The 109,760-nt window shown below is 53.3% G+C and overlaps 5 protein-coding genes and 1 pseudogene across 11 annotated transcripts; 2 read left to right on the top strand and 4 right to left on the bottom strand.

Annotated features, from left to right (window-relative positions):
- Positions 1-5,331: 5,331 nt before the first annotated feature.
- Positions 5,332-59,665, top strand: AXIN1 (axin 1). Of its 2 annotated transcripts, XM_068523786.1 has the most exons (10): positions 5,332-6,287; positions 38,954-39,094; positions 42,354-42,450; positions 47,100-47,237; positions 51,104-51,630; positions 52,150-52,320; positions 54,387-54,632; positions 56,342-56,449; positions 58,090-58,257; positions 58,881-59,665. In XM_068523786.1, the coding sequence occupies exons 1-10, from the start codon at positions 5,410-5,412 to the stop codon at positions 59,005-59,007; spliced, it is 2,601 nt and encodes an 866-aa protein (XP_068379887.1). In that variant the 5' UTR covers positions 5,332-5,409; the 3' UTR covers positions 59,008-59,665. The 2 variants fall into 2 exon arrangements, with proteins under 2 accessions (XP_068379887.1, XP_068379888.1); XM_068523787.1 differs by lacking the exon at positions 56,342-56,449.
- On the bottom strand, positions 25,208-25,482 carry LOC137749627 (small integral membrane protein 15-like; annotated as a pseudogene).
- Positions 59,666-60,138: 473 nt separating the features above from the next.
- On the bottom strand, positions 60,139-63,309 carry PDIA2 (protein disulfide isomerase family A member 2). The gene is given in 11 exon segments (XM_068565711.1): positions 60,139-60,185; positions 60,188-60,359; positions 60,494-60,675; positions 60,748-60,868; positions 60,961-61,158; positions 61,235-61,360; positions 61,450-61,566; positions 61,649-61,786; positions 61,865-61,998; positions 62,068-62,274; positions 62,896-63,309. Coding segments are annotated over 11 exon segments (1,638 nt in total). The 5' UTR covers positions 63,092-63,309.
- On the bottom strand, positions 63,244-65,728 carry ARHGDIG (Rho GDP dissociation inhibitor gamma). Its single transcript, XM_068565710.1, has 6 exons — positions 65,598-65,728; positions 64,376-64,555; positions 64,217-64,300; positions 63,885-63,961; positions 63,741-63,804; positions 63,244-63,645 (listed from the first exon to the last, which is right to left on the bottom strand). The coding sequence occupies exons 1-6, from the start codon at positions 65,668-65,670 to the stop codon at positions 63,446-63,448; spliced, it is 678 nt and encodes a 225-aa protein (XP_068421811.1). The 5' UTR covers positions 65,671-65,728; the 3' UTR covers positions 63,244-63,445.
- A 2,412-nt stretch (positions 65,729-68,140) lies between these two features.
- Positions 68,141-77,340, top strand: RGS11 (regulator of G protein signaling 11). Of its 5 annotated transcripts, none has more exons than XM_068565332.1 (17): positions 68,141-68,210; positions 68,586-68,682; positions 68,759-68,809; positions 68,956-69,062; positions 69,693-69,744; positions 69,866-69,924; positions 70,136-70,212; positions 70,380-70,461; positions 71,647-71,715; positions 72,636-72,665; positions 72,747-72,808; positions 72,927-73,040; positions 73,119-73,234; positions 73,327-73,414; positions 73,507-73,645; positions 76,443-76,525; positions 76,604-77,340. In XM_068565332.1, the coding sequence occupies exons 1-17, from the start codon at positions 68,148-68,150 to the stop codon at positions 76,704-76,706; spliced, it is 1,392 nt and encodes a 463-aa protein (XP_068421433.1). In that variant the 5' UTR covers positions 68,141-68,147; the 3' UTR covers positions 76,707-77,340. The 5 variants fall into 5 exon arrangements, with proteins under 5 accessions (XP_068421433.1, XP_068421432.1, XP_068421431.1 ...); XM_068565331.1 differs by having other exon boundaries at positions 68,956-69,083; XM_068565330.1 differs by having other exon boundaries at positions 68,956-69,083; positions 72,618-72,665.
- Positions 77,341-78,345: 1,005 nt separating this feature from the next.
- FAM234A (family with sequence similarity 234 member A) lies at positions 78,346-109,485 on the bottom strand. 2 transcript variants are annotated; one of them, XM_068565329.1, is made up of 13 exons: positions 109,427-109,485; positions 90,027-90,078; positions 89,416-89,713; positions 82,941-83,060; positions 82,510-82,701; positions 81,583-81,713; positions 81,220-81,352; positions 80,936-81,065; positions 80,450-80,590; positions 80,135-80,210; positions 79,842-79,997; positions 79,450-79,552; positions 78,346-79,362 (listed from the first exon to the last, which is right to left on the bottom strand). In XM_068565329.1, the coding sequence occupies exons 3-13, from the start codon at positions 89,678-89,680 to the stop codon at positions 79,151-79,153; spliced, it is 1,659 nt and encodes a 552-aa protein (XP_068421430.1). In that variant the 5' UTR covers positions 89,681-89,713; positions 90,027-90,078; positions 109,427-109,485; the 3' UTR covers positions 78,346-79,150. The 2 variants fall into 2 exon arrangements, with proteins under 2 accessions (XP_068421430.1, XP_068421429.1); XM_068565328.1 differs by having other exon boundaries at positions 90,031-90,078; positions 109,427-109,484.
- Positions 109,486-109,760: the final 275 nt, after the last annotated feature.

The following is a 109,760-nucleotide window of genomic DNA, read 5'->3' as shown; positions in this document are numbered from 1 at the left end:
CAGTGATGGGAAGTGGAGCCCTTGCCAGGACGCTGGATGGTGCCTGGGAGAAATAGAGGCAGGCTGGACCAGTTGTGGTGGGGCCTCAGCCAGTCCCGCCCACAGCTCTTTGAAGGTTGGGGCCCCTGCCCAAGTGACATCCAACATTTATTGGATGCCTACTGTGTGCCCTGGTCTTGGCTGGGTCCTGATGGGCTGGGGACTCAGGGAGGGCAGAGCCCAAGCCCACCTTCTCAGGGTCCTGGCTGCCTGGGGGGCAGCAGGCACGGAGCAGGGGGACAAAGAGGCTGGATGTCACCAGGGGCTTAGTTCCTGGTCAGCCTGGCTCTGCTCTCCAACCGCCCAACTCCTGGACACCTGCTTTCTTCTGTGCCGTGGGCAGTTGGTGGCCGTCCTCCTGCGAGGGTCTTCCCCTTCAGGGAGCTCCGAGGCCGTGGCAGGCATGCTGGGCGCGGGCCGGGCCTGTAGGTGCCGACCTGGGGAGCCCTGGGCCGGCGGACACCGTGTGGGCGGCAGAAAAGGGCTGCAACCTGGCGTGCGCCCGCGGTGCGCCTGGGGGCCGTCTGTCTGCTCGGTGCTCGGGCCACCCTCCCGGACCACACAGTCCCAGGGGCCCAGCGCAGTTTCCGGCGCCCCCTCCCGGGTCACCCTTGACAGCGTCCTGGCACCGTCCACACCAAGGCCTCTCCCCAACAGACACATTTGATCACGCCCACTCGCTCGGGCTCTGCGTCACGCCTCGGGTTCGCCTCGGGTCCGCCTCGGGTCCGCCTAGACGCTTTTGGCCCCGCCTCCACGCTCAGGGTCCACGCCTACATCAGGCCCCGCCTCCATGCTCGAGGCTCCGCCCCCACGCTCGAAGCCTCACCCGCTACGCTCTTCGCCCTTCCCTGCGCTCCGGTTCCGTCTAGCGCTCTCGGCCGGACTGCCACTCTCTTGGCCCCGCCTCCACGCTCCGGCCCCGCCTCCACGCTAGAGGCTCCGCCCACCACGGTTCTTCGCCCTGTCACCCCTCTCGGGGATCGCCTGGTGTTCCTGGCCCCGCCCCTCCTGGCCCCGCCCCCACGCTCTTGGCACGCCCCCGCGCTCCAAGCCCCGCCTCACGCTCCGGGCCCCGCCCCCGCACTTCCGGACGGCGCCGGCGGGGGCGCTCCGGCCTGGGCTTCGGCGCTGTGAGCTTCGGCTCCCGGCTCGGGGAAGCGATCGCGGCCGCTGCCGCTGCCGCCGCCGCCGCACCGGCCGGAGTCGGGCCGGAGCCGCGTCCCCGCGGAGCAGGCCGGTGGGAGTGGGCGGCCGGCCTCGGCGGCGCCCCCGCGGCCTGCCCCGCGCTCGCCTCCGGGCCGCCGCGCCGCCGCTGCGATGGGGGCCGCCCGGGGCCGCGCCCCCGCCCGGTCCCGCCCGCCGCGTCGCCGCTGAGCGCATGGGCCGCACCGCGCCGCGCCGCTCTGGGAGCCGGTCCCGAGGCCCCGCCGCCGCCGCCGCCGCCGCTCGGGTGAGTAGTGCGGCCGGGCGCGCATTCCTGAGGGGCGCGGGCCTGTGCGGCGCCCATTGTAGGCCGCGTAGGCCGGGCCAGGCGCGGGACCCGGAAGAGGGGCTTGGAGGGTGTGCGGGCTCCGAGGCTGTGCGGGCTTGGAGCGTGTGAGGAAGGTGTGTGGGTCCACTCTTGGGAGGTCGGGTGTGTCTAGGAAGGGATGCTAGCAGGTGATGCAGAAGGCAAGGTCTGTTGACTCTGGAGCCTATGGATGGGGAAGAGTGGGATTTGGTTCAGAAGGGGCAGCCACTTGCTGTAGGTGAGCTGAAGGGGGTGAGGAATACTCAGGATTCTGAGAAGGAATGGGGGCTCCTCCTGGAAGAGACCGGGGTGTGCAGCTGATGTGTTTGATTGGATGGTGCCGGGTGCAGTGCTGTGGTCTGTGGGCCTGGGGCATGTTCGGCCAGAGTGGGTGGGGTGCAGAGGGATCCTGGAGATAAGCAGGACAGTGGAGTGTCCCTTCCCCTCCCCCAGCAAAAAGTAGAAATGAGTGAGTATGAAACCCAGGGAGGGCACTCTCTGAGGCAGAGGTGCCTGAGTCTGGGTCTCTGCTGTGGTTTGGCTTGCTTGAGGGGCTTTACTCTTTCAGGTTGATGCCTCGCCCCCAAAACTCTCTCTTGGGTGTGTATCTTAGAATCTATCTCTGGCCTACATTTTGGAATTCAGTCGCTCATGAAACCAGAGCTGTATAGTCAGGACAGTGAAACTTATAGCTCAGCCTCGAGGACAGAAGAGAAAAATACATTAGTACTCTGGGGATTTTTCTCAGCCCATCTCTAAGATAATTAATAAAGAGTTATTGTGCATCTCAGCCCCTCCTTTTTGCTTGTACTTACGTTCTCTGCTGCTTCAGGAAGAATCTCAGATGTACTTGGACCAGGCCCTGTTTTGGAGAACATACACAGTCTAAACCTGACCTCCCAAGATAGCAGTATCTGGGTTTCAGTTTTAGGAACTTCTATTCAGGGACAAGGATGGGAAAGCATGCAAAATACAATGTTTCTGTTTGATTTTTCAGCAGGTATTGATGTTTCTTGGATTTATAGTTTCAGAAAAGCTAAGTGGATTTTTTGGGTTACATTAGTCATTGAGGATTTAGGTGGTGGGGGAACAGATTACATGTAAAACAGTAGTCCCAACCCTTCAAGACTTTAATTAATGGACAATTGGGAATGTGTCAGAATCACGCTCTATTGTTTCCACACTCCACATAAATCAAAAATTCAAAAGTTCTATTTGAGTAAAATAAATAAATATACACACACCTATAGCATTGAGCTGGCTGCCATGGTACCCAGGGGGTGCGCCTAGGCAGTGACTGAAAGCGATTTTAAATGACGTATCAGAGTTGTGGATTCCTTTTATGGAATCCCTTTATTGATGGTGGTTACAGGCTGTTGGCCAGATTCCGTGTTTGTGGGCATTTGACTCTAACCTGAATTAATATAACTGCTTTATCTGTGGTATGTATGTGTGTGCACACTGAATGCTTGCTGTACTTCTCCGTGGGAACCCAGATATTTTGGTAATTGGAGCACGTTTCAATAACAGCAGTAATTTGGAGAGATGTTTGTGTGCTTCCAGGGACACCAAAGGTCTTCTGTCATTTGACAGCCAAAAATAGATGTGAAGTTTAAGAAATGTTTCTTCTGGGCTATGAAAAAATAGTTTAAATGATTAGGGGGACGTGTTCACACACAAATGAAAAGTTAGTCTACCAAGACAGCACATTTTTATAATAAACGGCTAGATCTTGAATTTGCTGCTATTTCAGCACCTGTGAAGAGCTGACATTTGGCGTCTATGACAAGTGTTGTTTTCCTTAATATTTATGAATTAGGTGTTTATTGGTGCCCATTAGTTGCAAGACCTTGTGTTAGATGCTGTGGGCCCTGCAGAAAATGTTTAAATCAGCCTGCTACAGATCATTTACATGGAAGAGATAAGCACTTTAAGAGATAAGTGACAGTGACTTGTCATTAGCCTCCTGTTAGAACGCAGTGACTTGGTTTTTTCTCAAGGCTAGTGAACTAGAGTATCTCCATCCGTAAGGCTCAGAGCACCAGGTGTGGGTCCTCTTTCCTGAGATGGTGTCCCCGATAGGAGGACGCTAGACATCCATGAGCTGGTGTGGAGACATCAAAGGTGCTCATTCCATGTTGATGGGACTCAAAAAAAGGGACTTTGCAGTTGAAGTGGTCCACGAGCAGCAGGGTGTCACAGCCCGTGGGCCTTGACGAAGGAGCAGGCTGTTCCTGCCAAGGCTGAGATTGCAGCCTACCCAGTAGTTTCATACAAAGTCATTAGCTGCAGAACAATAATTGTGACCCATCCTCCATCTCTAGATGCTTCTAGCTTTCGGCAGCTGCTGGCAGGTGAAGTGTGTGCAGTGTGAGAATGCAGGTACCGGGGCAGATTACATGCAGGCCAGGGCCTGGAGTGTGGAGAGGTGGCCGGGGAGATCCACACCTTGTGTTTGTACCAGCTTTTAGGATTTCACTCTGCTCCCTCTGGCTTGTTCAGTGCTTTAGGCATTTGGACCTGTCATGCTTCTCTCCAGTCTCCTTCTAGGCAGACCACTTACATCCAACAGGCCAGGTGGGAAGGTGTAGCCTGAGCTCGTGGGCTCAGTGACAGGGAGGACCAAAGACCATGGCAGAGTCCCGGTCCAGGACAGTCCTCCCTCATACAAGACAGGCATCTGGAAGCAGAAACAAAACCCATAGTCCCCTGACCTCTAAGAGGGTGGGTAATTTGGTTTTCATTTTGTGGAGTTGAATCATGTAAGCTGTATGCTTCCTTAGCTAATTGTGTTTGGATTTTGTTTGTTCTATACCTTCTCTGCTCCTCAGAGTACTCAATTGCCATTTGCTATCAGAAGGACACTTTCCTTTTAAGCAAGGTTTTAAAGTCGAGAGCAGCTTTCTGATGAAGCGTTTTTAAGACTGTCCACGGGAATTCCCTGGCGGTCCAGTGGTTAGGACTCCGTGCTTTCACTGCTGAGGGCCCGGGTTCAATCCCTGGTCAGGAAACTTAAGATCCCGCAAAAAAAAAAAAAAAAAAAAAGACTGTCCACATCATTGGTGGCGTGAGAAGGCCCCTGTGCCTGTGCATGTGAGTGATGTCCTTTGGTCACTCACTTGAAGATGCTGAAAACGACCCATGGTTAACTGCTCTTCTGGGCGTGTTGAGACTTAGAGGAACAAGTTGCTGTGTGTTCACATATGTTGTGAGGCACAGTAAGTGTGAAGTAATGGGGCAGCAGGAAGCACAGTGGCTGTGGGCCTGGAGAGTGTGGAGTGGGGAGCAGACTGCCTTCCTTCTGGTGAGTGATGTGCCATATCTGAGTATCACAGCGACCCTGTTCTACTCAGATACACATCCTCGTCTTTCATGTGAGGTTTATACAGCTGGGAGGACCAGAAGCACCTCTCTTTCCTCCAGTCCTTCTGCCTTCCTGGAGCCTGAGGAGAGGGACTGGCCATGCAGCTGGGATGGGCTGCTAGTCTCTCTTTGTTCTCACAGAATGACACTTGAGGGTAGTGGCGCTCTCTGTGTTCTGGACATTCATTTCTTAGTGCCAGAGGCATTCCTGTAGTTGGAAAAGTTTCCAGAAATTGTTCTAATATAGTACAAACCTTTTTTGTGACAAAAGATTGAAAATTTAAACTGAATTTCTGGCTTTGAGTTCGAGCGGGAGGGCATCATTGCGAGTCTTGTCTTGAGAAAACCTCTGTGGTCATGTTTCCATGGACCCACCTTTCCTAATCCTTGTCCTCTTAATGGTTTCAACAGGACAGATTGATTCACTTTGGAGCTGTAAGTACTGATGTATTAGGGTGCAGCGCTCATTGTTCATTGACGCACAGAGTCCCAAAATGAATATCCAAGAGCAGGGTTTCCCCTTGGACCTCGGAGCAAGTTTCACCGAAGATGCCCCCCGACCCCCAGTGCCTGGTGAGGAGGGTGAACTGGTGTCCACGGACCCCAGGCCCATCAGCCACAGCTTCTGCTCTGGGAAAGGTGCCGGGATTAAAGGTGAGACTTCAACAGCCACTCCGAGGCGCTCAGATCTGGACCTGGGGTACGAGCCTGAGGGCAGCGCCTCGCCCACCCCTCCGTACTTGAAGTGGGCCGAGTCGCTGCACTCCCTACTGGACGATCAAGACGGGATAAACCTGTTTAGGACTTTCCTGAAGCAGGAGGACTGTGCCGATCTCCTGGACTTCTGGTTTGCCTGCAGCGGCTTCAGGAAACTGGAGCCCTGTGACTCGAATGAGGAGAAGAGGCTGAAGCTGGCCAGAGCTATCTACCGCAAGTACATCCTCGATAACAATGGCATTGTGTCCAGGCAGACCAAGCCAGCCACCAAGAGCTTCATAAAGGACTGCATCATGAAGCAGCAGATCGATCCCGCCATGTTCGACCAGGCCCAGACGGAAATCCAGTCTACCATGGAGGAGAACACCTACCCCTCGTTCCTCAAGTCCGATATTTATTTGGAGTACACGAGGACAGGCTCGGAGAGCCCAAAGCTCTGCAGTGACCAGAGCTCTGGGTCGGGGACAGGGAAGGGAGTACCTGGATACCTACCCACTTTGAACGAAGATGAGGAATGGAAGTGTGACCAAGATGTAGACGAAGACGATGGCAGAGACCCTGCTCCCCCCGGCAGGCTCACACAGAAGCTGCTCCTGGAAACCGCCGCCCCGAGGGCCTCCTCAAGTAGACGGTACAGCGAAGGCAGAGAGTTCAGGTGAGTCCAACCCGAGGCCTCCGTTTCTGTGCTCACCTCCAAGACCTGGAGAACTAGCAGGGAAAGGTCTTGTCCTTCAGCCCCAAAGTGGGTGGACTCCTGGAGCTGGGGCAAGTTGTGGTTTTAGTCTTTACTCATGGTGCCTTCACATTTGTCATTAGATGTTTTTAATGTTTGTATTTTGAGGGCACTTTTATCAAGAACAGCCTAAAATATATGGCTTTGTAAGTCATTAGGAACATTGGAATTCTTAGAAGTGATATGACATTTAAACCTTACCCTTTATTTTTATTTTTTTATTTTTTAATAAATTTACTTATTTATTTATTTATTTTTGGCTGCGTTGGGTCTTCGTTGCTGCGCGTGGGCTTTCTCTAGTTGCGGCGAGCGGGGGACTACTCTTTGTTGCGGTGCACTGGCTTCTCATTGTGGTGGGGTCTCTTGTTGCAGAGCACGGGCTCTAGGTGCGTGGGCTTCAGTAGTTGTGGCTTGCGGGCTCAGTAGTTGTGGTGCACAGGCTTAGTTGCTCCGCAGCGTGTGGGATCTTCCCGGACCAGGGATAGAACCCGTGTCCTCTCCATTGGCAGGCAGATGCTCAACCACTGTGCCACCAGGGAAGTCCCTAAACCTTACCCTTTAGCAGTAAAATTTGTGTCCTCTTGCACAGAAGGTGGTTTACCTGGCAGATATAATCCTTTTGGCTTAATAAAGAGAAGAGTGGACATTTCAGTGCATCAGTACGTAGAGAATTCTGGATCATTGCTTTTTGTAACTGTCTTATAAGGTTCTTCCGAGAGGTCGGGGGGTGGTGGTGAGGAGGCTGATGTGCTTCAAGTTGTCTGAGCACTTTGGGAACTTCCAAAGTGGTTGTGGCTCCAGTACTGGACCTTTCTCCCGCCAAGAAAATGAGTTGTGCTGTTGTGTATTCAGTTCCCAGCATTCTGAAGTTGTGATCACAGTCTTTGCATGTGGGCACATATGCGGCTTTGGAGGCATGGAGTGGTGCTATCTGGAAGTTGTTACCACTTTGGAAACCTGTTTCTTCTTTCTCTTTTCTGTGGTTGCTGGAAGTTTATTTGGTCTCGAGTTGGAGCCTGTTGCCAATTTTAGTGGGCACTTCCGTTCTCACTCATTTCCCTGTAGCTGGTTCTGGATACTCCTGCCTGTGAAACTTTGAAAGCCTGGAATTCCTGTGACCCTGCTGATTTAATCAAGAGTCTGCAAGCACGTCCCCAGGTGCTGGGGCCTCTCCCGTGGAGTTAGTAAAAGCGCAGATCACTTCTTCAGGCTTACTGTGGCAGAGAAATTGGTCACTTGCTAATAAAACACAGGATTAAACATTTTTAAGGTTTAAATGTCCTTTAAGTGATGTGATTGAATATACACTGTTTAGGTAATTTTTGTGGGCCTTTTGCTCACTGTCTTTAAACCTTATTGATTTAGCAATCTTTTTAGGGCAGAATATACTATAAAATTATCTTGATAAGTAAGGCTAGTAACTGACACAGCTTTTCAGACCTAACCTGAAAGTTGTCATATTTGATTAGAACAGTTTAAAAATGAGATTAAATTTGAGGCCTGGGCTGCAGGGAAAAACAAATTGAGCTCAATTCTGATTTCTAATTTTAGAAATTCCTGCGTGCCACCCCTCCCCCAACCAGCCAGTCTGCACACTTTTCAGTTCTCGGTCGGGGGTTGGTCATAGCAGCAACTTTGCTTTTTCTCTCTTTGGTTTGCTCTATTTGTAATAAATAACCTTTACTATCAAATTAATAGAGTATGTTGCTGTAAGGACTCTGGTACATGTTCGTTTTTAACTTGCCTCTCGTGGAGCTGCTGGTGGCCGTGGGAGTCTGGCGCTCACGAGTCCTGCTTGCTCTCGGACCCCGTCCTTCTGGGGGCTGCCTTTGCGGTTGTGCGGGTGGACAGTCCCCCGTGTCAGGGTCATTGTTCATCAGCACTAGCAGGATATGGAGTCCAGCATATTCTACTTGCTCTGCAAGGATGTGCAGTTAGGATGCATTAGTGTGAAAGTCACAGAAAAGCCAGCCCACCCCGGCTTAAACACTGAACGGGATTGGTTGGCTCAGGTAAATGAAAAGTCCAGAGGCAGGCCCAGCTTCAGATGTGGTTTGATTCGGACTCCAGCCATTTTTCTTTCAAAGACTTGATTTCTTTTTTCAGAGAAGTTTTAGGTTACCAGCAAAATTAAGAGGCAGGTACAGAGGTTTCCCATACACCCCTCCCCCCCCCCACATGCACAGCCTCCCCCACTATCACCATCCCCCACCAGGGTGGTTGGTCATTTGTTACAGCTGATGAGCCTACACTAATCACCCACAGTCCATAGCTTACATTAGGGTTCTCTCTCGGTGGTGTACATTCTGTGGGTTTGGACAAATATATAATGACTTGTATCTATCACTCTAGTACCATACAGGGTAGTTTCCTCTGTGCTCTGCCTGTTTATCGTCTCCAGCCCCCAACCCCTGGCAACCACCGATCTTTTTACTGTCTCCACAGTTTTGCCTTTTCCAGAATGCCATGTAGCTGGAAGTATACAGTATGTAGCCTGTTCATATTGGCTTCTTTCACTTAGTAATATGCTTTTAAGGTTTTTCAGTGTCTTTTCGTGGCTTGATAGCTCATTTCTTTTTAGCACTGAATAATATTCCATTGTCTGGATAGACCACAGTTTACTTATCCATTCACCTGCTGAAGGACATCCTCATGGTTCCAGTTTTTGGCAGCTATGACTAAAGCTGTGGTAAACACCTATGTGCAGGTTTTTGTGTGGACGTGAGTTTTCATTTCCTTTGGGTAAATATCAAGGAGCACAATTGCTGGATTGTATGCTGAGATCACGTTCGTTTTTGTAAGAAACTGTCCCTTTTCTGAATGCTTCTTTGCCTCTGCCTTCCTGCGGCCAGCTTTGCTCTCAGGTTGGCTCCCTTGTTTTGTAAACAGATGCCTCCCACTGAAGGAAAGTCCTGCAGTTTGCCCAGAGTGGCTGGGGGTGCTGTGTGCCAGTGTGTCCTGCCCACTCCAGCATAATCACTGTGCAAGGGCTGAGACTCTGCTCTTGGGCTTACACCAAATAGGGCCACCCCAGAAGAAAAGTGGGGTGCCCCACCCAGACAGCATCACCACTCTCCAGCAGGGGGAGTGGTCCTTCAGGGGAAGATTGGGGTTAACGGGGAAGGGAGGAGGAGAGTGGGTAGTGAATAGGCAGCTAGTGAATGCCCGCTGCCAGGAGGAGGAGCCGGGTGGGAACCTCAGCTCAGGGGATGTGTTTCCTGCAGAAGCAGGTGCTTCTCTCAGCATTGATTCTGCGTGGAGGAGTGTGTCAGCCGTGAGGCTGCTCCCACTGTGCTCACTGGTGTCGCCCAGGCTCCCTGTTCCCTGGCGGGAGGCCTGAGCAGCAGTCCTCATTGGCTTCACGTGTGTGCACACGGCTGTTTTTCAGATCGCTGACTTGAGAGATGGTAAATGAGACTTTTACGTGGGTCTTTGTCAAAACTGAGAAAACAGGGATGCCCCTGGCTTTTTTCTGCATTTATCCTAGTCACCTGGGATGACTAGGATAAAGAGCCCAGGGCTGAGGGGTCACAAAATCCCTTGCTGCTCTTCTGTTCTCTGTGTGGAAGACTTTCCCAGTCTTTATTGCCCTTTGTCAGTGGAACTTTGAACATAACTTTGGTTAGTTCATACGCACCATTTAAATTTGGTGTGACTTGGCAGAGGGTCCTCTGATGATGTAGGTGTTTTGGCTGTTTATTTACTTAATGCTTTGGCCTGGGGGGCCAGGGTCTGTAAGACATTAGCAGGCTCAGAAGCTTGGCCTGGCCTGGCCTCCAGGGGCTGTGCTGGGCCTGGTTGGTCAGGCCTTAGTCAGACCATCTTCAGCCCTTCAACCACCTGCGCTTAGCGATCGCCGCTGGTTTTCTTTTGTGTCTCTCTCTCTTTTTTTAAAAAAAATATTTATTTCTTTTTGGCTGCATCAGGTCTTAGTTGCAGCACGTGGGAGTTTCGTTGCGGCTCGCGGGCTCTTTGTTGCGGCGCACGGGCTTCTCTCTAGTTGTGGCATGCAGGATCTTAGTTTCCCGACCAGGGATCGAACCCACGTCCCCTGCATTGGAAGGGGGATTCTTAACCACTGGACCACCAGGGAAGCCCCTCTCTCTCTTTTTTTAATTGAATTGTAGTTGGCTTACAATGTTGTCTTAATTTCTGCTGTACAGCAAAGTGACTCAGTTATACATATATAGGCATTCTTTTTTTAAATAAATTTATTTATTTATTTATTTATTTATTTATTTATGGCTGCGTTGGGTCTTCGTTGCTGCGCACAGGCTTTCTCTAGTTGCGGCGAGCGAGGGCTACTCTTTGTTGCGGTGCGTGGGCTTCTCATTGTGGTGGCTTGTCTTTGTTGCGGAGCACGGGCTCTAGGCGCGTGGGTTCAGTAGTTGTGGCTTGCAGGCTCTACAGCACAGGCTCACTAGTTGTGGCGCACGGGCTTAGTTGCTCCATGGCATGTGGGATCTTCCCGGACCAGGGCTCGAATCTGTGTCCCCTGCCTCGGCAGGCGGATTCTTAACTACTGTGCCACCAGGGAAGTCCCAAAATATGCATTCTTTTTTATCTTCTTTTCCATTATGTTTTTTTAAAGACAACCCAATTTTTATTTTTATTTTTTAAAAATATATTTATTTATTTATTTTTGCCTGCATTGCGTCTTCGTTGCTGCCTCTAGTTGCGATGAGCGGGGGCTACTCTTTGTTGTGGTATGTGGGCTTCTCCTTGCGGTGGCTTCTCTTGCTGCGAACACAGGCTCTAGGCGCACGGGCTTCAGTAGTTGTGGCTTGCAGGCTCCAGAGTGCAGGCTCAGTAGTTGTGGCGCACGGGCTTAGTTGCTCTGCGGCATGTGGGATCTTCCCAGAACAGGGCTTGAACCCGTGTCTCCTGCGTTGGCAGGTGGATTCTTAACCACTGTGCCACCAGGGGAGTCCTATTTTTTATCACTTTAAATATTTATTTGTTTATTTATTTGGCTGCCCTGGGTCTTAGTTGCGGCATGCGGGCTCTTGGTTGCAGCATATTTAGTTGCAGCATACGGGCTCTTAGTTGTGGCATGCATGTGGGATCTAGTTCCCTTACCAGGGATCAAACCTGGGCCCCCTGTATTGGGCGCATGGCATCTTAACCACTGGACCACCAGGGAAATCCCTCCATTATGGTTTATCTCAGGATATTGAATACAATTCCCTATGCTCTTCAGTAGAACCTTGTTTATATCGCTGCTGGGTTTTTTTTTTTTAATACTTATTTATTTATTTAATTTATTTTTGGCTGTGTCGAGTCTTAGTTGAGGCATGCAGGATCTTTTGTTGTGGTGCGCAGGCTATTCATTGTGGTTCGTGGGCTTCTCTCTAGTTGTGGCGTGCGGATTTTCTCTTCTCTAGCTGTGGTGCGCAGACTCCAGGGCGCGTGAGCTCTGTAGTTTGCGGCACATGGGCTCTCTCGTAGAGGAGCGCGAGCTCAGTAGTTGTAGTGCGCGGGCTTAGTTGCCCCGTGGTGTGTGGGATCTTAGTTCCCTGACCAGGGATCAAACCCGCGTCCCCTGCATTGGAAGGCAATTCTTTACCACTGGACCACCAGGGAAGTCCCTCACTGCTGGTTTTAATGTCTAACAGCAGCAAATGCTTTCCATTTCTCTTCACTACCTTCCTCACTGAGAAGTTCCCCGAGGACAGGGTCCAACTGATATTTCCTTACGTCTTCCTGGTGCGCCAGCCAGTGAGGCACTCTTGGTCAGGGCTGGTCATCGTGGCCGTGGCCAGAGAGTGGAGCACAGATGGTGTTTGTAGCAGGAATAACTCAGCAACTTGTGGGTCCTTTGAAGGGTGGGTGACCAACCCTTCCTCTCCAGACTGAGGAACTGCCTGATTTGTTTGTTGCCTTATCGACTGTATTTCTGGTAAATGGCTTAAAAGAAATGTAAAAAGAAGAAGCACTCAAATGTGTATAGTTTCGTGTGGAAGGTGGAAAAGTGAGATTGATCTGGGGTTTCTGGTTTGCGTTCCAGTGCAGCGGGGTGGGGGTGGGGCGGAGACTCTGGCACCCGGCTGCCGAGGGGCTCCAGTCCAAAGGGTGGCGGTGGTCCAGGTGGGGGTCTCAAGACACTGGTCCCGTTAATAGTGAGCCTGTTTGATTTGACCTTCAGCAAATACTCTTCACTGTTGAATTTTTAGGTCATTTGTGATGGAAGGTGACTCATTTGTAAAGTGTGGCTCTCGCTGTGGCCTTCCCCCTCTTTCTTCCTACTGCTGTGCTTTTAGTCACTCTTAAATGTAGGGCACGAAGCTAGGGAAGAGAGCATGGCCCTGCTGCCAGTCCCTTGTCACCTTCCAGGTATGTAACTTGTCCAACTGGATGAATTCCTTTAACTGAACAGATGATCCCAAGGTTGGTCACTGGAGATGTTTTCAGACAGGCCCTAGTGTGCAGCTGTGGGGCTCTCAAGTCAGTTGACAGGGAATTCCCTGGCGGTCCAGTGGTTAGGACTCCGCGCTCTCACTTCCTAGGGCCTGGATTCAATCCCCGGCCAGGGTACTAAGATCCCACAAGCCATGTGGCGCAACTGAAAAAACAAAAAGACAGGAGTTTACAAATCTTTCCATTCCCCTTGCTGGCTGAATGGGAGAACGTTAATCTCAGTGGTTTAACTTAAGGACCCCTCACTTGGTGACTTTTCTACAGGCTGTGTCTTCTGGGTCAGCCTTCTCCTGGTTGTGTGATGGTGGGGAAGTTGCTTCACCTCTCTGAGCTTTTCTGTAAAAATGGGGACGATGAAGGTAAGGGCCTGCCCAATGAGGTTGTCAGGGAGGTTCCGTGAACTGATCCCTGGGGGTGCCCGCACACAGCAGGCTCAGTGCACACAGCAGGTGCTCAGGGATTTTCACATCCTCCTGTGGTTCTTCATCATCATCTGAACTTAGTGGTCTGCTAGATGTTGGTGAAATTTGTATCTGGGTTACAAATGATTTCAAAGTAGCGAATGACACATTCCGATTTTTTTTTTTTTACTTATTTATTTTTGGCTGTCTTGGGTCTTCGTTTCTGTGCGAGGGCTTTCTCTAGTTGCGGCAAGCGGGGGCCACTCTTCATCGCGGTGCGCGGGCCTCTGACTATCGCGGCCTCTCTTGTTGCGGAGCACAGGCTCCAGACGCGCAGGCTCAGTAGTTGTGGCTCACGGGCCTAGCTGCTCCGCAGCATGTGGGATCTTCCCAGACCAGGGCTCGAACCCGTGTCCCCTGCATTGGCAGGCGGATTCTCAACCACTGCACCACCAGGGAAGCCCACATTCTGATTTTAATAATCATATTTCCTGAGAGTGAAGCATGTTAATTCCCCACCCCAAACCTGCTCTCATGGCCATCCTTACCTCCAGAAGTGGCACCACCATCTACCAGATCAACGTGGCCCGCCTGATTCCCCATCCGAATGTGTGCTGAACCCTCTGCCTCTTGCTGTCTGCACTCCGGCCCCCACACCCTCCTCCTGGACCCGCAGAGCCTTCTGGGTGAGCCTCTGCCTCAGTCTTTTCTCCCCACAGTGCCCAAAGGGACCTTTCTAGATGCAGGTCTGACTACGCTCTTCCTTCTTCCACGACGTGGGGCCTTCCCACTGCCCCTGGACTGCACCCCAGGCTCCCGTGACACAGCGTGTCCACGGGAGACCCTGTCATGCATGGTACCAGCACGCTGTGAGCATTTTACATGCCTATCAGTGGGGGGAGGCTGGCTAATAAAAGTTTTTAAACTAGCTACAGGAGAGTCAAAAAATATTTTTTCTCTGTTTTAGTCATATAAAACTCTGTAGCCTTTTTCTTTTAATATTTATTTGTTTATTTATTTATTTATTTTTGGTTGCGTCAGGTCTTAGTTGCGGCACGTGGGATCTTTCGTTGCAGCGCAGGGGGCGCGCGGGCTTCTCTCTAGTTGTGGCGCATGGGCTCATTAGTTACTCATTAGTTGCGGCACATGGGCTTAGTTGCCCCACGGCATGTGGGATCTTAGTTCACCGACCAGGGATTGAACCCACGTCCCCTGTATTGGAAGGCGGATTCTTAACCACTGGACAACCAGGGAAGCCCCAAAAGTCTGTAGTCTTTGATGACAGGTTTCCACAAAGTCCGGGAAAGTTCAGTTAGCTGTCAGACTGAAGAATTTTAGAATAGAGAGGCCCCTTTGTCTGGGGCTCCACGTTGGTGGGTTTATGAAACGGAAGTGCCTACAGAGACTGCGGCCTGCGAGGCCCACGCCGCCCGTGGTTCTGCCGCCTGGCCGCTGGGTTGGGGAGCCTGGGCTAGCGGCTGGCCGCGTGTGTCTTCTGTGCATCAGCTGCCGGGGGATCAGCCAGTTCGCAGGTTTGTGCACCAGTTAGCGTCACAGAGACTGGAATTTGATTCATACTCACTGGCTCTGTTAATCTCCTCTAGAATCCTGACTTCATTTACACCAGTTTACCCAGCAATCATTATAAATAATGGAATTTGGCCAGGTAGTGGTTGTTCAGTTAGGAAAGGAAGGCAGTCTAATAATTCTTTCTTCAGTCCAGCTTGAGGCCGAGTACGTGTGTGTGTGTAAGAAAATCGTTGCTTTCTTTTTCCCCCATGTCACATCAGTACAAATGCATGTTTTTGTGAGCCACTCAGGGTCCTCTCAGAGCTCATTAATTCCAAAAAGTGTTTGCTCTGAGGCAACAACTCCGTAAATCTCTTCAGTCCCTTCCTGGAACTCAGGCTGGCTATCTGATTTTGTGAAAATAAACGCAGTCTTCAAAGAGGCCGTGCACAGGGCCTTGTGCGTGCATGTGAAGGGCTTCAGGCTCACCCCTCCTCACCCCTCCCCTGGGTGGATTACAGCCTCGGCCCACAAGCCTTCTCGGAACTGGTGAAACTCTTTGTAGCAGCTGGACTCAGCTCTTTTGTTTGGACCAAACTCCTCCAGTTTTGATGGATAGAGGTGAGCCCTGCGTTGTGTGGCTGGATGGGCACCCTTCTCAGCCCCCCAGCAGCAGGAGGCTCCCATTCCCTGGCCCTCTGCTCATTCAGCCTTGTGCCCTTCGAATCTTTAACGTGCTTTTATCTGGTATTGACCCTCTCTGGATCACTGGCTCATTTTTAGTCTGTAGGGCTAGTGTCTTCTCTTGAACAAATATTTAAAAATAATCATAAAGAATGTTGCTTGTAATAGCCAGCAGTTAGAGTAACTTGAATGTCTAATAGCAGGATTGATTGCACAGGGGTTTTTTTCTGCGTGGTTGGAGAACATAGGCTTTCTATTTTCTTCTTTTTGTTTTTCTACATTTTCCAAATTCCTATAAAACATAAACCTTTGTAATTCGAAAGTATGTTATTAAAATATATACAAAGATATATCACAAGAGGGTGTGAATTATGTACAGTTTTTCAACAGCATATTTTTTCTTTTAAAAGGATGCATATAAATGTTTCCTTTTAGTATGATCTTAGGTCTTCTTAATGTTTACACTGCTATACCAGTTTTGCTTTGTTTTGTGTTTTTTTGGCTGCATTGAGCGTGGCATGCCGGATCTTAGTTCCCTGACCAGGGATCAAACCCGCGCCCCCTGCATTGGAAGCTCAGAGTCTTAACCACTGGACCACCAGGGAAGTCCCTATACCAGTATTTTAATTAATTTTTATTTTTATTAAAAAAATGGAGAGAAGGAAAAATTCAAATAATGCTAAAAGGCTGATAACTAAATTTAGCAGTCTCATGACCCCCTGGCCTTTCCAGGATGGCCGCTTCCAACTGTATCTTACCCTAGTGTATTAGCTCAGGCTGCCAGGACAAAATATCATAGACCTGGGGGTTAAACAACAGACATTTATTTCTCACGGTTCTGGAGGCTGGAGGTCCCAGACCAAAGCGCCGGCAAGGTAGGTTTCATTCCATTCTTCTCATGGTTTGCTCACATGGCCTTTTCTCAGTGTGTCTGTGTGGAGAGAGAGACAGCTCCCCAGCATCTCTTCTGCTAAGGGTAATGATCCTGTCAGATCAGGGTCCCACTTTCATGACTTCATTTAACCATGTGACTTCCTTAGAGGCCCCATCTCCAAATACAGCCACATGGGGGGGTAAGGGCCTCCACATCAGAATCTGGGGGACGTAGACTCTCAGTCCATCACACCCCCCTTTCTAAGTGATGTGCTCATACTGCTGTCCTTGGGGCATCTGCCCTGAGCCAGTCTCTGTGGTTGCTCTCCTTTCCCCACCACCTGGCCTGATTATTAACACATTCTGGGTTTGGTTTATATCCATATTTGGTGTTTTCATTGCTGAGCCAAGTTGGGCCAATCATTTTCTTTCTTGTGCCATTTTTGTGTGTGTGCGTTTTAAAGTTATGGTTGTTGCATTTTTTCATTTGATTAGATATTTGATTTTCTGACATAAATCTTCCCTTATGCTGCATCGGCTTAAAAAGTGCCTGTCAAAGTACTTCTCATTACTTTTCTCATTTTGGAGCCTGTATTATTTAGATGTTGGACCATTTGGAATGATCCTTTAAATTTTGTTTCTTTTTTTCCTATTTTCTGTTTCTTTTCTTTTTGTTGTGTTTTCAGCTCTTTCCACTAAATTTCTCCTGCTCTTGTTTTCTGAATATATACTCTAAAAAGACGAAATCATCCTTTTTTTTTTTTTTTTTTTTTAATTGTTCATGGATCAGCATTTAAAAGTCTTTCTGGTGTTGACCTAAAACAATATAACAGCCAGTTATTTTACCAGAAAATGGGTTTATTGCAAAGAATTGCAATTTGGGACATGCAGTCTATGGTGAAGCCACAGGCAAGTCCAGAGAACAAAGGAGAGGAACTTCTTTTATAGAGGAGACGGAGGAGTTGGGAGGGGCTGTTATAAACAAAGAGCCCATTGGAGGAAACTGGGAGTTCAGAGTACAGTGGCTTTTCATTGGCTGAGCTGTTGCCAGGCAAAGAGAAATTCTCTCTCCCTCCTGCTGGGTGGTCCTTCTTCATGTTGGAGATGCAAAGGTATGTCTCTTCCCGTTGCATCTGCAATTGATGATGGTAGGGTGTGAGGGCTCCCTTTCCTGGCCTCCCAACTCCATTTTATTTTATTTATTTTTATTTTTATTTATTTATTTTTTGGCCACGCTGCCCGGCCTGTGGGATCTTAGTTCCCCGACCAGGGATTGCACCCAGGCGCTTGGCAGTGAGAGCATGGAGTCCTAACCACTGGACCTCCAGGGAATTCCCCCATCTCCATTTTAAGTGAGGTTTCTGTGTATTAACTTTCACATTAGCATCATGCCCCTACCCACCCTTCAGTAGGGAGACACGGTGGGTTATGTCAAGAAGTCCTGCTTATGTGGGAGAAAGATTGCTCCTTTTTCCTATGGTTATAGAGCTGGGCCTAGTTTGCAAAACTTATTTTAAATACAAATGAGAATTCTTTGGGAAGAAGTCAATGAAGGAAAAGGAGATGTGGAGCACTGCTATTTAGGGAAGATCTAATGTGATGACCATAAAATATGTAATTTGTAGGTGGTAACATTGTGGAAGGATTCTTTTTTTTTTTTAAACTCCTGTCAGTTTGGGAAGAGTTTATTTATTTATTTATAATTTATTTATATTTAATTTATTTATTTTTGGCTGAGTTGGGTCTTTGTTGCTGCACGTGGGCTTTCTCTAGTTCCTGTGAGTGGGAGCTACTCTTTGTTGCGCTGTGTGGGCTTCTCATTGCGGTGGCTTCTCTTGTTGTGGAGCACGGGCTCTAGGCACATGGGCTTCAGTAGTTGTGGCTTGCGGGTTCTAGAGTGCAGGCTCAGTAGTTGTGGCCCACAGGCTTAGTTGCCCCACGGCATGTGGGATCTTCCCGGACCAGGGCTTGAACCCGTGTTCCCTGCATTGGCAGGCAGATTCTTAACCACTGTGCCACCAGGGAAGTCCGATTCTTTTTTAATGAGACTTCTCTTTGGGATGCCTTTAGTACCCTTGAGATTATTCAGTGGATAAAAATTATTTGCATACATATAACTTGTCAGGAGCACATTTGTTCTGTGTGTTAAGCTTGCCTGAATTAGGCATGGCTGAAGGGTTGGTGTCTTGGGGAAGATGTGGATGCTGTATCTCATTCTTGTGTAATTCTTGGATTTCTTACTGAATCTTCTTGAGGACTGTTTGTTCATCTGAGGACAGTTGATCCCTATGCTGGCAATAAACTTGTGAAACTGAATAAAGGAAACCTCATTTAAAGTCTGGAGTCTGGAGGCCAGAAGGGGAGCTCTGATGCCCTACACTCCACCTCAGTTAGAGACCGCGCAGGAAGAGAGGTACCTTGCATTCCCAGCAGGGAGGTATCTACTTTACTGCCCCTGCAGGAGGAAGGAAGAGTTCTTGCCCAGAGCCAAGCCCAGCCTGTTGGAACCTTTGCAGCTCAGCCAATAGGAATCCATCACCACCCTGAACTCTTGCTTTCCTCCAAGGGACTTTGTTCAAAGCACCCCTCTCAGCTTCCTCCTTTTCTCTATAAAGTAACACTCCTCTCCTTTGTTTGCTGGACTTGCCTATAGTTTTTGCTATAGCATGGACGTCCTGAATTGCAATTCTCTGCTATTCCTGAATAAACCCGTTTTGCTGGTAAAATAACTGGATGTTCTCAGCAGACTATTATGATCGGTGTTTTGGAGTTTTGGAGAACAAAAGGGGGGCTCAAGGACAGTGGTCCACATATGACCAAGACAAGCTGTGTCTGAGCAGACAGGAAAAGATGACTCTGTGTGGCCCCAGTACAGCTGCCCCTTTAAAAGGAGAACTGACAGAAATACAGATTCATTCGTTCATTGAGTGTCCTCCATGTGCCACATACTCTTCTAGAAGCTGGAGATTCACTAGTGAACAAAGCAGACAAAAATCCCGCCGATTGTGCAGCTTACACTTTTTTTTTTTAAATTTTATTTATTTATTTATTTATTTATTTATGGCTGTGTTGGGTCTTCGTTTCTGTGTGAGGGCTTTCTCTAGTTGCGGCAAGTGGGGGCCACTCTTCATCGCGGAGCGCGGGCCTCTCACTATCGCGGCCTCTCTTGTTGCGGAGCACAGGCTCCAGACGCGCAGGCTCAGCAATTGTGGCTCACGGGCTTAGTCGCTCCGCGGCATGTGGGATCTTCCCAGACCAGGGCTCGAACCCGTGTCCCCTGCATTGGCAGGCAGATTCTCAACCACTGCGCCACCAGGGAAGCCCTACACTTTTAACAGGGAGAGAAACAAGATGAGAACGCAAGTAAAATACTGAGCATTTCAGATGGTGCAGTTTAAGTTGGGGCAGAGGGAGGGTTGCCATTTTCACAAGAGTGGCCAGAGAGGGTCTCATTCTGGAGGGTGACTTTTGAGCAAAGCCTGAAGAAGGTGAGAGCACGGTGAGAGACCGTGTACCTGGAGGAGGACGAGGGAAGAGCAAGTAGGAAAGGCAGCCTAGCTGGGGCAGAGTGGCCGAGGGGCGAGGGGTGGGAGGAGAGCGCAGAGAGGTGACTTGGCATTTCTGAGACTGCGGCTTCTGCTTTGGTCTCTCTCAAATTGTCAGTGTATTGATGGTATTTGGAGCCGTGAGGCTTGTTGTGACCCCCCAGTGAGCGAACGTAGATAGAGACAAGAAGGCCTCTGGCGGCTTTCCACTGCCGAGGGTTACAGGAGACCTGGCAGTGAGGTTGGAGGAAACCAGCGGAGTATGGGGTCTTGGAGACCAAATGAAGAAAGTGCACCAAGGAAGACGGGTTGAGTAGCCGTCGGCGCTGCTGGTAGGTGATGTGAGAAGGGGGCTGGTGTCCTTACGTCTAGCAACCTGGAGATTGTTGGGGACCCTGAGTTGTGCTGGTGGGAGATGGTAAAAGCACATTGAAATGGCTTTCAGATTGAGCTTTAAACAGCTCAGAGCCCTTTGAGAAGGACCATGTCTTAGTCTTATTTGTCCTTGGCTTAAGATACTGTCTTGCAGGTCTGCTCTTGATAAATATGTACTGAAAGAAATGACTCGAGCTCTTAGAAAACATCTGCAAGATGTGTGGAATCCACCCGCCCGCCTGTGCCCTTGAGTACAGCGTTCACGTCCCCATCCTGAGACCCCTGACCTTTATCAAGGAAGCGGCTGCTTCCCTTGTGGTTCATGTCACAGCCAGGAGCTACCTCTGCATTGGTTTTACCCTTTTTGGCCTCCCACCTTTGATAAAGAAATCTAGTTTAAAAAAAAATCAGATCAAGTGAGAAATTCTGTCTGATTCCTTTTATTAAGGATTCAGAAACAAGCTATGGCTTATGTGTTTCAATATGCCACTACTGTTGAATGTCGGGGCTGAATTTATTGGTTGAAGTCTCCCACTATGAATGTGGATTTGTCTGTTGTTGTTTTTTCTGTCAAGTTTTGCTCTGTGTGTTTTGAGTCCATAGTTTACATGCATACACATTGAGTTGTTACTTTTTTCTGTGGATTGACCGTTTTATTATTATAACATGTCTTTATATCTAATAATGCTTTTTGCTTAAAAATCTACTTTGTCCGATATTGGTATAGCTACCCCAACTTTCTTTTAAGAGTATTTGCATGATTTATGTGTTTTCCAATCTTTTATTTATTTATTGAGATATAGTTGACATACATTCTGTTAGTTTCAGGGGTACACCATAACCATTCGATATTTGTATATAGTGTGAGATGGTCACCACACTAAGTCTAGTTAACATCTGTCACCATATGTAGTTACAAAAAAATTTATTTTCTTGTGAAGAGACTTCAGTCTTTTATTTTCAAATGTTCTATATTCTTTTTTTTGGCCGCAGTGTGCGGCTTGTGGGATTTTAGTTCCCGACCAGGGGTTGAACTCAGGCCCTCGGCAGTGAGAGTGCAGGGCCCTAACCACTGGACTGCCACGGAATTCTGAAATTTTCTATATTCTTTTTTTTTCTTGATTTTTTTTAATGTGGACCATTTTAAAAGTCTCTATTGAATTTGTTACAATATTGCTTCTGTTTTATGTTTTTTGGTTTTTTGGCCGTGAAGCATGTGGGATTCCAGCCCCCCGACCAGGGATTGAACCCGCACCCCCTGCATTGGAAGGCAAAGTCCCAACCACTGGACCGCCAGGGAAGTCCCAATTTTCTATATTATTATATTTAAGTTATTTTTCTTATAAGGTGGATATGGATAGTTTTTTTAAAATCCAGATGATCTACTTTTTTTTTAAATTTTTATTTATTTATTTATTGATTTTTGGCTGCATTGGGTCTCTGTTGCTGTGCGCGGGCTTTCTCTAGTTGCGGCGAGCGGGGGCTACACTTCGTTGCAGTGCGTGGGCTTCTTATTGCTGTGGCTTCTCTTGTTTCGGAACATCAGCTCTAGGCACGCGGGCTTCAGTAGTTGCAGCGTGTGGGCTCAGTAGTTGTGGCTCATGGGCTCTAGAGCGCAGGCTCAGTATTTGTGGAGCACGGGCTTAGTTGCTCCGCGGCATGTGGGATCTTCCTGGACCAGGGATCGAACCCGTGTCCCCTGGGTTGGCAGGCGGATTCTTAACCACTGTGCCACCAGGGAAGTCCCCAGATGATCTACTCTTAATTGGTATATTTAGTTGATTTATATTTAATATATAATAATTACCAATATATTTGGACTTAAAGCTATCTTTTAGTATTTATCTTTTATTTGTTCCTCATTCTCCTTTCTCGTTTCTTTTGGATTAATTAAATATTTTTTTGTTATTCAAATGCCCCCCTCTGTTAGCTTGTTCTACATTTATGTACTACTATTTTTTTTAATTTTTAATTTATTTTTATTTTTGGATGCGTTGGGTCTTCCTTGCTGTGCGTGGGCTTTTTCTAGTTGTGGTGAGCAGAGGCTACTCTTCATTGCGGTGCACGGGCTTCTCATTGTGGTGCCTTCTCTTGTTGTGGGGCACAGGCTCTAGGTGCGCAGGCTTCAGTAGTTGTGGCTCGCGGGCTCAGTAGTTGTGGCTTGCGGGCTCTAGAGCGCAGGCTCAGTAGTTGTGGTGCACGGGCTTAGTTGCTCTGCGGCATGTGGGATCTTTCCAGACCAGGGCTCCAACCCGTGTCCCCTGCATTGGCAGGTGGATTCTTAACTACAGTGCCACCAGGGAAGCCCTGTACTACTACTTTTTAAGTGGTCCCTCTAGAGATTACAGCATGCATCCCTGACCTATTCGAGTGTAAGTTGGTTCTTTTGTCACTTACCAGAAAATGTAAAGACTAAAGGTTAATCTAACACAAGTTATGTACTCCCCCATTGCTTTTTATGTAGTTGTTGTTTATTTTTTTTGTATGTGTATGTATGTATGTATGTATTTATTTATTTGGCTGCGTCGGGTCTTGGTTGCGGCACGCAGGATCTTTGTTGAGGCGTGCAGGATCTTTCATTGCCATGCGCGGGCTCAGTTGTTGTGGTGCGGGCTTAGTTGCCTGCGGCATGTGAGATCTTAGTCTTACAGCTAAACCGTCCAAGGTAATTTGTCATTTTTTGGTGCCACCGTTAAGATTTTCTTCTGTGTCTTTGGTAAAACTACTGAAGTTTTACTATCATGTCTGTTTTTCTGGCTTGGGGTTTGAAGTACTTTTTGAATCTCTGGCTTGATGATTTTCGTGAATTTTGGGAAGTTCTCAGTTATTAGCTCTTCAAATTATTGCTTCTGCTGTATTCTCTCTTTCTCTTCTCCTTCTGGGATTCCAGTTACTCACGTGTCAGACATTTCTTCTTTTTAAGTCTTTTCAGTAGTTTCTGTCCTTACCATGCTTCAGTATGCATATTTTCCAGACCTATGTACCATTCACTAATTTCTCTTCAGTTGTGTGTAGTCTACTGTTACGTCTGTCTGTGGAGTTCTTAACTTCATTTGTTATATTTTTCAGTTTTAGTGTTCATTTGATTTTTTTTTTTTTTAATATTCAGTCCCCTGCTCAAACTCTCCAGCTTGTCTTTTAACTCTGTTTCTGTTGTCTGTTTTTCTCTTGTTCTTGAGTCAGTTGTTGTCCCGTCTCCTAGTATGCTGGGCAGTTTTTATTGAACAGCAGACATTGTATATGAAAAATTCAGAGATCGTTTGAAGTTCCTGATCGTAATTTTCTCCAATGAGGGCTTACTTTTGCTTCTGACTGGCCTTTAGTGTGGGGACCTGTCACTTTACTCCAGCCAGGAACCAATCTGATTTGAACACAAGACTTCAGTCTTTGGGCAGGCTGGTCTATTTCAGGTTCATCCCTTCTCCTAGGATATAGCCCACTGGGGTCCCGACTGAAGGCCTGGGGTCTTCACTAGGGCCCACATCTTTGGTGCACTTGGAACACCCACTTAAGAATTCTGGAAGTTTTCACATTCTCAGCTTGGAAGTCATTGCTTGAGAACCTCAAGGAGAAAAGTGGGACCGTATGTTTGACTTGCCTGTTTTCCTTTTTTCTCTCATGCTTTGGCCCCTTGAGAGATCTCATTTCCTTGGTAGCTATCTTGTGCCTTAAAACAGATGAAAACATTTCTGTTTTTTTTTTTTTATAAAAAAGTATCAAATTTATTTCAATATCTAGTTTCATTTTTAAGTTAAAGCTTTTAGACAATTTTTTTGTAATTTAAGATTCATTATCGGAGGTGAGGAAAACGTTAATAAGCTATTAATTACTGACAACAAATAAAATTATTAACCATGCGTTTATAGAAGACACGTTAAAGAGTAAAAAGTTCCAGTTACACTACTTAACTGAAGGAAATATCCTCCAGCCCTTTATTTCTAATTATAACACGTTCTCATTTTGACATAATTTACACCTTTTTCACCCAATTAATACTATGCTAAACAAAATTTTTCCAACTGTTAAGCCTTTCTTTACCATTTATGAAATATGACTTAACTGTTACTCTTTAAAAGTTCCTTAAAAGAATTTGAAATTTTAATTTTCACCATGAACCTGTTTGATAAAAAAAGTAAAGGACATCACTACCACATGAATTAAAAGAATGGAATAAAAAACAAAAGTGGTATTATATAATCAGCAAATTATTTGATAAGACATTTTAAGTATTTCATATTTCTACTTAGCACAGGTGAGGATTAACTGGTTCCACGGTACTACAAGGCTTGGCAATTTTACTCGCTTTAAATCATAGTGTTACTCTACTCAAGTCATTGCTAAGAAAATGGCAGCGTTCATAAGTACAAAAATTGTTATATCCAGTAAGTGGTATTCTACATAGTCAAGATAATAAGAGAATTCTTTATAAAATTAGATTTTAAAAAATGCAGAATGTCTGGTGATTAGCAGTATCTCAAAAGGTAAAATGAGAAAAATACAGAAAATAGAAGTACTCGTTGAATAACATTATTTTGCTTTGAGGATGCCAGAAATGATTCTATTCCAAGAAATAAGTAATAATGATAAAAGATGTGATTAATACACTGTATCTCTTTTAAGCCAAAGCACACTTTTCACCTCAGGACAATTCTGATTTTTACATTCTTAATCTCCTTTGTCCAGAACAGGACCCCATTTTAAGCCATTATTTGAATAGAGTCCATAATCTAAAGCCATTTTTCTCCACAGGATGTTTTCATTTTAGTACATATGCTGCAAAAAGGCAAATGACTAAGTCAGTTATAAAGAATTTGTAGCATAATAAATGCCAATTTACAGTAACTGTCAACAGACTTCTACACCGAAGCCTGAAAGTTGCTACAGTACAGGTGAGAACTAACATGATTCTTCCATATGCTCAGACTTAGTTTACTAAATAATACTGTCATAAGATCTGAAAAGAAACCTTAATGGGTCCTTCCAAAGCTGCATAATTTTCCAGACAATTTTCCTCTGGTTGCAGAGCCTGTTCATTCTTTCAATCCTTTTTTAGTCCTTTAGCTTTTGCAGTATTTTCTTGACGTTTTTGTTTCTTCTTTTGCTCCTTTTCCCTGGCCTCAATCATCTTGGCCAATTTCTAAGACAGTACAGCACTTGCTAGAAACAATGGAGTTAGGGCCAAAATAACTGTTGTAAGGAAGCCATACGGGTCCTTTGCAGCCCATTCCACAGCATACTCAGCCCAAGCCTTTATATCAAACATCTTTGTAGAGGCCTTATGCTTGAGTAGTGATCTCTAATTTTGTTCTGGGATTATTAGCCAATCACAATTTCAGATGACCCTTGTTGGTTGTCTTCTTTAGCTCTACCATACACTTCTGAGAGAATGCTTAAATTCTATACACTTGGGCAGTTGGCGCGGTGGCCGCTTCCGCTGGGCACGGGGGCAAAACCGCGGCAGTGGCTGCCACCAGCCTCCCCTACATCGCGCCCGGGACGGTGGGCTCGGAGCCCCACTCCCAACTCTCTGTCTGTTTTTCTAATTGTCCTTGCAGATGGTGAGGTGTGCAGCAAGCAAGTCCACCTTGCACACCAAAATCCAAGGCTCAATTTATTTTATGTATCAGCTGTTTACTTAGAGCTTGATTTAGATGAACGCTTATATTAGGTAGTTCTGTTGTGTGGCTTTAAAAGTCAGAAAAGTCTGTGAAGAGACGAGTCCTGATAGGCATCCCTGTTTCTTTGGGCCTGCCTTAATCTGCCTCTGGGCAGAGAGGCTGTCCTGCCTTGCGGAAATCAGTGGAAATCAGAGTAGATGCTCCATGGGTTATACAACTCAAATGTTCTTCAAGGTCCAGACACCCACCCCATTCACCCTCTCAATACTGTCTAAAGGTAAATAATCTGAATAATTGTGTGTCCTTCCAAAGCGTCTTTATAAACATATAGAAATTAATATGAACATATTCTTATATTTTTAATGCTTAATACATTTTAAAGTAGGAATTTTCTTTTGAGAAATGGACGTGACCTAAAAAATTAGGTCCATCACACAGAATGTGGTATATACATTGAGTATAAACTCTAGACCTATTGCATATGTATTCGTTTTTCAGGTGTAAAATGAATTTACTAATCACTGTAAACAAATTTAGAGTTTTCTTTTGTTTGGATTTTTATTGCTTTTATCCATCTGAGTGTTGTTGCCCTGTTCCTCATGTGACAAAGGTGGCTGGGTGGATTAGTGGCCAAGTTCACTGTTGGGGAAGAGTGTGAACGTAACAAACTGGCCTGAATGAGAAACAGACTCAGGGCTCTGGTGGATAGAGCGTTACCCAGCACAAATGCCATCGTTACCCAGCACAGACGCCAGACGGGTTCAGCCCCGCATGCCTTGTGTGCACAGGACATGTGCACCTGCCATAGCATGAGGTGCTATGGTCAGCATTCGTTCTGCAGCAGGCCCACGTTTGAGCCCACGTCACCAGCACTGTTGCTGGGGGCGGAAAACAGGCCCGCAGGTGTACCTGTGCTGGAGCCCTCCCATCCCCACTGGGGGTTCCCATCCTCTGCCCGTCTTGGGTTCCCAGCCATGTGGCTGTGCTCCACCCTCAAGGCAGCCTCTGAGGGCCACAGGCGTGGAAACTGCAGTGTTGAAAGGGCCTGATGAGGCCTGGCTCTGTGCCCTGAGGTGGCAGCCTGAGCCGGGGTTAGGCCAGTGACAGAGAATGCTTTTGGACATTCTAGCATTGAAGGAATGTCAGACTTGCGCCTTGGTTCTTTGAAATTCGGTTCACTTTGGAATGTAAAGTTTTGTGGTGCCACCTGCAGTTGTGCTGGAGATAATATAAAGATAAACATTTCCATGGTGAACAAAGACTGGCAAATAAGAGCAGCCCAGGCCTTTTGTTTTCACAGGGTCCACCCTATGTACATATGGAAACAGTGGAAGTATCTTACCTAGTTGGGCTTTCTCATAAGGTGGTCAGGGTAAGTTCATTTGGATACAGTGAACGTCCTTTAAAAAGAAAATCCTTTTGAAACATTGCGAAAGAAAGCTTCATAAGCAGAAAAATCAAATAACTCTTATGAAAGCAAAGTACCCAAAGAATCTGTGTTTCTCCCTCAGGTTTTCACTTTCTGGACAGACTTCTATGTGCTGCGTCAAGGAAAGCAGACACGGGTGTCCTGTTAGCTTAGAGAAGGGTTGAGGATTACGTGGTGATGTTACAAGGTGAAAAGGGTGACCCGAGGCTTGGAGTTTCTGATTTCTGAATTACTTCAAGGGAACAAATCATACTGTTACATGAACAGAATTTTGACTTTGACTACTAGATTCATAAGTGTATGTTTTTTAATTTTTAATAAGCCACATTTTGAAAGTCACCGATTTGGTCTTGTAGCTTCAGCCCCAAGAACTTGTCTCCTTAGCAGAGTTCTGTGGGATCTCGGGGTTGCAGCCCTCAGCCTCCCGCCTCGCTTCAGGTTATTGACTGATGACTGATTCAGACCTGTGTTAAAGAGGTGATGGGTCTGCCGTGGGATCTGCTGCTTTGAAATCAGCAAGGACCCATGTCTAGAGTCTCTGGCTCAGTTTGAAAGACCTCAGGGGGCAGGCATAGATAGCATCTCTGTAAATTACTCTGAATTGCCTGCAATTTGTTGGGAGTTGCCACTTCTAAATGTTTATTGTGACTGTGAGTGCGTGAAGTGTGATTGGCACTTCTTTGGAACTGGTAAGTTCCTTGGAGCTTGTTTTTGAGTGGTCAAAGCTAGAGGGAGGGGCTGAAGTCTCCAGGGGAGGGTAGTGCCAGATGCAGGCTGACCCCCATCATTGAAACGAGAATGATTTATTAAAAATCATGATGGCAGATTCTGTGAAACATTTTTTGTTCCACTTTTTAAACACTACCACATAAACTTCCTCTTCATCAAATCCATGTAACCTAAAAACCTGATGTGAAACATTTGTGTAAGTCCAGGTCCTGAAGAGATTTCTGCTGACATTTGAGAAACCGGTTGTGAGCAGAGAAAGCTGATTTAAATTTGCAGTGTTTACACTAAGCAGAGAGGAACGGGGTTTCTGGTTTGGTTGTCACCATGTTTGAGCTCTCGTTGGCAAGTTCCAGATGTGACTTCTGTATAGCGCTTTATAATTTTCAAAGTGGTCTTCATATATATTGTTCCATAGATACCAACAACTGCTCTGCAGCAATAAACATCCAGGGACGTGTTATTATCAAAGTTATCTAAGAAATATATTTGGTGCAGGAAAATTGAAAAATAAAGATAAGTGAAAAACGATCTGATACCCCACTGTTCAGAGGTAGCACTGTTCTATGTGAATCCCTCCAGAGTCTTCTCGACACATGTGTAATCTTTTCCCTGGGAAGATGGGCTCCATAATCCACTTCACCCACAATGTGAATTTTCAACAGTTATTATAAAGAGTTACTGGTTTGCGTAGCATAGCTACATAAAAGATTTGTGGCAAAGAGGAAATTATAACAAGCCCCCCCCCACCCCGGCTTTCTCCTCTGTGAATTTTTCAAGTCAGGAGTGCTTGGCCTCCCTTGAGTATGATGTTCTTCTGACTTCAGAGCTTTGAATATGCTTCTTTAAGCATCGTACAGGAAGTTAGGTGGAATTTGTGGGATTTGACTGTGACCTGCAGCCTTTACCACACAGCCTTGTCCTGTTCCTTGTGTGGGGCACCGTGCAGGACAGCGTGGGGACCCGTCTGAGTTGAGGGCCTTCTGCATAGTCTGGCCCTCGGCATTGCCTTGTGTGTGCGTGCTGTTCTGTAGGATGCTTGGACTCCTTTCAAAGAGGCGACCCTTGTCGGTCCACTTTGCAGGGGAGGAACCTGCCCAAGGTTAGTAGCTGGTAAGTGGTGGTGAGGGCAGATTGGGCCCTGGAGGCCACCCTGGGGCCAGGTTCACCAGTGTCTGCCTCTTAGGGGGCAGGTGTGACTGGTGCCTCGGTGGCCACCATATCCAGTCTGTGCTGTCCCTGTTCCACAGAACATACATCCTCCTGTCGAATTTTGACCCTAATGGCCTTTGATGTGTTGTGCAATTCAGAGTTCGGTCACGGTGGTGGGTGGCGTGTGCCAGCTGGGTAATAAAAATAAATGAAATAAATAAAAGGAGTGTGGAACCAGGAGGCAGCCTCATGGCACAGGTAATATGATGGCTGAGCAGGAAGCTCCCCCTGGTGCCACCAGGTGACTTATTCTCTGAGCGTTGCGTCTCCTCCATCCCGAGTTATCGCTGAGCTCTGTGAGGGAGGTAGTGTACGTGCCCTGTGGCCCCTGTTCACCTCTGACATCACCTGTTCCTGACCCCAGTGGTGACCCCAAGTGTCTGTCATCGAAGCAGAGCTTGTGATCGGTGTGTAAGTGGGGACGTGGGGGGACTCTGCTGACCTTGGGCTGATCATTTGCACAGAGGCCAGATTTCCTGATTTTCTTGGAGTCTGTAAAACAGAGATTTTTATACTGACATTGGCCTGATTTCTATCACATTTTTTAGTATAAACTTTTTGACCTTTGGTTGCAGAGGTAGTAAGTTGTTTGAAAGTAATAGCATCTGTGTGTGAATGTGGCAACGTGCGTTTAAATGTCACCGCAGCTCAAAAAAACTAAAGCACATCCTACGTGTGGGTCTGTGCTCTGCATCTTGTAGAGATTGATCTGAAATGAGGATTCCCTGACGGTCCAGTGGTTAAGACATGGGCTGTCACTGCCAAAGGCCCGGGTTCGATCCCTGGTCCGGGAACTAAGATCCCGTGAGCCACGTGGCGTGGGAAAAAAAAATTGGACTTACAAGTGAAATGAGGAAGTGTCCTCGCCATCTGTGCCTTTGTCTTGGTCGTTTTTCTCTGGTTTTGAGGGTGCTGTAATGTGAGAAGATGAGCTTTAGGGCAAGTGGCCTTGTTTGGGAGCCGCCCTGTCTGCCTTCCTCCTGACGGGTGGGGTCGGACGTGGGGCGAGCCCCGCATGTCTGTTGGGGTCTGGGTGGGAGCTCCTCCCTCAGTGCTGGGCTCCCTGAGGGTGGGGGGGAAGAGAGCTCTGGTCTGGGTGCCCTCCCCCACGTGATTCTATAGACCGCACTCCCTGCCGCTGGAGCTGGTGCAGTGAAGGGTGGGCGCTGGCCTTGGCCCGCTGTGGAGCCGTGCAGCCCCAGAGGAGAGCGGTTGCCGGGCGGTGGAGGGCGCGCTGCAGCACCCCAATCCTCAGGCAGCACTCGGCATGAGAGGGCCGACGTGCGTGGACTGCAGGATCCATGTGCCAGCAGGAGAAGCAGATGAGAGGGGGCGTGTGCTCCTGTGTGAGATTCTAGAGAACACAGTGATGGTGGGGTGGGGCTGGACAGGGGATCGGAAGGGGCACAAGGAAACCGGGGCGGGGTGGGGGTGGACGAACTCATCCTCTCGGTCACGGTGGCGGCCGCACAGGGTGGACGTGTGTCAGAAGCCCTCACACTGCGCTCTGTAATTGTGTGCAAGACATCATGTGCCTTCTCTCAGGGACCCAGGGTTTTAGGAGCACAGGGGACGCAGCGTCCGTGTTCCTGCAGGCCGGCCGAGCAGACCAGATGGCAGCTCCCCTCATCCTCTGAAATGGGGATGATAAACCCCCCTGCTCACAGGGGTGTAACTTTAACCTTTCTTATGTTTGAATATACAAATGAATTACGTATTCTGAAAGTTAAATCCTCACGTTTGCTTAGAGAGAGAGAAGCTCTCTGGCAGAAGCAGCATGGGGAAGGTCAGCCATGTTCCCTTACACCCGTTCAGCATCGCTGTGGTTCCTGCCCATGAATTCCGTAACTATACTATTCTCTGTGGGTTTAAAAACAGAGAACAGGAACCAGAGCCCACCTCTCCTGATGCTTTTCCAGGGCAGCAGGACTCTGCCCTCCTGCTCATAGGACGAGGCCGCCCGCTCCCACTTAGCAACGTGCGTGGGCCTGTGGGGCTCGTTCTGGGTCTGCTCTCCTCAGTTTACAGGTGTGGAAGCCAGGCGTGGTCACAGAACCAGCCGAAGGCGGAGTGGGGTCGGTTCCTGCTGACGATGGGTAGGTGGGTCCAGCAGGCGGGGCGAGCTCACCAGGGCCTAGCCCGAGCCGCAGCTCTCCTCACACCACGTCTGTGAGTGAGGGGGTGAGCGTGGGCCAGACCTTGAGACAAGAGGTTTCTGGATTTTCTTGCACCTTGAAGAGTTGATGGAGACCCCAGAGAAGGAAGCAACACTGCCCCCTCTGCTCCCCTAAACAAAGGAAGGCGGGATTCCTATTTCCAGAGTCAGGGTCTTCTGATCAGCCCTTCAGTTGGAAGCAACTGCGGAGTCTGGATGAATTACGTAGCACTATTGGAGGCACTGCAGCGTAGGAATTAAGATACGTGGCAGCTGTGGCCTTTGGGCTGGGGAGAGGCAGGTGGAGGCCCTAGACCTGCCCAGGAGGAAGGGCCAAGGCACGAGTGGGCTTTGGCCTCTGCTCACTGAGGACCTGTGCTGTGGTTCCCGTGGTAACTGATGCGTGCACGATGGATGGTCTCTTCAGGGAAGAGAGTGGTGTGGGCAGGGCGGGGACCCTGGGCAGCGCGGCAGTCCCCTCCCTCCATCACACTTCTGCCCTTCTAGGCCCCCTGGCCTCAGACCCTGAAGTGTCCGTGGCCCGGAGCGTTTTGAGCTCCCAGGTGCTGCGGGGCTGCACGTGCAGAGATGGAGCGGGGTGAGCGTGGCGAGGGGTGCAGGGCCGAGGAAGCAGCGCACGTTTGCCTTAAAGACCAGGTGGCCACGCCACCAACTGCCTCCCCGTGGGCAGGAGGAAAGCGCGTTTTCCTTAATGCCGAGGACCACGAGTGTGTGCATGGATAGATATGCTGTTTCAGCAGGTGGTATGCCGGTCGCACTTGGGATGGTTTGTTTCGTCCAGAAGGTGTGACCTTTAATCAGTTAAGGTCTTGATGGAGGAAGTGCTCTCAGGAGTGGACTTGCTGTCCCTTTGGGGTAGTGATTCTGGCCATGTGGCAAGCCTCCCACCCAACAGCTCCCACTGCAGGCCTCTGTGAACAGTGTGCAGTGGTGCGTTCCCAAAACCTCCGTGTGAGCAGGGACCCCCACAGTGCCCAGGCCAGCCCCCCCGCACGCAGATGTGGGCCTGGGACGTGGTGAGGCTTGAGCTCAGTGAGCAGTAGGTGTTGGGTGAAGATGGGTGTGACTTCCTGGGGGTTGGGCCCTGCCAGTTCCAGCACGTGTGGCACTGAGCAGAAGGATTGTGGGTTGAGACACGAGGCTGCCACGGTCGGAAACGACTCCAGCATCCAGAGTCAGGAAGTGGGTGGCAGGGTGCTGGGTACGGGGGCCGGGAGGGCTCCCAGGGCTGTGCTGAGGCCCACTATGGAGTGGGCCTCATGTCTGACCGGTTGGGGAAGCCACGTAGGCTCCGTCTTTCCTCTGGTCTCTGTTTATTTTCTTTGTCTGAAATGACCTTAATCATTGTTCACATCCCTGCCGCCGTCCCACACTGTTTCGTTGGCTGTGTTCCCAGCGGCACCTGGCACGGAGACAAGTGCCTTTCCTGCTTAACCTCAGGTTGTAGCTGGGCCATGTCCCCCGTCGGCAAGTGAATGCATCGCGTGCCAGGCGCCATTCCGAAGCTGCCACCTGCCGGAGGAGAGATGGGCACTGCACACGCAGTTAGCAACTCCGTGTGGGCCAAGGCCCAGTGACTAGCAAGGACCAGTGTCCCACAGGCAGATTTGGGATTTTAGGGGCCAGTAGAATCACAAGTAAAATTCTAGGAAGTACTTGAGGCAACTGCACTTGTATGTGGCCAAATTATAACATTAAAAAAAGCAAACTGCACCTTACTGGCCCCTCAGAGACCTCCCACCTTGCTTAGGAGAGACAGGTAGGGAGTGGAGTATCTGGTCTCCAGCGTTTCCTCCAGACCCACGTGAAGGTGAGCGGCACAGGGACTGTCTCGCCGCGGCAACCAGAAGCCTTGCTTCTCAAATTGAGCGTGTGAAGCTGCTGCAGGACGGGAACCTGAGTGTGTTTCTGGAATGCTCAGCGGACTTGGTAAGCCACTTAAGGCATTACTTTTATGCCAGAACAAGCAGGAGCATAACGTGAAGCATAATGCAGTATGTGCCTGAATTTCTGAGTAAAAAATCACAAGACTTCTGCTGAAGGATGCTGACCAAGGTGAAGAAGTGATTCCATGAGGCCTCACCCGCTGGGCTCTGCGGGGCTGTGTGCGGCGAGCACTCAGGCTGGGCTGCAGGTGGTGGGGCCGGCAGAGAGGTCTAATCGACATTCCTCCCGGGAGTGGTGCAAGTTAGGAATCCTCTTTCATCCAGAGGATTTCCAGGGGGTAGGAGGTCTCCCATTAAATGGAGGAATCACACTTCTAGTATTGGACAACCACACAGTTCAGGGCAAACTGCTGAGAATAGCTAGAAACGCTGGGAACTGGTTTTCTTTTTAATCAGATTGAAGCCTTTGGAGAGCTAACCAAGCAGGAAGGAATGGCAGCCCCATCGGAGAAGGGAGCCCAGGTAGACCAGACTGTCTCAGTCTGGAAAGTGTGGCTGGTCCTTGGGCTCCAGGGGGCTGGGGCCTGCCTGGGAGGAAGGTGCCCCACACGTGGGTCGGGACCCCCCAACCCTGGGAGGAGGGGGCCCTCTGAGAGCCTGCAGCCCAGCCCGGACTCTCTCAGTTCCTGACTTTGGATTACGGTGGCTGGATTCCTAGTGCCCCAGCCACAGGCCAGGGTAAAATGCATACGCTCTGGGGAAGAAAGCATCATCCCAGGCGGCCAGTTTAGAAAGATTTTCACACAGTGTCTGGCTTTCCATCCAGAATAACTAGGTACTGAATGAAAAATAATCAGGCACTCAAGAATACAAGACAATGTGATAAAAAATGTGGAGGAGAAAGCCTTGGGGATCCAGGTAAGGAGGTTTACGGATACCTCCTTGGTGGAAATCTGTCAGGGCTGGGGCTGGGAGTGGGGGAGTGTTCTCAGACAGACTCTGGGCTCTGGGAAGAGCAGAGCTGGAAGGAATGGATTATAATCCACTGGATAAAATAAAAATCCACTCGGGTACATAGGACGCCAACTGATAAATACAGATCAAGTGATGGGTGTGAACAGGATTTGTATATAATCTCAAAGTATCTCCGCCAAAAATTACGTCTTAATTACAAAGGAAAAGTAATAAATTTAGAGTGGAAACACTTGACAGGCACTGGGTTTGCCACCGATATTGGGACCAACCGGCATGGTGTTTTTCTTTTTTTCTTTTTTATAAATTTATTTTGTTTTATTTATTTTTATTTTTGGCTGCGTTGGGTCTTCATTGCTGCGTACGGGCTTTCTCTAGTTGCGGCAAGCAGGGGCTACTCTTTGTTGCAGCGCGCGGGCTTTTCATTGTGGTGGCTTCTCTTGTTGCGGAGCACGAGCTCTAGGCGCACGGGCTTCAGTAGTTGTGGTGCGAGGGCTTAGTTGCTCCGTGGCATGTGGGATCTTCCTGGACCAGGGATCGAACCCGTGTCCCCTGCATTGGCAGGCAGATTCTTAACCACTGCGCCACCAGGGAAGTCCCATGGTTTTCCTTGAGGTGATACAGCATCGCTTCTGTGACGTTCTGCCAGAAATTTTAGACGCAGATCTCACGTGAGACATTCTGTGGAACGACTGGCCCAGGCTCTTGAGAATGTCACTTCGGGAAGGAGGTGGACTAGGAGCCAGGTTGAAGGCGGCTGAAGACACAACAGTCACTATGTGGCTGTGGCCTGCATCTTGGAACATAGGAATAGCTCTAGAGGCCACTCCTGGGACAGTGGACGGGGTCCGAGCTCGACCTCCATGTCAGGGTCGCGCTGCCTGCTGTTTTTGGTCTGTGGCGTGTCTGTCCGCTGTGCATCCCAGGTGTGGGTTGATGTGGCACTCTGGCCTCAGGCCCTGGGCCTGGAGGAGAGCCTGCCTGGGGCGGGTGTGGCAGGGGGGCAGCAACAGGGTGGGTGGGTGGCGCCGGCACCACCTCACCTTCCCAGGAGCTGCGGGAGGTGGAGAGGTCGATGATGAGGAGTGACATTTCAAAGTGCCTGGGTGTACAGACGTCTCTCAAGACCCTGCTTTCAATTCCTTTGGCTATATGCAAAGAAGGGAAATTGCTGAATCATATGGTGACTCTTAATTTTTAGGAACTGCCACACTGTGTTCCACAGAGACTGTACCATTTTACGTTCCCACCAAAAGCTTACAAAGTTCCCTAGAAACAGAAAATGATTACCAACCAGAATTCCAACCCAGTAAAAATACCCTTCAGGAATAAAGGGGAAATTAGTACAGTTTCAGACCAACAAACACCAAGTTGTCAGCCGCAGCCCCTTTACTAAAGGACATACTTAAGGGTGTTCTTCAGGCAGAAGGAAAATGCTCTCAGGTGGAAACACCCAATGCAGGAAGGAAAGGGCAAGTATGTGGGTAACTCTAGGTGACTGCTGGCGGGATAAAATAATACTGATGATGTCTTGTGGGATTTAAGACATTACACTGAATTAAAATCCAGGATAGCAACAGCACATGAGTGTGTGTGGGAGGTGAGTGGAGTTAATTATTTTTGGGGGGCATGCGGGATCTTAGTCCCCTGACCAGGGATCAAACCCGTGCCCCCTGCAGTGGAAGCTCGGAGTCTTAACCACTGGACTGTCCCTGGTGGAGTTAATTCTGACCATGTGTTGCCTGGGAACAGGTAAAATGCAGTTAATTGGACCTTGATGCATCAAGGGTACCTATTATAATCTCTAAAGGAACCACTGAAAGAATAGTAAAAGGCTTACTTTGTTAGAGGGAGGAGATGGAAAATAAAAAATATTCCAAAAGAAGACAAGAAAGAACAAAAGAAAATAGAACAGCTGTGACAAACAGAAAGCAAACAATGAGATGGTGGATCCACTCTCTGTAACCACACTGAATGCAGCAGGACCAAAGGAAGCAATTAAAAGGAAAAATGGTCAAACTGGAACTTGAAAAGGCTAGCTGCTTACAAAGGACACACAAAAGTAGAAGGATCTAGGAGGGTTGAGTGTGAAAGGATGGAAAGCAAAATCCTGCCAGCAGCAACCCCAGAGAGCAGGCGACGGGGAGGCCGGACAGTCCCCGGTGGGCTTTTATTCTGAGGACTGGAAACTACAGAGAGCTTGGAGGTTTCCCTGGATGCCACATTTGGGTTCTGGTTCCTGGCCGTCTTGTGGGGAGCAGCCCAGCGTCCCCCGAGTGACATTTCCCAGGACTTCCTCTGTCGCGCGGCAGCCTGCAGCGCCTCTGTCCTGAGAGCCAGCCTTCCTGTCCACGGTCAGCACCTCGCTGCTCTCCCTCCTTTCCGTTCTCTCTCGACAGCCCTTTGCTTCCCTTTGTGTCTGGACTGGGAGCTGTGTACATAGTGGGGTTTGCTCTGTACTGGAGGCCGTGGAAAGGATCCATGTTTTTCCTGCTGATCGCCTCAAAGCTGGTTTTTCTATGCGCGTAAAAGACGTGCCTGGGACCTGTCAGAGGAGGGAGCAGACGGCCCTGGTGCGTTGGCATCGCAGGCTTGGTCCTGCCCTCGTGGGTGTGCGGGGTGCTGGCCACGATGTGACGGGGACACTGAAGAGCAGCTTAGCGCTCCCTGTGATCTGAGTTAACAGTGTCTGTTAATGGTGACAGCATTGGCGGTTTTGTTTTTAAAGAACCAGAGGAATAGCAGTGTCCCTGAGAAAGAGCGTGACGTTGCAGACGTCTGCTCCATGTCAGCGTAAACGTAGGACCAGGTGCGGGTCCCTGTCTGTGAAGGTGTCCCCATCCCTTCCCATAAGCCTCTGTGGCGCTGCCGCTGCCCTCATTTGGCCGGAACATGTTAGTGGGCTCCGGGGATGCCCTCAGGCTGCCGTGGGTGGGTCAGAAGGACCGTGGTGCGTGGTGACTGACCGTCTGCAGTGTCCCCCTGCGGTGTGGGGATGATGAGCACCTGATCCTGAGCTGGCGGGCGAGTCGTGTGCCACATCACCGTCCACTGCTGTGGCCTCAGTGGCAGAACAGGTGGGGTGCCGTTTCTGCATTGTTTGTGCTTGTGGCCCCCGGGGAGGTGGGCCGCTCCTCTCCAGCTGTGCTGCCCAGCCTGGCCCACGTGTGCTGCATGACAGGCGTCCAAGATGGAAAGGTGCCTGGTCCCGCCGTCTCGTTAAAGTGCCTTTTCCTGAGTGTGCGCACAGCACAAACCAGGGCTTCCAGAGGTTCTGTTCTTCCGGTGGTGGGCGTCCACGCGGGGCTCCGTCAACTTAGAAGCATTGTGGTCCCTTCTCCTCCCGCATCGAGGACACAAGTCCAGGGGACGAGGTGACTCCTACCATGTCCCTGGAGTCGGTGCAGCTGCTGTTCACGAGCGCCCTGACCAGAGCGAGGCTGGAGCCAGGGGCGTTTGCACGGGCTCGATGGGCCCCCAGCACGTCGTAGCCCTCGGCAACCCGCGGGGACTGACCAACGTTGCTTCCAGGAAGGCTCTGGGAAGAGGAGGCAGTGTGGGGAGCAGCAGCGAAGGGCCGGTAGGGCCGTCATGGGATGAGCAGAGCAGGGTAGACTCCAGAAATCGATGCATGTGTTTGGGGAGTTAGGTGTGAATGGATTCAGAACAAGGTGGATTGTGCAGTACTTAATGCGAACGGCTGGCTCTCCATTTTGATGCAAGGGAGTAGGTAGGTTTTATACGCACATATTTCAGGTAGAGATCTAAATTTAAAAAAAACAACTATTGAAGCATTTGAGGAAAAACAGAAGAATATATTTGTTCTTTGAATGAGGAAAGCTGGCCTATGTAAGATACAGAAAAATCTATAAAGGGAAAGATTGGTAAATCTGATTTCACAGAAGTAAAAAACTTTTGTAATATCAAGATCAACATAAACAATGTTAAAAAGTGACATTTAGGGAGAAAATATTTTTCCCGTATATAACCAGAGGTTAATAGTAAGAATATTTAAAGACATCTGTAAATCACTAAGAAACTCATAAACAGTCTAATAGAAAATGGACAGAGGTATGAACAGGTAATTTAAAGAGGAGGGAATTTAAGTGACACCCAAACGTCCAGCCTGACCACCAACCAGGGAAGTGCAAACTAAACCCAGGTGTCAGTTTCTGGCTAGTCACTAGACAAGTGGTGTTGGGTCCCACCCAGGGAGTGCTGGACTGCTCCTGGGAGGAAGTGGCTGGGGTGGGGGGGACAGCGAGACAGCCACTGTTAAACCCACAGGTCCCTTCACCCGCCATCGCCCTCATCCGTCCTGTGGCAGTTCTCAGTGCCCGGGAGCCCTGGCCCCACTCCGTGACCCTCTTGAGGGGGCCGTGGCACCGGTGCTGCGGCTGTGCCCACAGGGTCGGGTGGCTTTGCGACAGATTAGCGAGTCTGCGGGCAGCGCTCCGTAGGAGCAGCAAGAGCAGAGCAGCTGTGCCCCATTTCCAGTTATGTGCATAAAAATGCCAACCCAAATAACGCTCCGTGTGTTCACTTACACGTCTGCCTAATGTGGAGGGAAGATGTGGGAGATGCCCATCTCCCTGGGAAGGACAGCGGGGTGGGAGGCAGGGTGGAGACGCCAGCCCTTTCTGCTCTGTCTTCTGAATTGTTTGCGTCTGTAGTTGACATATTGGGATATCAGATGATTCTGAAAATGTGGATTAATGCACGAGGACGTTGTCCAGCAGCTGCTAACGTGCCTCTTTGTTGGCAGGTATGGATCCTGGCGGGAGCCTGTCAACCCCTACTACGTCAACTCTGGCTATGCCCTCGCCCCAGCCACCAGCGCCAACGACAGTGAGCAGCAGAGCCTGTCCAGCGATGCTGACAGCCTGTCCCTCACCGACAGCAGTGTGTAAGTGCCCCTGCCTGGGAGAGCAGCCCCTAAGGGGGAAGCCAGGGCCATCTCCCCAGAAGCTGTTTTGGGGCCCTCCCCAGTGGGGTGTCAGTGCATCCGCATTGCAGGGAGTGTCGCTAGAAATCCTCAAGCAAACTGGAGCCAAGGTTTGTTGTAGTTGCTTCCCTCCAGGCCGAGGCTGCTGGAACCTTTGGAAGAGGGAAAGCCTCAGAGCTGCCAGGGCTGGCGCCCCAGATTCTGGGTCTCTCTGGTGTTCACGTCGGAGGCGCGGCCAAGGCAGGCCGTCCCCGAGGGCGTCTCCAGTCCATCCTGCTCTGCGATCACGCTCCTTTAATCTGGAAGCCGTCTCACCTGCTCAGCAGTGCCTGTCGTCCCCTCAGCGTGGTTCTGTACTGGCCTTCTGTGCCCGACGGCTCAGGGATGGCCACCAGGGGCCACAGGAACCACATTGAGCCTCTGTGTCACTTGATGGTGACAGCTTCCTTCATTGTCCTCTCCAGGGAAAACCCTCCCTTGGGGGAAGTGCCTGTTTCTGATACCTTTCTCTTTGGTTCAGCAGGTGACTTTGGGGACCCAGGCGTGCGTCAGAAGTTTGATTGTGTCAGACATGCCCATGTCACATCAGGGTGTTGCCTGTCTGCCTGCTTGGGTCACGTGGGGCCCTGACTCCACCACCCATGAGTGTCAGGCTCGCCCAGCTTTCAGTCGTACGCCATTTGCCGTCTGACCACCACCGAGGGGGAGGTTCTGGCCGGGCCCAGGTCCAGGGCGGGAGGCAGCCTTTGGCTGTGAAGCCAGCAGGTGTGGGCCCATGGCCGCATCCGCAGGTGTCTTGTCCCCACGAGAGCACATGGGGTTGTGGCCCTGGCTGCTCTCAGTGGGTCATGGGGACTCTGCCCCCGCCCTGGCTAGGGTCTAGAGGTCAGATAGGTTTAAATAAAGAGGAAAAGGCTGCCGTGCTCGTCTTTGTAGGTGAGCAGGCCTTTCCACGTTGAGGTCTTGCTCTGTGGGCCGTCTTCTCAGTATATGCTTTGTGCTGCCTGTGTCTTTGTGCTGCTTTCCACGCTGTCCGCTGGACGGGATGGGTCAGGCTGCTTGATGGGATGGGGGGTCAGGCCGCTGACGGGACGGGTCTCTGAACAGGTTCCTGCAGCCCCGTGCTGTGTGCGTCTGGTGCCTTTTCTCTTCCCCTTTGGTGACCACACGGTGGAGGCGTCATCCCGTCAGGTTGAGTCTCTGTGGGGCATTTCTCATTCATCATTACCTTCTCCTTTGTCTTGAATCTTTAATATAAAATGTTGACATGTTTTTAACAACTTATTTGAAATTACTGGGGTTTCAAACACTACCTTCCATGAATATAAAGTATCACATAGAAGGGTTCCAACGAACTGCAGCCCTTCAGACCCCCGGGAGCAGCTGACAGAACGAGATCTGTTTTCCTCTTCCCCGAAACTCAGTTACTGCAATGACAATTAGTCCCTTAATTCTCTCCAAGAAAAGGACATATGTGTTTGCTAAAGGGAAGATCTAAAAATTTTAAAATATTTTTTTCCCTGATGTTCTATTCATCTTGGTTTACACTGAGACTCAGAAATGTAGGCATAGTCGAGAATTAGGAGTGTAAAATTGTGGCAGGTATTTGAACATATATGAGGCAAAAAATAGGATCATGTGTTTCATCTAAATTATTTCTGATGGCAACTCAGGGTCGCCTCCACCTGGCGAAGTGCTTCCTAGTCCACTGACTTCGGGCATAGATTCCGAGGATGGTGCCTGATCCTCAGAAGCGTATGGATTTTAGGTGCCCTGTCAGAGTACATGAGAAACAGACAAGCTGGTGGCTTGGGACACCTGAACAAGCCCTGGGCTGTATGAGGGCGTTCAGATGTACTTGATGCTCTTCTTCCCTGATGCCTGTCCCCTGGAGCAGTCTGGCCCCGCTGGACTGTTGAGCCATCTGCACTGTGGCACCACCTGGGACCCTGACAGCCAGGGACACCCGGGCACACCACAGCCTCTCTCTGCCCTGCTCTGAACCTAAGTGCACCCTTTCCACCCAGCCTGGGGTGCAGCCCTGCCTGCCCACAAAGCCACAGAGCTGTGGGTGTGTGTCTGCCCGGGATGGGGCCAGGACACACCAAGTGCTGTGTGCTTGGCGCCTTCGCTAGGTGCTCCAGCAGTCGATGCAGTGAGATCAGAATTGTCATGGCTGCGTGTCCACATCCTGGTGTCCAGTGAAAACAGCACTGCTCTGGCAGCACTTCCCCTGTGGGCAGTGCTTGAGCAGGATGCAAGGGGTTAGGATCACTGGCACAGACATTCACTGCGCCTGCCGGACAACTGGGAGGCTAGAGTCTTTCAGTAGCAGACGATTGGGAGGGCCATCTCTTCGAGCTGTGCTCCCCGGAGTAGCTTTCAAATGGCAGGAGAGAGCTGCCGAGTTCTTAAGGGACAGCACCTGTGCAGTGAGCCATGTGTTGGATCTGCTACTTCTCTTGAATAAGTGCTTCGTTATTTTAAAGACAGTGTGTAATTTTAAAAAAATTTTATTTATTTATTTGGTTGCTCCGGGTGTTAGTTGCAGCAGGTGGGCTCCTTAATTACAGCTCCAGGACTCCTTAGTTGCGGCACACGGTCTCCTTAGTTGTGGCATGTGAACTGTTAGTTGCGGCATGCATGTGGGATCTAGTTCCCTGACCAGGGATCAAACCCAGACCCCTTGCATTGGGAGTGTGGAGTCTTATCCACTGCACCACCAGGGAAGTCCCAACAGTATGTAATTTAATTTTTATTTTTATCATAATCTTCGAAAGGGTTTATAACTAAAATTTATGGCAAGGAAACTAATTTGAGCATTTGACAGAGAGATTACACTGCATTACCAATTTACCTCGGAAGAAAGCAGAATATAGGAACCTTGGAAATCTCTTTCAACGGGATCTAGATTGTCTTGGCCACCCATTTTGCAGCCCTCCAATGTTTCCAGTCCATTTAGAGCACCCCTTCCAGGTAGGCACACCATATCCTGCCTGGGCAGTAAAGCAGGGGTCAGCACACATTTTCCATAAAGGATCACGAATAGTCTCTGTCCCATGTTCCTCCTCTGCTTTAAAAATGTAAAAGTCATTCTTAGCCCATCACACCTCAGAAAAATAGGCTGTGCTGGCCCTGCTCTAGATAAAGCCAGCTCAGCCGAACTTGGTTGAGCCATTCTATTTGTGCTCACTCTGGACTGTCTCTTTCTCCTGGACAGGGATGGAGTCCCACCTTACAGGATCCGCAAGCAGCACCGCCGGGAGATGCAGGAGAGCGTCCAGGTCAACGGGCGCGTGCCTCTACCTCACATTCCTGTAAGTTCGTCTGCACAGCCCTTGCCCTCCCCGTCTCCGAGTTTGGGGCTCACCCACCCTCCTGGACCCGTGCCCACCCGTTCTCTCCACTCTGACCAGGCTGCTGTGGCACTGACCTGGCTTCCTAGGAGCTCAGCTCAGGTCCAGGCACGGCACACGGTCACACGCATTCTCGCCCTGTGGTTGGAGGGGGCAGTGCCCGCACAGTCGGTACAGATGAGCAGGGACTGCCCTCCTCACAGCCTTTCCCATCGTGTTAAGTGAGGTGCTTCTCCTGGAGGTGGGAGAACCGCTTGGAGCCTGTCGCTGGCTCGATGCCCAGGCCTGGCCAGACTGGCGGCTGGCGGCTCTGTGGACAGCGTGGCAGTGCCCCCGTCCTGAGCACCCATGAGCACTGCTTTGTTCGGGATGAAACAAGGCATCGGCCGCCTGTGGCTGAACTGTGGGGCATCCTGACTTCAAAGCTGCCTCAACTTCACCTCTTGGATAAAAATAACAAGGTGATAGTGGTTCTCCTGATCGTGGGCACTGGGGACCCTCAGAGAGCCCAGTGCAGGGTGGGGCTGGGCAGAGAGTTCCTTTGCTGGTGACGGGAGGGATTAGCTGTCCTCGTTTGGACGCGTTGACTTGGAGCGGGAAAGACCTTGCAGGGAAGATGTGGTCTCGTCGCGTTGGTGCGTCCGCAGTGACTTGTGTCTTCCTGGCGGTTTCTGTGCAGGGAGAGCAGATGCGTCTCAGGATTGTTGCACACACCTGCCCTCCATCAGGATTCCTTGGTTAGAGTCTTTTCACTTTTCTGTGGATGCTTTAATTTCCAAATAAGAAAAGTGATATGGTTGAGAAGAGGGCATTTTGTCACCTCCCAGCTAGCCCTTGGCACAGATGTGCCTGAACCAGGCACCGATGGTGTCTGCTTAGGGACAAGTGGAAGACGCTATGAGGGCTGTGTGTGCACATGTGTGTGTACATGTACACGTGTGCGCATGCGTGTGCCTGCCTGTGGGCAGCCTCCTGGGGATCGCTGAGCTGGCTCGTGTCTGGAGCAGCCTGGGCCTGAGCCGAGGCCATGGCCACACGTGTCCTCTCTGCTCTGTGGACCAGGCTGGGCAGGGGCACAGAGGAGGGGCCCGGCATCTTGTGTCCCGGAAAATAGGGGTGCGAGGGGACATGGAAGGGGTCACAGTTAGTGCCGTGGAGTGGGGTCCGTGCGTGGATGCTGACGTGATGGGGGGGTCGAGCCCGTTGACGAGCAGGGTGTCAGCATCGTCCCCAGTGTCCCCTCACAGACCACATACTCCCGGGGGAGAAAGCTGCTTTGCGAGAGGACCTGCCTGGGCTCCTGCGTCCGTGACAGGATGCCAGAGCTACCCCTACGAGGACATAGCCTGAGCTGAGGGCCGTCCTGCACAAGAACTGCCCTTTAACTCTCATAGGTCACGGGGTCATGAAAATCCCATGTGGACCCAGCTGAGGCCACCGCACCCTCCAGGGTGAGCCCAGGGAGGCGGGTCGGGGCCGGAGGTGCTCGTGTGGGAGAGTCCCTGCGTGTAGGAAGCACGCCGTCTGCTGTCAGATCCAGAAAAAACGTTCTTCGTGTTGTTCTTGCAACTTGTCTGCAAGTTTGAGAATTTTTCCAAAATAAAAATTTTTTAATTTGAACAATTAAACAAAGTGTTAGGCAAAACCTACAGAAAGAGCCGGAGTAGCACGGGGGCGGGTTGTCTGCGTGCAGCACTGAGCCGGGCGGAGAGGACAGCGTGGCCCAGAGCCCACATGCTGCCCGAGCAGCTTCCAGAATCAGAACAGCGGTGCCCTTGGGTCCCGAAGGCCCTTGGAGGGCAGTCCTGCATCCTGAGGGTCTGTGTTTCCTGGCCCTGCACCTTGAGCCCAGATTCAAGAGAACGGCCGTGCCGGGTAAAGGGGGGCAAGAGGAGAAACACACCGTGAGTGGCCTGCAGCCAGGGGAGTCCTCCCTGGGGTGCGGCCGTCTGCACGCGGGGAGCGGAGTCCCTGCCAGGGCGAGGGCTGGTCGGGGGCTGGTCGGCAGCTGTGCTCAGCTTGGCCATGTCCTCGGGGCAGAAGGTGCAGCCGAGTTTTGTTCAGTGATGTGGTTTGAGGTTCAAGGTGAAGAGACTTCAGCCTCATCCACCACGACTCACATGCACGCCTTCCCCGCCAACGGGAAGAGAATGCTGCTTCGCACCTCTGTTCGCCAGTGACATGTCTTCTGTGGCTGGTGCCCCGGGAGCCCGTGCACATTTGTTTGATTGTCGGACCGGACGCTGGGTGGTGGGCGGAGGTAGGTCCAGGGAGCTGGGGCTCCTGTTGCCGTTGCACGTCTTTTTCGGGAGTTGCCGTTTCTCGGGGGGTCTACTGCGTTCAGTGCTCCTCGCTGCGAGATGCACGGGGGTTTGGGGAGGCCAGTGGAGGGGACGCATGTGGGTGACTGTGTCGTGGGAGAGAGGTGCCAGCATGTGGGGGAGCCTGTGGCCCTCCACATGTGAAGTGCCTGGTCCTGAGATCCTTAAGGCTGAGGGAGGAGCCTCTTCTTTCTTTGCTGGCCTTTTAAATTCCTCAGAAGTTTCACATTTTTATTTACTTGAAATATTTTCCTTTGTGGTTTTTTTTTTTATTTCTTCAAAGCTGGAAAGGTTACCGTTCTTCCATGAATCTGATAATTATTGTAACTTCTGACAGCTTTCCTGTTTTCGGAGTCACAGCTGCACAGCTTGGAGGCTGTTTTCCAGAATGGACTCGCTGGGTCTCGTCAAGAGCTTTTCCTTCTGCTCTTGTGCGGTCAGAACCCTGCGCTCTCACCATCTGGATGTCGTGCTGGTGTCACAGCACTCTTGGCTCAGTGCTCCCTGCCCCGGCTCTCCTGCTTCTGGCGTCTGACCAGCCGGCTTGGTGGGGCCAGGCTGCCCTCGGGTCCCTGTGGTCTGTCCCAACGCCCGCTCTTGAGGACTCCTTCCAGGGCCCAGCCTCTTGGCGGTCCCACCGCCCAGTCGTCTGGGGCTCATCATTCACGCCCACCTTCTCTCAAGACCTTCTAGAAGTGCTGGGCACCCTGACTGCCCTTCTTGGGCATGGCCTCCTCAGCTCCAGGACAAACCCCTTCCTGGTGTTGGGCACTGCCTGGCCCTTGGCCCCAACTTCTCCGCCTCTGAAGCGTTGGCCTGTGTCCAGGCCTCTTTGAGCCTGTCGTGGTCAGCGTCAGCCTCAGTGGCTTGTCTCTGAGCCCCTGATGTGACATTCTTCCCTAATTTTACATGTTTCTGAGGAACCAGGAACTGTTCTCACTCCTGTCTTGTAGATGAGGAATGGGTGTACAGATCCAGACCATGTCCAGAGCCCCCTGGTGGGAGGGCTGTGTGGGCACCAGCTCCACCCAGGCTCCCACCCCTGTCCCGCGGCATCCCGCCTCGCCTGCTTCTGTCTGGAGGCCAGGGTTCTACATAGCCACTGTCCAACCAGAGGTCAGAGAGGGCCCCTGTGCGCCACCCTGTCGCCAGGCCCTCCCTCCCTTGGGTCTCCCCTCCCCCTCACCAGCCTCCTCATGCAGCACTCCTGCCGCTCCCATCCCTCCCTCACTTAGACCTCAGTGGCTTAAATTTTTAAAACATGTTTTGCTATAGAGGACGTTTATTGGGACAGCTGGTGAAATTGGAATAAGATCTGTGATTAGATAAGAATACTGTATCAGGATTTTTTTTTTTTTATAATTGTCCTGTAGCTAGGTACAAGATTGTCCTTGGTTTTTGTTAAATACATTCTAAAGTATATGGGAGTTAGCAGGCGTCACACGTGCAGAGTGTTCTCTGCTGGCTCAAGAAAGTGTGTGCGTGTCTGTGTCTAGGGGAGAAAGTGACAGCAAGTGTGGCAGGTGGCAGTGGGCTGGGGTCCAGGTGAGGGTGCACAGGAGTTCTTCGTACTCTTCTTGCAATTGTTTTGGATTTGAAATTATTTCACATTAAAGCTAGCTACTCCCCACCCCCACAAAAGAAAAAGCTATCCAGTGTATTGTTGTAAACTGCATCATGGAATTATGTTCTCTGAAAGGAAGAGCCGTCTGTCATCCCGCCTCTCCCTTGACTCTTTCCTGTACCCAGAGTTTTGTGTCCCTCATCCCAACATCAGAGCCCAGAGCCTGGTCCATGCACACCTGAGTGCCGGGCACTGCTGCCCCCTTGTGTGCAGGGCGGGCGCTGCAGGGAGCGGCCAGCCCTTCTGGCCCGTGGGCTCGTCCTGTCTTCAGTGGTCTTCGCAGCTGCAGCTCTCCTGCCACGCCTCTGCCACGGCCCCAGCCGCCCTGGGTCCCAGCCTGGGCAGTCACGAGAAGCGCTTCTCCGGGACAGGCCAGAAGCTCTTGGGGTAGGCGCCCGTGGGCTGAGGGCGCCGGGGTGGCCTTTGTCCCGGGGATGCAGCTCCCGGCCTGCTCAGTGTCTCCATCCAGGGTCATGTGAGGCGGGAAGCAGCGGTGTCTGCTCGTTCTCACTGCCGGGTCAGCTCTGGGTGGGGGAGAAATGGTCTCTGCATTTGGATAAAATGCAAGCCCCATGTTCTCTCCTCACCTGTGGCGTGGCAAGGCCACCCAGGCGCGGAGCAGCTCCACACTGCACGCACGGCTCACCAGCGGCGTCTCCTTGCAGCGCACGTACCGAATGCCAAAGGAAGTCCGTGTGGAGCCCCAGAAGTTTGCCGCAGAGCTCATCCACCGCCTGGAGGCCGTGCAGCGGACGCGGGAGGCCGAGGAGAAGCTGGAGGAGCGGCTGAAGCGCGTCCGGATGGTGAGTGGGTCCCATGGCGGGGCGCCACGCCGGGTCTCTGAGGTGTGTGACCATACTCAGTAGAGTTTAGGGGGCCTTCAGGCCCTGAGCTGCTCCCCCCAGGGCCCCCCAGCACCTCCCCGCCCCGCTGGATCGTGCTCCGCCCCGACTTGGGGGCTTGTGGGCAGCTCTCCCATGACACCTGCTCCCGGACCCAGGCCTGGCCTGCATCCTGCTCAGTGCCCTCCCTGCCACGCGGAGCTGAGATGCCCTTACATGGGCAGGAGGGGCAGGAGGCTCCCACTTGTCACTTCCGAGTGCAGAGTGGCTTTTAGGTCTGGACACAGGCTCTGTTTTGTCTTGTTTTCTGACCTGCAGCCTTGTTTGATGGAACTTTGGAGGCTAAGAAGTTTCATAATATTTGTAATTTATTTGCTTTAATACCTTTCTGCCCACAACTGCCAGAGATACCTTGCTTTTGTTGCCCTGGGCGTGTCATTCTACTAGACTCGTTTCCACACATTCAGGGCCTCCGTGCAGAGGTGCTGGTGATAGGCGTGCCCCTCACATGCCCTCCCTGTGCCCAGTCCCCCCTGGACTCCGTGGGCCTCAGTGCTGTGTCACACGGGTCTTTGCTTTTTCTCTTAGAGCAGAAATCTATTCTCTTTTCGATATTTTGCCCAATACCTGAAACTCAAAAATGTGACGTTTCCTGAAGGAGTTGTTTCTCTACCCGATCTTCCTATTTAATATACAGAACCTGAGCCCTCGCTAGACCCCATCAGAACCCTTGGGAGGGCCCTGCTGTTTCAGTTCCACATTCCCCGGGTGGGCCGTGTGCACAACAGTCTGGAGGCACTGCCATCAGGGTGGACATGGGGCCTGGCACGTGGTCACACCTGGCGGTCCCCTCTCCTGCCGCCTGCACCCGGCTCCAGAGCTCCCAGTGATGCCCAGCCCTGAAACGGGGCCTGGCTCTCCCATCTTCCCCCGCGGGGAGACAGCAGGCAGGTTTCCCATAGCGTGTCAGAACCTGGGACCCCTCACAGCACCAGAAGGCAGCCCTGAGAGTGAGACGCTGGCGGGCGGGGCTGCGCCGCGAGGAGCCTCAGGGAGCCTGCTCGGCCCACGCTCTTCTCTTCCGCCCGCATGGCAACGGCACGGCCCTCACAGCAGAGAAGGTGCGGCCTGAGGGCTTCCCCTGAGCTGACCAGCTGTCGTCGCGCGGCCCTCGTGGCTCAGCAGTCTGCCCGAGGTCACCCGACAGGCACCCACTCTGCCAGCTCCCGTGACTTGGTCTCACTGCTTGGGAGGGAGTGGCCAGCAGGGCTGGGGTGGGGGGCTGTGGAGGAGCTGAAGGGACAGTTAGGGGCATGGTTTCCGCCTCCTGCGACCCCGCTCTGAAAAAACAAACACGGGGAGGGGGAAGGGTAAGCTGTGACAAAGTGAGAGAGTGGCATGGACATATATACACTACCAAACGTAAAATAGATAGCTAGTGGGAAGCAGCCGCATAGCACAGGGAGATCAGCTCGGTGCTTTGTGTCCACCTAGAGGGGTGGGATAGGGAGGGTGGGAGGGAGACGCAAGAGGGAGGAGATATGGGGATATATGTATATGTATAGCTGATTCACTTTGTTATAGAGCAGAAACTAACACACCATTGTAAGGCAATTATACTCCAATAAAGATGTTAAAAAACAAACAAACACAGATCAGAGTTCCCGTGGAGTGCAGGTGCTTCGGCAGGAGCTTGGCCCCGGGTCACGCGTGTGACGAGGCCGTGTCTTCCTCGGCCAGCAGCATTTCCACGGCACTACCTCTCTGTGAGGCAGCCCCGAGCACGTCGTTGTTAACAACTCTTAAAACCAACGTGCTTAGGCCATGACGTGTGTAACATTCCATGAAAGAAGTTTAAGAAAGCGAGAATTCACCACCTTTTCATGTGGACTTGAGCTTTCGTAATCGTTCTGTTAAGTTTTCAGTCTTGGCTCAGGGGCTGCGTGTGCTTGTGGTCCTGGCAGGTCAGCGTTCTGGGTGAGACATCCTACAGGCAGCTGCAGCTCTAGGTATTGAGTGTGCTTTTCTGACGTCTGAGTCTGAGACTCTTTCTCTTTGTGGCGTCCCTGGCAGATGCTTGGTGGCTGTGCCTGGAGCCCATGAGCTCTCAGGGGAGGGGCTGGACCGAATGGTGTTCTCTGACTTAACAGAAAGTGTCCAAACGAATGTCTAGTGTCAGTTCAGGAACTGGTCGCCGGGCACAGGGCCTCAAGCTCAGGCAGGCTGCCACTTGCAGTGGCCGTTGGCCATGGGTGCCCAGCCTCAGGATCATGTTCTCAGGCGCACGGCTGCTCCGATTGGTCTGCTCCCACAGGCATCCCTCAGTCCCCAGGGGTGTGGCACCCTGCCCAGCAGCTGGCAGTGCGGTCTTGAGTCTCTTACTCAGTGTGACTTTGTAAGCTATATAAATCATGCTATAAGTGAGAGAGTCCTTATTTAAGAGGAGTAAGTACAGTATTTTTATTTTTGGCTGTGCTGCGCAGCTTGTGGGATCTTAGTTCCCCAACCAGGGATCGAACCCAGGATCCTGCAGTGAAAGCGCCAAGTCCTAACCACTGGACCTCCAGAGAAGTCCCACTACAGATTTTTTAATAACTTATTTTCATTGTAAAACTTGGAAAGTAAAAACAAAAGAAAGCGAATACTAGCGGCCGAATGGTTACGTAAATCTATAATATCAATATTATAGAACTCTAAAATTGAATTTCTGCACATGCAGAGCTATTAAGAAAAACTAGATGTCAGATCCCCAGGAATTCGGAGGTTCCCTCTTGCTCTCTGCTGCCCTAGGTGAATAGTGTCAACACTGCAGTGCCCTGGGGAAGACTTGGCGAGGAGTCTCCCAGCCCCTCATCCCTGCAAAGCACAGGGGTCGAGATGGGGACACAGGATGGGGCGCAGGAGCCCAGGGGTCTGAGGCTCTGCCAGGGCGGCTCCCATCTGTGCCCACAAGGGTGTGTGTTCCCCCTCCATCCATCCCTCTCTCCCTGTCTGTCCTCTTCAGTGCCATTTTCCATCCTGAGTGGCAGTGCCCACAGCTGACGGCATGCCCGAATGACATTTAGGTACTTTTGCGGTGGTGAGTTTTGTGGTGAACTCCCACAGGTTTTTTGTGTTAAAGTGCAGGGTGGCTTAGTCGCCCGTTTTCTCAGTTATGACCAGACATACTCAACATTCTGGTTTGGACAAGTCAATAAGACAAAAAAATAAATGTGACTAGTGTCTTTCAGAATTAAAGTGATCGAATATTTATGTTTATAGATGTGGTTATGGTAATTCTCAGAGAGTCAAAGGAAATTCTATTAGTTTAATGTCAGAATTTATTAAGACACCAATAGCAAGATAAGCGAAAACCAAGAGCTCTTCTGTACAAGGGCAACATTCCCTTTGAAAATATGATGGAAAATACGGCAGTAAGATTGAGAAATAGGAAAACTCAACTGAAAAAAACCCAAAATTTTTATTGATAAGCATAAAAGAAAGTGGAACTAGTGCCAGGATTCCCGGTGGTCTCCGCGGCACTGGCATTGTGCCCCTCCTCACCGCACACCCGCCACACTCGGGTGGCGAACCCAGCCTCCATCCGTCTGCACCCTCTTGCCGCGCAGCCTGCCCAGGGCCCAGCCGCGCTTGCTCGGACTCAGCAGGGACAGGAGGGGCTCTGGGGGCCGCTCTGGGTCGGGCGGCCCCCACAGCACCTCACCTGCCCGGCCTCATCCTGGGCTCGGGGCTCCTGGCCTTTGCTTGCTTGTGATTTGTCTCCCCAAGTGTGAGGTTTCCGCAGTGCTGCCAGTGCCGAGAGGTAACGTATGGCCTTGTCCCCACAGGAGGAAGAAGGTGAGGATGGTGATGTGTCCTCTGGCCCCCCAGGGGCCAGTCATAAGCTGCCTTCGGCCCCGGCCTGGCACCACTTCCCACCGCGCTATGCGGACATGAGCTGTGTGGGGCTGCGGGACGCACACGAGGAGAACCCCGAGAGCATCCTGGATGAGCACGTGCAGCGAGTCATGAGGACACCGGGCTGCCAGTCGCCAGGGCCCGGCCACCGCTCCCCGGACAGTGCGCACATGCCCAAGATGGGGGTGCTAGGGGGCACAGTGCCTGGGCATGGAAAGCACGTGCCCAAGTCGGGGGCGAAGCTGGACACAGCTGGCCTGCACCTCCACAGACACGGCCACCACCACGGCCACCATGGCTCAGCTAGGCCCAAGGAGCCAGCTGAGGCCGAGGCCTCCCGCCGGGTCCAGAGCAGCTTCGCGTGGGGCCCAGAGCTGCACGGCCACGCGGCCAAGCCCCGAAGCCACGTGGAGAGCATGGGCGCCGCCCCCACCACCAGTGACAGCCTGGCCTACAGGTGAGTGTTTGCGGCGGTTCCCTCTTTCTGCATCTGTGTCAGTGAGGCTGTGTGTGTCTCCAGGAGAAACGGGTCAAGGCGAGAGGCCGTATCTCCTGTGGCCTCTGTTCAGCCTTCAAGCCAGGATTCCCCTTTAAAAGTCATTAAATCAGGGTCAGCCACAGAGACAGCAGGCACCTGGGTGCACTGGCCGCTGGAGCTCCGGCCCTGAAGCATGGTCGGGTCAGATGCGCCCGTTTCGGAGGGCAGTGTCTGGGTGAGGAAGGGTGGCCAGGCCCTGGATGCCGCCACCTTGGCTCCAACCCTCCCGGCCCATGCTGCCCGGACGCCTTCCTTCCTTTCCTTCCCACCATAGAGTCCGCCGAAACAACCCCACTCACGCCCGCAGAGCCAGGGCAGAGGCCCCACGTTCAGGGAGGGGCCCTTGCAGGCCACCCTCCCATAGCCATGCGGGTCTGGGCCAGCTGTCCAGCATCGGGCCAGCTGAAGTAGCAGGTGACCCGGGTCTTGCTCTTGCAGCGGGAAGGCAAGCATGACCTCCAAAAGAAACTCCAAGAAGGCCGAGTCGGGGAAGAGCACCAGCGTGGAGGCGCCAGGCCCCTCTGAGGACGCAGAGAAGAACCAGAAAATCATGCAGTGGATCATTGAGGGCGAGAAGGAGATCAGCAGGCACCGGAAGGCTGGCCACGGGTGAGAAGCCGTGTGCGGGCGTGGGCCGTGTGTGGGCTTGGGCCCTGTGCAGGTGTGGACACAGGCGTCCAGAGCCACCCTGCCAGCCTCTAGCGCCCCTCTGCCAGCATCCTGAGCAGCTGGTCTTAGTGCAAGCCACATGCCACAGAAGCAGGAATTCCTTGGAATTAGGTCCAGTCCATGGCAGCATGAGGTCAACGCCTGCCTGTGTGGACCCTGTGATGGGGTGGGGGTCGTCAATGAGCTTCAATGTCCTGGGCAGGAGTGCCCACTGGTGGGGTCAGTCTGAAGTCGCTGCAGCGCCCCCGCCCCCCGCCCCACCTGGGTGGGGGGGCCTGCTGCCACGTGGCTGCTCTCCTGTGAGAAGGAGCTAAGACAGGGCCTGCGCGAGGAACCTTATGGGCCTGACCTGCTTGTCCTCCTGCTGCCGGGGGCAGTTCTCATCTGGTCTGCGTCCCTCTGAGCTCTGTGTCGGTCTCAGTGTCACCCCATCCCCTTCGTGGTGGGGACAGGGCTGGGCGGGGGGCCTGGGGCTGGTGGGGTTGGCCCATGGGCGGACTTCCCTGGCCCTGCCGTTCCTGGGCGTTCCTGGGAAGGGCCAAGTGGTGTGTGTGAGGCAGGTGAGGCAGGTCATTGGCGACACGGGGTCCCTGTGTCTTGTGTCCACGTAACCTTGGAACAAGCCCCCTGTCAGCGTGCAGACCCTTTGCAGTCACAGAGCCTGACCTGGTGGGGGGGGGCCTCTCTGGGAGCCCCTCTCTTGTTCTGGTGGGGGTGGATTTTTGGCTTCTCTGGATTTCTCTCTTTTGCGATTTTCACAGGGACTGGCTCTGTCCTTGGCCGCTCCCCCAACCCCAAATGGAGGGTTGGAGAGTTTCTGTGGGTAAAGAGTAAGAGTCTAGAAACAGCCTCCTGGGTTTGGAAGGCTCCTGCCCTCTGGCTGGGCTGCGGGTTCTATCAGATGCTGATGCTGCAGCGTCTCCACCAGGCGCTTCTTGGGATCTGTGGGCCCAGGGGAGGTGAGGCCTGTAGAGGGGAGGATGGGGGGGAGGTGGGGGCAGGGAGTGAGGGGTAGGGGGACGGGGTGAGGTCTCCCTGTGGCCGGCCTTGTGGGACTTTTTAGGAGGAGTCCACCTCCCTCTGGGGTACATTCCCTGGGCAGTTCTGGCATCACAGGGGCACTGGGTCAACCCACTCCCCGCAGGGCCCCCTTCTTGGGATTCCCTCCTTTTTGCTCCTGGGGCTAAGCCCCCCTTCCTGAGACCTCCAGCCTAGCTGAGAGAGGCAGATGTTTTCACTCAGATTCCATTCAGTGGTTGAGTGACAGCAGGTCACACAGATGTAAAGCACGTTCTCAGTGTTTGATGACGGGGAGCATGATGTCACGTGGAGGGGGAAATCAGGAAAGATCACATGTTCAGAATTATGCTAATTACGTCAAGTATTTTTGTTTTTCTTTTTAACTTATTTATATTGGGCTGCATTGGTGCTTCGTTGCTGCGCAGAGGCTTTCTCTAGTTGCGGCGAGCGGGGGCTACTCTTTGTTACGGTGCGCGGGCTTCTCGTTGCCATAGGCTTCTCTTGTTGTGGAGCACGGGCTCTAGGACACGCGGGCTTCAGTAGTTGTGGCGCGTGGGCTTAGTTGCTCTACGGCATGTGGGATCTTCCTGGACCAGGGCTCGAACCCATGTACCCTGCATTGGCAGGTGGATTCCTAACCACTGCGCCACCAGGGAAGTCCCTGCGTCAAGTGTTTTTAATGGAGAAGGAAATACACTGAATATACCGAGAGTGGCTGTTGCTGAATTACATTTATTTTTTCTTTGAATTTCCTGACTGTTTCAGGTTTTTCACAAAGAGCACTTATTTTAATATCAAAATACTTTTCAATAACACTGAAAACTTTTCTTTAAAAGAAGTTTTCGTGGGGAAGCAGGAAAAAAAAGTATTCACATAGGACGTGATTTATATTTCAATACACAAGTTTCCAGGAAGGACTGTACGTTCGAGGTGCAGGGGTCCGTGGGGGGCGTGGGCGCTGCTCACCTTGTTCTCTGGCCCCACAGGTCGTCCGGGGCAAAAAAGCAGCAGGCCCACGAGAGCTCCCGGCCCTTGTCCATCGAGCGCCCCGGGGCCGTGCACCCCTGGGTCAGCGCCCAGCTCCGGACCTCCGTGCAGCCCTCGCATCTCTTCATCCAGGACCCCACGATGCCGCCCAACCCGGCCCCCAACCCTCTGACGCAGCTGGAGGAGGCCCGCCGGCGCCTGGAGGAGGAGGAGAAGAGGGCCAGCAAGGCGCCCTCGAGGCAGAGGTACGGGACCTCGGGAGAGCAGGGCCACCTGCTGTGTGGCCAAGTGCTGGGAGGGCAGGTGGTCATCACACTGTCCCTTTGGGGAGGGAGGGGGAGCCCTTCCTGTGTCTCAGCTGCCCTGCGCATGCGCTCACTCGCCCTCACCTTGGGACTGCTGGAGGTCACAGTCAGATGACCATTGGCTGCTGTGCTGGCTGAGCCAGGAGGGGGCGGTCCTGTGGGCTCCCAGCTGCCTCCACGAAGGGGGCCCAAAACATGTGGTTCACAGCTACACGGAGGGGAGCCCTGATGTCACGTGCAGGCAGGATGTCGGTGCTGAGATGTGCGCAGGTGTAAACTCTTCTGGAAAGACCCCAGCTCCACAGCCCTCCTCACTGTGCCCTCCTTGGCCTTCAGGGCCAGGGTGGCCCCAGGGGGGCAGGAAGGCCTCCCTTTTGTGGGGGACAGGTCGTCCCTCCAGGCTGGACCCTTGCAGCTGGGCCTTTGAGGTCACTTTCCCGGGCCTGCTGACCCATCAGGATTCCCAGGTGGATCAGGGTCTCTGAGGGGCCTGGAAAGCTGGGGAGTGTGGTCATCAAACTGCAGCCACTGTTTTCCTTGGATGTTACTGGCTCCCATTGCCCTCGGTCAGCTGGGCATCTGGGGTCTGGCCTCACCGTGTTTGGGTCCGTGCTGCTCTGGGGAAGCTGGCGTCAGGGTGCAGACCCTGCCCAGCGTCCGTCTCGGGCATAGCTGGAAGCCCGCATGTGTCCCCCGGGTCACTGAAGGTGACCATGTTTACGCCTAGCTGTCTCACACCCTGTGATCTCATTCTTCAGCGTAGAGCCAGGGAGCAGGCTGTGCAGGCGGCCTCCCTGGTGCTAGCCTGTGAGCTGGAGGCCAGTGGGGCAGCAGCGGGGCCACCGTGGGGGCCGGGGCGTGTGGACACCCTCCCTGCCCTGAGGACCCCCTGCAGGGGCTTCCTGGCCCATCGTCCTTGCTGCCCACTGTCTGTTCTTCCCGTGAGTACTCACAGGCCCTGCCCAGTGGCACGTCCTGTCTGGCTGGTGATGCTGAGCTGAGCCACATGGGCAGCTCTGGCACCTCCACGGTGGTCAGTCTAGGGCACGTGGGCCTTTTGTAAACGGCTACAGACCAGAGAGCTGGGCCCTCCTTGTGGGGTGACCTCCACCCAGGCCGATGAAAGTAGAAGTCGTGTCGGGGCCACAGAGCATCGCCCCCGGGGTGGAAGGCCACTGGGAGAGGAGCTGCCGGGCAGCGAGTCCCCTTCAGACAGAGCAGTGGCCGCGCTCCAGAGCCCGGGTCTGTGTCGAGTGCTGAGTAGGAAGAGCTGCACCCCAGGGAGGAGGCCAGGGCAGCTCCTCTCGGAAGGCGAAGGCTCCTCTGAGTGTGCACGAAGTGACAGGACCCCAGCATGTTCCCGGTGCCCGAGGCTCTGCCCAGATGAGGGTCTGGGAAACCTGGATGGATGGAAGCAGCGTTGGCCTCTCAACTCATCCTGATGGAGCCCTGATCCTCCCGCTCTGCTCCACAACCCAAGGAGGGCTTTGGTGTCCTGTCGGCTGCGCACAGTGGGAGCCTCGTCTGTGGTGACAGAGCGTCTTGGGAGCCCCTGCTCCGTCTGCCCGCTGGTCTCCTGTGGTCACCGCCAACCGCTGCTGGAGGCCCTGCCCAGGCCCACGCGGCTCACTGACGCCGTTGTTCCCTAGGTATGTGCAGGAGGTCATCCAGCGGGGGCGCTCCTGTGTCAGGCCAGCGTGCACGCCCGTGCTGAGCGTGGTGCCAGCGGTGTCCGACCTGGAGCTCTCCGAGACAGAGTACGTGCGCTCCCCCCGGGTCTTCCCGGTACCGCCCAGCCGTACCGCGCCTCCGGCCAGGTGCTACAGTGGCGCAGCTGTGCCCGTGATGGGAGCTCAGGCACTGCACCTGAAGAGTTGGGTCTGCAAGTGTATCTCTGTCAAAGGAACCGCTGACCGTCCACGTGGTGACAAGTGACCAACGGGCCAGAGAGGAGGTCCACTCGCCTCCCGCACTCTGGCCTCATGTCCCCACCAGGCCTTGGGACTAGCTGGTCAGCGACCTGCCCAGCTTGATGCGGTCGGTGCAGCCCTGACTCCCCTGGCGCTGCTGACCGGAAGCGTCAGCCCCGGGCGCTTGTGCACAGCAAGCGGGCTCTGTTCTCACGTGGACCACAGGCACCTGCGGGTCGGCTCCCTGGGCATACGCGGGCCAGGCTGGGCGCTGGGGAGCCAAGAGCCGTATGTAGACAGTGCTGGCCACCCTGTTCCTGCACTTCTGCTCAAGACAGAGAAGAAGGAAGGGACCCCCACCTCAGCCTTGCCGGGCTGACCCCAGACAGTACATCATCACACCCGGCTGAGTGTCCTGAGGGGCTCACGACCTCCCCATAGGTCACTCCTCCAGTGGCCCCCGGAGAAGCAGGGACTCGGCGTCCCTTCTGTAGAGAATGGACCCCACAGGAACCCCAGCTGGGCTCCCAGGACAGCCTGGGCTTGAGGTCGCAGGACTGAGGGAAGGGAAGTGGGCGCTGGGAGCCTGGCTCAGGCAGTGGATGGCCACACAGCTGAGGTGACCACCTGCTCTGTGCCCTGGAGCACCGGGGCGGGGGGGGTCCCCGGGGAGAGTAGAGCCTGCTGTGAGCTCAGGTGGTCTTCCTGACGTGACACTGACGTGCCCAGCTGGCCAGGGCAAGGGCTGTGCCAGGCTCCACCTGCACAGCTCTGGAGCGGTCACAGGACCGGACGCTAGAGGAGACGGGTGCTGCCTGAGCCTGGGCAGGAGGCGCTGCTGGCCTCAGCCCTCTCTGGAAGTGTGGCTGGCTGCTGCCTATGGTCTTGTGACAAGCTCTCTGCCATGAGGCAGATCCATGTCAGGATCCGTCACAGTTCTGTTCGTCCAGTCCCTGGCCTTAGGTGTGTCTGAAGTTTGGGGCTGTAGGCCTTACTAGGACACGAACAGTTTAGCCCAGCCTCAAGGCGGGGGCTGTGGCGGGTCCCGTGGCCTGGCTGTCTCATGCAGCCCAGCAGAGGCATCCGCTGTGGGTTCCGGCTCTGAGAAGCCTGCTCGCCCAACTTCACGTGGTCTGGGTAGTGGGTGCTGCCCGCCAGGCAGCTCAAGCCACAGTGAGACCAGGGCCTCGCAGTGGGTGGTGGGCAGGCCGAGGCGCTGTTCGGACAATTGGTGGGCAGGCAACGAGCTGCTGTCCGCGTGGGTCAGGGCACGTGGCTGGCGCAGGACTGGAAACCTGGGCTGAGGCGCCACGCGGGGTGAGCCCCCCCCCCCCGGGGCTGGACGTGGCTATGTGGGTGGGGCGGGCATCAGGGCCTGTGGATGTGTGGCACTTCTGAGCGTGGCGCAGCCCACCCTGCAGGCCCTGCTCTGTCATTTACTGGGGGGCCTGGGGCCCAGCAGTCACCGCTGCTTCTCCGCCCCCCAGGACAAAATCGCAGAGGAAGGCAGGCGGTGGGAGTGCCCAGTCGTGCGACAGCATCGTCGTGGCCTACTATTTCTGTGGGGAGCCCATCCCCTACCGGACCCTGGTGAGGGGCCGTGCGGTCACCCTGGGCCAGTTCAAGGAGCTGCTGACCAAGAAAGGCAACTACAGGTGAGAGGCAGGGGTGGGGTCCGCTCAGGAGACAGTGCTGTGTGCTCGCGCCTTGCTGAGTCCTTGCCTCCACCTGTCTGGCCATGGGCTGTCGGCGTGAGCCCCGCGACGGATGGGGTATGGGTGGTCTCAGGTGGCTGAGGGCTCCAGGCCGAGCAAGGGGTCTGGAGGGTCTGTTGGTCCCCATGCTGGTGTGACCTGAGTCGGCCTCATCTCAGCCTCCTAACCATCCTCTGCAGGTCTGCCCTGGGCTGCCCTGCCGGCCTGAGACCAGCCCCTGCAGGCTCATCATCGGGCTCTGTAGGTCGGGTGGGGCCCATGGGGTCTCGGCTGGGGTCAGCCCACGGTGGGCCTGCCTGGGTGGTTTGCTGTGGCCACTGGAGGGGGCCTGGGCCGAGTGCAGGTGCTTTAGCCCAGTGGAGAGGACAGAAACCCCACGCCCACCCACTCCTCCCCCACAGCACCTAGAGGCCGGGGCAGGGACCCCGCATGTGGTCACCGCACGTGTCCAGCACCGGCACTCAGGCACCGGGCAGAACCGGCTCGCGTGCCCTGCAGGAGGTGTCGGGGGCGGCCGCCAAACTGCCGGACGCTGCCGCCCTCACCGCCCCTCCCGCCCGCAGATACTACTTCAAGAAGGTGAGCGACGAGTTCGAATGCGGCGTGGTGTTCGAGGAGGTGCGCGAGGACGGGGCCGTGCTGCCCGTCTTCGAGGAGAAGGTCATCGGCAAGGTGGAGAAGGTGGACTGACCGGCGGGCCTGGCCTCCGCTCTGCGCACCACGAGGGCCTGTGCCGGGTTGCGAGAGTGTGGCAGACACGCGGCTGCTGGCGGAAGGCCGGGTGCTGCCCGCCTCACAGTCGCCACCCCTTTGGTCCATCTCTGTCCAGGAGGGCGGGGGTCCCTCTGGGGTCCCACAGGCTTCCACCCACTCCTCTGCAGGACACTCAAGAGCCCACCCAGCAGGGAGCCCACCATGGGGCCGCCTTGAGACCCTCCCCCACGGCCCCCTGCTGCTAACCGCGGACGCCCCTGGCGCTCACCCCACAGGCTCTGCTTCTCCTTCTGGGACTCGCCCGCCATGGCCTGCCCTGGTCAGGCCTGTCCCAGAGCCGGGGTGCAGGGGGCCCCATGGGGCCTCTGTCCATTGTACATGTCACCGAGTGCCTTCAACACAGCTTGTCTCTTGCCTCACTGTGTGGACCCGGCGACGGAGCACCGAGGCCCAAGCGTGGGCTCAGCGGGTCCCGGGCCCCTCCCTCCTAAGGGCCCATGTAAATATGTACATTTCTCAGGCCTGGGCCAGCGGGGAGGGGCTGCCCCAAGCCCGTTTTTCATGCGCTGACTTGTACAATTATCTTTTCAAAGGTACTTGGATAATAATGAAATAAAACCATTTTTGAATCTTCCCTGGCTGTGGACTGCACCTGTCCAACGTGGCTGGTGGGAATGCCCCTCGGCTGGCTCCTGGGATGTGTGCCCTGTCTCCCAGCCACCAAAGGAAGTCAGGCCAGCCTCCGTGGCGGGGAGGGGGGGCCATGGAGCAACGCTAGCAGAGCTTGGGAGAGAGAGTGGGCCCGAAGCCAGCAGCAATGCCATGCTCCCCCTTCCTGCCCCAGTGGAGCCTCAGACCTGAGCCAGGGACCCATCTTCCATCCAAGATGTGAAGGACCCAGGAGGCTGAGATTGGGCCCAAACCAAGGGCCAGGGTGCCTGCCTTGCTTAGGAACCACACACACAGTCCAGGACCAGAGCTCTTTATTCACAGCCCACAGCTTCCATGGGCACCAAGGGACATGGCTCCCCGGGTGGGCGCTGACAGCGGTGCAACTACAGCTCGTCCTTGGGCTCCGTTGTGTTTTCTGGCATCTCCTGGAAAGGGTCACAGAGACTCAGCTGGAAGCTGCACCCTCAGCCCATCCCAGCCATGTCACAGCCATGCGTCCAGAGGACCCGTCCAGAGACTTGGAGCCTTGGGACAGAGACACCCACCGGGAAGGGGGCTCCGGGCACCTCCGTGGGCTCCTCTGCAGGCAGCTCACCCCCGCTGTCCAGAAACTTGGAGAAGGTCTCCAGGTCCCTGGTGCCTTTGTATTCAATCACCTGAGGAAGGACGGGCGGGTCTGGGGGACACACTGTCCGGGGTCTAAGGCCAGCCCTCCGAGGCCACGCCCCATCTCCAGCCGAGGTCTGAAGAGCCTAGACTGAGCCCAGACCAAGGATGGGTCCTGCCTCACCTTCCGACCGGGCCCCGCGGGGAAGTACTTGAGGGTGGGGAAGCCGTGCACAGGGAGGGCCTCCAGCTCGTTGGCCGTGGCATCCAGCTCGGCGATGACGATGTCCTCGTGGTCCCTGTACTTCTCAGCCAGTGCCTCCCAGGCTGGGGCCATCTCTTTGCAGTGGGTGCACCATGGGGCATCTAGGACAGGGGGGCATCAGCGCAGCCAGCAGGGTCCCTGCTGCCCACCAGCCCACTGCCCTCTGCACTCACAGAACTTGATAAACACGTTCTTGGTTTCATCAAAAGCCACCTGCTCGAAATTCTTGCCCACGAGGGTCTTGACTGGCCGCTGGTCCCAGTCGGGGGGGACCTCCTGGCTCAAGCGATAAGGCTGGGAGAACCGGCCAGGTGCTTTATTGAGGGTCTCTCCCAAGAGCCGCTGCTCGCACCCCCGCCCCCCAACTGGGCAGTCCAGCAGCGGACCTTGACCTCCCCACCCAGGACTGCGCGGCAGAAGGCTGCAACCGAGGTGGCGGTGACTGGCCCCCTGTCCGCAGGCATGTACTTCTTGGTGGTCTCAGTGTTGATGAAGCGTAGGGTGGGGGCCTCCTCGGCCTTGAGGCCGAAGTACTGGAGCACGTGGTCGTTGTTGGCGCCCACGTCCACCACCACAAACAGCACCTGCCAGCAGGGAGTCCGCGTGGGCGCCCCGCCTCCCCACCACCACCCCACCCCCCACCCTGGGCCGAGCCAGTACCTGCCCCCGGAAGCCAGGCGCCGCCTCCCGGAAGCCCACCAGCAGCTCCCGGTGGGGGGCCAGCGTCTGGTTGACGAACAGCAGCAAGTGGTTAAGGATCCTGGCTGCAAAGATCTTACGGGACGTCTGCGGGGGCAAGTGGTGCTCGTGGGCTACTCCTGCGCTCGCCTCCCATCCTCCGCTCTGACCCGCACCTGCCCTCCGGCCCCACTCACCTGGCTGTTGAACTCCGTGACCAGGTGCATGCTGTGCGTGAGGAGGAAGCGTGACAGATCCCCCTGGTCCAGGCCCAGCTCCTCATCCACTGGGAAGTCTGCCCGCCCCTCGTCATACTGGACAACGCCGGGTGGGTCAGCAGGAGCCATCGCCCTGACTCCGACCCCCACTTCCGCCCTGACTCTGGGCCTGACCCACCTTTTTGAAGAGGACCACGGTGTCCTTGGTGAGGCCGAACTTCTGAAAGAGCTGAGGCTGGTTGGTGAGGCCAAAGCTCACGTCCAGGGCATCCTGGGCCAGGGCCAGGAAGGTAGCCACATCCTTGTCCTGCAGGTCCTAAGGGGCCCGAGCCTATGAGGCCAACTGGCCTCACAGACCCTGCTCCCAGGCCCGGCCCCCGTGCCACCAGCTCACCTGGAAGAAGCCAATGACCACCACATCCCGGGCATCTATCAGCGCTCGGGCGCCCTCCTCATCCTCCAGCCGCGTGGCACTGGGCCCCACCCGCCGCCTCAGCCACTCAGCGATGCCCTCGGCCTCCCAGGGGCCTGCAGAGATTCCCCTCAGCCTGGGCCAGCCCTGCCACCCGCCCACCCGCCCATGCCCACTCCCCGCACCAGTGTACTCCTCTGGGTGCGTGTGGTTCCCGTCACGGAAGAACTTGAGCGTGGGGTACTCTGTCACCGCAAACTCCTCGGCCAACTCTGGCTCTGCGGGCCCGTCCACCTTGGCCAGCCTGACTTTGGCCGACTCTGCTGCCAGCAGGGCAGCCGCCTTGCTGTACTCAGGGGCCAGTGCCTTGCAGTGCCCACACCACGGGGCGTCTGGGGGACAGGGCCATGAGCGCCCCAGGCCTCCATGGCCCCAGTCGCAGCCCCTGCTCCCGCCCGGCCAGAGCTCGCCGACCTTGGGGCCAGTCAGGTCCAGCAGGGAGCAAGCATGTCCTGTCCACACCTCCCTCATCAGGGGCCCGCCTGAGCCTTGGCCACATGGAGTCCAAGCACTGGAGACCAGCCTCCTCAAGGCCCCCAGCTTGGGGAGGCAGTGGCCAGTACTGTCCTGACAGTGAATTTAGGAGGAATTTTCCACTGCCGCCCCCTGAGGCCGGCTCCCGGCCACCTGCCTGTTGAGGCCTGCCGGCTAAGAATGGCTCTCACGTGTGAAAAGCTTGTAAAAACCCAGAAGAATGTGCAAGCCTGAATGCTGGCTGGCCCTTTACGGAAGAGTTTGTAGAAGGACAATGACCGTGGGTCTCCCCTGCACCTGTGCCCTTCACCACTGTGAGGCTGGGCCCCCAGGCCCAGCTCAGCCCCAGGGCTGTGCCTCGGGTGTCTTCTGACGGAGCTCCAGGAGCATGGTGGGGGCGAGTGGCCCTGGCATAGGGGGGTAGAACCCCCCAGGTGGCCCCTGCGGGTCTCCCAGCCCCACCGGCCCCAAGCACTCACAGAACTCCACCAGCAGGGCAGGGTGCTCCCGCAAGGCCAGGCCAAGGGTCTGCCGGCTCAGCACCAAGATCCCATCCTCCTCCGGGGGCTCCTCCTCCGGGGGCTCCTCCAAGGCACCCTCGGGCCCTGGCCCCCGTCCCCACAGGCCTGAGGCCCCGAGCAGCAGCAGCAACACCGGCAGGAGCTGGCCGTCCATGGCAGTGCCGGGGCCCACGGGGCGGGGGCAGATAAGGGGGTGGGGGGCCAAGCAGCTGCCGCCACGTGGCACACAGGCCTGGTTGCAGGGAAGATAAGGCTGGGAGGCCCCCCCACCCCGGGGGCGGGGAGGCAGACAGGCAACACCGAGGGCACCGAGACAGAGCAACGTTTAATAGGACCGTTCAGGGCACAGTGCCAGGCCTGGGGAGGGGGCATCCCGGGACAGGACAGAGGGCAGGGGGGTCTGGCCACTGAGGGGTCCGGGGAATGGTCAGGGGTCCCTTGCAGCGACTGACAGGGGTGGGGGAGACCAGGACTGCAAGTGGGAACACAGCCCTGGGGCAGGGGGCGCTCAGCTCTCCCAGTCCTGGCAGATGTGGAGGCCCCACTCCCAGGACAGGTGGGGGGTCCTGTCGTCATCGGTGAAGAAGGACGTGACCACGTAGGCACCCCGCACCAGCGCGCCCCGGGGCGCCTCCTCCAACGGAGTCACAAACTCGTACTCCTGGGCGCTCGGACCATAGCTGCCCACCATGTAGACGGCTTTGTCCACTGGGGGAGGGCGAGGGCGTCAGGGGCTGCCCTCTGCCCCACTGGCCCCCACCCCGAGCCTTCCCCCTGGGCTGCCCCCTCCACGCGGCCCTCACCTCGCAGACCCTGGCGGTAGGTGTGATGCAGACACTTGAGGCCACTGACGATCTCCTTATTGACCTGAGGGACAGAGGGTGTTAGGGGGAACCTGGGGGGCTGGACCTGTGGCTGGCTGGTGTCCCCCGTGACAGCTCCCTCACCTTGAAGGTAATCTTCACTTTGTAATCAACACCCTCCTTCAGGACAAACACCTGGTTTTTCAGCGCAGCCAACTCCCCTGTTAGGGAAAGTGCAGCTAAGTGTGAACTCCTGTGATGGCTGAGACCCTGCCCCAGGAGCCCCCATGGGGGGCCCGTACCTGTGAGGTCTAGGTCTGAGTACTTGGAATTGGGCATGGGGTGGGGGGTCCTAAGAGGTCCATGGCAACGAGCCCAGGTCTCTACCCCAAAGATCAGTTTGTATTTTGCGGAGGGGGTTACCTGTGAGGTCCCTACCTGGGGCTCAGGGTCGCACCAGGCATCCTGGGAGTTACCTGTGAGGTCCATGGTGATGGGCCCTGGGGCCTGCTCAGACATCAGTGTCAGGCTGGTCACCTGCACGTTGGGCAGTCTTGGGTCTGAAGAGAAACCAGAAGTGTACAGGTGCCCTAACCCTAACCCACCACCCCCCCCAGCCCAGGGCGTGGGCATACCCACGACAGGCGGCTCAGGCCCCAGCAGCACCCGCTTGTACTTGACCAGGCTCTCGTCGTCCGGGTCCAGCTGCTGGATCTCCAGGAGGCTCTTCCTCCCCGGGGCCCGGTACTCCGGCACGGCCTCATCCAGCACCTCATCTGGCGGCAGCTGCCCCTTCTCCTTGTCAGTCAGGAGGACTGGGGGTTGGGGAGGGTGTGTGAGCAGCTGCTGCCAGCTGACCTGGCATTTGCTGGAGCCTGCCGTCTGGCCAGCTGGACCTCCCACTGCCCAAAGGAAGGAACTTAACAGGAGTCCGGTGAGGGCTCTGGGCGAGGGGTGGGCCGAGAAGATGCAGAGCAGCGCCCAAACCCAGACTCTTCGGGAAGGGCCTGGGGAGTGGAGAAGGCTCCCAAGAGATGGAGGCAGGTGATCCCTGGAGGCTCCAGCTGCATCCTCCTGGCCCAGCCATTCATCCCAGGCCCCTCCCTGACTGTAGGGGGAAGGAAGATCCCAAATGGGGAACAGCCCCAAGGGATAGGGTCCACCACTACGGAGTGGTGACTACTGAGGTCTTCTCTAGAGCAGAGGCTCTGCCTTTTCGCTGCTCTCCAGGGTCCCCAGTGCCCTAGGCCTCTTCCCATAGTCCCATAAGGCTCTCGGACACCTCTCAGGGTCCCCACCACCCTGCTCAGGGACTGCGTTCCCTGAATGCCTCCCCACAGTCTTGGGAGTTCCTCCCCATAATGCTCCTGAAGGGTAGGGGTGGTTGTCTCTAAACCCTTCAGCTTATGCTCTGAGGCCACCTCCCCAGGTGCCTCCAGACCCAGTCAGCTAGGCCCCTTCCCCTGGCGCCTTAACGCAGGGGTCTTTCTGAGCCCTTCCTACAGTCCTAGGAGAAGCTCCCATGGTGCCTTGGGGCAGGGTCTTTCCGAGTCCCTGCCCACTGCGCTCCAGTCTTTCCCGGGATCCACACCCTCCCTGAAGGAGCCCCAGCCCCACCCAAGGGAGATGGGACCTCAGGGGCAGGCTCCCACGGGGAGAGGGTCCCCCTGCCACCCTGACTTCACAGACCCGCCCACTCTTGACCCCTTGCCCCATGAGTGGCCTGGACGAAGCCCCCCACCCCCGCCGCGAGGTCCCCACGAGCGCCCCCAAAGTTTCCGCGGGGGAGAAGCCGCCCCGCCCCGGGCTGAGCCCCCCGCCCACGTGGCCGCCCTGGCCCTAGCCAGGCCCGCTCACCTCGGGCGCACAGCGCCAGCCGGAGCAGCTCCAGCAGCTGCGCCCCCAGCTCACACGCGTCCAGGCCCAGCATGGTGGCCCGCGGCCCGGCCCCGCCGCCGAGCCGCCGAGGAGCCGCCGCCCGCCCCGCCGCCGCCCGGCTCGGCGCTCAGCCCCGGCGCGACTGCGGTGAGCTCATCCCGGCCGGGAGCGCCCCCCGCGCCCAGCGCCGCGCCCGCGCCGCGCGCCCCCAGCCGCTCCGCGGACCCCGCGCAGCCCCGCAGAGACGCGCGTGTCGCCCGCTTGGCGCCGGCACCCGGTCGTCCCCGCCGCGGGCGCACTCGGACCACGCACAGCCGCCGCGGTCACGGTCCCAGCATCCCGCCCCGCCTGCACCCGGCTCTGGCCATCAGGGCTGCCCCACCCCACGGCGCCGCCCAGAGTCTGGGGAGTCTCCGGGGAAGCCCTCTGGGCGGGGCTGGTGGGGCTGGGGGCGCGAGTGGAGCAGGTGCGTCCCCCCCCCCCCAGGTCCCCAGGCTCTCGTTACCTGCAGGCAGCGCAGGCCGCACCTGGGGCCCGACAGCCCCCCACCCTCCCCCTACTCCCACCCCCGCTGGAGCTTATTTATGTCTGGGCAGAGGGGACTCCTGGAGTCTGCCCAGCCTTGCGGGGTGGGGGATGTTGTGTGTGTCTGCACAGCCTCCTGGCCCCGCACCCCAGAGGTTCACAGGCATCAGCACGGAGGGGCCAGTGTCCACACACACAGGGGCCGGGGTCCCCACACACAGTGAGGTGCAGTCTGGAGACACAGCCATTATTCCAGTGTTTATTGACTGGGCTGTGTGAGCGTGGCAGCGGGTGGAGGGGTCTTTGTATGCTCTGTGCTCAGAGGCCCCCATCCTTGGGGAGAAAAGGACACTGATCTGAAACAGAAAAGGGTGGTGGAGTGCTGAGAGGGGCGCACAGAAGGGGCCTCCGGTCTCGATGCCTGAACAGACCTTGTGACAGGTAGATGGGGGTCAGCAGGGCAGGGGCAGGGGTGAGCTGGACCTGAGGCTGGGGACAGCTGGGTCAAAGCGGAGGGGGAGGCAGAACACCAGCTAGAGTCCCCCTGCTTCCTTACACCCCTCCGCCCCCCATTTCTGAGGACACCCAGGGATCAGATCTGCCCTGGCCCAAAGGAGCCCCCTCCCCATCTGAGAAGGAGGCCAGCAGGCCGTGGGTGCGGGAGGCACGTGGGCTAGGGTGGGGACTGCCCCCTTGGAGCTGCACCTGCCCACGGTCTTTCCAAGGCAGGATCTCCCCAGCCGGAGCCCAGCCCTTCTAGGGTCACATCCTGCTGCCCCTTCCCTGGGGTGGTCAGGGAAGCCACTTGTCCCCAGGCTGGGGACAACTCTGGCCTCTGGGGGCCTTCAGCCTCTCTGGAAGCCCATCCATGCAGAGAGGACAGCCAGGCCTGGGGCCAGCCTGACCCCACCTGTGTGGGTGGGGCTGGGTGAGAGAATTTCACTGGCATGTAAGGGAGAATGGCACCCGGGAAGGGTAGAACCCCCCTCCAGTACCCCTGCCCCAGCTCAGCCTGGACACGGCTTTGCCTGCAGTGGAAATGGGTTCAGATGGCCATGTCGGAGGCTCTGCCCGACATCCTGCCCTGCCCAGAGCACCTAAAAATCAGAAATAGACCTGTTTGCACCACTTTAAAATGGCCCCAACAAAAGGGGTGTGGGTGGCCAAGCTGTTGGAGGAGGGAGAGAAACGGCCAGGCTGGGCCCTGAGCCCAGAGGCTGCCCACGAATCTTGGGGGGCAGGTGTTGAGATCTTCTCTCCCGGTAAAGCCCCTTCCCACAGTCTCCCACAGTTTCGGGGTAACCCCGGGTGGGGTCTCTTGTCTGTTCCCCAACTGGTGCCCCAGGCATCATCAGTGCAGCAGAGGGGAAGTGAGCTGCCTGCCGTATTCCCCCAGGCCTCAAGGGCCCCCGCCCAGCACACCTACGCAGCCACACGGTGTCATACCAGCCCGGTAGCACCTGCATGCGTCAGGGACAGTGTCACAGTTGCAGGGACACACTCCTAGGGCAGCTCGACCCCTCACCCAGACCTTACAGCCCCTGCAGCGCTGGTCGCCCATATCCTGGGGCGCCACACAGGAGGTGGGTATGGGGGAGGGGTTACAGTGACCCTAAACAGTTGTCCTCCACCCCAGCCCTCCTTCCCCACAAGTCCCCTCTCCCCTTTTCTGAGTCCCCATCCTTTCCCTGAGTTCCCACCCCACCTCTGAGCCTCCCCCACCGCCGTCCCAGCGGAGGCTGATTCCCCCCCACGCTGTCCGGGTGGGTCCAAGCCCCCTCTCGAAGCTCCAGGCAAGCTCCCGCGGGCACGGGCCTCGGCTTCTCGTGACGTGAGGGAGCCTGCTCGAGGTGGATGGTCGAACGCGCGTCCCCAGACCCCAGACCCCGCGGCTGCGGAGGGTTAACTCGCGGGCGGGGCGGCGGCCCGGGAGGGGAGGGGAGGGGAGGGGAGGGGCGGGGCGGGGCGGCCGGACACCCTCGCCCCGCTGGGCCTGCCTCAGCCATGGCCGCCGGCCCCGCGCCCCACGGCGGGCACCGCCGCGCGCAGAGGCCGCATCTGAGCAAGGTGGGTGCCGGGGTCCCGCCCGCCCCCCACCCCCCCACCCCCGATTTCCCGACACGCGAGGCCGGGAGGGGCAGGAGAGGAGTGAGTGCGGGTGCACGCGAGTGTGGACACTACGCGAGCGCGCGAGTGTGGACGCGGGTCTGGGGCGATGGCACTGTGTGAGCGGGGTGGGGCGGCGGAGACCCCGGGGTTGGGGTCGCCGCTAGCTCGCGCCCCCCCTCGCCTCCTCGGTCAGCCACGGCCTGAAATCCCACCATCAGTGAGCGTTAATCTCCTTCAAGCACACTGATCCGGCGCATCCCGGGCTGTTCGGGGGCATCTGGATCTGGGGGTGGGGGAGGAGGCCACCACAGGCCCTCAACCTCCTTTGCCCAGATGGAGCGGATGGTCGTGAGTATGCAGGACCCCGACCAGGGCGTGAAGATGCGGAGCCAGCGCCTGCTCGTCACCGTCATTCCACACGCAGTGACTGGTGAGGTGCTGCAGGGGTGGGGATGGGGGTGCCGGCCCTGCCTCGGCCTCCCCCTACCCCAGTCTCTGCTATGCAGGCAACGACGTCATGGAGTGGTTGATCCAGAAGTACTGCATCACAGAGGAGGGTAAGGGGTCAGCCCGCTGCTCTTCCTGCGCCCCATACCCGGCCCTGGGGTCGCTGTGCTGATGGCCGAGGGCTGGGGCCAAGCCCACTGTGCTGGGGGACCCGGCTCGGCTCTCCCCACTAAGAATTCACCACCTTGCTCCCCAGAGGCCCTGCACCTGGGCACCCTCCTAGTGCGGCATGGCTACCTATACCCACTGCGAGACCCCTGCCACCTCGAGCTCCGGCTGGATGAAACGCCCTATAGGTTCCAGGTCAGGCTCAACTGGGAGCAGGTAGGACCCATCCCACCAGGCAGCCCCTTGGCGGGGACTCCTGGAAGGGGTGGGGCTGGGGCAGGAGCAGGACCTGTGATGTCACCACAGATCTCGTGGTCCACTGCCCCCTCCCCAAAAGGCCTGGACTGGAAGCGTCCCTGTGACGGAAAGGCCAAGTTAAGGGGAGGGACCTTTAGCAGGGCCCCATAAGGGGTAGTACCTGCAGAGGACTCCACCAGCTTAGCCAGGGTCCTTAGGCCGCAGCCCTGAAGAAGGGGCCTAAGGACAGGATCCCTGCACCTCAGTGTGCGTCCTCAATCATGATGGAGCCCCCCTCCTGCCCTCCCTGGCCACACCAGGGACCCTGGCAGGGCCTGCCCTCAGTCCCCGACGCCCCAGCACTGCAACTACCTCCTGGGCCTGGGCAGGGTGCCCAGAGTCAGTGAACCAAGTGCAGCTCGGTCCAGGTGGAGGGAATGGTGGATGGTCAGCTGAGCCTTGGGGCAGTGGGAAGATACCCCCCAGCCAGCCCAGTCTCCTCCCAAGGGAGCTGAGAGGGTGGGGACGACTCTTGGGGAGGGGAAGGCCCGGAAGGTCACAGATACCTTTGTCCTTGCACTGCACCAGACGCCCTATTTCTGGATGAGCACCCTGTGGCCAGCCGCTGAGCTGGACTACGGTGAGTGAGGAGGGTTGGGCTAGCCGGGGACAAACTCCCAGGACTGGTGGCTGCAGGTGTGATGCCACAGGGGAGGGGGAGCTGACGTTGCTCCTCTGCAGCCTGTGCCCTGTCCTTCCAGCCATCTACCTGGCCAAGAAGAACATCCGAAAGCGGGGGGGCCTGGTTGACCACGAAAAGGTGGGACACCCTTGCCACCCCTCCCAGGCTGAATCCAGCCAGAGGAACCCAGTCCCTACTTGTGGCCCTAGAGCACACAGCCCAGGCCCCAGAGTGATGTGGATACACAAGCACAAACACCCTAGGTGGTCTCAGAGGGGAGGTGGGGGGTCCACATCCCAGAGCTGGGCACCGGAGAGAGTTTCCCACTGGAGACCTCAACACTCCGCAGGAGCACTATGACCAGCTGCACAGGAAGATCAGCCACACGTGGGACCTGGTAGTGATGCAGGCGAGAGAGCAGCTGCGGTGAGGCCACGCCCTGCATGCCCCGCACGCCCCCTGCCCGGGTACTGGCAGCCCTGGGACCAGAAACAGCGCACCCAGGCTTGGCTGCCTGCCCAGGCCTCGGCCTGAAGTGGGGGGTGAGGTGGTGGGCACAGTGTCCCCCCAGCTCTGCCTACCCCCCCCCCCAGGGCAGCTAAGCAGCGCAGGAAGGGGGACAGGCTGGTCATCGCATGCCAGGAGCAGACGTACTGGCTGGTGAACAGGCCCCCGGTGAGCCCCTTGTGGGGGGGTGGTCCTTGGACAGCAGCGGAGTCCTGCCATCGGTCAGTGTGCCTCCTCAGGTGCTTGCTGAGGAGGACCTGCTTTCTGACCCCTGGGAAGGACATGCTTTTAGGGATCCTGTCAGGTGACAGGAAGTTCTTTTTCTGTGGTTCATGAGAACCCAGAGGTCACAAGGCCAGGCCTGAGCTGCCGCCACCCACAGACTAGGACACAGCAGCTTCTCTCTGGGTCTAAGGAAGCAGAATGTGGGCACCTGAAGGCCCTGGGCGGGGGTGGCGAGTGAGGACACCTGAAGGCCCTTGGGGTGGGGGGAGGTGAGTGAGGGCACCTGAAGGCCTTTGGGGTAGGGGGAGGTGAGTGGGGGCGGGCTTAGCTGCAGCATGAGGGACTGAGGTCACAGGCCAAGAGCTTCTGAGGTGCTAGCCTGGGGTCAGGCCTTACCCAGATCCGTGGGCCTGGCAGGTGGGTTGAGGTCCCCCTACTGTGTGGGGCAGTGGAGAGACCAGCAGACACAGATGTGTGCTGTGAGGGGCAGTCACAGCAGATGAATAGAAGCTCCGGGGGAAAAAACCCCATGAAAAAAAAAAAGAGAGGCACCCACGGGCCTGATTACCTCATCAGGTGTGGGTGGTGTCTCTGGGAAAATGACCCTTAATCTTCCACCTGAGGGTCACGGGGTCTCCGGCGTTGAGGGTGGAGTGGGCGTGGCCAAGGCTGAGCAGTGGGCTGAGGGCCGGCGGTGGTCCTGTGGAGGCACCAGTAATGGCGCCCGTGGCCTCCGGTGAGGCATGTGTGTCTGGGGGCGGGGTGGTCAGGACGAGGTGCGGCCAGAGGGGTTGTCTCAGGTAGGGCTGGGGCTCTGGCCTGAGCAGCCAGGAGCTCGGAGGTGAGCTTGGCTGAGGCGAGGAAGAACGGGGGGCTTGGGGGCAGGTCACAGACCTCGCTTTAGGAGCCAGGAGCTGGGTGAGGGGCTGGAGAGGGGACCAGGGTGGGCTAGACAGGGAGGGTGCCCTGGGGTGGGGATGGGCAGAGAGCATACAGGTCCCGAGTTCCCCTGAGCATGTTTCCACATTAGGGCCTGACATGGGTGCAGAGCTTCAGTGTATGGGGTTAGGAGGGTCTCAGCAGCCTGCCTGAGCTGTGCCCCCGCTTCATCTCATTCCCCCTCTGCAGCCCGGGGTCCCCAGCGTGCTGGAGCAAGGTCCACAGCGGGGTTCCTGCACTGCTGGGCGAGTGCAGATGGTGAGGACCCTGCGTGCACACCCCCCAGCCCACTCCCCACCCCTGCACAGTGCCCTCCGCTCCATGTGCCCCCACCTCCCTTAACCCCTCCACCCCCCCCGCCACTTTACCCCCCCACTCCACCACTAGGGGACTGCTTGGGGGCTGCCCACCCACCTGTCCACTTGTCCATCCAAATGTCCCATGATTCAGTCACTCCAAGTCTCCTGCTTTGCTCCCCGGCTCACTGCCCCGACTCCCAGCCCCCTGCTAACTCTCGCTCTCTCTCACCTCCCACCTGCTGCCCTGGGTGCAAGTAAGTACAGTAGACCCTATGGGGGGAGGGGGTCTCTTCCCCCAGGCCAGGGCAGCATCAGGGTCTGTGGGGACTTGGAGGGGTGGCGAGCAGGGCTACGGGCCCAAGCGACCAGGGCGGAATGAACCATGTGCCTCCAAAGCCTCCAAACTGGATGGAATTGGACGAGGACACATGTCCGAACTTTGTAGCAGCAGAGCCCTCGGTCAGATCCCACGACACCCAAAACATAGAGCAGAGTCATCTAGTACTTTTCTGAGAAAACATCTTCCTGACTTCAAAATCATAGTTCACGGTCATAGGTTTGTGATTTCCATCAAAGTCACGCAAAGATAGCTGAGAGGAAAGGTTGGCATCACAAGCATCCTGAGGGTGCTGTCTGCCCGCCCCTCCTTTCAGTACATTTGAAAACATGAAATAGTGACAGTTGGGGAAACTCAAGGCAACTTTGAGCACCTGAGGGCTTGGTGAACACCCCGAAACATCCAGACTTGAGGTCCCAGGAGGCGTCCTGGAAAGTCAGACCCCTGCATTAGAGGCCAGGGCTCCGGAGGGCAGGGCAGGGGTGGGATGTCAGTCCGTATAGGGACCTGCCTTCTAACTGCAGCCCACCGGCCCCTTCCAGACCAAGACCGTGGATTTCTACAGGCGGGAGGTAGGTCCTGGGGGCAGCAGGGAGGGGAGGCGTGGGCTGGTGGCTCCCAGCCCCGGCCCCCTCACAGGTCTCCCATCCTAGGTCGAGTGCTTACGAAAGGCACTGGGCAGGACCCGGGTGAAGTCCTCCGTCTGCCTTGAGGCGTGAGTGGGATGAGGGTGGTGGCTGGAGACCCCCAGCCCAGAGCCCAGACCCTTCCTCCAGCGCCCTCGTCCCCACAGCACTCCCTGCACTGGCCCTGGCACCACCCTCCACCCCCAGGTACCTGAAATTTAGCAGCCAGCGTGGGCCGCACGACCCCATCGTGTCGGGGTGCCTGCCCAGCAACCCCTGGGTCACAGACAACGATACCTACTGGGCCATGAATGCACCCAGGTGAGCCCGGGGTGGGCCAGGAGCTGCAGGTGTGCCCCTGCCTTCCTCGTGCTCCTGATCCGCCCGCCCCTCCCCCAGCGCGGCCGTGCCCACAAGGCTCCGTGTGGAGCAGTGGGCCTTCAGCTTCCGGGAACTCTTGGAAGACCCCGTGGGACGGGCCCATTTCATGGACTTTCTCAGGAAAGAGTTCAGTGGTGAGAAGCCCCCTCCCCTGCTCCCTGCTCGAGCCCCCCACCCCAGGTTTCCACCAGCCTGGGTGGGCCTGACCCGGTGCCCGGACCCCCAGCCGAAAACCTCAGCTTCTGGGAGGCCTGTGAGGAGCTGCGCCACGGAGGGCAGGCGCAGGTCCCCGCCCTGGTGGACGCCGTGTACCAGTGAGTGCCGCGGGGGGGGGGGGGGGGCGGGGGGCAGGCAGCGGCCAGCCCGAATGGCCCAGACCCACGGGGGCTCCCCTCTCCCATGCCAGGCAGTTCCTGGCCCCCGGTGCTGCCCGCTGGGTCAACATCGACAGCCGGACGATGGAGCGGACGCTGGTGGGCCTGGGCCGGCCGCACCGCCATGTGCTGGACGACGCCCAGCTGCACATCTACATGCTGATGAAGAAGGTGGGCGCCTCCTCCCCCGCCCCCCTCCCCCCGCAAGCCGGTGTCAGGTGGCTTCAGTGGCCACAGCTCAGAGGCTGGTCCGCACCCGCTCCCCGCGGCTCCTGGCAGCTTAGTCCCGCAGCTCACACCGCGCTTTCCAGAGCAGCAAACCGAGGCTCAGGGCGGCTGCAGGGCTTGTCCAGCTGTGGTTGTAAAGTGTTCTAACGTGGAAAAGGTCAAATATGAACAAAAAGTAAATGACGAATCCCCACGTACCTCCAGCCCACCTTCACAAACTGTCAACTCGGGGCCTATCCGGACTCACCGTCCATCCTGTCCAGTGGCCTACCACACACTCCACCCCCGACTTTAAAGCCATTTCCAGACTTCCTGTCTGTAGGTATTGCAGGAAGTTCCCTTAAAGGACACGGCCACCGCTTCCCTTTCAACGTGGCTGCAGAGGCCAGCATCACACCGGAAACACCAACAGTATTTACTCAACGCCCTCGAGTGGCCAGTCGCGTCCCCTTCCCCATGTGACCTCAGGCTAGTTTCCCGCTGCTGCTTATTCTCTGTGCTGTGGAGGTGAAGCCTGATGGGGTCTCGGGGCTGAGATCAGGGTGAGAGCAGGCTGGTTTCTTCTGGAGCCTCCAGGGGAGAATCCGTCCTCCTTTCTCCAGCTTCTGTGGACACTGTGTTCCTTGATCAGATTGTTTTCAGTTTTGTTGTTGTTGGTTCGGTTTGGTCGGGAATAGTTACTTCAGAGGTGGTGTCCGATGTGTTCTCCACTCAGGAGGGATGTCAGTCCAGCTCTCTCTTTCGTGGCGAAAGCAGCTTTGACAGTCTGGCCCAGATCCATGATTCCATGAGGGTATGGGATGTTCTAACCCATCACTGCCTCCCTGTTCTGACGCCTCCTCTCTCTGCTCGTTGCTGGCCCAGTGGTACCGATCATAGAGGAAAGGCAGGACCGAGGCTTGATTCCTCCTTTAAACATAATTATTTATTTATTTATTTATTTATTTATGGCTGCGTTGGGGTCTGTTGCTGCTGTGCGCGGGCTTTCTCTAGTTGCGGCGAGCGGGGGCTACTCTCCGTTGCGGTGCGCGGGCTTCTCATTGTGGTGGCTTCTGTTGTTGCAGAGCACGGGCTCTAGGTGCGCGGGCTTCAGTAGTTGTGGCACACGGGCTTAGTTGCTCCGCGGCATGTGGGATCTTCCTGGACCAGGGGTTGAACCCGTGTCCCCTGTGTTGGCAGGTGAATTCTTAACCACTGCACCACCAGGGAAGTCCTAAACATAATTTTTTAAAAATATTTATTTTCTTAATTTTTTTGGCTGCATCGGGTCTTCGTTGTGGCACGCGGGCTTCTCTCTAGTTGTGGCATGTGGGTTTTCTCTTCTCTAGTTGTGGCGCTCGGGTTCCAGAGCGCATGGGCTCTGGAGTTGTGGCACGTGGGCTTAGATGCCCTGCTGCATGTGGGATCCTAGTTCCCTGACCAGGGATCAAACTTGTGTCCCCTGCATTGGAAGGCAGATTCTTTACCACTGGACCACCAGGGAAGTCCCTTGATTCCTTTTTAATTACCATTTTTCAAAATAAGCAGTTGGACCCCTGGTGTCTGCCAAGGGTAGTCAGTGAGGTTGGGATGCTTTTAATACCATTGTAAATTCACATTTTGACCATATTTGATGGGTTTCAATCCCTTTCAGTCCTTGTCTAAAGGGATGTGCAGAGGTCCCCCTCTCCGGCTGATTGCTCTTGAGTCCTGTGACGTGTCCGAAATCTATGGTGCTTCCTAGCTTTCTACGGGGCCGTCCTACTCCAGACCTAGAGCCAGCCATTCCTCGGGCCCTCAGCCCTCCCTCGGGGGTGGTGTTCAGAAACCATGACCTGCACATCAGACCCGTCATAGCGCCAGGGGTGGTCATGGTTCCCAGGCCTTTCAGTGGACAGAATCAGGAAATACGTGTTTTAAATAAAACATACCAGGAGTTCATACTGATACTTCTAATTCGGAATCAGGATTATAGAGTTTCCTTAACCTCCCTCTTTGGCCTCTCTCTCTCCCTCCTCATTCCCCTACTGAAAATCTGGGTTTTCAGTGGTGCCAGCTTAATCACTCACTTGCTTTTTCTCAAGATTCACTCAGTAGCTCAACTGAGCAGCACGACACTACCATTCACAGTGACTGAGAGTCGTTTACTGTTTGTTTTTTCGGTCCTTTGTCCACAGCCCCTCAGACGCCCCTTGGACACTTGGTTACGTGTGGCTAGGGTGGTGTCGCCCGCTGGACGCCCAGCTTCACTTGTCCCCCTTCAGCGTTTGGGGGTTGCTTATTTATTTTATAATCCCATAAAATATCTACACAGTTTCAAAATCCAATCTACAAAGTACATTCAACTAAATCTTGTTTATACCCCTGCCCCTCCACCAAAAGTTAACAATTTAAAATGTGTATTTTTCTTTTTAAAACATAAGCACCCGGGTTCGTAGATTACTGTCCCTCTTTATTGAATCCCGTGGTTTTTGTCGACCTTGCTTTTGTCCCGCTCCACGTGCCCAGCTTCACTCTGTGGGTCCGCGAGACCCAGTGGCACTTGTTCCCTCTCGCAGGAGGCGCCACGTTCACTCCCCGTGTGGGCACCGGGCTCCTGCGTGGTTGGGGGCCGGTCTCCCTGAGTCTGACCCGGTTTGGGCTGGTCTGGGGAGGCTGCTCCGGCCCAGTCCACTGTGGGCCCCGCCCTTGGAGGAGCCTGGGCAGTGCTGGCTGAGACCAGGAGTGGGAAGGGATCAGGCCCGGATGCTGTCTGTTGCAGGACTCCTACCCGAGGTTCCTGAAGTCGGACTTGTACAAAGACCTGCTGGCGGAGGCCGTGGTGCCCCCGGAGACCAAGCGACGGTCAGCCAGGTGGTGCCCAGGGGGGCAGGTGGGATGCCGGGGGTGGCGCCCTGCGCTCAGGCCCCTTCTTCTCCACAGGGTGTTCCCGTTCATGCGGAAGCCGCGCCATTCCAGCCCCAGCCCTGCTCTCCTTCCTGCCTCTGCCTCCGGGGAGCCCTCGGGTGGTGACGGGGAGGCCTAGGTGGGCCTGGGCAGGGGCAGAAGGGGGCCATCTTGCCCTCATCAACTCCTCTTGCCCAGGGTCCTTGCAGCCACTGAGACTCCCCGGCGCGGGCGTCCCCTCGGGCCCCGAGCGCCTGGTCTTACGGGGGCACCGACCTCTCTGGCTTCCACCTTTTCCCTTGTCACACCCTCCCCCAGAAGGGGCTGTTCTGGGGGCTGATTCCCAGGGCAGGGGTGCCCTGGACTGAGACAAGATGGCAGCGCACCCGCTGGTGACTCCCAGGGCAACATTCATAGTCAGGTGGCCGCCAGCAGGGGGCGCAGGAAGGCAGGGGGAGGTGCTGCTCCCACTGGGCCGTGGCCTCTCCGCCTCCGTGGCCACCCGAGGCCGTGGCTTCTCCCCGGTGTTGGACAGAGATGGCTCCAGCATCGTTGCTCCTCCAACAGCCAGCCCTGGTTCACAGCCAGGGCGGCAGAGCCTCTGGGGAAAGACACCAGGGAGTCTCCACTCCGAGGGCCCCCCGAGACTCAGCTGCTCCTTTGGGAGTGCAGCCAGACTGGCTCAGCTGGGGCAGCGCCACCCCTCCCTCAGGGCTGCCCACACCCTCCCGCTCCCAGCGCAGAAATAAAAGACCTTTGGGTCCTCACTCTGAGCCTGTCCTGCTGTGGTCCAAATCGTGGTGGGTGCACACGTGGTGGGTGTGCTTGTGGTGGGTGTGCATGCACGTGTGGCATGTGGGTGAGGCATGCACTGGTGAGGGAGGTGGTGAAGGACAACGGGCAGTTCAGGTGTCAGAGGCAGTGGGTGGAGGATCCCTTGTGTGGGGTCTGTAGGCCTGGGGCTGGGCTCATGCTGCAGACTTGGGGAGACAGTGGGGAGCTTGTGCTCTGGCGGCACACGGATGCCCGAGTCCTCCAGGGGAGAGTGAGCACAGAGTCCAGGGGGCTGTCTGGTGTTGAACCCAGCCTCTCCAGGGTCAGCTGTGCCCTAAGACATCACAGTGACAGGGAGCACAGTGCGGGCTTTATTTACAAGTCCAGGGTGCACCGGTGAGGGCGTCTCCGGGGCAGCCCAGACCCCGAACTCCTGCACATCGTCCTGGAACCTGAAGGCTGGTCCCTGCCCAGAGCCGGCTCCTCCATCCACCACTGTGGACCCAGACCTGGGCCCTTGGGCCCGGGTGGCTTCTCCAGGGACAGGGAATCCAACCCCTCAACCTCAGCCTTGTTGTTGCCTCCCAGGCCTTCGCAAGGAGAAACAGACCTGGTTCTGGAAGCAGGCTTGTCACACGTAAGTGCCTTCAGGAAATTCCTGCAGGGTTCTCCACGACAGCCCCCATCACTTTGGTAACCCAAGCCTTCATCTCACTGAAGCCCCCTGCCTGGGCTCCTCCTGCCTGGGCGGCTACCAGAGCTCAGCCCTGGTGGACACAGGTGCTGGGGGACCCACTGCCTGTCCCGGGTGGGAGAATGCCTACAGGCTGGGTTCCTAGCCTGCTGTGGGTGAGCAGGGCGGGAACCACAGACCTGAGATGCACTTGGAGGCCGTGCTGGACCCCCCCAGTCTCTGACTGGGTGGTGTGGGTGCTGGCCTCACCTCCCCAGCAGCCTTTCCCACTGATCCAGCAGACAAACACAGGCACACATGGGGCTTTCCAGACAGTGCAAAACCAGTGTTTATTCTGATTTCTTCCCGAGGTACCCGGGGTCATCAGGCTGCTTGCTTTTGTCCGGTCACGGCTGAGTCCCACAGCACCAGGCGGGTCTGGGGTGACCAAGGCACAGAGGTGAGTCTTGCATCAGGTGACACCGACTGGTGGGGGGTGTCCAAGCACCAGGAAGGAGGGGCCACTGGCCACACCCAGGGGTGCAGGAATCCCTGAGGGACGAGGAGCCCCAGTGTGTACCCAGGGGTGCACGCTGACCCCAGGGCGCATCCTGGGGCCAGGTCCTCGGGACACTCACAGCTCCAGGCAGCCCATCCGTCACATCCTCCCAGGCCCCATTCCTCATGGGCCCCATCATGGGCTCTCCAGGGCAAGTCACCACCAACCACACTGGGGTGTGGGCCTGCCTCAAGCCACCCCAGGGCCCACCACCCTCTGAGCTCCACGACCCCAGGGAGACAGTGCAGAGAAGGCAAGGCTCAGACGGAAAGAGGGAGGGGATTCTGCAGCCGAGGCTCTGGCCAGGCATGGAGAAGTGAGGGTGAGCTGCTGCCAGCACGGGCTCTGCCCAGGGAGACCCGGGTGGGGCTCGGAGCGGGGACCTGAGTGAGGACCTGGCATGCTGGCGGGAGAGGGGAGAGGCCCCGGCACGTCCCTGGGGTGACGGGCCCAGTGGAGAGCGTCGCCAGGTCACCAGGTCAGGAGTCGGCGTGCAGACCGAGCCAGTGAAGGGCTGACTTCCCAGGATGTGAAACTTCAGCAGCCGCCTCTGCTTCGGGCTCTGGCCAAACCACGTCTAGGCCTCGTTCCGGTACCGTAGGCGAGAGAACCGGTCCCTGACGGCCTGGTCGCTGTCGGGGCCACCCTCAGCCAGGCGGACTACCTTGCTGCTCGGGATGAGGTCCCGCACCTTGTGTTTGGCCACAGAGACCAGGCCGGGTGGATCCGGGCTGGCCGGGCCCGTCAGGAGAATGTAGGCAGCGTGGCGGCTCGGCTCAAGCAGAACCACTGTGGGGACATGGCCATCAGGTCCCGGGACCGGCCAGCACGGGCCTCCCACGGCTGGCGGCCCGGGCCCATGCGGGGCGCACTCACCCTGGAAGGTGACAATGGGGGTGGAGATGTTGGCCAGTTCCAGCAGTACTCTGGGCAGCGTGGGGTGGAACATGTACAGGCGGTGCCCGGCGGATCCGGGCTCCTGCAGGGAGTGCAGCAGGGGCATGAGGCTGACCCTCCCGGATGCTCCTGACCGTGACCACACCCAGAGCTGTGTCCGCCGGGGTCCCACAAAACACCCACCTCCCGCCCCCCTTCCCCGCCTGACCCTGACCCTTCTCGGTTGTCTTCCAGCTGCCGCCCCTCGCACCCACTTCCTCCCAGGAAGCCCAGACCCCCTTGTCCTGCCCACCCTGCATGGCTTCCATCTATCTGCACTCAGCCAGCCACCGGCTCCACCCCATGCCACAAACCAGGACCCAAGACTGTACCGTCTGGTTGGCACCAGCCAGCTCGTGGAGGCCCCAGAAGAAGAAGGCGGAGCGGTGGTCTGCGGTGGGCAGGCTGGCGGACCGCGGGTCCCTGGGGAGGCCTGGGAGGGCCTGGCTCCACAGGACAGCCCCGGAGCTGAGGTCCAGGAGCAGGATCTGCAGAGGGAGGGGCAGCACAGGGTTGCGTCCCTGAGGGCGGCTCACCGAAGCCTCTGGTCCCCACTCAGCCTACGGCTCAGAACAGCTTCCCTCAGCTACGGGCAAAGGTGAGACCCAGGAGCAAGTGCAGCAACCTGTCTCTCGGAGCCGGTCCCGTTCTCAATGACCATGGCTGGGGTGTCGGGTTTGTAGTAGCCGAGGATGGGTTTTCTGGAAGGAGAGTGGAGAGGAGGGCTCACACGGGCCTCTGAAGGAGATACCTGGGATAGGCTGCGGCTGCTCCTGCACGGGCCGGAGCTTTGACGCCAGGGGGTCTCACTCCGCTCCCCAGGGCAGGGTGGCACCAGGTGACAGGCAGTGGCCTCTGGCAGAAGCATATGGGCCTTGTCCAGGGGTGGGAGTGGGGGGACACGCTGGGGTACCCAGCTCCCTGGAGAAGGACCCCATACCTCAGGACCTGGGCTGCACCGAGGGTCCACCTGGGCACCAGCTCCTGCCCGTCCAGCAGCACGCAGGCCTCGGCACTCACGAGAAGCAGGTCTTCACCCACCTTCCCCGGAACGTTCATCAGGTAGCGGACAGCTCCCGAGCTACACGGGCAGGAGGGATGGGATGGGGCCCCAGGTAGGGTTGGGGACGGGACCCTCCCCAGCGCTGCCTGCCGGGCTGTTTCCCTCAGGCTCCCAGGGCTCAGCCTCATCTTTCTTGCTTCTCCAGTTTCAAACTAAAAGGAAGGCCCTCACTGGATGCAGCGACCAGTGAGCCCGGGGCGGGGCCCATCTTCGCCCCCGTTTTTATTCGTCTTCTGTTTGCCGGTTTACTGAGTCTGAGCCCAGGACAACCTCAGACACCTGACACAAGGTAAGGGCCCTGGGCCCGCCCTACGGCTCCTCCTCGCTCCCGGGGCCCCGCGCACAGGCCCCCACACCCCCGACCTGTGCTCCTGCAGCCTGTGGGAGGTGGCGTTGAGCCTGCCCTCCCAGAGGGGGTCGCTCTTGAGCGAGCTGTCCCTCCCGGTGGCCTTCTCGTACAGGCCCTTCACTGAGTGGCTGCAGAAGGAGGTGCCTGTGAACAAAGAAGAGCCTTGCGTCACCTGTCAGCGGGCGATGACTTCGAGTCCCTGGAACAACAGCGGGAGCCACTAGCCCCACACCTGCTTCCTCCCAGGTGCCAGCAGGCCCACGAGGGAGGCCGCCCTGGGGCAGCGGATGCCACGTACCGCAGGGGATGAGGACGTAGTGGGCACCTGCACTGGTGACATAGAGGATGGAGCCGCTGGTCCCGTCCACACCCAGGCTGCCCGGGGGGCCGACTTGCTGCCCGGTGCTGCCTGAATAGACATAGCCGTTGACCTGCAGCGCACGGAGGAGAAGGGGATCAGGCCCACCCGCTGGGTCGAACCTATAGTGTCTGATGCCGGGAGACGTGGGGCCGCCCGCACCGTCCTCAGAGCTGCGCCCATGGCACCGGTGGGAAGCGCACTCTCTGCCACTCTTGGGGGGCCCAGAAGTGCCCGCCGGGTCTGCAGGCACCCGAGCTCGGGGCAGCGAGGGAGGCCACGTGGCTGGAACGAGGGCCGTACCTGGTTCTCCTCCTGGGTGAGGACCAGCAGGTCTGGGACCCCGTCAGCATCGATGTCGGGCACCTGGAGCAGAGGGCTCAGGACAGACACGTTCCCCCTGAAGCTGCTGGGATGGCTCCACAGGGTCTCCCCTAAAACCAAGCACAGGGCCCGTGTGCTGCCATGGAAACAGACATGCGTGTGTAGCCGCCTGGCGCCCATAGGCACGTGTCAGCAGCATCACTCTGGGGCAGCACGGCCCCCTCCTTTCTCTCATCCTGTTTCCAGTGTTTGGCTGACGCAGATCCTCCCCCTCAGATGGGCAGGGCCTGGCCTCCCTGCCACCCACTGGGGTCACGCATGCAGCCTCTGCCCCCGTGCACAGGACGAGAATGAAAGTGCAGCCTTGTGGATGGACCCGGGGACTGCAGGTCCTGGCCTGACAGCATCTGACCCAAGTACAATCTGCCCACACCTGTTTTTAGTCGGATTCTTCTCTTCTTAAAATATTTCCAGCTTGCTCTTTATTTTCCTCCCTACTCTTCAAACCACAACTTACAAAGGAAGTGCTGCTACCCCCAAACCTAGCATCAAGGCACAGAATTCCTTAGGGCTTTGGAAAAGGACCAGGGCCTGTTGCCTTAAGGCGGAGACTGCAGGTCTCAGGGCTCGAGCTAGCCAGACCCAGACACCCCATCCCCAGGGCCTGCCCCGTGAGCGGGCGTCAGCAATGCCCCCACCCCCTCCAGGTGCCGTGCTGCAGCCACAGACGGGACTTAGGAGGGGACGACAGTGAACTGTGACTCCTCATGGGGCGTCCCCCTCCCACCCGTGCCTTCCTTCCTATCCAGCCACGCCGCCCACAAGAGCCCGGGCTGACCCTCCTCAGAGCATCCTGGCATCGGACCCGTGTGTGGAGGCCAGGGGGACCCACGGGAAGCAGCCTACCTGTGACCGAGTCTACTGCAATGAAAGGGCCAGGTCTGCCGAGGATGATGCAGGCAGAAGACGCCCCGCTGCCCCTTGGCTGGGGGACACCGCACTCCACGAGGGCCCTGTTCTGGGCCACAGGCCTCTCCCAGAGGACGGTGCCGTTGGCCCCCGACACAGCGGCCACAAAGGTGCAGGGGGAGGAAAAGCCTGGAGGGAGAGACCCAGGTCTGCAGGGCTGAGCGTGCCGGCCTCGTGCTGTGGCCCTGCCCTGGGCTCCGTCCCTGGATCCCTGGTGTTGACCCCATGGGGTCAGCAGCCCAGTGGGGAAGGGGAGTGACATGAAGGTTCCCAGAAATTCCACCAACTGCTTCCCCCAAAACCGAGAGGGCGAGGGGATTCCTCCTCCTGCAGGGAGCTCCTCATTTTTTGGGTGAAAACAAAATTACCTTCATCAGCACAGGAGAGGCTGAAATTGCTTCTGCTGCTGTTGGTGTTTTTATAAAGAAAGAGAACATCCTGGATCCTGTCCTTGTTCACGTCTTCTGTGGCCAGAAAGTCATAGGCGACTGAAAAGGAAACCACCGACTACTTTCCCAGGCCAGGCCTGACGCGCCCCACTCTGGGCGCCGTGGGGCTGAGTGCCAGGTGCAGCTGCCCGCAGAGCGACCACAGGGAAGCACTGCTTCCTCCTGGGCTGGCAACCCCACACCCCTTCAGAGCAGCAGCAATTCTTCATCACTTGGGTGTCAGTTGTTAAGGACACCTGGGCATCACAAATGGACGTTCTGCACACCTTCTGCTCAGGGCCAAGTCCCTCCCTAATCAGTCTGGGGTCTGGAGTTCACATGTCCACACTCACAGGGGCTACCCCTTCCTTCATGCAAGGACTCAAATGATAAACTACATGCTTTAAAATCAAACACCAAAGGAACAAAATGAGGCCCTTACCTCACTCCAGATACAAAAATGAATTCAAAATGGATCAAAGACCTAAACTTAACAGCTGAAACTGTAAAACTCTTAGAAAACATAGGGGCTAAATCTTCATGACATTGGTTTTGGCAATGATTTCTTGGATATGACACCAAAAGCACAGGCAGGAAAAGAAAAAAATAAGTAAATTGTACTTCATCAAAGGACACCATCGAGGGAGTGAAAAGACACCACAGAAGGGGAGAAAATATTTGCAAACCATACCTCTGATAAGGGATTAATATCCAGAATATACAAAGAACTCCTACAACCCAACAACAAAAACAAACAACCCAATTCAAAAATGGGCAAAAGACTTGAATAGATGTTTCTCCTAAGAAGATATACAAATACTCCATAAACACATGAAAAGATGCTCAACATCACTAGTAATAAGGGAAATGCAGATCAAAACCATGAGGGGACCTCCCTGGTGGCGCAGTGGTTAAGAATCTGCCTGCCAATGCAGGGGACACAGGTTCGATTCCTGGTCCGGGAAGATCCCACATGCCTAAGATCCCACATGCCTCGGAGCAACTAAGCCTGTGTGCCACAACTACTGAGCCCGTGCGCCTGGAGCCCGCAAGCCACAAGTACTGAGCCCGCGTGCCCTACAGCCTGTGTGCCACAAGTACTGAGCCCACGTGCTGCAACTACTGAAGCCCAAATGCTCTGGGGCCCACGTGCTGCAACTACTGAGCCCACGTGCTTCAACTACTGAAGCCCGCGCCCCTAGAACCGGTGCTCCACAACAAGAGAAGCCACCGCAATGAGAAGCCCGCACACTGCAACGAAAAGCAGCCACCACTCACAGCAACTAGAGAAAGCCCGCGCGCAGCAACGAAGACCCAACGCCGCCAAAAATAAAAATAAAATTATGAAAGCAGGGACTCAGACAGTTACTTGGACATGAATGTTCAAAGCAGCATTATTTACAACAGCCAAAAGGTGAAAATAACCCAAGTGCCCATGGATAGAAGAATGGATAAACAAAATGTGATCCATCCATACAATGGAGTATTATACACCCATAAAAAGAAATGAAGTTCTGCAACACGCTACAACATGGATGAACCTCAAGGACATTACGCTCAGTGAAATTAGCCAGTCACAAAAAGACAAACAGACAATGCCATTTATATGAGGTACTTAGAACAGGCATATTCTAGAGACTAAAGTGGAACAGAGGTTACCAGAGGCTGGACAGGAGGGCAGGATGGGAGCTGCTGTGTGTTGGGCACAGAATATCTCTTTGAGATGATAAAGGTTTTGAAAATAGTGATGATGGTCAATGCAGCATTGTGAATGTTTGAATGCCACTGAATTGTTCACTTTAAAATGGCGATTTTTGGGTGATGTGTATTTTACCATAATTAAAAATAAAACTGAATACTAGACACAAGACTTCCAGAATCATGGAGTGAAGAGCTTGACAAATAAATCCTCTCCTCCAAAAATAACAGTAAAATGAGGCAAAGTTGTCAAAAGCACCCATTTCAGGACGCTGGAACCAGACTGAAGGCACACCTTGAATCAAGAAGCACTGATTTAAGAAACACTATTGAGCCGTGGGTTGGAACAGCAGGCGTCTGGGGCCTTTCACCTTGGGCTGCTCCCATGCTCACCCTCCATCAGCCGGGTACCACAGTGGGTGAGATTAGAAAGCAGCAGCTTCCTGCCAGGGGGGCTGAAAACAGGAGTGATCTCCGGGGCAGACCAAGGGGAGGCCAACTTTGGAGCAAGCTCCAGGGTGAGATACACATAGGGAGACGGGCCAGAAAGTGAGACACCCTGGTTGGTTCTGATAAGACCCCACATATTCCGGGCAGTCTGAAGGCTTCACCCACCATCAGGAGAGACGAGAGATGGCCCTTGCTCTCTCCACATCTATGAGGACAAAGTCATCACCAGAAAAGAAAGCTGTGTTTGGGAATTCACTGAAGGCCCAGAGGTTAGAACCCCATGCTTCCACTGCAGGGGGCATGGGTTCGATCCCTGGTCAAGGAACTAAGATCCTGCAAGCCGTGTGGCATGGCCAAAAAAATAAAATAAAATGGGGCTAATAATCTAAAAAAAGAAAGAAGGAAAGAAGGAAAGAAAGAAAGGGAAGAAAGGGAGGGAGGAAAAGCTATGTTCAATATCCGTCACTAATTACAGACACAAACTAGCAAACTGGACCCAGCAACCTGAAGAAGTGATTGTACAACATGATCTAGTGGGTTCTACCTCAGGAACGCAAGGTTGATTTAACATCTGAAAATCAAGGTGATATGCCAGGTTCACAGAATAAAGGACAAAAACCACACAGTTGTCTCACAGACAGAGAAAAAGCATTTGACAAAACCCAACACCTTTTCATGATAAAAACCCAAACAGATAAAAGGCATCTACAAAAAGCCTACAGCTATTAGCACACTTACTGCTGAAAAATGTAATGTTTTATTCCCAAGATTGGGAGGAGGATACCTGCTCTCACCTCATCTGTTCAACATTGTACTGGAGATTCGAGCAATGAAATCAGGCAAGAAAAAGAAATAAAAGGGAAGGAAGAAGTAAAACCGTCTCTCTCTTTTTTTTTTTTGCATATTGCATGATTCTGTAGGTAGGAAATTCTAAATACACACATACACCCCTACTAGTCTAGTTAATGAGTTCAAGGCCACAATTTAAAAGGTCCATATAATAACCAGCAGTGTTTCTATAAACTACCAAAGGGAACTTGAAAATTAAATTCACACAACAATTCCTATCACAAGAGCATCAAAGAGAACATTCAGTGGTGGGGGAGGGGTGGATTGGGAGTTTGGGGTTAGCAGACACAAACTATTATGTATAGGATGGATAAACAACAAGGTCCTACTGCATAGCACAGGGAACTATATTCAATATCCTGGGATAAACCATAATGGAAAGAATATGAAAAATAATATATATATGTACAACTGACTCATTTTGCTGTAAAGCAGAAATTAACACAACATTGTAAATCAACTATACTTCAATAAAATTAAAAAATATGCTTAGATAAAAGTACTCATAAAAAAAAAAGAGAACATTTTGGAATAAATTTAACAAAAGAAGTGCAGGACTTGCCCACTGAACACTGTAAAACATTGTTCAGAGAAATTAAAGATCTAAACAAATGGAGACATACCCCCTATACGGGGACTGCAAGGTTGGATACTGTTATGATGCAACTCTACCCAAACTAATTTATAGATTCTACACAATTTCTGTTAAAACCCAAGAAGCCTTTTTTACAGAAATTGACAAGCCGCTCCTAAAATTTTATAAAAATGCCAAGGACCCAAAGAGCCAAAACGATGTTGAGGAGAAATAAAGGAACAGAGTTGGAAGACTTCTGTCTGTGGAGCTGTGGAAATCAAGACAATGCGGCACTGGTGTAAGGATGCAGAAGGACAGAACACAACTGACGGTTGAATGCGTTTCAGCAAAGGCGCCAGGCCACTCAGTGGGGGAAGGACCACGTTCCCGACACTGTCGACATGCACACCTCCCACCCCCAGACTCACGGGAGCTCTGCAGCGTCAGTGCCGAGAGCAGGGAGGTGCCCCTGTGCCTCTGAGCCGGTCCTGCTGGGAGGGAGGCATGTGTGACCATTTCTAGAAATCCTGCCACTTGCTTCCACCAAACACTCTACACAAAAACGACCTCAAAATGGATCACAGACCTAAACGGCAGAGCGAGAACTCTAAAGCTTCTCGAAGAAAAAACAGGAGAAAATCTTCATGACCTTAAATTAGGCAAAGAGTTCTTAGACATCAAAAGCACAATCCATGCTAAAAAAATGATACGTTTGACTTCATTAAAATTTGAACTTTTGTGCTTCAGCAGACAGACACCCTACAGAAAATAAAAAGACAAGCCCCAGATGGGTCACAAATATTCCCAAATCACATATGTGATGAAAGACTTGTATCTGGAACATATAAAGAACTTAAAAAATTTTTATTGACATACAGTTGATTTACAATGTTGTGTTAAAAGAACTTTTATAACTCAATAATAAAACAATCATATTTTTAAGTGAGCGGAAGATTTGAATAGACATTCACCAAAGATGACGTAAGAATGGCTAATATCCCACGTGAACATCATTAGTCACCAAGGAAACGCAAACTATAAACGCAATTAGGTACCACTTCACACCCATTAGGAAGGCTACACTAAAAAAGACAGAGATATCCCTGGTGGGGCAGTGGTTAAGAATCCACTTGCCAATGCAGGGGACATGGGTTCAAGCCCTGGTCCGGGAGGATCCCACATGCCGCGGAGCAACTGGGCCTATGCACCACAACTACTGAAACCTGCACGCCTGGAGCCCATGCTCTACAACAAGAGAAGCCACCGCAATGAGAAGCCTGCGCGCCGCGGCGAGGAGTGGCCCTCGCTCACCGCAACTAGAGTAAAGCCCTTGCGCAGCAACAAAGACCCAATGCAGCCAAAAACAAACAAACAAATTAATTAATTAAAAAAAAAAAAGATAATGACAAGTGTTGGCTAGGATGTGGAGAAGCCAGAATCCTCTCCCACACAGCCAGTGGGGACATGAAACGGTGCAGCTGCTGGGGAAGGCCTGGCAGGAGTCAAACACAAACTACCACGAGGTTCAAGAGTTCTGCTCCTGGCAACCTACCCAAGAGAAATAAGACGTATGTCCACACAAAGATTTGTACACAAATATTCACAGCAGTGTTACTCATAACAGTCAAAAACTGAAAACAATGCAAATGTTCACCAACTGGTCAATGGACGAATACTCTGGTCTGTCCACACAAAGGAACATGCTACCACATGGATGAACTCACGTAAGTGAGAGAGGCCAAAGATGCATCTTACATGATTTCATTTACATGAAACGTCCAGGAACAGCAAGTGTATAGAGACGGGAAGCCCACTGGCAGCTCCAGGGCTGGAGGCAGGGCTGGGGCCTGCGGGTAAGGAATAGTGTAGGGATGATGGATGTGCTAAACACTGGACTGTGGCGACAGCTGCACAGGTGCTCAAGTCTTTTTTTTTTTTTTAAACAAGTTTATTATTATTTTTAATAATAGTTCTTTAATTAATTAATTTATTTATTTATTTTTGGCTGCGTCCGGTCTTAGTTGCAGCTCTCTAGTTGAGGTGCGCAAGCTCAGTAGCTGTGGCTCATGGGCTTAGTTGTCCCGCGGCATGTGGGATCTTAGTTCCCTGACCAGGGATTGAACCTGCGTCCCCTGCATTGTAAGGCAGATTCTTTACCACTGGACCACCAGGGAAGTCCCAGTGCTCAAGTCTTAAACTGACTAAGAATCATCGAATCGTATACTCAAAGCAAGTGAATATTATGATACATAAATTATATCTCAATTAAGCTGCCAAAAATAAACACAAACAGGTATTACTTCACCCTCTCAAAATTAGGCACCAAATTCTGAACAAAATTGACCGTCAGTGGGGCTTAAACAAGAAATTCCCCTTATTCCACCAGAGAGGGCTTCAAGTCTGTGCAAAGAAACATTGCCAGGCTGTCGGCACCCACGCCCGCTGATACGGGGACAACTCCCAAGAGGCAGGGAAGTGCCCAGAGGAAAGCTGACTCAGCAGCTCCCATAAAGGCCAAGATTTTATGAGAGAGAAATCAAGTGTGCTCAACTGCGGTGGGGCGGACTGGAAACTCGGCTGGCGCACGTCAGGTAGACCCAGCCACAAATCTGCTGCCTGGTTTTCACATTTAGAACAGCCTTCACTACATCTATTCTGCCAGTTGCTCTGTTTTACTAATGTATTTTTAATTCAGAAAAGTAACCAAATGGACCACTTTCCTTTCCTGACCCCCCTCCCGTCCTTCCTGAGGACGCTCCTGTTTCCCTGAGAGGCGGCCCCCGGCCCCCAGACTCCAGGGGACCCAGGGACACTCGGCGCCCCTGCCCCACAAGCCGCCCGCACCTGCTGCCTCGTAATCGATCCTCCACACCCCCTGTGACGCCGGCCGGTCTGGACATGGGATGATGAAGGAAACCACGAACACCACGAAAAGGCAGATGAACAGCGAAAGAAAAAAGGCCACCATCCGGCACCGGGAGAGGCGGGACTGCGGGGGCGGCTTCACGCTGGTTTCCTTTCCCGCTGGGTTTCCCAGATGCTCCTGCACCTTCCTGTTATCGTTCTTCAGCGGGTGGATCTCGGCTTCTAAGTCCTTGCTGTCCATCATCGTGTGCACACCCCCAAGCTCACCTCTTGGCCACTGTGGTGGTGACACAGGAGAGGAAGTCAGGAGCCCCAGGGGTGGCTGTGACCGCGGCCCATCAGCCCAAGAAAGGGTGTCACAGACTCCACTGGAGAAGGCCTCTAACTCAGAAGGGCAGTGGGCGCACAGAGGCAGCACACAGGACGGGTTTCCCTCTACGCTCTGCAGCTCCTGCCTGCTGACCCGGGCAGGCCGGCCGGGCTAGACTACGGCAGAGCACGCATTAAACATTAACTATTAACTGAGGCACCTCTGACCGGCCTCCCGCCCCGAGTCGGGGTCAGCCCCCCAGGGAGGGGGCTGCACTTACTCACCGGGTGACCCAAGCGAGCTGCGAGGTCTGATGGCACCTGTGTCCTTCCCTGTGAAAGGAAAACAACAGCGTTTACAAGACTCTGAGGGTTAAAGCAGTAAATGCACAGAAGCACTTATAACAGTATCTGACACACAGTGAGCACTCAAGCTAATTATTATTGGTAACAAGATAAAGTCAGGCCGGGGGGTTGGGGGGATGGGGGACGACCTCCCTCCTTCCTGCCCCTCCTGCTGGCAGCACCGGGCATTGTCGGGGAGGAAACCTGGGGCAGCCACCTCGCAAAACAAGACGGAAAACACTTCTGAAGTTGAACCACAGACAGAGTGGGCCTGACAGCTGGAAACCTCCATCACCAAGCTTCGTGCTCTTCATCGTGCGAGAAAGAAACAAATTTCTGCCTGGCGTAAGGCAAGATATTTGTTATTTTAGTCCTTTTTAAACAGCCAAGCCAGTGTCCTAACTAACACAAATTATTTTGAGAGGCTGCAAGGGATCAAAGGGTCTGAGTGGGTTATAAGCCTCATCTACCCGAGAGGGAGGCTGTGCCAGTGGTTAAAACCAGGACAGCGGGAAGGGCTCCCTCTGGGAAGGGGTGGGTTAGGGAGGCGAGAAGAGACAACAGAATGCTGGTTTTCTGTATAAACGTCTTACCTTCTGACTTTAACTGTTTTTCTCTATTATTTAATAAAAATAATTCATTTAAAAGCCTGTGTACACAGCCACTAGAGCAGCTTTAGTAATAAAATGTAAAATGGCAGGGGTGGGTGAGGAGGTGGAGACCCTGGGAAACACAGTTGTGCACAGCGGCGAGGAGGAAACACGGCAGCCGCTGTGAAACGGCCTGGCGGTTCCTCAGACGATCAAACACGGAGCAACTGTCCGACCCAGCAGCTCCACTCCTAGGTGTCTTTCCAGGAGACCTGAGAACAGGGACTTACACAAACACCTGTACACAAATGCTCTGAGCTTCACTGTTCAGAATAACCCCAGTGTCCATCAACAGGTGATGGATAAACAGAATGGGGTCCACCCACACTGTGGACTATTACACAGCCATGAAAAGGAGTGAAGCTCTGACACAGGCGATAGCATGGACGAACCTCAAAAACATGATGCTTGGTGAGATTATACAGACACAGAAGGTCATGTATCGTATGACTCCATTTATACGAAATGTCCAGAACGGGCAGATCCCTGGAGGCAGAAAATAGATGAGTGGGTGCCAGGGGCTGGGGGAGGGGGCTGGGGGGAGTGCTAATAGGTGAGCCTTCCTTCTGGGATGGTAACAATGGCTGCAAAACCCCACGCATGTACTAAATGTCAGTAATGGTAAAGTTCATGTTGTGTGTATGTTACCACAATTTAAAAAGAAAACCAAACAAACCTCTGTGCCTCCCCCTAGTGCTGAGACATGAGTTTTAACATCCTGCAGTCAGAAAAGGTGAGCCTGTCAAGGTAATGAGCTGGACACAGGAAATCAAACAAGGACTCGTGACCAGGGGCCTCCTCAAGCCCAAGCATCTTACCCGTGGGGCGGGAGGTGGGGGCCCGTCTGGGAGGGATGGGAAAGAGCCGGCAGCAGAGCCTGGATCTACCTGGCGCATCCAGCCTCTGTGGTCCCAGCGAGGGGTGTGTGAAATATTTAACACGCGTAGATTCTTTTAGCAAAGGAAAGAAAACTGAACGAGAGACCAGAATGCTAAAATTATTGATTTTAAAAGCTCTATCTATAAAGTTCTCTTTCGTAAGAGCTTTAGAACGTTGGGCCAGAAACTCAAGCTCTCTCAACCACGGCTGTACAAGCAGGAGGGCACCTGCTCAAAATGACAACCACTCACATTCCACCTACAACCCTGTTTCCCAGACCTCGTTCACGGCTGGCACACCTGGAGACCAGGTCTGGACAGGGAATCCACTTTCACAAACGCAGGCGCATGTGGGGATTGCAAAGTGCTGGTGAAATGCAACCAGGCAGTCTGTGAACGCGGGGGGGTGAGCACAGAGGTCCCTCCCGAGCCATGATCCTCACCTTGGGCACATTCACCACCCGATCAAATCAGCCTGTCTGGGTGGGGCCGGGCAGGAGGCAACTCCCAGGTCCAGCCACGGGAAAAAGCGCTGGCCCAAGAGTCTGCCCTTTTGCTGTGGTCACCACACTCTCACCATCACATGGCTAGATTCTTCCTGCCTCCTGCCCTGCCATGGAGACGCCACCTCCCCATTGCCAGCCTGGAGGAAAGCAAAGCAAAGGGAGGAAAAGCCCCTTCCCTCCATCCAGCTGCCTGGGGGTTCTTGTCCTTGGAGTTCTCGGCAAGCTTAGTAAAGTAAACCCCAATGCCGACCCCAAGCTAGTAAGTTAAACCATTCCCTTTCCTAATCAGTCTTTGACTCCCTAAGCTAAGAAACAAGGACAGTGCAAAACAGTTACTGATGTAGTTTGGTTTTTTTTTTTTTAAGTCAGCAATAAATTTATGTGATACAACGTGTGAAAGATATAAAAGCATAACTGCCCTTCCTCTTGTAGCCCCCAGACTCAAGAGGAGAAGCGTGGTACTAGTTTCTTACAGCTCCCTCCAGAAATATTCTGTGCACTGAAAACCATAAAGTGTGTTTTAAAATGTGAGTAGAATAATCGAGTTATAAACCTGACCTCTGAAAATTAAAGGAAATATGAGCCCAAACTATTCTCTAGTCCCTGCTACACAGGTTTCCTTGTTAAGTCAGACCAATGGTGCATCACGGAGGGAACACAAGGAATGCTGTTGGTCCCCCAGTGAGGGCGGAAAGAACCCCTTCCCCACGCTGCCACCCATCCGGATGTAGAAGCAGAAAGGGAAACTCTCTCCAAACAGTCCTTAGCAACACAGCTGGGGAGTCAGGTCAGCACCTACAGTCTGGCCAAGCCCACGTGCAGGGGAGGACAAAATAAGACCCATCACAGACCTGATGGAGGACGGACAGAGGCTTCAGGAGGCCAGCCCCCTCTGCAGGGGCCAAGGCAGCCCTGCGAGACCAGCACCCCGTGGGCTGACCTGGTCCAGGGCCATGTTGCGATAAACATCCCTCCAGGAACCACCTTTTTAACCAGCAGACATTGGCTTCTAAAACTGTGAATGAGCCACTAAGACATCTGTTGAGGTCCTAAACTGATCTGAGATCAAAAAGAATTTGTGAGAAACTCGTTTAAAATCGCCAATGAGGGGAATTCCCTGGTGGTGCAGCGGTTAAGAATCCGCCTGCCAGTGCAGGGGACACAGGTTTGAGCCCTGGTCTGGGAAGATCCCACATGCCACGGAGCAAGTAAGCCCGTGTGTCACGACTACTGAGGCTGCGTTCTAGAGCCCACGAGCCACAACTACTGAGCCTGTGTGCCACAACTACCGAAGCCCATGTGCCTAGAGCCTGTCCTCCACAACAAGAGAAGCCACCGCAATGAGAAGCCCACACACTGCAACGAAGAGTAGCCCCCGCTCGCTGCAACTAGAGAAAGCCTGCGCGCAGCAATGAAGACCCAATGCAGCCATAAATAAATAAACAAATAAATTTACAAAAATAATAAAATAAAATCACCAATGGGATCCCCACCTCAATCTTAGCTTAGTATTTTATTTGCAGCTTGAATCATTTAATTCTCATGAGCATATTAGTTTGATAATGTTTTTCTAAGTTTTATACCCTATAAATGAAGACCTAAAAAATTACTCATTATATAAAATGAAACATAGCCAACATGCAAGATTCATTTTCACTTACCTAATAAATCACTTTCAACAAATACGTTAATATTTTCTTAAGGAATAATGATTTCCAGTCATTCAAAAACTAAAAATCAAATGTTCTGTGCCAGGAATTGTAAGTGTGCCTTTCTAAGATCATTTTTGTGTGTCATTATTTTTATTCTGGAAGTTTTAACTAATCAAAGTGGTGGTTCAAAATAAAATTTGGAAAATTTAGGAGTGTATTGATTCTGTTCCTGTAACAGAATTTCATGGGAGGACTTCCCTGGTGGTCCAGTGGGTAAGACTCCCCGCTCCCAATGCAGGGGGCCTGGGTTCGATCTCTGGTCCAGGAAGTTCCACATGCCATGTGGTGCAGCCAGAAAAATAAATAAATAAAATAAATAATAATGATGTCTCTTGGCCAGTTTGACTTTTTTAAAAAAATATATTTATCCATTTATTTATTTATTTGGCTGCGCAGGCTCTTCATTGCGGCATGCAGGATCTTTAGCTGTGGCATGCGGGAATCTTTTAATTGCGGCATGCGGGATCTAGTTCCCTGACCAAGGATTGAACCCGCGTCCCCTGCATTGGGAGCAGGGAGCCTTAACCACTGGACCACCAGGGAAGTCCCTATTTTGACTTTTTAACACATGGCATCTTTACTAAGTGCACTGGAAGGTCTGTCGTTGGCAGAACTCGTGCAGTAACTTGTGATGATAAGTCACTGGACCCATGATAGACACTGCAAATAGCGCACATTACAGCCACTGTGGAAAACAGTGTGGAGGTTCCTCAGAAGACTAAAATAGAATTACCATATGATCCAGCAATCCCACTCCTGGGTATATACCCAGACAAAACTATAATTCAAAAAGATACAGGGAATGGGGCTTCCCTGGTGGCAGAGTGGTTAAGAATCCACCTGTCAATGCAGGGGACACGGGTTCAAGCCCTGGTCCGGGAAGATCCCACATGCCGTGGAGCAACTAAGCCTGTGTGCCACAACGACTGAGCCTGCGCTCTAGAGCCCGCGAGCCACAACTACTGAGCCCATAGGCCACAACTACTGAAGCCCGTGCGCCTAGAGCCCAGGCTCCGCAACAAGAGAAGCCACTGCAATGAGAAGCCTGTGCACCGCAACGAAGAGTAGCCCCCACTCGCCGCGACTAGAGAAGGCCCACGTGCAGCAATGAAGACCCAACGCAGCCAAAAATAAAATAAATAAAATCACTTTATTAAAAAAAAAAAAAAGATACAGGGAATTCCCTGATGGTCCAGTGGTTAGGACTCAGCGCTTTCACTGCGGTGGCCTGGGTTCAATCCCTGGTTGGGGAACTAAGATCCTGCCAGCTGTGCGGTGAGGCCAAAAAAAAAAAAAAAAAAATACATACACCCCAATGTTCATAGCAATGCTATTTACAATAGCCAAGACATGGAAACAACCTAAATGTCCGTTGACAGATGAATGGATAAAGAAAATGCAGTACATATATATAATGGAATACCACTCAGCCATAAAAAAGAATGAAATGATGCCATATGCAGCAACATGGATACAACTAGAGATTATCATACTAAGTGAAGTAAGTCAGAAAGAGAAAAACAAATACCATATGATATCACTTATATGTGGAATCTAAAATATGACGCAAATGAACCTACCTATGAAACAGAAACAGACTCACAGAGGAAGACTGGTGATTGTCAAGGGGGAGGGGGTTGGAGGAGGGATGGATTGGGAGTTTGGGGTCAGCACATGTAAGCTTTTATATATAGACTGGATAAACAACAAAGTCTCACTGTATAGCACACAGAACTATAGTCAATATCCTATAATAAACCATAATGGAAAATAATATTAAAAAAGGCATATATATATATATGTATAACTGAATCACTTTGCTGTACAGCAGAAATTAACACATTATAAATCAACTATACTTATGTTAGCTATAAAATCATAAAGAGAACATCTTGTCAAGCTCCAGAATCGACACATACTTTTAGGCCATAAGAGTTCAGAGTTTTATTCATAACTTTGTAAAATGCTATTTATGTATGAAACAAAGCAGGAAAACATATTGAGAGGGGTTATGTTTACAGAATACTTCTTCAAGGTGACTTTTCTTAAACATACATGCATATTTAAGTAATATTTAAGGAAGTCAAGCAAAGTAATAGTACAATTCCACAGTTGTGTACGTTGTCAGTGACAAAAATAAAAATGCTTTGGTGGTTAAAAAAGAGAAAGAGAGAGAGAGATTAGCACCAATATAAAAGAACCCTAAATGCATGTACGTAAGGTACAGGATGGCGAGAAAGAGCAGATTTTGAAGCTGGGCTCAGTAGTGAGCTCTGCCTCTGGATTGTGGCTTTCCTCAGTTTCTTTTTCCTATTAGGTTGTTGGGAAGGTTCGGGTAGTGCATGTAAAGCTGGGGGCTGAGTGTGCGGCGGGGGCGTGGGGGGGGGGGACTCCCTCCATCGTTGTCACCACCCTCTCCCTGTGCTGCTCCTTCTCTTTCCAGACACAGAGACCTCAGGCATCTCACCAGCGCCCTCTTTTCCTGTTAAACGAAGCGTTTCAAGCCTGGAGCTGCCCAAGGAGTTGAGGGTCTGTATTTGAGATCCTGAGAACCTGAACTTCACTAAGGAACACAGTCTCTTTGCACTGAAGGGTCCCAAGTCCTCCAGTGAAGTCCCATGACCTCCCACCCCTCCGTAAGGGGGCTTCACAAAGCCTGGGTCCCACACCACTGGCAGCACACAAGACAATTTAGGTAGTGCCAGGTGAACATTTTTATTTCTAGTTATCTCTGTATTTTTTCACGGATGTCTTTCCGTTTATGGTGACAGTGGTCTTAGACTTCCGGTAACTGATAAAGGTTCTTTCCTTAACTGTTTATTTTGAAGTTACTGATTTATAGGAAGTTGCGAAGATCATACCGAGAGGCCCCGTCTCAGCCTTCCCCAGCGGTTACAGCACAACTGCGGAACCATATCAAAACCAGGAGAGCGACGTTGTAGTTCTATGCCATGGTGTTCCCTGTGTAGATTCATGTATATCAAGATACAGAACTATATTCCATCACCACAAAGAGCCACACCCACCATTCCTCTCCCCTGGCAACCACCAACCTGTTCTTCATTTCTAAAATTTTGTCATTTGGGGAATGTTATGGAAATAGAATAACATAGTATGTGAACTTTGAAATTGGCTTTTTTCACTCAACACAATGCGCTTGAGGTCCCTCTGTGTTGCTGCTGTATGAATACAGTTGAGTCCTTGTATTGCTGAGTAGTCGTCCCTTGGTATCCACAGATGCTCAAGTCCCTTACATCAAACGGGATGCACATAACCCTACACACACACCCCTCGCTGTACACCTTAAATCATCTCTAGATAACCTGTAATACCCAGTACACTGTAAATGCTATGTAAACAGTTGCCAGTGTGCATTGAACTCAAGTTTCGCTTTTTGGAACTTTCTGGATTTTTCTGCCTGGAATACTTTCAATCTGCATGCAGCTGGTTGAATTCACAGATGGGGAACAGGGGATACAGACAGCCAATTCAGTTTTTAAAGAAATGGCAGCTTTGTAGTTTGTTGCACACATATGTAGGATTGCTGTATTTTCTGTGTGGCTCAGCCTTTTTATCATTGCACAATGCCCCCCTGTCCCTAAGTAATTCTCGCTCTAAAGTCTATCTGACATTAATAGTTCTTCTTATCTTCTCTTAATGTTTGCATGGTATATCTTTTTCCATCCTTTTATTTTCAATCTACCTATATCATATATTTGAAGTAGGTTTTTTTTAGACAGCACAGGAATCATTTTTTTTTTTCTTCTGGCAGTGCCACACGGCTTGCAGGATCTTAGTTCCCCAACCAGGGATCGAACCTGGGCCAAGGCACTGAAAGCACTGAGTCCTAATCACTGGACTGACAGGGAAGTCCCTGGATCATGTTTTTTTTTTTTTTTCAAATCCACTCTGCAAATCTGTATTTTCAGACCACTTACTTTTAAGGAAATTATCCATATATTAGGCCTTTATTCTGCCTTTTGTTGTTTGTTCTCTGTTTTTTTGTTTCTCACTTTTGTTCTTCCTGACTTCCTGTGGATTACTTTATGAATAAGGGAAACATTATTTACAATTCCAGTTTTATTTATCTAGGTGCTTTAGCGTGTTTCACTGCAGATTTTTAGTGGTTGATCTGGACATTATTAGACACACCTAACTTATCAGTCTCCTGCTGTCAGCATTTTCCTAGCTCAAGTGAAGTGTAGAGACCTCACGTCCCTGCTTTAAGCCTTTACCAGTCTGTGTGTAATAGAATTGTGTTAAATATCTCCTCTACATACATCTACACATCAGTGTTATATTTTTGCTTCATTCATCAAACATAATTTAGAAAACTCAAGAGAATGAAAGTCTATTACATTTACTCATATTTTTGCTTTTTCTGTTGTTCTTTCCTTCTTCCTAATGTTCCAAGAATCCTTCTCTTAACATTTCCTTTACGTTTCAAGAACCTCCTTCAGTCATTCTCTTAGAGCAGGTTTGCTGGCAACCAATTCATTTTCCTTCACATGATAATGTCTTTATTTCTCCATCATTCCTGATGAATAATTCCCCAGATATAGAATTCAGTGTTTGACATTTGATAGGTTCTTTTCTTTCAGCCCTTGAAAAACATGATGCCACTTCCTTCTGGCCTTCACGGTTTCCAGTGAGAAATCTGCTGTCCTTTGAATTGTTTTTCCCCATAACTCAAGATGTCAATCTCTCTTGCTGCTTCCAAATTTTTTTCTTTGTCTTTAGTTTTCAGAAGTTTAATTACAATGTGTCTTGGAGTGGGTTTCTTTGGGTTTATCCTGCTGAAGGTTTGCTCAGCTTCCTGAACCTGTAGGTTTACATCTTTTGCCAAGTGATGGATATTTTCAGCCATTATTTTGGTTTCTGGGGCAGCAGCACAGCTGTGAGAATCCGGGGTGGGAGAGCTACAGCCCAGGCCATGGGGACTCGGGACATGGCTCCCTCCTCCAGCTCTGTGCCCCCAGCCTCTCTGGTGTTTTCTCTTAAAGTGTATTTAACTAGAAAAAGTGAGTTAATTAAACAAAAGTACTAAATAAAAATAACTGTATAGTTATGCTGCGAGTATGGCACAATCCTGAGTGGCACATGAATGAAGTGGGAACACTGCTTTCTTGGCCTTTTCCTGTCCCTTCTGGGGACACCTCCACTCCTGGAGTATGGAGCCAAGCCCTACACGTTGCACAGTCCTGGTTACTAGGAATTTGCCATATTCTGAACTAAAATCTGCTCTCTTGTAACCGTCCCCTGATCCAGATTCTGTGCTTTGGAATAATATCTAATCCCTTTACCTACATGTAAGCCCTTCAAGTGTCTAAAGAGCATAAATGAAAAAACTGTGTTCGGGAGGTTGTCACCTGCTACCCCCACAGCTGTGGCCCCCATGACGGGTTGTAGACCCTCCGGTGTCCCTGAAAAGCCTAATCCTAACACTTCCTTGTGTCTAAGTCCACCTAAAACATCCTTCCCCTTCAAACCCTACCCACCCCTCAAGGCCCATGGAAAATACCATCTTATTTATGAAGCCTTTTCTGGTTCTTCTAACCAAATGTGACCCAAAGCCAGTCTGGCGTTTTTTTTTCTTGGCAGTGGGGATACTTGTTTAAAAGGGAGGTCACAATTTAGGAATGATTCCCTAGCTAATCTAAGTCACCACAGGTGGTGGTGTGGTCTAGAGGAGGGGCTGGGACTGGAGACCCCCTCCCATCCGAGGCACCCGGGCATCTACCCAACCTCTCTACACCAGTCAACGTTCCTGTTTGCCAAAAACACTTTAGCTAGTGTAGGTAGAAAGAGAATTTGTTGGAAAGAGATTAGACAGTGCCCAGAATGGATGGGGAGACCAGAGAGTCAAACTCAGAAAACGGGTGGACGCCAGGGATGCGAGGTGGCTGAGGCTCCGGCGGGCCCATGGCCGTGGGGGCAGTCTGGTTCAGACACAGCCGCTGGCACCAGGCCCTGCTGCCCCCGGGCTTCCTCAGGGGGACCCTCCCAGGACAGGCTGGGACCCTTTCTCTCCCCTACACGCTCTCACCAGCTCCCTGGAGAAGTCCGGAGACAACACTAAGCACAAACTGGCCCCAAAGAAACACAGCTCTCAAACATAGAGAAGCAGAGGGGAAACGTCACACCTGGGCTTTCCCAGTCCTGCGAGTCGAGCCACGCAGACCCCAGGCCTCAGGACACTGTACTGTGAGCAACACCAATGGCCACAGCCCTCACCTCAGGCAAAGCCTGACCTCACAGCGTTATTTTTATACTGGGGTCAGTAAAAAAAATTCCGAAAAGTGCAATACTGAATTCTGCTTTGTAACGTCTTTGAATATTTGACGGGCTTCATGCAGAAGGGTGGCAGCAAGATGAGGGCCAAAGGGCAGAAGCCACAGCAGCCATTTCAGCTCCTGTGAGGCGACAATGCCCTCCAGACGGAGGGTCCCAGCGCAGGGACGGCTCGGGACACTCCAGCTCTGGTGTTTTCTGACTGGAGGTTGAAGCAGAACTGGTCCTAAGCTCTGCTTCCCGTCATCCCTCTAAAAGCAAGGACTTCACTCACTGTTCCCGCAGAAATCAGAAATCACTGGCTCGCTTGCATTACTCTGAATAATTTCTTTTTTTTTTCCTTTTAATCATTAACAGAGTTCCAAGTTAAAGGTACTTCATAACAAATAGGTGAAAGATACTGTGATCCTTCTCCAGGGAAGGTTTTATTCTTCAGGAGAGAAAGCTGGGTAGGGAGGGCATACCCAACATAACCAACTCAAGTAACAAAACTTTATTCACCTAAAAACAAACTGAGTTGGAGAGAGGGAGAGATGATAACCTCTCTATTTGACTCCTTGAGAATCCTCCCCCTCAGCTGGGTCCCTAAGAGCAGGCGGTGGGACCACAGTGCCGGGTGGGGCGGGGCAGTGAGGATGGGCCGTGTCAGGTGGGTCGGTCCATGTGCCAACTGTGCTGCTGGCTGCACAAACATCCACGTGTGATAGACTCTCACATCATCAGACACACAGACAAGGGAGCCCGTGTGAAAACTGGCGAAACAGGAATGGGGCAGGTCTGCGGCGCAGTGATCAGCACTGTGCCAACATCTAGCTCCCACCTCTGATACTGCGCTGGCCCCAGGGACGTCAACACCGAGCCCGGGGGAAAGCACTGCAAGCTTTTTGTAATATCTTGTGAGTCTATAATTAGTTCCAAAGAAACAGTTTAAAAAATAATAATAATAAAACCCTTGAGGGGCTTCCCTGGTGGCACAGTGGTTGAGAATCCGCCTGCCAATGCAGGGGACATGGGTTCGAGTCCTGGTCCAGGAAGATCCGACATGCCACGGAGCAACTAAGCCCGTGCGCCACAACTACTGAGCCTGCACTCTAGAGCCCACGAGCCACAACTACTGAGCCCATGTGCTCCGCAACAAGAGAAGCCACCACAATGAGAAGCCCGCGCACCACAACAAAGAGTAGCTCCTGCTCGCCGCAACTAGAGAAAGCCCACGCGCAGCAACGAAGACCTAACGCAGCCAAAAATAAATAAATAATAAATAAATAAATTTTAAAAATTAATTAAAAATAATTTAAAATTAATTAAAAACGAAAACAAAAACAAACTTTGAGCAAGGCAGGGGGGTCAGAGCTTCCCCAGGGCCCGGCGACACCTCAGAGCCGCCCGATCATGAAGCTTCTGCTCCAGAGGTGGGAACTGTTTCTGTTTTGTTCTGCTTGTTCTTGGCAGAACATCAACCACAGTGCAGTTCTACGAGGACATCCAAAAGAACAGCCAACCCCCAACCTGCCACTATTTCAAAATAATTACTGCCTTTCTGCAAACCCCCCACGGCAATCACCTCCCTTCCCACCGTGGGGAAAAGGTTCGTGTGGTTCCTTGCTGCTCGTGTACAGTGACGCCCGGGAACATGTACAGTACCACGCAGGTGCCCGAGGTCACGGAGGGCCCGGGAGCAGGGCCGCCCGGGCAGCAGGGGAGCGCGTGTGTGGACAGCGGGGCCCCAGCACCGCCAACACTGAGGACACGCCTGATCCTGAGCCCAGGTGTTGTGGCAGAAGGCTCACACCAAAGGCACACAAGCAGCTCAAGGTGCCAACCTGACCGCAGTAGACGCAAAGGGTTATCCCTAAGCCGAATCACTAAGTCTGTGAACTCCAGGCTTTCTTCCTTTTTGTTTCAAATCGAAGCTGCTGTTGTTAAATTCCACATAAAGAAGTAAGGGAAACGTAAAAAGTCTTTTGCCTCTAATACAGCAATGAAGCAGCTGCAAGCATAACCTAGAATAAAGCGCATCCCTGAAATCAGGTGTGTTTATTAGTTCTTCGTTGGCCAGCACAGAAAAGACCCACAGCCACCGGCCTATGGGCTCTAAGTGACAGGCCCACCGGAAAGACAGGCTTCTGGAAGTCCAACCTGGGCATAAAAACGCATATTTCTGTGTTAGCTAAACTCAACGTTGAGAAGCCTGGAGAACAGGAGTCCTGGGGAACATCAGGGCAGCAGATCTTAAAGGAAACACAATGCACATTTGTACACATATACAGAAAATTAAAGGAACACTTCCCAGATACTGAAAAGGAATGAAGAAGTTTTCACTTAAAACAAAAGCTGTTAGGACACAACAAATGAAGAAAAGATAATAAAGGGAAAGCCCCTGAGGTTAAGAGACTTGTATCTTTACCTCATTTGCATCTAATGTCCTTTTCTGTCATTTCTAACCAGCTCGTGGTCTTAAGGACAGAAATCAGAAATTGGTTCACAGGATTTCCAGACAGTCACTGACTGGGATTTTCTCCTGCCACTTCTGAGCTTCTGAAATGATGACTAATGCAGTGCACTTTTTGACTTAAATGTCAAGTAAAACAAAAAAGAAATGAAGAAAAATGTGAGAGATGAGAAAGAAAATGTATCACTATGATACATATTAGGGTAAAAGGTATGAGCCTAAGAATAACCTGCTTGAGATAAACATGCAATCCCTGTGTACAGCTTTTCAAAGGGCCACACACCTGCGGGTGTGTCTGCTCAAGGCCAAACCTGCCCTCCTGCCTGGTGGGGAAGGACAGTAAAGCCCAGTAACAATTAACATTTGGAGGGGCAGGAATACGCAGTATTTGCATAAAGGAAATAACTCCTTTTTCACCAAGAGTTCTTTCTCTGAGGACACTTTACTGAGACAGAGAGAACAGAAAATTCAAAAATAAAAATGTCTCACTCTAACTTTTTTTTTTTAATTTTATTTATTTATTTATTTTTTATTTTTGGCTGCTTTGGGTCTTTGTTGCTGCGTGCGGGCTTTCCCTAGTTGCAGCGAGCTGGTGCTACTCTTCATTGCGGTGCGCGGGCTTCTCATTACAGTGGCTTCTCTCCTTGCGGAGCACGGGCTCTAGAGCGCAGGCTCAGTAGTTGTGGCGCGCGGGCTTAGTTGCTCCGCGGCATGTGGGATCTTCCCGGACCAGGGCTTGAACCCGTGTCCCCTGCATTGGCAGGCGGATTCTTAACCACTGCGCCACCAGGGAAGCCCTCTAACTTTTTTTTGATGGATAAAGAAAGCATAAAGATTCTAACAGGTGAGACACTGAGAATAAATAAGCAATGATGCTGTAAAAAAAAAAAAAAAGATTCTAACAAGGGCAGGGACTTTGCTGGTGGCTCAGTGCATAAGAATCTGCCCGCCAATGCAGGGCACATGGGTTCGATCCCTGGTCCAGGAAAATCCCACATGCCGCGTAGCAACTAACCCCGTGCGCCACAACTACTGAGCCTGCGCTCTAGAGCCCGCGAGCCACAAATACTGAGTCTGCATGCTGCAGCTACTGAAATCCACGCAACTAGAGCCCATGCTCCGCAACAAGAGAAGCCACCACATTGAGAAGCCCACGCACCGCAATGAAGAGTAGCCGCCGCTCGCCACAACTAGAGAAAGCCCGCATGCAGCAATGAAGACCCAATGCAGCTAAAAATAAATAAAATTAAATCTTAAGAAAAAAAAAAAGATTCTAATAAGTGCAGAGGGAAAAGGGAAAATTGCTCCAACAAATAACTGACAATTCTACAGCTCTTATGAAAGTAGGGGGTTTAACCTTTTTAAACTAAAATTTGGTAACTTTTTTTTTTTGGGAGAAAAGATCACTTCAGGGGACTTTCATAAGAGATGCACCCCCCCCTCCCAGTTTTTAAATTTTCAATTTTACAGAATTCTTTTCAGACAACGAATCAAAGAGATCAGACTTTGAAAATTAAGCACTTCCACTGGAAAGGTAGTTTGTATATTTTAAAAATTGGTTTAAACTAAGTAAAATTTTTTTTCAGTTTAAACTGGATGCCTTAAAATCTTAACTCTGGTTTTAGTTGAGAATTTTGAGACTTAGTACCACAGTCAGCTCTGTGACAGAATAAGGAAGGAGTAGCCCACTTCTATTTGCCCAGACACAGGACACCTTCCTCCACTCACACAGGAATAGCTACTTCTCGTATTACCTGACCTCACTAGGGTGACAATTTCACAAAGTAGACATTATTTTAATCAAAGGTACCTGCAAATTAGAAAACACACAGAGAGAAAATACATTTAAATAGGCAGAGGACAGGCTTGGAGGAAACAGCAGATGAGCTTTTTAATTTTTTTATTATTATTTTTTAAATTTTTATTGGAGTGTAGTTGATTTACAATGTTGTGCAGATGAGCTTTTTAAATGGAGAAAATATGTAAGGAATACTTAGGAAAAGACTCTGATTATAGATTAACTTTACTATCTAGCTTCACCAGTTAGTAACAGAAACTGAAAGGATTTTGTCACTGGATTAAACCATGAAAAGATCAGCTTACCACTCTGGGACTGCGTACTGATATGGTCCAGGGTGACTCGAAGGTGCAGCTGAGAGTGGAGCAGATTTCTTTCTTTCCACTGGGGAGCTCTCAGCCCTAGTTCACACTCAGCGGGGTTACTTTATTAAAGGACAGAAATTACATTGGACAAAACATACTGCATCTTGTCATGTATCCACTGGGCATGTGTTTTATCTGCAAATTGCCTTTGTCCACTTGGCCCTGCTGTGATTTAACCAGTAAGGGATCCTGGTTTTCTTTTCTTTTCTTTTTTTTTTTTTGTCTGTGCCAGGCAGCTTATGGCATCTTAGTTCCCCGACCAGGGACTGAACTTGCACCCTCAGCAGTGAAAGCGCACAGTCCTAACCTCTGTACCACCAGGGAACTCCCAGGGATCCTGATTTTCAAGTCTTTCCTCTGGCTGGTCCCCCTGCCAGGAGGCCCTCTCAGTGCTCTGAGCCTCGGCTGGACTCGCATCAAGCCTATGTGAGCACCGCGGACCAGGAATGCCACCTTCCACCTGAGAACTCGAACTTTTTCTTTCAAAGCACCCATAATACTCCTCCCACAGCCACTGACCGAGAGCTATTTTAGGGCAGCAGGACTTCCCTGGTGCCAAACAAACGACAGACGCTTGGTAAGTGTCAAACTAAGTGTCAGTGAAACGGGGGAGAGAGCTTTTGGGAGCCGTTCCTTGACAAGAAGGTGAGATAAGGCCCATCATGCTCTTCATTCAAGAGCTTGTGTGGATGCACAGACCTCATGACCTGTAATCACAAACCCATCTTATAGTGTGAGTGCTCAAATGCTCCCCAAAGCCAGCTGTGACATATACAAACGGTTTAGGAATGTCTTTTACATTAGGAGGCCTGTGTCCTGGCCCAGTGGCCCGAGTGTTCTGACAGCACTTCAACCAGAGGCATGTGAGAGACACCCACAGAACCCAACTGGGCAGACTGGGTTTTCGGCTGAGCAAAGCAGAAGTCAGACAACGACGGCTACAGTGTTCAGTTGTTTACAGCAGAACAACTACTTCTTCTCTTCACCAAAAAATAATCTCAAGGCCGACAATAGGCCCTTAATCATCTTTCAAATGAGAACAAATTTTAAGGTCATGCATGGTTCCCGGATAAAGGCAAGTGTTTCACAGGCAGGTCAGTGCTTAGGACCTGAACCTCAGCACACAGTTCCTCTCCTTCACGAGATGCAAAACTTTCAGAGTAATTGAGGGCGGCTTGCATACCACCTAAAAGGGAGTTACGGAGGAATGGCTATCAGAATTTCAGACAAGCAACTATTACACAGAACAAGTTTTGTAGGTTTGTCTGTAAAATAACATGGAGTAAGCTTTTTTCCTGCGTTCTAAGGAAGATTTAATTTCCTTTGATTCCCCCACAAATCAGTGTCTCTTCTTGTCCTTACATTAAGGACAGCAGAAGCTCTTAAGAAGATAAAGTATAATTCTTACTTGATCACTTTTGATCAATCCTATAAATAGGCCTTAACTTCAATTTACTTATTTATCTTTATTTTTTAAAAACTTGTTGTCACATAAATGTTTAAATATTCATGAAAGTAGAGACCACCAGCCCCATTCATCCACGACCCAGCTTCAACAATTACCAACACAGAGCCAACCTTTTCCATCTACAGACCACACTTCTCTCCCATGCCCCACCTCCAATTGCTTAAAAAATTTCCTCCAATTTTTAAAAAGTTAGAGATATGCCACTTGATCTCTCAATATCTGTTTCCTGGTTATTCATTTAGGAATCAGCATTCTTCTTCTTCTTTTTGGACACCAGATCCAGACAACCTAAGCTCCATGAAGGATTTTACAAAGTCAGAGGGGGAACAAAACTCACTAAGTTTGTGGGTTTTCTAAAGACTGATTTCGGGTGAGGTACGTAGTAAATTCTGAAACAACCACAAACCCTGCAGATTCTGATGTATCTCTTCAGTTGAACCCCTCCTTTCAACAGCCGCTACTTTAGATTGTATTTTTACAACTTCTCACCTGGATTTCTGTAGCCCTCTCAAACCTTCCTTGATGCTGCAAGAGACATCTTTCTAATATCTCCTGATCATGTCATTCCCCTGCTTGAAACTCTTGACTGACACTTCACAACTTTAGAACAAAGCTCAGCCACCTGAGTTTGCCTGCAGGTCCTTCCACCACCTGGCTATCGCCTACCTCTGGTATCATGTCCTCCCAAACCCTACACCCAACGTCTGTTCCCCCGTCACAGGCTGACCTACCAGTAACTCCTGCTGGGCCTTCACAGCCCACTCAAACCAGACCCCCACTCACCCATCGCCCGCCACTGCTCCATACTCACTGACCCACTGGTGAGGCCTACCCCCAGATGGTGAGGAACTTCGGAGGGCATCACTCGTTTATTGCCTTTGTCTTCCCAGGACAAAGCATAGTGCGCGGCATAAAATAAACATACACATTCACCTGTCTGAATAAATGTCCAATTCTTGCTATGCTCTGCTTGTAAACTTTTCTAATTGATTTGAAATAGATAGCATGTATCAGACATAGGGGTCAATCTGACTACCTGACATCCACTCCTTCTCTCTGTAACAGCACCTGGATTTTCTTTGGGTAAATCCACTTTCCCACAAGCTTAGTGTGGTTCTGATAACTTTGGGGAGGGCTCCTTGCCCAGGGCTAGCTAACTAATCAGATTTACATGATTAGGACCCAACTGAATACTAGATCCGGAACTGCAACTGGAATTACAGGAATAGGCACTCTTTTCCCACAGGAGTGGTTTTAAAATATGTTCACAAGCTCTTTGATGTGCCTCCCTTCAAAGGTGAAGTCTTTAGTACCTAGTGATGCCAGCAAACAGAATGTGGCAGGAGCAGCAGCAAAATTCCAAAACTAGATCATAAAAACCATGGTGACTTCCACCATCCTCTCTCTCCTCTCTTACCGCTTGCTCCGAGGGAAGACAACGACATTTGAGGACGTGGGCCCTGTGGCTAGGAAATAAGGACTCCAGCCAACAGCCAGCCAGCAAGGAACTGAGGTCTTGAGTGAGTGGACTGTCTTGGAGTCAGACCCTCCAGTCCCAATCAAGACTTTAAATGACTGCGTCCCCAGCCAATGTCTTGGTTGTAACCCCATAGAGTCCTTTGGGACTTCCCTGGCGGTCCAGTGGTTAAGACTCCACGCTCCCAATGCAGGGGACACGGGTTCGATCCCTGGTCGGGGAACTAAGATTTTGCATGCTGCGTGGAGCGGCAAAAAAAAAAAAAAAAAAAAAGAATCCCATGAGAGTCCTTGAACTATAATCACCTAAGTCACTCCTGAATTCCTGACCCACAGAAACTGGTAATACATGTTTGATGTTTTAATCCATTAAAACATCATTGATGTTGATTTGTTACAGAGCAGCAGATAACTAATACAAGCAGGTAGAGCACAGGCAAGAACCTGAGAAGAAGAAAGGCAACATAGAAACAGGTCAAAGAGAAAGTGTGTGAGAGGATGGTAGTAAGACCCCCACACTCCATCACTAAATCCTGATGATCTCATTTAAGCCCCTGGCCCCATCTATTTCTGGTCCCCTGGACTTTCCTAAGTGAAAGTTGGTGTAATGCCTCCAGAGGTTGAACTAGTTTTAATGGACGCTTGACACTTGAAGCCAAAAGCACTCCAATCCGTGCAACAAGGACTCAGAGAACTGGTAAAATGCCCCAATAAATGTCCACTTCATTGATTACAGGGTCATTTCCATTTCACTCTTTCCTGATCCGTATTCTCTCTTTAGCATGCTCCATATTTTGCTTATTTATCTTACTTATTATCTGTATCCTCCCGTAGAATTGAAGCTCCTTGAGGACAGGAATTCTGTCTTGATGAGTGCTATATGCCTGGCACCCAGCAGACACTCAGTACTTGCTGAGTTCATCTAAGCTGCTATAACTTCAGGCTCACAGGGAAAGTGCAAAGAGAGCAATGGAGCCATCTGGTTGAGGCTCAGAAGAACATTAGCAGCCTAGGGGTAGGTGAGCACATCATACAAGCTCCTCAGCTGAAATCACGGGGTTGCAAGTATTTGCACTTGTCTATACCCTGATAACCTACCAGTCAGCTCCCAGGCAATCAAGTCATGGGGGAGCTGAGAACTCTCACTGACTTACAGCGTTCTTCCTCGCTTTTAAACTCTGCTTTGCTTTTGCTCAGTAAGACAGGCTGTAGGGAGCAATCACCTCTATAGATGAGTAACCGTCAGCTGAGCTTTGGGTTACTGAGCCAGTCGTCAAACAGACGCCGTCCTAGAAAGAGGACATGCATATCTGACCCTGGCGAGAGGCAGCTCATGGACATACTGTTTTAGTATTAGTATATTTTTAAATTACTTCCAGGCAACCCGTGCAGCGATGGCTAGCTTGCCTCCTATGCAGCCAACGGGGGTGGGAAGGTTCCTAATGGGAGTTAAATCCTGTCTTTGGGGGAAAGCGGGGCTGAACTGAGCGCCACGGAAGCCCAGGCTGCGTCAGTCGGTCCTGCCAATCCGCTGCGCTGCCCGGCTCCCACCCACAGCGCGGCGCGGACACGCGCGGACTCCAACGCTGGGCGGTGGGCGAGAGCACGGGCGGGCTCTTGGGGCTGGGGTCTCCTGGGGCCCCGCGCCGACGCGGAGAGACACGGCCCGGGAGGGAAAAGGTGGACCCGCGCGAGGCCCGCGGCGCGCACGCGCGAGAAGGAAGAAGACGCGCTACTCACCCGCCGCCGCCGCCGCCGCCGCCGCGCCCTCCCGAGGCTGCCAGAGCTGCTGCCCGCGCCGCCACCAGGCTGCTCGGCCCCGCCCCCAGCGTCACTTCCGGTCGGGCGGCGCGGAAGCGCGCTCAGGCCCCGCCCCGCGGCCGACTCGGTTGCTGAGCAACGCGGAAGGTAGTGGTAGCCCCGAGGATTGCCTTGGGGGTGCTGCCGGTCTGCTCCGGTTCCGCGGTTGTTAGCGCGTTCGAGCATCTTTCATTAGTTTTACTTGCGTTGGCCCGACGTTTCCTCTTCCGGAAGTGCCTGTTCTGGTCGTTGGTCCAGGTTTCTGCTGAAAGGC

The sequence above is a fragment of the Eschrichtius robustus genome, chromosome 16 (assembly GCF_028021215.1).
Source record: "Eschrichtius robustus isolate mEscRob2 chromosome 16, mEscRob2.pri, whole genome shotgun sequence".
In the NCBI taxonomy this organism is placed as follows: Eukaryota; Metazoa; Chordata; class Mammalia; order Artiodactyla; family Eschrichtiidae; genus Eschrichtius; species Eschrichtius robustus.
Note: the sequence above shows the minus strand (reverse complement) of the source record. Positions and strands in the feature narration are given on the sequence as shown.

Bases quoted from the DNA above. Each gene is read 5' to 3' on its own strand.
- RGS11 (XM_068565330.1), top strand. From the start codon at position 68,148: ATGGCCGCCGGCCCCGCGCCCCACGGCGGGCACCGCCGCGCGCAGAGG. The intron at 68,810-68,955 runs GTAAGGGGTCAG...CTTGCTCCCCAG, and splicing joins GTACTGCATCACAGAGGAGG to AGGCCCTGCACCTGGGCACC. The intron at 71,716-72,617 runs GTGAGGACCCTG...TTCTAACTGCAG, and splicing joins CTGCTGGGCGAGTGCAGATG to CCCACCGGCCCCTTCCAGAC.
- AXIN1 (XM_068523786.1), top strand. From the start codon at position 5,410: ATGAATATCCAAGAGCAGGGTTTCCCCTTGGACCTCGGAGCAAGTTTC. The intron at 39,095-42,353 runs GTAAGTGCCCCT...TCTCCTGGACAG, and splicing joins TCCCTCACCGACAGCAGTGT to GGATGGAGTCCCACCTTACA. The intron at 52,321-54,386 runs GTGAGAAGCCGT...CTGGCCCCACAG, and splicing joins CACCGGAAGGCTGGCCACGG to GTCGTCCGGGGCAAAAAAGC.
- FAM234A (XM_068565329.1), bottom strand. From the start codon at position 89,680: ATGATGGACAGCAAGGACTTAGAAGCCGAGATCCACCCGCTGAAGAAC. The intron at 82,702-82,940 runs GTAATTTTGTTT...CTCTCCCTCCAG, and splicing joins CCTCTCCTGTGCTGATGAAG to GCTTTTCCTCCCCCTGCACC. The intron at 81,066-81,219 runs GTACGTGGCATC...CTTTGTTCACAG, and splicing joins CTACGTCCTCATCCCCTGCG to GCACCTCCTTCTGCAGCCAC.
- ARHGDIG (XM_068565710.1), bottom strand. From the start codon at position 65,670: ATGCTGGGCCTGGACGCGTGTGAGCTGGGGGCGCAGCTGCTGGAGCTG. The intron at 64,301-64,375 runs GTATGCCCACGC...GTTTCTCTTCAG, and splicing joins GCCTGAGCCGCCTGTCGTGG to ACCCAAGACTGCCCAACGTG. The intron at 63,805-63,884 runs GTGAGGGAGCTG...TCTGTCCCTCAG, and splicing joins AAGTGAAGATTACCTTCAAG to GTCAATAAGGAGATCGTCAG.